Raw genomic sequence first — 117,673 nt, forward strand, 5'->3', positions numbered from 1 at the left:
ACAATGGTGGCCTCCTACGTCATAAAAACTCGCGCAATTTCCAAGCTTAAAATTTCTTGACAGTACTGTTTTAAGGACCGTGTAACCGGACGGCTGGAACTCATGAGGAACGGTTTCTCGTAGATGGAAGCAAACCGTTAGGAGCATTTTGGTTTTGGCTCTGGATCGTGCAATTTTCTCTCGTTGGGGTTTGTTTTCGGAATACTCATCTCTATTCTCCCTAATAACGTGTTCAAGCAAGTTTGGCTTTTCTAATTGTGTCAAAAGGTTTTCTTTACGGGCTTTCATCTGCCGGACATTCAGCTGTTTCGGCACAAACTTTGCCATAAGCATTCTGACGTTTAAACGCTCGGTTAAAATGACCTGGCATGGGTCAATTGAAATCTCGATCTGCCCAGCTATTTTTCTTATGGGGTTTTGCCAGTTGGCAAACACAAATTGTTTCACCCTTTTTAGGCTCCCATGTATAATCGCTGTCATAGGTCTTCCGAGACAAAGATTGCTTTTGATGAACTCCGTCATCCGTCTTCGAAACGTTTAAATAACCAGTTTAATTAAGCTTTACTCAGTGCCCAGTTTCCCCAGGCATCTTGCAATATCCGGTTGATTTTACTATCCACACAAAACCTAATCTATGCTAATTGCCTCATTTGAGAGAAATCCTAGAACGCACTATATACAGCCTTATTCAACTTCATCGGAAGACTCGAGATTCCGTCAAATCGTGATGAAACTGTACTTGTGTGTGGCAGAGGGCCTGCTCTTGTTTCCGCAACAAACGCAGACCGCAAGCGATGATCTAATAGAGCGAAAATTCAAACGACTCATGCACTTTTGAACGAAGGGTTAAGGTGTACGAATGCGATACCTAAGGAAAATAGCTTTTTCTCTCAAGAATAGTAAATGGATCAACGGCATTATTGAAACGGTGTCTCACAATTAGAATCGCGCTGATTGACTCCAAGTTAAGGGTTCGAATAAACTTCTAGAACAAGTGGCTTCAGGTATTTTTTCATTCGGTCTTCGTTGTCATATGAATATAAATCAGAATCCTTAATTTAGTTAAAATAATCATTTTATCTGTGCTTAAACTAAATATGTTTTAAAAAAAAATGAGAGCACATGCTCAATTTTCTTACTAACCATGTACTAAATTTAAGGTGAAATTCATAGTATTCTCTCGGAGCACATTGTTGACGCGTTTAAACGTAATGATGCATAAGTCATTTATCCTGAGCTAATCTTTATTTACTTTTCTATTATTCCCTTAACTAATTGAGAACACACATTAGCCCAATCTTTATGGCGGGGTCATCCTTTTCCCGCAAATGACCGTGTTTTTATTTTTTTTTTTCATCTATGGGGAAACAAGTAGGATTTTTAAGCGCTTGCAAAGATAAGAGGGAACAGCAGTCCTTTGGCCACAAGCAGCCTCGCTAGGGTAGGTTTTTAAGTGGAATACGTATTCAAACCCCAAGTTCTGTTTATCTACATAACTAAAGGAAAATGTGGCTTGTGCACATCCGCCTCGTAGAGTGACAGACGGTGTATTCTATCCAGGTAACATAACTGGCTGGATCAGTGCGTGCTACGTCCGCAAACTCTGTTTTTTTATATATCAGATACCGCCTAGGCTATATATAAAGAATACAGACTGTCGAAAATTTAAATAGGTCCGCTGTTATTCCGTCAACTATTGTTTTCATAGCTCTAGACAAATTCGCTACCTTAAATGAAACTTGCTTTCGGAAGTCGCAGTTCTCAAGAAATAAACAACCGATGCGATTCTCTGATGCTGTCGCTCGTTACAATGGTAGCTCTCTTTCTGATTAATAACGTGTTGACGCTTCAATAACAAGCCTTCTATTTTGTAGGACACTTGTATGCTCAAATACAATACATCATGATCTCTAAAGCAGGCTTTACACATTGAAATACTGGATGTTCGCCGATATACACTTAATATCCTTACCTGAGAAAAAATGAACGCAATGTTTGTTTAATCATGTTATTGTTTCATACGACATTTGATCTGTGACAGTTCGATTGAATGCTGAAGCTGTGCCGGTTCCTAGACCTGCCATGACCACGGAACCGAACAACCATAATAATAATATAGAGACCACCTGCTCGATCGAGCCGGTGACAGATACCGTCAAGGTAATTCTCTCTCCTTCATGAACTTCATTTGGTGTGCCAGTGCGCAAAGATCAATGGATTGCTTCCATTGGTTTCAACGTACATAAAATGGGCCATGTGGAGCATTCACTGAGTGCAAGCAAACTCCCCGCGTGTGCCTTTTCTTCTGATATGAAGGACTTTTGACGTAAGTAGGCCCATGAGAGTCACCACACCTTTAATCCGAACAATTTTTCTTAGCAATCGAAAGAGTTTGCCGTAATACGATACATACACGCGCTTCCTTTGTCTTTAAAGAATTTATATTTAGTACTTTTTCAAAGGCGCGCTTAGGACTAAACATTAAAGAAGCATAGTGAGTAATACTCTTGTTGTTCGCAAGCAACAGTATGTGCTTAAGACGTTATTAGTGGATATTATATTAGTGGATGAGATTATATAAACCTGTCCCCAATGACCCTTAACGCATACATGTACCGGTAAACGATCGTTAATCTCAGAAAGCGAACAGACATAGCTCTAGATAGACAAAAAGGTCTCGAATTTATTCGCCTATTAACTTTCATACATTTTTCTTGACTAAATTTCTAGTATGAGTCGTGATACGCTTAAAAACTATACAAACAAACGAACTCAAACGTAAGTAAGGACAAACAAAATGTTACATTTAAGTTATATTGAATTGAAAACTGTATATATCTAAGGCCATTCGAGATAATTATAGTGTCCAAAGAAGTGCTGGTCAACGAGAGTCGTCAATGTTTTACTGCTCAGATTTAAGCAAATAGACATTGGTACATGAAAGTAACGGTTCACGTTTCTGTTTCCCTCTGCCGGTTAATTACACTCGATAAGGTAAATTTACGTAGATTTGCATTCAATTCGTGTTGCCTATGAATAGACAACGAAATAATCCAACACGAAAACTCCGCTTACGTTTCGAGTTTTCGTTTAAAAAAGAGAGTAACGGAATGGCATAGTTTGTTCGTCATAAGAGGTGTACGAAAACGTGTTTCAATTCCTAGAATCAATAGGTATAGATATGGCATAGCCATTTGAAATTTTATACATCGATAATACGCAAAAATAAGCACGAGGTCTTCTAGACGCCTTCTACCTTAATGGTGTTTATCTAACAGCACTAGAGTAAAACGTTCAGGACAAGAAGAAAACGCCCGAGCCTCTCTTCAAATTGCTTCCGACAAGTGTTTTACCGTCATCTCATTGTTCCATTTCAGTATCGGTGTTTCATTTTCATCGGTACCAATTTCGAGCCGAGCGATTTTTCGCTACTTTGTTTCCCCGAAATTCCAGCAACGCTACCGCTACTATCACTGCAGCTCCTTGGTTGTCGACAATCCTGCGACGGGGTAACTGGTAAATGGATAGGAGGGATCTCGGCCTTCCGACTGGCTACAGCTGGCCCGCGAACGGGACGTTAGCGGCACAAGAGCGAACTAAAGCGGAAAAGCACGAGAAAGCCGTCGCCGAGCAGCGTCATAAACGAGCCTTTGATCCTCAAATATGGAAAACAAAGTAGTTCTCTACTCCTGGTTTTGTCGTCTTCGCCTTCCCACTAGCCTTTGGAGACAGCCCGTGATGGCCCTCAGCAGCTTGTAGAAATGACGGAGTTTTCCCAAATTCTCTGCTTCTCTTGTTTTTCATTCTTCCCCTTCTAACCCAAGTTCTCCATTCTTTCTCTTTACATTCTAAGCCTATCGCCTATCCCACCTACTCAGTTTTTCTGGCAGCGTTTCTTCAGATCTGTCTGGTTGCACTAGGCCGACTGATACTTATTTGCGTTCCGTTTTCCCAGTCGGGGTCTCTCAAATGCTGGATTATACCCCTCACGTTTTAAGTACGAAAATGGTGCCAATCAGATCTGCTATACCGATATTGTGTTCGCATTAACGATGATGGCTTTCAAAATATGAGGTCACGGCCAACGCATATCACTTAATAAAATTTCATTTGTGCTTAATCCATTCGCGTCCAATCCAAACGCACGACAACGAGCATCTCCCATTTGATGAAACAAGCTGCGTACATAGTACCTCAAATCCCGGTAAGATTCTTTATAGACACATCAATTCATCTGAGGAAGTACGCTGCCATAAACTGTGAAGTAGGTTGCACACACACTACAGACCAAGTTATCGCATCCTTGCAACAAGCGTTGATAAGACAATCTAACTGGCCTATAGTAAAATAACTATTAAGCGACCATTCTTTGCGACCGTTTCGCCGATAGCGACCGTTTCATTGTTAAAATGAGGCTTTGCTTTATTTGAGGCCCGTTCGTGATCTTGATACGGATAAGAACCCCAGTTGATAAACGCAGCAATGTTTCCTTTACAGCGTGTTGGACAATTCTTAGCTCTTTGCAACATTTTAACTTTGTTCGCGTTCTTACATTTCAATTAAGTTACTAATACTAGTAAGTACAGTGAAATAAACAAGATCTATTGCAATAGTAAGAATAATAATAAATATAAGATGATGACACCGTGGGTAAGCACCAGACTCTCAACGATCAGATTCCTGTTTCAATCGTTAGGCGAGACCAAAAAGCTCGAAATTATTTTAATATCAGCCATATTATGCGGTTATGTTGACTAGCGTGAATATGATTACCTTTACCAACCTTGCTACCTAAAAAGTCCCCATCAGGCCACTCAGAAGAACCCTTCAACAGGTATTGGTGCTAAGATGTACATTTTCAGGTAAACAACAGTTTTGCTTTACGGGCTGTTATTCTACTACGGATTCGTACGTTACATCGCATATTGTAGAGAGCCAGCTTATGTTACGCAATACTTTTAAATTTTTCATAGATATACGTATCCTAAGACGTGTCCTAAGAGAGATAGTAGAAATGCGTTAGCCTTTGTCTTTAGGTTACAATCAATTTGTTTAGAAATCTCTGGGTGACATTGTATGTGCAGTGCTGGCGAATATATTCCCAATTAGATTTTATAGCAGAAGCGCCGCGTGAAACTTTCATAAATTGCACTTAACCTATATAAGTGTATCATTTCTTCTAGTATCTACGACGGAGTTTATTTTAGGGCTTATAAGCAGCAAGATCTTGCGTCTACCTATTAAATAGGCGACACGCTCCGCGGCGCTAATCCAGTTGTTCTACCTTATACTGGTGTATAATACAGGGCGAAGCAACACTCATGACAGTTATAGTCTTGATTTTAGTAGTTTTTTCTACTACTATCTTTTTTTACCACAGTTTACTCTTCTGCTACCTCAGAAAAAAACGAAACTCCTATCGTACTTTATTAAAAACACCTGATGTTATGCTGACCTAAACTAAACAAAAAAAGGAAGAGTTTAAAGACCCCTAGTCTGCAAATAATGATCAGCAAATTGGTTCAGTACTATGTTATTTGTTATTAAACCGGTCGGATGACCACTCTAGACCAAACACGATTTAGGTACAACTATTAATGTTAACAGAACTATCTTGCAACACACAAAAACTCTTATCGGGTGGAGTCATCGACGAGTAAAATGAGTAAATGTACTTATCGAACGATTCTTGTGTTTTTCGCGAACAAATACTTACTGACTGCAACCATCAGGGCTTTACCCCCTCATTTCGTCGTTGCTCGTGCATTATGTCAGTGTCAACGGCGTGAGACAGATTCACAATGGCGAATCATAGGCGCAACTACTTTATTTCCCATAGGCTTTTCGTAATTCTTCTACATTGTCTAAGTAGTAGCACTCAAAACCGCGATCCGTTTAGAAAAACTCTACAAGGACTGTAAAGTTGCGGCACAGCCTGGTAGATAAAAGTTCAACAATTGATTACCTTTTTGAAATACGACTACTCGATGGCGTTAACAAGACTTTTGAGAGCAATACATGGGTATAGCTGGTTAGACTTCAGGTCTCTGTGCTCTAATTAAACTTCGATATGGGCGACCCGTCTGAAGGTATGAGTAACGAAGGCCGAAGAAACCGATTAATTTATATTCGCATAATTTGAAAATCTTAGACCGGACCGATGTTTCATAATGGCTGTAAAAAACATTGTCCCTTCCCACCGTAACGATAATTAAGCGACATTACTTTAACGAATAGAGCACGTAGACGGTGGGGTGAAATAAGGAATAGACTGAACTTACGATCATTTTAAGTTTGTAGCTATTTGAAGACTGGAAATTGTAAAAAGGCGTTTCTGCTTAAGGCATTCAATGAATTGGCAGCTAGCTACGCAAGGACGACCGTAGGCTGCCATTGTTTTTATTCAATAGTTTGCAATAAAAAAAAATTACGGGTCTGAGATCGAAGATGGTGGTTTGATAAAATGAAACAAAGCGCGATTGAAACAAAAAGCTCATTTGCACAAACGTAAATTGGCTCAGTAATGCTGAACACACGCAAGTCGAAATACAGGTTGCCGTAAAGACCACGTTAATAATGCACACAAGAACAAACATAAAGAAACAGCGGCTGACATTTGACTTTCATGTAAATGACGCTTTACGTAGATTAGTATAACGTTTCATTTACTGCGTGGAGTCCATATTAATATTAGGGGTGAACAATAGGCCTGGGCCATTTGTATCACTTTTACGTTACTTTTGTATATGTAACAGGATAGTACATACCACTACCACAGACGCGGACATCTCTTTCGACTCAAAGACGTTCCGTCATCTGTTACGCACCGAAATTGTGTTTATAGTTGGACGCTGTCTATGTTTGACCGGTTGCCATCGGAAACGCGTTTTTTTCGACTCTTTTTACTTTTTTCAGTGCTACCGCCGCTGTTGATGTTGTCACAGGGGCCAGTCAAATCGGATGGACAACACTGCCAGCTATAAGTCCAGACCCGATCCGACGGCTCCAACTCTTCGATTAGGACCTCCTTAGATCTGTTGAAAGGAGGGACCCTGGTAACGGAGAAAAGTGCGGATATAGCCTTTATGGGAAGCCAAAAAGAAGGGAAACATTGGCACAGACGGAATCGCTCGAGGAAGACAACTAACAGCCCTTTTCCCTTGTTTCCACGTCATCTCCTTTCTCGTCGTACGACAGCGAAGAAACGTGTAACCCGACGACTTAACGGGCACACTATTTACCCCTATAAATTCCGAGTCTACACCAGCCCTTAACGAACAACCCCCGGCGATTCGAATCGAATAACCACAACGACGGCGGGTCTCACAATACCTAAGGCACAGACAACGTCGACGCCGATGGAACAGCCACAGAACGAGTCATTGTCAGCGCGACTAGAGATAGAGAGAGAAAGAGGCTTAGATGAAAAAGACAAGGGATAGGAAAGGCGATTCGTTCCAATCGTCGCAGTAGCAGCTATACACTAGGCCTCGACACATTATCGAATGAGGGAATACGGGTGCAGGATTTGGGGTAGACGAAAACAACATTGCTTCTAGTGCTGGCGTTTGCGATCGAAGCGCCGTGATGCACACCGTACGACTTAAGCGTTGGCAGGCACATCGCTGTCGCGTTTTTTGCTAAGGTCTGCGGTGTCGTTGACATCGATGGAGGGTAAAGCACCGGCTGACCCAGCCTAATCGAGCCAGCTCGGTGACGACTACTCAAAGCCTTTTCAGTATCTGCCGAGTCCGGTCGCAAAGCAGCGAACCTAGCGAGAAGCTAGTCTCACACAGGAGCAGCAAATCTGGCCTGATGCCATCGGAAACGTTTTGTAGTCTCTTGTTCCTTCACACCATCGTCGGTAACTGGTTCTGGCGAAGAGCGTCGACTTCATACTCTTGGGACATGGTTAATGCGTTCTTCAGCCTTTGGCCGGAAATCGATCTGGTTTCGCCTTTTGCCTCTTTAATATAAGAAGTACTACCCAATAGAGCAGACACATACGTTGTATTATATCGGCTGGCGACATAGTTAATAGTATTAGTGATACAGATCCTGTCACCATACTTCCCTCCTTCCTTACTGTGTAAAATTGAGGCTAACGAGTCATCTACTGAAGAAAGCTAAAACGGGAACATAGAGCATTGAAACGAGCTCATTAGGTATTTTTGGGTAGCTATAGCAATATTAGGCTGTCGACAACTCATCACTATGAAAAACACGATACAATTGATGATACATCTCAAAGGAGAAAACGTTTATATATATATATATATATATATATATAAGCATAAGACAGAAAAGTCATGCTAACATACATCTCCCGATTATTAGACAAAGGCCTCTCTTATATGCAAGAAGTTCATTGTTTATTAATAAAAGCACGTAGATTGGTCCTAGACAGGACTCTTTGTCGGCTAGCAAATGTTTAGATTGCTTGTTTGTGTATAAACATAATTGAGTTCGAAGAGGACGAGCATTCTCTTGGTCGTAATTCTCATAGGTAACTCATAGGTATATAATGAAAATGCTTCTTCTGAAAGTTACTTACGTTCATATATGGCTGTGAGCTGGTCAAGACGTTCCGAAGTGTATGGTCTATTATATACATATATATATATAGTGATTCAAAACATGTTAGCATGCAATTTTTTTACTTCTGATTAATTGCTACTGATTTAGGCCCTGTGCCATCCGCAAAAGTCATATTCGCAAGACATTTAGTTGGGATAAAATGACGGTTTAACTAAACCAATAGCTAGCGTGTGAATTACAGTTGATTGAATTACCTTTGAATAACAACTATAGAATGTGTTAAGTTATCCAGTTTTGATCCTCAAGCGCAGCGATTTATTAAGATGAATATTGTTGTATGTTTTCCGAGTGATCTCTATTTGTCACTTGTCAAGGTCCTCGATTTACTAGTCCAGGGCCTATCCCTCACGTAATTAAATAAGTCTACCATTCCATCTGCAGTAAAGTTCTTTTGGTACAACACTCGTCACAAAGCGTGCGATGAACTTCGCTATCCGCTAATGAATACATTAATATAAATAAATAAATATACATTTCGTTTTTATCTAAACCTTCCAATTTTCAAACATATTATTATTATTATTTCTATGAATCAGAGTGGCCGATAGTTTCCTCGAGGATTAAAGTAGCAGCACTAGTGCAAGAACTTTAACGTTTAGATTCGGTCGAACGCTTGCTCTTATTGATTATTTTAAAAAAGACAAGTCATAGGTGGAACAGCCGTACAACAACGCGTACCGTTGACGCGACTTGGAGAGATCTTCACTGTTATTAAAGCCATTCTGCATATCCATTTTTAGAAACCGTACAGCTGCGACCTTTCGTGTGGGTTTTTTATTGAGAGTCGATCAACAGGTTAACAATGACTGTTGGCTAGATACATCAAACGTACGTACGCTTGCTTTGGAAAAGCTCGCTTATCATGACCAGAGTGCTGGAGACGCAACTTGTCAATCAAAGCCTTTTAAAGCTCGATACATGGTTCGTTGTCGCCCTTTTCGGCACCCCGACGTTCCGTGTAGCCTACGCTACCCTGTTACAAGCCGTCATAAGTAAACGTTACTCAAGGTAAACGTGATGACGCGCAGCGTATCGAATGAAGTTTGAAACAAACTTTGAAAATTAACACTCCAGTAACCAAGGGACACCAAAGATGATCATTGCCATTATGTTATCCTGGCACTATAGGAGAACTCGCCAGCCCATCAAGCTCAAATAATCAGATCATATATTTAAATTGACAAGATTTCGTTTTGTGTGCAAAACTACAACGGGTAAATGCTCTGGTTGCTGCTTGTCTGAAATGTTTTGTGTTAAAGAAACGATGCGCAAAACACATGATCAGACAACACTACCCGTTTGGTCGAAATTTGGGACAGGCGCCCTACCGCTCCCTATAAGTCGGCACGAAATCGAATTCGACTTTGACCTGATACATCGGAAAAATCAAACAGGCCGATCTTTTGATTATTCATTTTTTATGTAAATGAAATTTACGATGTAAAAGATCATTATCACCTTAGCTTCTGTTTCTGTTGCTTTAGTTAACTTGCTCTATGGCTCATTGCCTAAACACCACATGAGACACATTAACGGTTGTTCCTGTAATATTCCCGATGGGAGTTATTATTTGCGACTCTCGTATCTTGGCCTTCCAGAGCTGTTGGCAGCTTGTCTTTCCTGCAGTCGAATTCGAAAAATCTTTGATGCTGTCTGAATTTTTCGAGACCGATAGATCTCTTCCTTAATACTGCCACAATGAACAGTCGCCGTCTTGCTATGGATAACGGTGATTTCGAGCCGGTTATCGTCCCGCTGCCTCTCATTTTCAAGATATTTCACATAATATAATAGACAGACATTTCAATGACGCTATCATTGCCGGAACTGTTACCTGGCAGGTATTATAAAAAACGCGACTTTGCAACTCGAACGCGGCCTTGGAAACTTGACACAGTACCTACATAAACTGAGCGTAACCCCCGTCATATGAACAAAGCATAAGAATTCCAAGTAACAGTGGCTTAACCTAAGCGCAGACTATGTTATTAGGGAGGGAGTGAAGGGGAGAACTGGTGAGTTTAGGTAGCGTTATGTTTAGCAAATAAAATAACGGGATAAAAAGAGCAGTTTGATCAGAAGAAGCGGAAACTTAAAACAGCAAATGGCCGTACGTTACATAGAATATAGGCGTACAAACATGAATATAGAGTAACGGCAGATTTACAATTTGTTTGCGACTGATGTTCTATTAGAGCACTAGAAAGCTCCGTTTTTGCTCGACAAATTTACAATGTATCGCTTTGCTTTAATTCTGTCATAATTTTGCTTCAGGTTTGGCTTCCAAAGGCACTTCATGTATGTCCTTGGTCGAGGTCAAAGGGCTGCCAAAACGACCCAGATTGAATAAAATTTGTGCGACGAGGATCTTTTATCTAAGAATAGCACTTTTGACACGGCCTGTTAGTAAAACTAATGACGGCTTCAACCTAACGAACCCATTCGATTTCATTTTTTCTGTTAGCTAGGAACCGCTTTTTTTTCCGCTAGCCTTTTCAGGTTGGCAAACAGGTCAGCATCACAAATTTACTTCTGTTCCACCTTAGATGCCTATATATATGTATATATATATATATATATATATATATAAGTACATTTTGGTTAAATTGTTGTGCTTTTACGCACAACCATTGAACTAATCTATCGATTTACAGAATCAACCTTCACCACTTTTTCCGACAACGATAATGATTACGAAGAGACGTAATGAGGCACCTACTAAATCAGCTGGCTACAGTTTTCCAGTGAGTGCTCCCATCTTCGAGCTCTCAGCATTAACAATTTTTGATAGTTTTTTTTCATAATTACTTAAAAATCAAGAGCGGAGCATATCAAAACAATCATTTCTTTTGTCTGTTTGAAACGCCTGTCTCACTAAAGAATGCGTTCCTCGCTAGCTCACGTTTACATTGTTTGTATATCAAATATGTGATAATGATTCTTCTCGCACCTCCTAAGAACGTGAACAGTGAATGATGTTCTTGAAAAAAAATGAAGCAGACAGTGCCATGGCCTTTTGTATTAGCGTGCCAAGGACAAAGCAGCCATAGTGAAATCATGCCTATAGATCTCATTCGTGGCAGAAACAACAATGCGCAGACACCGCCTAGCTGCCCCCTGGGGACAATGAAGAGTATAAGTCGTATTGCGACTTCAGTTGATTATAAGGACGCGTAACAGTTAGAAGAATACATGCAACTATTGAAGTGTTCGATTTGCCCATTGTTATTTTCGATACAGACAATTACATTTCGACTACTCTTGACATGCGACGATCTATTAGCAAAAAAAAAAAAGCATTCTTTTTTTGAAAACACCTAAGCTAATAGATAGGGCCCATGGTGTAAGGTTTAAAAAATATTTAAAAGCCTTAAAAAAAGCCGAGTCGAGTCAATTTCGCTTTCGGTAGGTAAAACACCCGCTGAATTAGCGACTATTCGCCTATGACAAAAATTAATAAATAAAAGCTACGTTAGGTAGAGGAATCAACTGTATGCTATTGTCTGAAAATGTGTGGACCAAGATTAGTTCTGTTTTAGCTTTTTTATTGTTACTACCGTACAAGCTTAAAGACTGACTACTCACCATTAACATGTGCTCACATTATCAATAATGTTAGTCGAGATTTCTGCCCACTAAAACATATGCTGGTTTAAGACTTCGACCCCTTCGAAACAGTGCCGTGATTGCCTATCGGTCTGCCAACTCGAGTTCGGGTTTGCAAGTAACCAAAAAAACGTTTCATAGTAGCCCGAACACAGCTCAGATTAATTAGTTATCTAAATATAATAGTACCGAAGTGGTTTCTTATGTAGCCAAAGTAATTATAAATAATTTGAGAAAAAACATTAATAGCTGCTACTCTACCAAGTTGTTATTCGTACCGTCCGCTTTTGCCCCAAATGTAGTTTGTCCAGTCGGCAATCTTAACATTGATGCCCTCCAACCCTCGCGCATGGAGTGACGAATTGTAGATGAAACCGTACGCCCTCGATGTGGCAGTAGACAAAATTGACCGAGTAAGGAAAAAGGAAAATTTAATCCCGCCAGCCGCCAAATGTGAAATTCTGCTAATACAGCTATTTTTCAAGCAGTGACATGGGCATTCTGTTTCCAAAATCCTTATGAAAACAAGCGGTTAGATTTGACGGAGAGATATGAAATATTTGGTAGAAATTCAGCTAACGTGACCTTAACCAGCGGGCGGGACATCTATTTTAACGATCATGGTTGTACGAAATATCATTATCTATTTTAGGAAGCTTATAAGTTTCTGAATATTCACGAAACATTGTGCTGGTACACAGAGCTTGAAGTGCATCTGAACTACGTCAGGCGGTTAGAGTTAATAGTACCATTCCAGTATTTGTAGCGAAGTTGTGTCTGATAGCTTCATGAATTTTTTTTACAACCCAAACTTTGAGCTCAAGTCTTGAACTCCTCATCGCAATGTCGCTTGCTGCGTATAAGTGTCCAACGGGCTTTCTTTAGAAAATTACTGGACCGTAAACAACAACTAGTCAATTAAATAGCTCTTCGCAGATCTATTACAAGTACTCAGAGTGTACTAAATAATTTAAGTCATCATGTTAATAAAAACCGTTATGACATTGTGCCTGATACTTATTGATGGCAACATATTGCTCTTAGTTTTTCCTATTGGAACCGTTCTAAACGATATAGTGGCTATTCTTGCGTATTCAATGGCGATGAGAACCATAGAAAAAGAATAGGACATCGGTTCATTTTGAATAGGTACATGATTACTTTCGTTGCTATGAGAACAGAATAAAAGCTCTGCTGATTTTCACAGTCGCTTTTACGTGCTTTTTTTTGCCGCACTCACTGTTCCTCCAAATAAGTTCCTCACTCAAGGGAACTCATAAGAGAGACATCTTGTAAACACCCCCGAAAAAACCAATGGCCCAAGCGACCTAGTATCTTGTGTCTCGGCTCTCAGATCTCGTAGAGTATGGGACCTATGAGCTTCGCAAAAATGCAGAGAGGATAGTAGCTACATCAGAATGGAATAGGTACCGTACAGCCTGACGCCATGAATGTCTTAACGACGACGCCAGAAACGGGAGCAGCAATGGCGTCGGCTAATGGAATCTAATGATCGTCTCCGATCACCTGATTCAGCAACTGGCCACCTTATTCTTTCCTTCCACTAACACACTTCAATCGCTCTTTAAACTACTTGCCCAAACGACAGGCCGGCCGATCATCCGTCCACTGAATTCTTCTACAAAACCTCACCTGCTTTCGATTATTTTCTCCAGCAGCACCGGCATAGTACGTCTGTAATTGATCGCACGATTGCTTGACTGCGAGCGGCAACACGAACAACATTGCTGCCGCCATTAGCGTGTGCGTGTACAGCTGCCTCTTTCTTCATCTGTCGCTTTATCTGTCTGAACCCCAAGTGCGATCTTCCTGAGTCAGCCTAACCAAAAGCCGCGGTGCTTTCATGTTTCCGCGTTTTTTGGCGGTTACTCTCGGCGCCGCTACTGTTGTCGCGGTCTCTGTTTCACTGTCAACACACATAAACATTTCCTCACAAATACGCGTACAGACAATATCAAACATCAGCAGTGCAGCAAAGAGATAGCAGTAATCTCGCCTCTCGGAAGCACCGGCCTGTACAGCGCCACTTAAAGTCGCCGGCGTCGACTCTGAGAGTTGTTTGCGGGGGTAAAGAGTTAGAAGGCGGTAGGGTTTAGATGGGGATACTAAGGGTTTGGGAGTGGAGAAACTGAGTGGCAAAGTCAAGACTGGCTCGGGGAAGTTTTCCCATGGAGATTTATTGCTGGCGCCGTTGTTTTTGTCGCCTCTAGTGGAAAAAAAGCCGACAGTAGTGCAAGACGAGCGAAGAGAAGGACGATATCGGAAAGACCAACTCTGCTCGTCATGACCCCAAAGTGTCGAAACGGGCCGCCGCTGGCGCCTGACGAAGCTCTACGACGGGTGTAGCGAGAGGTTGAAATGTAAGAATGTGTTTGGAGAGGCGGTGCATAGCCTTAGCGTCACAACGGCCTTTGGGAAGAGAAGTGATCTCTCCGATTGTGTTTTACGGCGAAGCGGTTTACAAGCAGAGCCAAACGGGAGTAACTGGCGACAGAGGAATGCTCTTAGTTGATCGTAGCTTAACCGGGATCTATTCTATCTCGTCAACTGTGGGGTCCCGTATTAGAAGCAACGAACTAGCTAAACATTAGGAACTACGTGTGTGAAACGAACTGGCTGCTCTTTACGCGAGTACTTATTATGCTTTACTGACTTCAGGTTAGTCTATGAAGTCGCGCAGAACGTATCGCTCCACAGGTTTGCTTTCCCTTTTAATTCTAAACTAGTGTGTATTTTACGTAAAGAAGCTAGCGTCGCTATTGTTAAGCAATAGACTAGATTTTGAATATAAGGCATTTTATATTATAAATGAAGAGGAAAGAACTGTAGCTAGAAAAATTAGACTTAGTTTGAGATTATTTTTTGCTGAGCCAGCAGTGCCAGTCATATTAAGAACATCTGTGCCATCCATAAAATGACAGAGTGAAAAGACCTGCCCAAAAAGATGCGGAGTCAACCACGTATACAAACTAACGCATAGGCACACATACAGTTATATTAGTTATGCACACATTTTTACAGCATAATTCGTCTCTTCCTCTTAAATAAGCTAACATAGAATTATAAGGCAAATCTGTTTCCTGATTTTCTGCCTCTACGCACTGTTTGCTAATGAAGCGTCTGGCAGCATCTGCACGACTGAGTTATCTGCACGCTTGTCGTTCTCGTGCTTCTCGTTGTCTCATTTCTGCCACATGCCGTCTCATGCTGCTTTTCTGGCTGCGATAGAAAAACGTCATTGTATTCAATGAAAATAGAACGTGCTGTTCCTTTGACGTTTGCTTTCTACCCACCTAACGCCTAGCTCTTACGGTAAAGTCACACTACGCTAAAAGCTCCAGAATACTACTACAGTTTGTCCCTTTGTTCTGCTTTTTTCGGCAGAATCACCCTCTTTGCGTATGAGTGTTTTTTTTTTTATCCTTTTGGTTTCTTTATTTTGTCTTTCTCCCGTTATTCGCATTTATCTGTGACTGTATTTATCCCCACCTAATCACTTCTCTACACTGTGGTGTATGCTTCGAACCGCTCGACTTCTTTACCTACTCTACTGAGATGTAGGCATGGAAGCAGGCTAGATGTCTAAGCCCCATGCCACACTTCCAGCACGGGAGGACTACGTTCTTGGGAAGGCAATGCCACTGCCGAGAGAGACATAGTCATGACTAGCAGCTTCTATATACTATTAGTATTTGTATAAGTATTGTGATGCTAGCGCTGCCGCTCCTGCTTGCCGCTGCGGGCGTTGGTAGTACTAATAGCTGTACACCGTTGACTGCAGCAGCACGAGCTATGAGAAGTAAGCAATCTGCTGTAAAGGACCGCAAACGTTTGAGTGCTACTAGACGCTGCTCAGTTGAAAGGACGGATGGCCGTTTCTGGGTTGGTCCGGAAGACAGCGTTCTTTCTCCTAGACGCCGCACACGCTTTTCTTCTTGCGCTAGTTTTCTCCTATTTTCCAGAGCACGCGATCTCCTTTTCTGCCGCTCTCTTTTCTAGGCGGAGGCTAACTATGGCACCAGGCCCTGAAGCGAAGCGGCACATACTTCTTACTCTGAAACGGCTAAAAACCTTCTTGGCCTCAATGAGTGGCAGCAGAAGCTGGAGAACAAACGAGTCGAACTTAGGGCCCACCATCCGTTGTTTTTTCAAGCCGTTATAGAGTAAAGCGTTTGCGTATACAAAGGGAACGTAAGAAGGAGAGAATTTGCTCGAGGTATAATTTATAACTCAAAACGACCAAGTTCATATTGTAGTCTTGCATACAGACCTTAACGAAGATTGTACTCACCGTATTTTTATAGTCATATGTACATACATCGCATACATTTGATATCCCGAACACGTCTGTACCTATCTTTTCACTATTTGGTATTTACTCGCTTTGTTTCGGCAGCCAAAAAATAGGTAATCTTACCTTCCCGCGTAATACTGCAAATATGCGCCTTTCGCGCTGCGGTTACCAGAGTGCACCGAAAAATAGTAGAATGACTAGTAGGGTGAAATTCTCAAAATCAACCATCTTGCTTTACTATTTACATTTAGATTTTTAACATCGAAAAGTGTTTCTAATATCTTAAACACTGCATGCACATCATATTTCTGTGTACCGTAGAAAACCCAAGAAGTATGCAACATTAATAACAAAATCATACACTATCGTAGCATAACGGTATCGTGCTAAAACCTGCCCATGTGGTTACGGAAGCTGCAGGCTCAGGTCATAACGAAAAGTGAACTGGTCATTCTGCGCATTGGGGCGGAAAGTGAATGAGGGAGCTGGATGTGGGCTTTTTTTCGGGTCAGGTGGTTGGCGCTGGCCGGCGTTAGCAGCAATCACGAGGGCAGCGAGATCTTCTCCGCTGAAGTAAAAGCAACATCACAGCTTTACACGGTTTGTCGCCGAATCACGTCTCACCTCATCCAGCTTCCTTTACGCATCCTCTGTACGGTCCACGGTTCAACAGGCTCATCGCTTAAACAAGTCTTAAACGCATAACGACGCTAGAGGACACTGGGCTGTCTGGCGAAGTAAGGTGCACCCCTATCCGCCCCAAGGCTTGCCAGTTTCCCCAAGACCCTCGAGGAGGTGACCTGCAAGCAAGAAAGCATGCACACCGCTATCACCGCCAATCCCTTCTTTTTCTCTCCTCTTATTCTCCACCTTTACTTCACTCTTATTTCTCTTTTACACCCGCTTCGGCCAAGCTGCTTTAATTCCCCATGCCCACCCCACCCCTTCCACTCGCTCTTCGATTAAGTTGGTCACTGCAACCGCGTCCACCATCGCAGCCGGCTCCTTATTTGATCAGAAAATTGAGCAAATACAGCTTGCACTGCTGCCGTTGCGTTTGGAAAAGTTGTGGACAACAGCAGACTGCGAAGGTACCTTTGGCAAGCGAACTGCTGTTTGGACAACGCCACAGTGGAAAAAAAAACCTGCTGTTACCGTCGCCACTGCTATCGCTTCAACTGATGATAGTTTTGCTACCAGCGGGCTCTTACTAAGCCTTGGGGCTTATAGAGAACGAAGTCTACTTCTCTTAGCAACGTCCGGCTTTTGGACATCCGCGTTGGTGGTGGTGGAAGCTGCCACCACCACGCCTGCCGCTGACGACAGATAAGCGAAAATACGGGGTGCAGCAATCGATGGACAAGAAGAAAGCTGCATTGCGTTCCGTCTATGTGCTTGCGCGTATGTGTACGTATGAAAACGAAACGCAAACGAAGAGAGTACAAACTGAGCCCCCATAATGCGTATTTCGCCACCGTTTCCCTCACTGTACACTCGCTTAACATCCCATTCTAATGGCCACCTCGGTGAAGTGACTGAGTACGCTTTTGCACTGCGGTCGGCTTATGCTAGGGCTTCTTGCTGGCAATAGCGGCTGAAATCCTTAGGGTGCTTTACAAGGTTTTTATAGTGATCAATGTACTTTAACGGAAGAATCCATCCGGAGGTAAACTGACAGACAAAGGGGTAGGCACACGCATTGCCAAATTAAATATTTCATGCTTATTACTTTCAAAGTCGCTACACAAGTCGTATGTATATATACATTCTTTCTTTATGTTTCCTATGTAACTTAAGCTAATCTGAAAAAACTTTTGGGTCCGATGCTACCAGGTACAAAATTATTTCAATACTATCAAAAACTACTATTAGGCCACATATTTCCTAACTGTAAACTTATCTTTCTCAGTATGTGTCTTATTCTATTGTGACATACCTAAGAATAGAAAATGTTATTTTTTAAGTTATTATTTAAGTAAACAAAGTGTCACTGGACTATAGGGTCAATGCAAGGAACCTCGACTTATGCACGTTCTCTATTGATTCATTGTAAGTGTCTGCTTCCTGAATATTGAAAATTTAGATCGCGCATAGGCTTCTTAAAAGTGCCTATTAGTGAACAGATAGAAAACTTACACTTAGAGCTTGATAGTGGTTTGTCTTTTATTAACGTGATAAAACTTTTTATCTGGAGCCAAGCACAGCAAAAATCGAGCCTCGCTACGACAACCCGCATTCAGCCACTAGTAAACGTGAATTAGTACAACTCGCCCAACTGTAACGGTCGTATAACTTGAATAGCGTTTGCAATACCCCAACGTAAAATATTCAGTTTTCCCACATTACTCAAAAGTGATTTGTGGTCTAGGCCCCATATAAGCGCCTGCCATATCTCAAAGGCGCTAGCAAACTCGAACGGAGGTCAAATTGGGAGTATCTAACTTGTTAAAACAAGTCTGTATACCGTACGCCAATAGCTAATCATGATTACTTTAAAAGTTAAGTTTATTCACGAATTAGTTTTTTTTTACGGTATTTAAAACGAAATAGCGATTAAACGAAATAAAATTCAGACGGTCCTATCATGTTGCACCGTCATAATTTTATCAAGGCCTTCAACACCCTGATGCTGTTAACAATATTGTCAATTTATATATAATAATATATAATAAAGATCTAAACTAATTTCATTTAGGCACTAATTCCTATAGTAAAACCTAGAAGAGTTACCGATCATAATTTTTATTGTTATTATATATTATAGTATTGTTTACTGTATTAGTTAATGTCACAGATGCTTTTATCGTATGGTACATATATTATTACACCATTTACACATTTTTTTGCGTACATAACCTTCGTGGCTCTGTAGTTTGTATTGCACCTCACCCGAGTTACCGAAGCGAGTATTCAACACACCGTTCTCAAACTGACTTTCGTCCACCAAATGGTCGTATGGCTGACGACCTTAGTCTGACCACAACATTCAACAAAGCGTTTTATGTACAAGTGACCCAAGCCAGCCAACAGCTTCGGGAAAGGGACCGACACTTCTGGTCCGGCAATTCTGAATTTGGACAATGGACACATTAAAGATCAATTAAAGTCATTAGTTACCCTGCGTTAGGTGACATGCATGCCTAACTAGATAATTATTATCTAGTCAGATACCTAGGCAATCAGCTGAAATGCTGGGCGCTACATAAGTCTGCCGAAGAAAACCAACTTAGATACAACAATACTTACACCCGTGAAAAGGACAAAAGTGGAAAAAATTAGCCCACTTGGCGACAGACACTTAATGTTCATGGCGAGCCTCTTGGGAAAATGACAAGAGATTATCGTTCGAAGAAGATTTGCCTCAGACAGATAGCGGGCCAATTGCGGTTACTGCTGCAAAGCTCCGTCATCTTACTCGATAGTTATTTATTCGATTTCACCCCTGTTCTAAAAGGCTTTAGTAATAGTGTTTTTCGTACTCTGCAACCTGCAGCCTCGGGGATTTTTTCAAGCCCTGCTCGCTGGAGTTACGCATATCACCCATGCAATTGTGCATTGACACCTCTTAGTCATTTTGCCAAGTGTGCGGAAAGACATTGAGCGGATGATTGTATCGTGCATGCAGACAGGTTGCCCTATCACATCCCTTGGGGGCACACCAAAAGCGCTTAGGGCCTCCCTAGAAACAGCATGAACAATCCGATATTTTCGAGGAAGATACGTAATCGTCAATTTCGAACTAGATAGAACAAGAAATCTTAAAATTATGCCTCGACTTTGCAGGACTCAGCGTTTTAAGCTACAAAAGAAAGTAAATTTCCTGTTCTTGTTTGTGCCGCATTTAACGCAACCCCAGACTATAAATCATCTGAACTAACCATAGGGCCGCTTCCAGAGCGTCATGGCGATAGATACTTTCGTCTTCTAGCTTAGTACGGCATAATTTACTTGTGTAATAAATACTATTACTATCGAGCAACAGTAACGATTTAGATATTGATGTATCCTATATTGAAGGGAGCTTTCAGCGTGGTAAATCTAGATGTTGCTTCTCGAATAAACTAAAGCATTTTGGAAGGGGCATGATCAACTTAACGAAGAATGTGCAACTAACGTGACCCGAAGCTGTCGAATAGAAAATTCAATTGAATTTAAGTCGAACGCCTCAACTGCCAGACTATAGCACCGTAGTTTGGGTCGGCTGAGACTCTGTCGATGAAAACATGCGCCTTTGATTTACCAGTAGAGTGAAAACAGTTGTTGCTTTTCAGCCAAATATCTCCAGGATAAACGGCCAGAACTAACCGAGACTAACTTCCATATATTACAGGCTTTTAGTTTTTTCCCAACTCACACAACTTTATTATCGACTTCTTCCCGGAACATGGGAACGAAAGAAAAGATTCACCGACTATCGAAGTCACACGATTGAGAGCCTGTTGGTTTTGATACTTACGAGTGTTAATCAACCGACGGCTGAAGAATATTTGATTACTATGTATATACAGCTAGTTCTGTTACATTAGCTACAACTCGACGACATATCAAAAAAACACCTAAAAAAAAAGTACAAAATTGTACCACCGACCCAACCCGCGATTCGTTAGTTGCCACATGTTGACCTGACCTACCTATACCTTCGCCATTTATTTGACGTCATGACAGCCGGCAGTTGTAGCTTCGCCTGCTATAGGCATCAAGAGCGCCATTGTGTCACAGCAGAAGTACTATCTTTGGTAATCATCATCGAATGCTGGTCACCTCCATTCGATCTTGTCTTGTTGTAACCATTGACATGGTCTGCTAGAACTTCACAGCAGGAACTTAAGACCTCGGACTAATATCAGGTTGTTTTAGCCAGGAGTTTTGGGAATTGAGTATCCGTTTCGTTAACGTCTTAAGGAGAAATCTAAAAGGCAATAGATCTGCTATGATGTGCTCTGTCGCAAATCTTTACGGATTCTGGGTAACCATTTTAGTATGCTGCTATTTTTGACCTCCATGCTAAGTTCAAAACGTTTGAAGCTAGCTAGCATTGACTAGACTAGTGATAATGTAATTACAATAGCCAAATGCGTTCTTTTGAGGCAATGTCTGTAAACGTGTCCGCACTAAATGGTCTAACATACTTGATTGAGAAACACCAGTTTGTCTATTATCGATTTCTCTTTGGCCTCCTATCAAAATGTTGTTGCATCTCTAGTTGACCCCCCTCCTGACGATAAAGTAAATCTGATGTATTTATCAGATTTAATGGCATTGAACAAAATACTTAACGCTAGAGTTTCTGTTGGTAACTATCCTTCAGATCTGGTATTAGTAAACTGGCAGTTCCCTTAGCTCCCGCCTCAACGTAGACGAAACGAAAGACATGTGTCGATGAATCATATGCTATCACCTTTTTTTACATACCTATAACGAGTTCTCTGAAACACGTGCAACCATAAAAACAAACTGACCGACGTGGTATTGAATGAGCCATCTGCCAATTTTGATGAAAAGTCAAGGTTTTTCAGATGTACAATTAACAGAAAACATAGGTTTTATAAATTGGTACGGCTACGACAAGATGAGTAAATTGGGACAGATGATTTGAGAAAGCTGAAATTTTCATTTGTTTGTGTCCGTGTCTGTACTGACTGACGAGTTAATAAGAAAGTAGAAAATCTGATCTGCCATATAGCAAAATGAATTGAAGCCACAAGGGCGACTTTTCCTGTAAAATCTAGACGCACTTTAATGATTTCTTTCATTTACCTATAGAGAGCTTGCCCTGGCCGAGTCCCTTCGATTCATACTACACACATGTCGCAGTCATGGATATGGGACTGTATTTCTATGTTTTGCTATACCATACATAAGAGCTCCATAGTCCTGATAAGCAGCGGTGAGTCTACTGGCTGAACATTCTTTCCTACTGCGGTGAATTGCATTGTGTAGTATCGTGATAAAACGGAGCTGCTAAGTGACGGTTCGCACAGCTTCGTGAAGAATGGCTCTGGGTGATATTCATACTGATAAGTTGTGGAGGTGACGGTAGTAAAATATTAATATCAGTACCTGAACGCACAGTACCTAGATAAGACGACTCTTAATATATACACTTAAGGACTGTCCCGCTTTGTCCTCGCGGTGAAAATAAACCATGACCTACATGCTCTCCTTCAAAATCTAACGAACTTATTATAGATTCAGACGTCGAAAATCAGTTGATCGTACAATTCAATACAAATGTTGTTCCTATACGAAGTTGTTTTATGTCACACTGTGCAATACTTTACGTCGTACAATGTCAATTTTCTATGAAATAAATTGATGCACTTGAGAAAGTGACGGATGAACAGTATAAGTATCTGTAGGATAACTACGAGGTGTAGTGTTATCACTCTGGAATCGACTCTGCCCATGCCGAACGGCGCGATGTAGCTGCCGATCTGAGGATGTTTCGAGAAATGGTAAAACTTAATATGATGGATCGCTCTCTGATCATCCGAAATAATAGCTTATGCGGTGCCAGCAGAATAAGAAGTGTGATCGAAGCTACGAGGATTAAACACGCTAACAATAATCCTGCACAGAGGCTGATTCGTTTACCGAAATAAAATGCAGCCACATATTATAATCTAATGGACCTGTATATACCTAGCAAATTGAAGTACAATACCTTCGGTACTCAACCATGACATCGTGCTTAAGCCGAAATCCTAGTTCTGATGGCCTGCCACTGCCACAGTGTAGTAAACAGTACTTCAACGTTCGCGTATCGCAGGATCGGTAGGCTCGCTGCAGCCTAACAAATAGATCCATTCAGGATTATTCTTTTAGGCCCTTTTTGTCGATCATTCGATGTTTCACCTGTCCCTGACTAGCCGTACTTTCCATATAAATTCATAGCGCGAATAATTATCACATGATCAGTTTAAGGGCTATACAGATAAGGCGCGATGATGCTATTTCGGTCGTTACATTTAGGAGATAGCAATATGAGATCGGAAGGCGTGAAGTGTTACATTTTTCCCAACCTCTCAAATCTAATGCAGCCTTTAATTATGCATGTGTGTAAGACTGAAGTGATACTGTCCAGCGAAACATCACAAAAACCTTTGATATATGGATTATGAACTCTAGCTTGCTACCAAACGACGACAATTTCTTGGGATGACAAAAAAAAAGTTACGCTATAAAATTTTACAATTGTAACTAGCTTAACATTCTGCTATTCGCCATCAGTCGTTGCAGCATCAAAGAGTAGGGTATCACTTACACGAATCGTGTAGAAACTTCTAAAAGCTTTCTAAGCTAAAGCTTAGGAATCAAGCATCATTCATTTGAAGCCTTTCTTTTTTGGCTAACTGCCTCTTATTTTTAATCTACTTAGCTGAGAAATACATTGTAGAAAATTACAACGTATGCTTTTAATGTGCAACTAGTGATTCTCGTGCAATCACATTATTGCGTGGTTTCCTATTTATTTCGGTATTTCTCACTAAAATTATGTTTCGGAATCCCCTTGCTTGGTCTTATGAGACAAACACTTTCTTGCTCAAACGTAACGGATTGAAATAGCTTTACCATGCTACGTGTAGAACGTTCCACGTTCCAACTTCCACTTATTATAAAGCTGATTAGTACAAGTAAGTGATATTTTTTGGGTACCCCGATAGGCCTAACCGTGAAATGTCAACGGTTTGCCTTTCGAACATGTTGCTCGTCGGCGAATTCAGCTTGCATCTCCTGTAGTGTTACGTCCATAATCACGCTGTATATAAAGTGCGGCATATTTGTGGACAATGCTTTTAGGCTTTTAGCCATTACTTAATTCAGCCTTCTATAGCCAGTGTATTAGCTCCACTTGACAACAAACTTCAAGGTGGCTAAATTCAGTGCACCCTAAACATATGGTATCCGGGATTTATAAATCGCGTTGTTATATTTATCGTTTTGCTTTTCCTGCTTTCATCGCACTAGGTGGATGTCATTCTGTTCCTTTTCGTCAAAGTTCAAAATCACCGCTTTAGTTTTTCAGCAGCTCTGATAAAAAGGTGCCAGGCTTTTTACGTTGATAGGTGCATTTTTTCTAACCTTATTTTGCCTAGGTGGCATTTATGTTGTATGGGCACTATTAATGACAAGATCACTTAGGCATCGGTGTAAACATCGGAAGCAATGGCAATACCTTTCCCTTCCCGGTTCCTTTCCTACTTTCGATAAGCTCTTTCGCGGTTCTGTGAAACCCTGCAGATCCCGTTCTGTGTCTACATTTCTACAAACGTTCCTGTTCACTCTCGGGTTCCTTCGGAGCTACACAGAACGGCTTTATATGTTCTATTTAGTGCGACTACAGCTGCTGCAATGTCGGATCGGCAGGCAACGGAAAAAATCACGATCGCCTTTTTCCGAAATGACGACGCGCGTTGGCGGTGGTAGCACGACAGAAGCGTTTGCGCCGGTCATCTCTCCAGCGTCAGAATGTTTTTGGCCGAATGGAAAGTGGCCGCGGTAAGCCGGACGAATGGCAGGGCGCGGCAGCACAGCAAAGCCCGCTTCCTGCCTGCTCTCGATTCGCGTTTTCGTCCCTAGGTGCCCTTGCCGACTTCCTTCGATGATTCCTGGTCGACACGTCTAACGTCGGGAGATCTCGTCATCTGGCCGGTGAACGGCCGGCGAGCTTTTGGCTTCGACGACGACGCCGCTGATTACAACAGGGAGAGAGGGGAAAAGTTCGTTTGCTCCCTTACTGTTTCGATGTTGGTTGACGACAAAAACTGTCGCCTGGTAGACGGGCGACCAGGCGGACAAACCAACAAAGCGACGCAGGCTTCGACTGCTGATTCTCATAGGACTGTGCAACGAAACGAGTCCTAGTGTTGTCGTCCAATGGCCTGTAGCCTGTCATTACTAGACTTGTCGTCTGCTATCTAATATTAATAAATGATTAGCTATCAGCGTTGGAACACAAACAAACGATCAAGCACAACATAAAGACAATATACTGCAATCAAAACAGCCGTCAACGATAGCAGCAGTTAGTTAACTATCATATAATAGTAAACCAATCGGTTATAAGATTGCATATACCACCGCCCGCGAAATCATAATTAATTGGAAAAAAGCTCGAAGCAATCCTGGTAAATCTCATTTTGCTGCTTTCGAACACAAACGGACACGGCGTCTTTTCTGCACTAGAAACTCCAATTTTAGGCCAGGATTTTTAGGATAAATTTCGAAATTAGATGCTTAAGAAAAAAAAACGCATGCCCTACAAAGCTCACAACGCCTTGCCCTCCATAGTACAATAGTAGCAAAAGGTCATATAGATACCATTCGATTTTTTTTGACATAGGCGACAATTGATAGTGGGCAATCTATATCCCGTTACTGGCTTGCCACGAGCAGAATGCCATTTTTATGGTGCTATTATCCGCCTTACGTCAAAAGAAATCGACAGTGCATGGGTTTACTGTTTCGTAAACCATAAAGCTACCATTAAATTTATATACGCACGTTTTTCAATTATTTAGATACAACTGATTTAGATAAGTGAACCGATTCTTGACTATATGGTATATGAAAATCCATAAATAACGTACGGTAACGTTTTTAGTTCACGAAGCGACGCGGTCGAAGTGGTTAAGGCGCGTTTTTTCTTTTGTGTACGTTGCCATGTCACATCATAAAGATGTGGTCAGCGCTGATTCAGATTTTAGCGTCGACAAATGGTTGCCACATATGATATATATATATGATTACCATGCCGTTACATAGGTCTCTCTGAGAGGCTTTAAGTAAATTCAACAAGCTTGACCTGGTAAGACTTCCTGGTGCCGGCAAGTCCTTCATGGTACACTCAGAAGATGATTCCAAGAACTTTTACAAACGATAGAAATAGCTGAAGGTGTTGGAAAAACACTTTCAGATGGTAATACAATTTTGTACTTTCAGCAGTAGAAACAAGCTGATATGACTTAGTAATTTATCTAGTTCATCACAGACGTAGCTTAGTATAAAGCGGTTCAGTATGAAGCGTGATAAACATATATCCGGATAACGCTGTCTCATAACGATGCAACGCTTCGTGACATTTGTTTCGTTTTTGAGATGTACTTATAGTCTTTGCAATATCAAACCCTTTGGTTGGATAGGTTTCTCAGCAGGCAACTTATAGAAGGTCATGGAGTATTAGAAAATTCGAGTGATTTATGAATATGAATAGCCTGGAATCACGGCAGCGGAAACCGCTCGTCGTATAGACTTTGTATTCGGTGGTTGGTTTACTACTCGAGACGCCGTCAGCCCATGATTCAGAAAAATTTCATAAAGAAAATGTTAACTTCGAAATTGAATCTTATAGAGTGCAGCCCCGCCAATTGGGCTATCTAGAAATACACACCTCTTAGCACTTAGGTCTCGTACCACATCTGTTTATTCTTGTCAAATTGATAAGGTAAAAGGTCGGACAAATAGGTGGCGCACAACTTGACTAAGGAGTTAAAAAAGCCGTGGAGATTCGCTTCTCTTTGCACGTAGCGAGATCGATGGGTGCAAACGTCGCATACTTGTTCTTGTAGAGAGCCTTTAACGATCCTTGCCGCGTGCAGTCTAGCATTGTCATGTAGAAGAATTATTCATCAATTTTTTTTTTCGACGGAGATTCGAGCCAAACTTCAGGCAGTTTTTTTGACTACTTCGTATTGACGCAAAATTCTCCTTTATCGCCATAATCGTGTATCGAAGGCTTATAATGAAAAATGGGATTTTACGATGACCATAAACATCGAGGAGTGTACGCGACCAGATCGGCGGACGTCATTTTATGCTTATGGATTGTTTCATAGTCTTAATAAGATCTTATTTCACTGAAGCGCCTTGAGTCCTATTATGGCCGAAGTATATCGTCAACAATTGGAGGAGATGACGACACTGCATGAAGTAGCCAAGACTATTGAGCAGAACGTCCAACTTCATACTACTATAATCATTTTCAAGCTAGAGTTACAGCTGGAGGCTCTTTTTCATTCTCCATATTCTTTAGGCATTTCCTCCACAGATCACCGCTTCTTTCAAAACTCACAGCAACCTCTTAACCGTAAAATTATTCAAATGTCAACATGGTATCGAAATTTCCCGAGACCTTATTGATTCGGCTACTACTTTAACGATAGAATGTCATAAATCCTAATAGAGTATACTTCTATTGGAAATAAACACCAAGTCTGAAATTAGTACATCGAATTGCTAAAGGCAGTCTTTTTTTTTTTTTTTTTTATTTAAGAACGCCCATTTATGTTTTGTGGTCACCCTAATGTATGTAAAAATTCTACAAATAGTTTATATTTCTTACCTGACTAGTTATCCGCTTTAACTTGTTACCCGCATGTTTAACTTGGCCCTCAGGATTCATTTTTGTTAACTCACATAATTTATCGCATAGTTAAGCAATACCCATTACAGCAAGAGCTAGGGCTCGCGCTGTAGTCATCGTTTTGGGTATCAAAGTGTAAATTACTAAATAGAACAATCTTCCAGGTATATTCGCGCTGCAAAGACACTTATCACACTTAAAATTTTTTTTTCTCACGAATTAGCCGCTTCAAACGTATTGGGCTCTTCTCGAATGTCCTCCAAATGTGAGATCTACGGTTTTGTTGTGCTTTTTCTTATTGCCCTAGGCGGCGTGGGGTCCTAGGACTATGTTCTTACCAAAGTTCACTAGTTAAAAATATCCAAGCAAACGGATGCTATTCCAGTTGAAATGACCTACTACATATTTACACAGAGCAAAATGCTGAATATATACGCTAACGGCGGGTTTGTGTCTAGGCAAACGGAGAGCCTCACTCTATTTCTGTAATTATTTGAGGGTCATATACCGATGTAGATCTGAGCTCGGCTTAAGTCGCAATTATGCCTGATACAAACGTGTACACAAGGGCACAAAATTGCGCCTAGTCTATCCAAACGCCGGTCCGAACAATACATGAGACAATCACGGGGAGCATGGATAAATACCTAGCGTGTTTTTACATTACGTGCATGAGGCAAGGTTCGATATTCAATTAAATTACCTTTAATCTAGAAGTGTGGTTACATAGAACTGAGCAATACTGTATACAATAAGTTACAGATCCTTATGATTCTTTCCAGATCAGAAAAAAATTGAAAGAAAAACTAGTGCCCCGTCGTCGTTCTTACTCATAGTCAGCACACAACACAAGCAGTACACTGGGAAGTTATCAGTGGGTTAAGGTCTGTTGCGAAAACCAATAAGCCTTCACCTGGCACTCTCATAAAGCAACGATCGCGAAATGGCGTCCGCACGAAAGGGTAGCACTGAGCCCCCTCAGAGCGGACACAACGTTATCCTTTCACACAACTAAATAACATTTGTTGTTGACTTTTTTTTAATAGTCATCGGTTATGGTTCTCAGCAATAGTCCTTCGTATGGTAGACATCTTTTTATATAAGCATAAATATATATATATATATATATAAAGATACATATAATCTCTTCTAACTAATCGCGACCAAACGTCCATTTCTAGAAGTGTACATGATATGCAAAAGAAGTTAAAACGTAGTCTATCGACCCATTAATAAGGCTTCCAATGTGTGTTTATATGATGACATAAAATACTCCAAAAAAACAGATAGAACAATTCTCTTAATTCGCAGAAAGAGGTTTAGAACAAACAATACTATTGCATAAATTACAAGCATTTTAGTAATTTGCCAAGACGTACCACGAAAATGGAAAAACGTGGAGTGAGGAGAGGGTGCTACTTAGATATCGGCATGAAATGCCACAGATCAAGTAAAGCGAGCAACCTGACTCATCGATAATACCGAGAATCTCAACAACCAGAAGGACAGATTGAACTTCAATACGAAAACACGTAAATACGATCGGCACTTCACATCAATTCCATGGTATCTGTATATCATGGCGATACCGGAACCAGCAATCAAAGCCTCTAGCAGTATCGAAAATCTACAAGACAAAGTACAGTATTTACATGACGTCTTCACGTCCCTCATCTATCGTAGCAAAAATGAATGAGACCGATTAGGTTTCTACAGTCAATGACAATATTAATATGCGGAGCAAATATTAGAAGGCAGTCTCTATTGGAAATCGATCATAGATTATTTAATTGTCTAAAAAGCATTGGCCGTTTGTGGCCAAAACGTATATTGCTACGCTAACTATGATCTACTATTTCCCCTAATACCCATAAGCCCTCTATAGAGTAGTTCCTGCATTTCTCTATTGAAACATCATTAAGGGTGCTCTGCAGGGACCGAAACATACTAGTCTGATGGTGCGATGTCCGCGCTGTATAATCGTTGCACTAAAATTGTCTATTCCAAGTTCCCTCAATTTTTGCTGGGTAGCTGTTTTGCCAGGCAGCAGCAACTCCTAGCAACGCCCGCTCCCTTTCCAGTACCACCGCACAGAGCGTCATGTTCTTTGATACGTACGGGCTTTACCGCAGACTGTAGAGCACCTATTTTCATTTGGGCATTGTATGTCCTACATGTTATCAGCCATGATCAAGCGCTCTATTTCGTTACGTTCCGCAAGTGGAAATACAAGTAAATTCTTTGGTGTGAGCTTTTAATATTAGTTTTCTCAAGTGGCGTAAAATTATCTTCGCTGAAATTTCTCTCATATCATTCCGCTTCCCACTGATACCAACATGACTCGTTACTTGAAATATGTGACCCCAATATACCAATTAGTACGAATACGACTGGTTCCAATATAACTGACAGCAGATGGAAGACTGTTAAAATCATGTTAAATTACAAAACGAACCCATTATACTGATGGCCAAAGGTTAGTCATATCTAAATATCAGGCAAGCTAATATTTCGCTAACGTCTCAAAAACACGAAAATTTGTGCCAAGGTGTTTACGGACCTCCATTTTTACTTATGTCCATGTCAAAAGCATCCGCTGATTATGTTTATTGTTAGTTTTGTCCAAAATGGAATATATTCAGAAAAACCAGACTAAACAAGTGACGGAAAGTAGGACATCGTTACGGAATCGTGTTTCCTTTGCTATCACAAAGGTGCTGCTGGATTTCATGAGGTCCGTTACCAATCTTCGTAGTGATCATATATTTCAACGATTCAGCTGGCGCTGGCTCTACCCGTTTTGCTAGCTCATCGGATCTCGGTGTTGTTTTGGCCGTCGCGGTTGTGTAAATCCCCTTGATATAATCCGATTCGTTGGATGGGAATGCTTGTTTTAATATCTGTAAGAAAATTATTCGTTAATACGCTTTTCGCATGATGATATTAGATATTTATATGTATTAGAATGTAGGGTTAAATAAGAGACATTCGGATGGGCTTACTTGTAATACTTCAGGGATGTCATCGTCAAGACAAAATAAAAATGCGTTCGGTCCAGCGTCGAACGTGTATGCCAGTTTATTAGCACCAACCAATTCGTTGTATCGGTGTACCAGTGAGACTATATCCCACGATATCTGGTTCATGTAACGAATTGGTGGATAAGTGTCTTGACAAACTGCGTGCAATTGATTCGAGTCCATCATCGTGAGGCGGGCAAATGACTCGAAGTCTCGAGTCAAGATTGCCATTTCCATAGCATCACAACGTCTCGGAACAATTGCCTCAGCTCTGTATCTGAGCAGGTCGGATGTCTCGACAGACCTATAATTACACGAAATTTAGCCCATGTTTGTTACTTGCCTATTATTCTAGGTTATGAGTAGTCTCACGTTACATGGTTTTGTCAAAACGCCGTTGAAACAAAGGTAGAAGCTATCAACCTTATAAATCACCACTGAAAGATAGGAAACTTATAAAAAAAAATTAACCTTTGCATTCCACTAGTAGATCCCGTATCTTTTCTGGCGTCATTTGCCACGCAGATGATAACACGAATTTCAGGCCAATGGGAAGCTGGAGCTATCTGAATAGCTACGGAATCACTTCCGTCAGATTTATCTCCTGAAAATGTTGACTGTATTGTGTCTAAGTATGCTCCTGCGTCTGTACGTAAACGATCGGTGCTAAGGCAATATTATTTACCATCGAATAGTATAACCTGAAGTACTATAAAGACCTGCTCATCTACGGTTCTTTGAATACATACCGATATTCAGTATTCTACATTGGAATACATTTATTACCAGCTTTACTTGACAACTTTTAGAACATGTACCTTTCCTCCATCGTACAAATCCTCCAAACATGCTTCTACAGGCAGAGCCAGATCCTTTTCGAGCAACTGATGAGAAGTTACCTTCGAGCTTATAAAGTGCCTGTAATGTTGCTACCAGGCAAGCATAACCTGCAGCCGAGCTGGCTAAACCTGCTGAGGTTGGAAAGTTATTCTTCGAGCAGATTTGCAGCCTCCAAGAGGGGTCAACGGGAGATTTTCCGGAGTTCCTTGCAGCTTCCTGAATAGACTTTAAGCAATTTTGGATGCGGGGACTATTGGTGGGTTCTACCTGCAATACAATCACAATTTACACTTTAGTTTCGCTTAGGCAAGTTAGAAAATCCGTAAATCTATTCTAATATTTGTTTTCTATGTCTCTGTTGTTCAATAGCAGATATTGGTCCATTTATGCATGACATCTATACATTCTATTCGTTTCTTACACTGAGAGTTAATCTATTGTAAGTACATTCTGTTTATCTTAGAGAAAATAGCTCACAAATGTAAAAACTAGTATATCTTCGAACTTAAATTTGACTTCATACTAGTATACTAGAGGCTTTAGCTATACTGTACACACAAAACGAAGCAATTGGCAGCACTGGATTGGAAATATCACGCGAGGTAAACAAACCTTCCCGTTGAGCACAAGTTTGTCCTCTTTGAATAACTGTGACGCAGCAATAGACGTTGTCGTGCACAGATCATCGGTACTAAGGGTCACGCTAATAGAATCATTAACGGGCAGCATTAGCTTTTCGTCCCTTTTCCCCCAGTACTTCACAACGGCAATGTTCACTGGGGCCTGGCACGTCGCTATGTGTAGGTTCGCCATCATTTACAAAAAATGATCTTGTGCCAAGCTTAACTGCAACCACAATTCGCATCGAGCGTGAGATATTAGTAAAAACCAAAGAATTTACCTGATCATTGTAAGTTCTTAAATCATAGTTGAACGAAGTGGTCCTGTAAAACTGTCAGAATCATCCGCCATTACGGAAGAAAAAGTTAAGTCTCTAGCAAAATGCAGTAGGTACTTTGATCGTATCAACGTGAAGAACTGATAATTTAACGCACTCCCAGGTAAACAAAACCGGTTTTCTGCAACACATTCCACTTCGTCATTGCTAATGAATGGCTGAACTGGGATTTTGCAGTCTCGGTCTTGTAAACTCGAACCGAAACGCGTGCCTGAAACGCGTTGACTTTAATACATGTAATACACGGTGAAAACCTCTGCTGTGTAAAGACTGGGATTCCCAAAAATGGTACCCCACCTAAACGCCCATAGGTGGTCTCACACGATATTCAAATTTTCGCTAGCAGTAATTCAAATGGATACTCAGTTGTGGAGAATAGGGTTACGTAATTGCGTTTATCGAAAATTTCACGGAGATAATATGCATACTAAGTTACACATATCCTCTGTAATTGTCCGTCATAAGCCGCCTAACGCAATGCAATGCAAGAAAAAATCTGTTAGTCAGCTACAATCAACAAGAAGGGCCTGACATATCAAGATATTCTCAAGAAGCGCAACATAAAATCCTACCTAAGCCATGCTATAAATGCAGGGTGTTAAGAAAACAACATAAATTGGGGGCACGATAATCCATTCTACATTACGGGACGGGCTGTTCAAGATGTGCGCTCAGTTCGCGTCAATACAAAGCGCTCTTGCTTTATGTGCTTATAGATAGGCCCTTATAGCAGATCGGGCTTCTACACACCGCAAGTTTTTGATATATACTCTAATAATTACATAGCATTATCGGTAATATATGCAGAAAATATAATAGGGAGGTGTTAAATAGCCGTGCTTCAAAACAGCCGTTTTCGACAATACGTTGCGATGAAAATTGGTCTAGCACTCTTATAAAATCTTCCGAACTCGCCTATTTGTTGCAAAATTTGATATGCTAGCAATTGTCAGTTAAAAACGACAGAAAAGCCCCGAAAATTTTGCCCAAGCAGCACTATAGATAGTAACATCTCAGCATTGTAGTTACTACTTTAAAAGCAACATATGCAGAATATGAAACACTGGCCTTTTTCACAGACACATACAAACACACACAGAGGGTAGCGCCTAAAATATAAATAAATAAAATAAAAATGAAATAAGTTCACTTCACCTTATTGACAGGACACACAGTACTATCGTCCCTAGCTCTCTTCGGATATGTTGATCACTGGTCAAAAAGGCGTACCTTACTTGACGATATCCTGTAGAGAATAATACGATAACGCTACTCTTGAGTTTGACTGAAGACGTTTTGTAGCGAGGTGCTTAGCAGGCGGGAAAGCAGGGTTTCCTCTTTCAAAGCGACGAGGACACCCGTTAACAGCTAATATTGTACGCGCGATTCACCGATACGATCAAACGAAATATTTAACAACAGTTCTCACGTCGTTAATATCCTTGTGTGCTTATTTCAAGGTATTTAATCAGTGTGCTTTGGAAGAGTTTCCTCTTATGATGAGGTTGACCCGTGGATGAAACGAGACACGAACACCATCGTTAAATTTATCGCTTCGTCAACAAAGTACGAGCGACCGAACGTTTTTTTTTTAAAAGGAACTAAGTTGACTATTCGATCTGCCTCGCCTGTATCAAAATCATCGCTGCCACGACGATTTTGGCTAGTGTAACCGGCGTTAACTTTGCCGGCGGTAAAATGAAACAGAGAGGGAAACAAACGAGAATGGGGAACATCAGTTGCGATGACGTTTGGATGAGTCGGATCGCCGACTCTGCTGCCGCTGTGTTTGACGCTGCTACTGCCGCTGACGCTATGAGCGAAATTAATGTTTTCCCTGTCGCAGAAAGAGAACTAGCCTTACGGTAAAGTCGAAAGAGGAGAATTCGGTCACAGTGCCACAAAAACTGCTGGATCTGCAGTAGCGCAGATCGTTTTCCGATAGTGGTGCCCATCAATAGAGAGCTATGGTATAAGGTCCCAGATCAAATCACATAACATTAAAGCTGACAGAAGCAGGCAAAGAGAGCAACTAAAACAAAAAATGATAAGGAGGAAAGCGGGACTAGCGGAAGCTGTTTAAGCGAGGAAAATTGCGTTTGATTTTACCGAGCGCATCGACAGACCCATGAGAACGCGTTAATTAACCTGCCTCTCAGCAGACATAACGTTATATAGAGCTATATTTAAATAAAGCCAAAATCTTCATAATTAAACCAAATGAGCAGTTTGTTCTTTGTTTAGATTGAGTGTTTTTTTTTTACTTAGATTAGATAGCTTGCATCAGTTCACTTGGACCTTAGCTAATATCTGGTCATCGACACCACTATAAGCCTCACTTATTTCGGACGTTAAATTCAAAGTCCGGATCCAAATGCTCGAATTGTGCACTGAGCTGCTATCAACACATTTGCTTATTGCTGAGGATCGTCCGTTTATTCGTTGTCACCAAAGGTATATTATGCATGCGACCTATATTGATCGATAGAACTTGATCGGCATGAAAGAAATACACAAGTAATATTGGCACACCCTTGAAAATTCGCTAGAAGACCGTAATACCTAGATCAAACATCCTTGTATACCCTCAGTGATATCAGGCAGCTAAAGAGCCGACGATGTCGAGCTCACTTTGTTCAAAAAACTATTCATAAAAAGACTGATATTACATTGCGTTCCACCAGATGATTTGCATCTTCTGACAATTTGCGTCTTAGGAAAGCAATCGTCTGCGGTAATGGCCACCAGTTACCCACATATTGTAAGTACCATTCCTAAAACATTCTAATAGCATGTTGCAGCACAAACTGAAGACTCGATGCAAGTTCCCTATAAGAATTTACTGTATGAACGTTATGTAATACATACGCACATTACGAATAGAAGGCATTATAAAACATGGTATCAACTAGTAGAATTGCTTCAAATAGTTTAAAATATAATACTCGATCGAGCGGTTCGAGGAGTGCATACAGGAGAACTGTAAAACTCTTCTATTTATACTATATCTGATAACAGCCTCTTAATAATGAAAAACAATCGTATCGTCAGAGATCCTTTTCCCTTATCCCTCTATCCGCAACAGGTAGCTCTGGTAATATCGCTAGCCAAATTGCAGTCAGATAAAGCATCCGTAAACAACAAGAACAAAGAGCACTAGAATCGTTCGCTTAAAGGTGTATACGCGAATCAGATGACTTGGTAGCAGTCGCCTATATAGTGTGATTTCGAATTAGGCTCACTAAACCCTAAATGAGCACTCGGCTTCGGTGTTTCCTATACCTTTCGGTATTTTCTTACGACTGACTTAATGCTCTTCCTGTATCACACAACAGTAGTCAACGGCTGAAAAAGTGCAAGGCTAAATCGTCCTTGGAAGATCCCTTTTCTTCATGAAGTGGTTACAGGCTAATACAATATGTAGGTTCTATCTCGCGGTTAAGGTATTCCTCCGGTAGTGCGAGACTCTAATTCACTAAAATCTTCCCCTATCCTTGGGCTTAATCTGGAACCCATTCACTAATATTACTAATACTTCAAAGCTGCCAAGATTCTGGATAGTCTCTTCTGCTCACGGTTTTCAGCACACATGGTTAATGTACCAAAGAAACTCACGACATCGGGGTTTTGCGACAATGATGTGAAGCTTTCATCGCTAAAGGGCCCGCGTAAACATGCACATCACTATTCACTTCCACTGAATCCACTACCAATTATGATTAAACACTAGTGAATGAGGCTATACAAACCAAAATAACCGTTGGAACACGTGATAGCGAGTTCTGGATGGTGTAACGCCAGAAAAAGCGCTACCGAAACTAATGGTACATTTGACTTTTTAAGATAACTTGACAAATATCGATGTAATACTGAGTTTTCCTTCCCATATTGATGGCAAGGGCTCAAATCAGCTGATTTTAGTTTACAGTAGGTAAGAAATAAAAATAGCTGACAACTTTTCTGTAAAGTATTAAATATTTTCTAGTTAAACACGTTTGACCAGATCGGCTAAAAGCACAAATAAAACACATTGTAATTTTTATTACGACTATCGGTGCGTACCCACGTAATAGAATATGACCTGCAAAACCCGCCACAAGATTCGAATCGGATGCAATATTGAAGAAGGAACAGCCTCCCTCTCTGAGCGCAACAAAACAAATATGGTGACGCACACGTGGGTGCGCACGAAATGGAACAGAGATTCATGTGTATGCTGTTTACCTGAACAAACTATCATTTTGCCACCTTATCGGATGTTATCTTTCTACATTTTTATTTAATCTAAAAAGTAATCTGTATTTATAGCGTAGCTAGTGAATGCGAGTTGTCTGTCAACATGATTTTAAAAAAGGTAGGACGAAAGTCGAGGGTGGTTACTAAGGTGGAACAGACCCGCGCTCCTCAAGAAGCAAGTGACTCTGAAGACGAAAAGTTTGACAAGGGATTTTCGTTCGTGGATAATGCAGCAGATTATAATTTTGATACGTGGAAAAATCTCATGCAGTTGGTGAAAGAAAAGAAAAAAGTTAACCTGACCGCGACCATTAAACGAGTGGTAAGTTTTGAAGTTGTGAGTAAAAAAAGTACCTCAAAAGATTTTGCACATTTGTAAAAGTGTTGAGCTGAGGTTATTAGCTCAATAAATAGAAGACCCAACTATAACGAATATAAAAGAGTACAACAGCCAGCTCGCAACAATTATCTGAGCTTCGACAGTAAGCGTTTGAGCCGATTAATACCTACAAGGAATACCGTACATTTTATGCTCAAAGCCAAACATGTACAAATTACCTAGTCATTGTGAAGTTTAGACACAAATATGATCACCTCCCTAAGGAAATCTAAAATTATTTATTTTTTGAATATTCAAGTAGAAGATACAACATTCTTTAAAAAATGAAAGGTCTTTAAATGTAACACGACCATTGAGCAGCTGCTTTACTGCAGTCATGAACTGTTTCACGAATAGGAATATTTACAAGTATAGCCTTGTCGACTTTGAAATTTTAGGTCGGTGATAAACTTTCCGACGGAACAAGCTTAGCCGCGACTCAAGTGACCAAAGAGGAGCGGGCTCAGTTAGACGAGGAACTGAATGAGATTCGCGATACCCTTAAGGAACGCCAGAAATTTCGGAAGCGTAAGAGGGCGCAAGATGCGTTAGCCCAGCAGGATGATGAGATTCCTGATCAGAACGACGACTTCCATGGCACGGCAGGCGTAACATTTCAGAACATGGACCTTTCCCGGCCGCTACTTAAGGCCCTGTCTGCAATGAACTTCGTTAATCCCTCACCAATTCAGAAACGCGCATTACCTGTTGCTCTCGGCGGCAGAGATATCTACGCGTGTGCAGCCACAGGAACAGGCAAAACGGCCGCGTTCATGCTACCTGTTCTTGAGAGATTATTGTATCGTCCTTTAGTTGACGTGGTCACCAGGATTCTGATAATTGTTCCCACGCGAGAGTTATCTCTGCAAGTATACCAGGTATCCATTCAACTCGCACAGTTTACAAATATAAATATTGCTCTTGCTAGTGGCGGTCTCGACCTGAAAATACAAGAGAGTCACCTTCGCCGAAAGCCCGATATCATCATTGCCACTCCGGGAAGACTTATTGATCACCTGCAAAACACACCATCATTTTCATTACATGCGATCGAGGTGATAATTCTCGACGAGGCAGATAAACTTCTGGAGGATCAGTTCGCTGAGCAACTCAAAGAAATCATCAAGCAATGTTCGCCAACGCGACAGACCATGCTGTTTTCGGCTACTATGAACGATCGTGTTCGCGATCTCGCTGACTTATCATTAACCAATCCTGTTCGTCTGTTTTTGAATAATAACACAGACGTAGCCTTGCACTTGCGTCAGGAATTTATACGAATCCGATCAAAGCGCGAAGGAGACCGCGAACCGCTGTTGTGTGCCCTTGTGACGCGCTACTTTAATGAGCATACAATTGTTTTCGTACAGACGAAGAAGTTAGCCCATCGTATCCGTATTCTACTTGAACTTCTTGGTATACGAGTTGAAGAGTTGCACAGTGGGCTTAATCAAACGCAGCGAATCCAGTCACTCAAGAGATTCAGTCAACAGGAAGTTGATGTACTCGTCACTACTGATCTGTCTGCAAGAGGTCTTGACATCAAGGATGTTCGAACGGTTATCAACTATACCCTTCCACCCACACTTCAACAGTATGTTCATCGCGTCGGTCGGACCGCTCGAGCCGGTAAGGTGGGCCGCTCCGTATCCATGGTTGGTGACCAGGAACGAAAAATTCTTAAGGAAATCGTGAAAAAAGCTCGTACACCAGTCAAGCAACGCGTTATTGAGCCGCAGGTACATATTCATTGTGTCGCGCGTAAGTTTATAGTTTAACAGAGATCACAAGCATTACCTAGAGTAGCTAGTGTAGCCATCGCCGTAAGAACTTGAATGGGAATCAATTTATGTGAGTCGTATAATACTAACCACGATGTGCTTCGAAAAATAATATCAATGCGATGTAATATTTTGTAATTTGTCTAAAGGCTCATTTCTTTTAAGACAAAGGGGTTATATCCTATAAAGAATTAGAGATAGGTTCGGTGGATCAATGACGACGTAGAACAGCAATAGGGTCTGTCTAAAAGAATCTAACATTTACTATCCCGATTTCAGGTAGTTAACAAATTTAAGGAAAAAATCGATTCGGTAGAGCCAGATATTGAAAAAATTCTTCGAGAGGAGAAAGTGGAAAAAGACATGCAGGATGTGGAAAGAAATCTCGACAAGGCACAGGAAAAACTTAACAGAGTAACACAACCAGCATTAAATAAAAAGCAGAACGAGAAGCCTCAACGAAACTGGTTTCAAACACCAAAGGAGAAAAAAGAAGAGAAGAAGAAATTACGTTTAGGTGAACATACCAAGCTAGATGGAAAAAGAAAAGTTAAAATCCCTAGCGCTCGCGCAACAGCCGAAGATCGTGTTGAGTGGGAACTGCAAAAAGCAGCCGCATATCAAGTAAGTTATATTCTAAATGTTTACCCAGTTGCCTACCGTACTTCAATTAACATTGTTGAGCTCATAATTGCAGATAAAAGCATATCCAACCAAGCAGCTCACGGTATTTTCTAAGCCGTTACGTAAAGCAGAACTCACTTTGTACTGGATACAGTCAAATCTATATGTATATGTGAATATAGAAGCATATTCCCCATTGATACGAAAAGTAAGTGCCAAACACTTATTGGGGAAATCCTTTTTGTTCCAAAAACTTTTTTAATAAATAGTGATATAATGCGTTTTTGATTGACATATCAACTTTTAGGTTCGTTGCGCGAAGAGGTCTCGTAAACCATCTCGCATCCGCGCTGTCGTCGACTCTGACACTGATGATGAGCCCCGAGATAAAAAGGCAAAGAAGAAGTCCATTAAAAATAATCGGGAAAGAGATATGACAAAGACGCTGACAGCAACAGACAAAGCTCGAGAGATGAGACGACTTCCGTTTAAGGAGCAAGTTCGTGAAGGCCAGGCTAAGAAAAATGGTCCTGGCAAGGGATTCAAGAGCAAGAAAAAGTTCAAGAGGCGCTAGCTTTCATCAACTCAACGGACTTTTTTCCTGTCATGACATTTTATCATGGGCAAACGGCTAATAAAATTACGTTTTTTTTACTTGCAACTACCACTATTTTGATTCTTTAACACAAAAAAAAGATAACGTTCAGGGACAAAGTATTTTCAAAGGTAAACACCGGATTCTTAGAAGAGGAACCAAATTGGCTTTAGGGGGCACTAAAGACTGGCAACTGCTGCTAATATTCATAACGTATATTCAGTAGCAAATATGATAGAAACGTGCTATCCATTAAGTAATACAACAAAGTCGAATTTGAATGTCAAAAAATTATCAACATTGGGTTAGTTGGACAGTTCTTCTTTTAGTCAAAAAATTACCCACTGGGCTTTTATCACGTGTGGGTTTAATAGACCAAAAAACCAAATTTCCTCTAAATTCTCGTGTAAATTCACTCCAAAAACCCCAGTTGTGGAGACCCAAGATATGTAAGTCGAATAAGCCCGCATGCATAAGTGCCACACCATTTTGTTTTTTAATTTGTAAATAATGTTTTTTATTATTAAAGAGGTTTTAACGGCAGTTCGTGATACCCTCTTGACTGTACTATACATCCTTCTATTAAACAAACTTCTTCTCTACCAACAAGCTCCATTCTTTTAATATCTAAATGTTCTAGTTATCTATGCTTATTAGGTAACATGATTATTATTATATTAAGGTTACAGGTGCTCTAAAAAATATTTGATCGTCTAAAGGCAATATTATGGTTGGATGCGTCCCTATTTAATGGATTTTAAGTTGATCAGGGATATTTTGAAAGTAATTGAGCAAGAACTTGCGTACAAGTCGTGCCATACAGGAAAACTGATATGGCAAAACGATATGATTAACTATAAAGAGAAATATTAAATGTACTTCTATTAACCGAAAAAATTAAAATTCGTTTATACAAGTTATGATCACCATGCAACCAACATATCAGATTATGCCCTGACCACACTTAGCCATTATTACATCGCCCATTGATTCATCGCTGGGAAATAAAGCAAAGAAGTAGACAAAGATCACAACCAGAAGTCGTCATCAGGACCGAGCGCGCCGCTCGTGCTTAGGTAAACATTGCCTGCACACATAGACAAGTGGACCACAATCTTAGGCGCACGTGCTAGAATTGGGGTCTAGAGATACTTTGTTTCGTTGTGAAAGCTAACCGCCTGAAGTACCAGACGTTAGCAACGAAAGTACCAGATGTAAAATACGAGAAACACTTGTACTAGAATACAATTCTTAAATGGTGGTTATTCTCGGTAAAAAGACATACCAGATAAAAGAAAATTGATTTGTGCTAAAGTGTCAGGTCTTTGACGAGCCCATGCTCTAATGTGCTTTCGTTTTCGAGTCTGGATTACAAAGTGCTCACTCAATTATTAGGTTAAAAGGTGCGTAACTAAAATAATGAAACATAAATGTGTGGTATTTGGAAAATTAAATACCACGTGGCTTCATACTCATGGAAAAATACTTAAAATATTGAATCTATAACAATTATGACCGTTTTTATGACACGCCAAGAAGCTGATATTAAGTAGGCTGTTAGTTATTTTTTGACATTCATTGTTAAATGCAAAGGAAGTATCAAATGAGGTAACACAGATGGTAAACAATTACACTCCCATTGGATGCGATAATTTTGTTAAAATTTGTTAAGCATAAGATAGAGAAAACGTTTTGTTTGTTTAGTGTCGATTCGAAGGGAGCGAATATGCTACCTTATATTGAATTAGGTCACGGTCGGTTTAAGTTATCTCAACAGTCTGCAGCGATCTAAAGTCTTTGAAAGTAACGGTATTGACCTCCCTATATCTTGTATATATAATGTACGCTGCGAGAAAAGAATCAGCTATGGAACTGCTGTATAGTTAAAATTCTGCTGAGGTATTATAAACCTTACTCTTCTGATAAACATGCAAATAATTAATTAATTTACATATCCTACATATGACATATCACATGCTTAATATCTTCACTAATCTCAATTATTGTTCTTAGGGGCTATGAGCCATCCCCTTTAAAATTTCTTAACTATTCATATATTCGAATTAGAAGAAACGTCAACCTCTCATATCAATTCTCATAAGGAAGAAGTCGTCGCAATCGATTGCAGGTTACGTGTATTCTACAGATTTTTTTATCTATAACATCATGCTTTTTGCTAGATTCCATAAACATACATAATTAATCCAGATTTTATATATTTAGGGCATAGTTTTAATAGGATCAGAAGTTGACATAGAACTGAGCACTGCTCATTTTAATTATCAATTAATGATTATTTTGTTTAATCAGATCACGTTATCGGAAGTTTAACATGTCATCCGAGGAAATTTATTTTGCGCAGCACCTGGCATCTAATGATCTCCGAGTGCGCACTAAGGCCCTAAACAGGCTGCGGAAATGGATGTTGTTGCGTTCTCAAAAAGAAGAGGCTGAATTTTCATTTGACGGAATGATGAAACTATGGAAGGGTGAGTGGGTTAACAAACCCTTAACAGATATACATAATGTGATTAAGATGATCATACTTAGCGCTTGACCGAGTATGAAGTACCTTTAACAGCATATCCTCCTTTACAGTTAATATGACTTCTATAGACCAATAAAATGCCAATTAAAAGATATAAGTTTCGCTGAGAGGGAAATTCGGTGAAACATAATACGGGTAATCTAAACGCTAATTTTGTCCCTTGAAATAACTTGCACCGCTAGATTAAATAAAACAGAAGGTTAAATAAACTTACCCGTCTAATTTGTTCTTGTAGGTTTGTTTTACTGCATGTGGATGGCAGATAAGCCGCTTGTACAACAGGAACTTGCAGATAACATTGGAAGTCTGATACATGCCTTTGCCAAACCGTCGCAGAGTTACCACTTTATTGGGACGTTCTTCAAAACGATGCGGCGAAATCATGATCATATCGACAAATTCCGTATTGACAAGTTTCTCATGCTCACCAGACGCTTCTTTAGGTAAAAATATTGGCTATTGCTAGGGTTGGCTAATGCTTAGGTCTTCGTTACAACGTGTCGAGTATTTGAGGCTCAAGATGTATTTTCCATGCAATTAGTTTCGGTCTGTGGTTATAGCTATTTGAATATGTTCGAAAACTCAGTAAACATTTAGAAGTCATTGCATTTTTTTTTTGTAAATGATTCTAGCAGTCGTAGGCAGACTGTGATATAATAATTTTTTTTTATGTCTAATGTCTTTTTTGTCATAAAACACTGTAATTAGAAGAGTCGTTGGCTTGAAACAGCAAATTGAGATTTATGTTTTCACAGATAGCGGTTAGAGTGTAAACTGTTATGCATCATCTTCCCACAGTGATTGAAATTTAATGTAAGTACAATCATTATGCTTAAGTTCCTGTTATTCTTCGAAACGTATGTTTGCGTTGCGTTGCGTTGATCTGCATATTTTTCAGAGCCTCTTTGCAATTTTTGAAAGCTCGTGATTGGGAGTGCAAGCACGTCCAGAAATATCTTTCTACACTACGCGAAAGCGTACTTTCTCCGAAACAGGTACGATTGCGCTTTCATCGATGACTAGGTCACTTGTGTCGAATTTATTTTAATTGATATGGGCATACGCATAGTTATAATTGATCCTACCGGGTTAATAGTTGATAAATAAGCAAACTTTAAACATATAGGAAAACAGGCAAGCTCGAACTGAAAATTATTTCGTTTGCAGTAGTTAAGTCAAATAGCTCCATACTTTTCTTCGTGTTCTATACAGGATTCACGCGAGGCGGCTTTAGGATTCAGGCTTCATTTCCTTGATATCTTTCTCGAGGAACTAGCGCGAGCCGGCAATGGACAACTACCCCGAAAACGCGCGCACAATTTTCTTGAGCCTTTTTACGAAGTAATGTCCTCTCATATATCGCTAACGCCTCACTAATTGCTTGAATATATACACACTTATCAAAGCGTACCAAACTAACAACTCCGGTTAACCTAAAATTATTACTTTAGTAAACCTGCTCATCTTTAAGATCATGAAATGTCGAGCTTTGAGCCTACTTATTTCATGATGATTACAGGTATTGACTTACTGTAAAAGTCCAACGCTAGTTGAGGGGGTGCGCGATAAGGTGTTTTTAGAGTTGGTAAAATTACATGCGGGGGCGCTGCAGGAGGAACCTGATGAGGATGAAGGTATGTCTACAATAGTAAATTTAAAGGAAGCTACTGTTTTCGCTTATTCGGTTGTATTTTTGAACGACAGGTAGGCTATTAATAAGTCGGCGAATGTGTGGATATGATCCTTATTGGTAAGAGCGGATAGTTTAGTTTACGCATTATATGATCGTTAATATCCTAGAACGGTTGTAACGATACCGTGTCTTCTAAAACTGCAATACTTGCTTAAATGTTGTAAATAAGACCGTGTTCGATAGATTCTGGCTAGTTGAATTTGCCAACTAGTTTAAGTATATAATTATTTCATTTGAAAATTAGCATTGGGATTTTTTCGATAATGCCTGATTTAGCCTGATTTCATCCCTGGAAGAGCGCTGGAAAGTAATAGAAGAAGCATAATTACCACCAGGAAGATTTTGTCAACGAGGTCAATCCATGCCCTAACAAATAGAGCAAGTAAAAATATGTTTTATCAATTTCAAATTCATATCTAAATAGGCCACCTGCGCTTTGAATATTCAAAAGTAACTTTATTCACCCAAATTGTTTAGTACTCGTGTTAAGATTCGCGCAAACGTCGGCGCGCATCGGGAGTTGCAATATGTTTTTGGGTTAATAGTAATAGCCTTGAGGGAAAGGGTTAGTACTCTGGCGATTGGGAAACTGTAGCAATAAAAGTCTTTTTTCGTGAGATTCTTTATAGTAGTAAGAATAGCTTGTGATTTAGAGGAATTTATAGTTTTAATATGAGTTTGGCATTAGTATAAAATTTATATGGGCAAAGATTACCAAAACACTAATGTGACTTTGTTATATTGTAACTAATGCTAAGTAGACTTTAAAAAGAGAATGGTTTTTTGTGCGCACTAGAAATCAATGGCCGCAACTTCATCGACGATGAAGCTGAAGAATACAATGGATTTGTGGATGAAGAAGACGAGTGTAAGTTTATATTTCTTTTCGTTGCAAGTGGGATATTGGACAGCTTGCGTTGCGCTAGTTCTCTTATAAGGGCATTCTATTTTTTTTTAATAAGAAAAAGCCTATTTATGTATGAATTGTCCAGAATGTATAAAGGAGCGATACAGCTTAAAACCTAGGTAATCTTTGCAAGCAGTACCCTAGTAAAACATATTCCTATATTCCTGCAACAAACCTTTGCATAGACTACATGATGATTAGACATCGTCTATAGAATTAATTATAGCAATGGTCAATCCCTAAATGCAATCTCTTTAACATTCGCTGAATTTATTTTTGTATTAAGGTGTATACACATGTGAATTTGATTCGAAAAGCAACCTCGGTGAAAACAGTATCTTGCATCTGTTGAAGCTTGTCTAATTATCATAAACTCCTTAACGAATCGAAGAATTATGGTATTGCATCATGAACGATGGGCACCCGCCCAGTATAGGTATCCAGGCTTCTGTACAAAGATGTGTAAAAGAGATGTGGAGCACTATGTAAAGCTTTATCTACTGCGCACCTTTACATTTTCCAGATATGTTAAAAAATATGTGGTTCTTGAATGAGTGTTGTATTAAATATATGGAAGCACAAAATACGTTTATCGAAAGTAGTAATGCTTTGTTCTCGAACGTCTCGTCCGCGTAATGTGGATGTTTTAAACATGTGAAGAAAGAAATATCGCGCAAGTTAGCCAGTGCTCTTAAAAGGAAAGAAACACTCATCGAACATCTTAGTCAAATGTTTTTTTTTTATGTTTCTGATGTAGTGGAAAATGAGAACGGTGATATAGCAGAACAGCAGATAAAGGAAATTGAGGCTAAAGGGAAGTCGCGAAATTTTGGTTGCAGTAGTCAAGCAGGTTAGTTGTCGACAAAATCTTTCAAATACCTAAAAGCTTATTATCCTCGAATCAACACATTCTTATTTTCTTTCACGAAGATTTGATTTAGTTATATCCTGAGTTCAAGAGGTTTTACTAAAATGTGTTCGTCACAGAATCAAACGAAGATGAGGTCTCCATTGCAGATGGGGATGACACGGCTGAGAGCGACGAAATAGAACTGAACCTTTTGCCTGTTGACTTTGATATGTCAGCTGTGAAGGCTTCACTTCTCGAGTTTTCACGAGTAGAAGGGATTAGGGCGATCAACCGTAAAGCCATTGAAAGCATCGTCAAAAAAGTGAGTTTCACATCAAATTTATCCGATACAATTTTACGCTGGTAACAGTGCATCTTTTACAATCTTTATATTTAAGCTCTGAGCGGTACAAGTAATATAACAAAAGACAGCCCGCAGAGATTGGTGCTAAGAAAAGAACAATACATATGTGTACACTTTACGGTACATATTTTTAATATACATATGTAATTTATCTATGGTTGCTGTGCTATTGTGACTTCATGAATGAAACTTTTGTGTTGCAACTTCTTGTTTCATCTTTATAGATCATCGATCTAGAAAATGGTGTAAACCCTTTCGCTGTGCAGAGCGAAGATAGTGGATCGGATATTGAACTAACGGAAGAAGAACTGAAAATGGCAGAAAAGCGCCTCTGTCTTCTTCAAAAACAGTGCGCTGAGGAAGCTGAGAACTGCTTGTAAGTACTTACCTTGCGTAAATATAGGCTCACTCAGTTTGATATTAATTTTATCACTTCGTTTATACTATTCTTACTCCTTATAAAAATTGTAAGAGTTTGTGTTACTATCGTTGACACAGGTTCGACATTTTTTCTATTTCACTTCTTATCTAATGGTAAATTACTAACTATCTAATGGTGATGAACCGACGATTCTTATAACTAGCGTTTTTTTTTTTAACTCAATGAGAGATCGGGACAGTATAGAATTAGAATTGGTAGTGTATCGGCGCGTTTTTTCAGTACAGTTAAATACACTATTTGTTTCTTTCTATATTCTGGGGCATTGTTTCTTTCTATATCGTGGGAGTAAGAGCTTTATGAAAACATGGACTATAAGTGAAACTTACAGAATTATGTGAAACCCCTCCCTAATGGCATAAAATATTTACCCGTTGTTTTAACAGGATCCCTGAACGCGACCAGCTCAATGATAAAGATGACGAAGATTTTGAAATGGAAGGTGGAGAAGAAGACCTTCAAGAATTTGAGAAGGCTTTTGTCGATGATAATTCTGTACCGGAGAACCGTAAGCCGGCTAATGGAAAAGGTATTAGACTGTCAATTGAACTAACCGTGTGTACTGAATGTTCCCAAAATTCTAATGAAAAGATAACAATATATATATATAACCTGTTGCTATCGACATATTCATATCATTGTTTAAACACTAGTTTGCGTGTAGTCAATTGAAGATAAAGATGATGATAGTTCAAGTATTTATTTCCGTTATGATTTTCTTATAGCTAGGAAAAAGTCGAAGAAGGTTCGTGTCAGCGCAGGCGATCATTTGTTAGACTCTGATGACGAGCATATTAGCGAAATTGAAAAGGAGATACATGACATGGACTTTCACGAGGCTCAAAAGTCTCGTAAAAGAAAGGTCAGTAATTTGGAGTCTGAAATCAAACCTAACAGTAGTAAATGTCACCGTCGGAAGGCGCGCAAGAAGAACCACACAGCCAATTTTAAGAACAAAGCAAGTAATTTAAAGCAGAAGCCCTTTAGCAAGAAACTTCTAAGGTAGATCCTTCTAGCATTACCGTTCTCAGAATTGTAATTATTATTACTGAATGATAATAATTCAACCGCGAAGTGAACAACAGATTCATCTGGATGTGAGAAAGCTTTTGTTTGTATAGGGCTACTGCCATAATTCAATTATATATATATATATATATATGAAGTTAATTCGTATACAGTACCTTATTGCATTATAAACATTGTGTATGCATCCACACAAATAAAATGATGTCGGATTGTCTATCTTGCATATAACGATGTTCTATTTTACTCTATTATAACTCTGTAAACCTACTCGAGGTTATTTTTTCTATATGAAAATCACGCTCGATCGGTACACTCTGTGGGCTTGTAACCAGGATGCCGTTCTGTATTCACGACGTTACGTACGTAAACGCGTTTGACTCTTATTTGTAGGTTCCACCATGGAGGTACAGATAAAAAGCCCTTAATATAGAACATAGAAATCAGAAGCTTTAAAATGCTTAAAAAAAAAACTTTAAAATGAGGTTCTATTAAAACACAAGTTTATTGCAAGGTAATGATTTTTGTCTGTTTAAAACAATAGGCGTTATTTAAATATTGTTGTTGAGCATCCGTGATAGAAACAGAACACTACGTTTGATTTGCCAAACTAAAGGATATAAATAATTTGACAGAATTTATCAGTTTCAAAACAGTTATGAAACCGTTGAAGCCATTTACTAAAAGACAGACATTTTACATTTTTTGTGCAGTCAATGTGTAGTCTTGCGTAGCTAAAGCTAACAGCAAGCATTGCATGTCAGGAACGCGATACGGTAACCACCTTTAAAAAAACGCATGTTTGTTCACAAAAATAGAACGGTTCAACGTACGATATGATCAAAACAAATTTATCTTTATTAGAAATAGCATCATGGAAGATAATGGAAGAACAGTTAGCAGATACTGTCACAGGTTGTTGCAGAGAATCGTATTTTGTTACGGTCGTTTATTAAGGGTTGGGAAAATATAAGATTTGAGAAGTGAAGAGAATATAGCACTCTAGCTGGCTGGCTCTCAATTGATATTTTACTCATAGCGAGTTTGCCCATAGAAACCTCGCTTCGTGGTGTTGTCATGTATAACAGGTTCTATATGATATGATTTCCCTCATTCGTGGCCTCCTTCTTGATACAAGCATTGTACAGCGATCTATCGAGGTTTGTAGCCTCTTGTTTTTCTACTTTTGAGTTTTATTATTTTGCGGTGATTTCCAATGCCACGCTTAACATTCCTGTTCTATATTATTACCTATTTATTTTCTGCATACCCACAAGGTCTGCGCATAGCTTTTTATTATAACATACGAAACTACGCAATGTACCACTCTCACATGAAAGTTCACATAACCATTTTGCACCCGTTCCGGTTTAGCCTAAATGACTCATTGTTGTTTGTTTCTGGGGGCCCCTAGGGATTTTTGCAGAAGCTGGAACAGTGATGGCATACCACACCTAACCAACTGCAGAGCCGAAACTGATAACTAGTAACTGTTACAGCGTTTACTTCCAAAACCAAGCAGAGCTATTCGACTGCTGGGCTTGAAGGGAAGCTTTGTTCGAAGTGAAGGAAGATGCTGACGCATCTGGATCGTACCTAAAAATAATAAAGATATAAAGGAATATTAAAAAAATCTCCTTATGGTTAGTTTGGACTAACTGCAGAAAATCGTGTATAATGTAAGCAGTTGTGTAATGATTATTCAAATGTGCTCATTGCGGCCGTAAGTTAGAAGAAAAGGAAGTTTTCTGGAAGATAACTAACCTATTTTGATTATTTTTGTGTATAATATGCTAGTTAGAACGCGTTAGTGAATATTCCGACTTAGTGTCCTGGACTTGTTAAATTTAGAAATTTTCTAGTTTATTGACAAACATTGTTTGTCGTCCACTACTCTATACTGACCGTCAGATATGTGGCAGGTGATCGGATTGCATTCTGGTTCTTGAATACAATTGCGACGCCTTTGCCTCCGGCATCAATAAACCGCCTCCTCCGCTGCCCCCGGTCGATTGGCCACCGCCACTCAGCGGGGTTCCTATCATCATTTACGAATGACGACGCAAACTCTCAGTCTTAGCGCATAGATATGTAAAGTTCTACAAAAACATTATATGGGGTCCCCAAACCTCATTCGTGAATGCGTAGTTTTTGTTTAACCATGCAGTATAATAGCTGCTTGACATAGCTTTTGGTTGCACTTTATGGGGGTTGATTAGTATCCGTATGCTCACGCTCTCACTAGTCGAAACTAGTTCAGATCATCTTTTAGCAACTAAGGTTTTCCTCGATTTGAATAGTCATGATGAAAACGCAATATTTAAACGTTTAGCTAGAACTTCTTTAAATACATTTGGTACAACATGCGTGTGATATGCATTTACACGCAGCAAGACATTCAAGAGAAATAAGAGAACCGTTAAAAAAAAAGCTCATACCAAGATTAGGGAACACAGTCGTCGTTGAGTTCGTATTTCCTGTCCCTCCCGATGAACTATATGTGTATTGATGTTGATGTGTCGATTTTGAGCTTGCTCTACTTGAGCTATCTTTTCGATCCTCATCGTGACTTCCATTGAAGTAGAAATGACGCAGCAGCTGCTCGCAGCTTGATCTACGAGATGGATCTTTATCCAGACATTTCTAAGCACCCGAAAATAATCAGTTGTTTGAGTTGCTTTTTGTTTATATGCGCTTATGGAGATCAGAATATTGAAAATTTGTTTTTCCCTGTTTAGCTCTGGAAGGACTGTGTTAATTTTTTTTTATAAATTCTAAACAAGCTTATACTTTAAAAGAGTAAAAGCTGAAGCGTATGCGCACGTAATTTTGAGAGGCTTGTACTATTGTCTAATTACGCTATAGGCTTCTTTCCATATACAAACCTTGAGGAAATCAATGGCATATTTATCGTTGTTCTTCGGAATCATGTCTTCTAAAGGTTCCTGTAATATACCCATAGAAAGTGTGCGTGCTAAGTGGAGTATTTGTCAGCACATTTGGCGTCAGCCGATTGAGATCGTTTTGAGGTGTAATGTATTGCGTAAAATTGCTGCTAAACTGATTTCATGATGCCTATTCTACACTGAAAGTACCATGTGATCAGGTTCTGGTATGGTAACCCCAGCAAAGAAGTCATTGCTTTTGAATATCTGCAAATGTCGCGGGATTAGCTCTCCGACCGTTTTCCTGATCAGGTACAGTTGATCTACATCAGATTTCCCGGGCCATAAAGCCTCTCCTGTAAAAACATTCTTTATTAGTCTGGTGACCCTCACGAAATTATTGATTTCGTAAGAATAAATCTTGATCATCCTTGAGCGTTTCTGTTAGAAGTAATGCTTAACCCTATTTAACCTAAATGTCCTAAAGAAGGAAATCGTCCTTATCTGCTGAGCGAATTTCAGAACAAAAAAAGAATTGTTGAACAATAATTAATGGGATACTGTTACATTTTTCGCCCTGAAATCTGGTCGGTTATGGAAATATATATGAAAGAGATATACTGAGTGTTTTTCAGAAATGTTCTCAGCAACAAGCTTTGGGGAAAAACATTTTATGATGAATCTGAAGATTTGACTAAACGATTTCTATGAATAATTATAAATGAATAGATCTTTGTATCTAATATTGAAATACAATTGACCAAGATGTGTGTTAGCTAGAGCAAGTTTCCATGTAAATCTTGGCGTTATTTTAAATGCTTTGTGTTCGGTTCGTGGCAAATAAGTAATAATTTCCAAATCGAGGATCGAATCACATACCGCGCATGAGCTCAGCGGCAACGCAACCAATAGCCCAAACGTCGACGCTTGGACCGTACTGCGTGTCTCCAACAAGCAATTCCGGGGCCCGGTACCACCGAGTGGCTACGTAATCGGTGTAGTTCTCCCCTGGACTAAGCGTACGTGCAAAGCCGAAGTCGCAAAGCTTAACTACACCTTCTTTCGTCAAGAGAATATTTTCTGGCTTTACATCCCGATGGATTGCCTGTTTGTTTAAGTATTGCATAATATAAGTTAACGATAGGCTCGCAAATACTTTTTAAGTGATCCAGCCCAACCAGGCACATCGAACATTGCAGACACATAAACAGAAGAAAGCCGTTTGTAAGAAGACAGCTGTGTGAAGAGGAAATGTGGTAAACGTCGGCACAAGCGATATTAGCAGTTTTTCATTGTAGATCCAAAGCACGATATGAAACCATAATTTTTCTACAAACACTATACACATTTCTTTCATCGACATATTGCAAAGATACGTTTATTTACATGATTTGTTTTTTTTTAGAACAACTTCGACTTTCAGTCAAAAAACAATTTCTTCAGCCTACCTTTATGTATATGTATGTATATTCACTTGTTTTCGTACACACATATACACAGTTTAACATATCTGATTGTACTTTCTTTTCAGTGTGCAGACGGTTAGAAGAATTGAGTCAACCAAACTTTCGAAACAAAAAATATATCTTAAAATGCATTCTGAGATGTACAAGCACAATATCGCAGGGAGCTTCAGACAGATCCACTTAAAATTAATCAAATAAAAGGATACGTTTGAAACGGATAGGCTTGTTTAGGATGTTCGTAGGCACCATTCCAATAGAGCAAGAGCATGAGCATTAACGAGCATCAACAGCTAATAAAGGGTACTGGAAAGTTATACAATATTCAAGGCAATAGAGTTAAAAGCTTGGCATTAGTGTTCGCCGCCTTTTAAGTTGCTTTCAATGGCATAGCTACTTTCTAACAATAATACATGCTGCCATTAAAGATAGCCCGGACCATTTAGAGGAGAAATGTGGAGAGGATGCACAATTTTCGGAGCGATCAAGCTTATTTACATACCATACGTAAGCAACATAATTGTACTCACTGGGCCGCTGTAAATCCACATCTTACCGGGAGTATCATGAATATTTACGACTTGCAGTGTGATGCGGTGTTTCAAGCGGAAGATTGATTGGACCATTCCTTTTTTGACAGGACAGTGAGTGGTGCTAATCGCTTGAAACAATAATCTATTTTACCTGTTGCTTTGTTTGTTTGGAGAACTTTATTTCTAGAAGGTCGACGAACCTTCGCACTCTCATCGTGGTATAAGAGCTTAATTTAAGAAAATCTTCCCATGAGAATCTTCAAAGCAGATAAGTGGAGATATTTAAAGTATTAAGCAAAACACCGATGACTCTGGGAGATTAAGCCGTAATTGAATTAAAATCGGACACCGTAAGAATGGTTGATAAATATCAATATCAATAGCCCACCATTATCAGCAGCGTATTGATCAAAACGGTAATTGTTTTAAATATCTGTGGTAAGAGAAACAGCTATACATTTTATGTGGGTTATTTTTTTTTATACATAATTTATATATGGGTCATACGTAATAAAATTGAATGCCATAGTCGTTCAAATTACGTATATATTATTTTGGCATACTCTATATATATATGTACTACTGAGCATTGTCATTTCTGTCATTAATTGCAGTGTGCGCAACTTCGCCTCTGTGTAAGCTGTGTAAGCTATTGCCCCAGTTTTACTATAATAAATTGATTGTTCCCATCTTTAATTGTTCAATGTTTGATTTTAAACGAGAACTCAAATGTGCTCTTGTATATTGGGTTATTTTACTGGCACATAGCAAAAAAAGAACGGATCAGTGCATTAGAAATGTAATAATAATAATAATACTAATAGCAATAAGATCTCTTCTTCATATCGATTGAAAGTGTTTTACTTGAATAGTTTGAGGAAAAATTTACAAACAGTTATTCAATGCATATAAACCTTATCCAGTTCGGTAGCATAGATTAGTCTGGCGATTGATGTCTTCAAATAATGCTGCGAACCGAAAGTGAAAGAAACCAAAATTCTTTGTGAGTAGGTACATAAATAATTGATGCGACTTATAGGGGGCATACAAAATAATCTTGGAGTGCGAGGGCTTAGAGCAATCTATCGAAGCGGGGTAGCAGACAGAAATTAATTTTCCACCCCAAGATTCACTCACAGCCATCTTGAGTAGAAATAAAAGTGGAGAAGCACAAATTACAGATAGAAGTTTTTTTTTATCTTCAAGCAATATTTATTATAATATGTAAAACTTATTATTGAATAACTTACATTGTGTGAATGGCAGAAATTGACAGCCTGAATCATTTGCCACGTTATCCGTTTCGTTAGTTGCTCTGGGACGCTAAAACATAAAAAGTTTGTCTTAAAATGAATGTGATTTTTGATTTACGAAGAAGATCAACCATGCGCGACTAAAAGTTAAGTACGTTAATGCTCGTATACTATTAGACGTTATTATTTAAAAAAATATGATTTATATGATAAAACGTTATATAGAATTTCAATATTTTGCGACGATTTTGAAAGCTGGTTGCAGCGTTGACAGGATTAAGCTAAATGTCAATGGTATTCCGTCCATATCTTGTATACGAAAGCGGTAAGCCTGGCAGCAGATTGCCTGGTAACAATTCAGCCGCCGTTGTCTAATAACAATTGCGGTTTATTTATATATACACATATATATCGTGAAATATATATGAATGTAGGAGTAGAAGTTAATCGTCTTTGTTCGTCTTTACCATTGAAAAAATCTCTGTTAATTCAGAGAGTATGCAGACATGCCCTATTAAAACAGCTTAAAAATTAAGTACCAAATAATAGGTTAAATGTGGAGTAAATATATGTAAGTAAATATCTGGGAAAATATTATAGACGCTCAGAAAGCAGTATGTTTCCGTACTGTACAGTAAAGTCCTCACCCTTTGGGGTGTTTTTCAAGGATGTCTAGAACAGTAGCATCGCAGAACTCGAACACGAGATGTAGTTTCCGTTTCCGTCGAAATACTTCTAGTAGATTGACGAGGTTGGGATGCTTTAGAAGCTAGACCACAAAATACTGCTAAAGTTAATATATCTTCTCACCAAAAATGAAAAAATCTCAACACTAATTAATACAAGATTTAGTATGAATTGCAAGAAAAGGCACAAACGAAGAAATTCAGTTTGTGATAAATCTATGTTTACCTTTACGATACTACACTAGTTCCAAATTGCAAGTATGCAAAGAAATAGCATACTGCAAAATGCAGGTGTGATATGAAACTAAGAGATATTAGTAGCCATAGATAATTAAGCTATTTTTGCTTGCTATGGCTGAAACCTTTCAGAAACCTCAAAACCGAACCTTAGCATAAAAAAACCTATCGTCTATCACTAATCGTTGACATAGTCCACGCAAAGTAACAAAAAAAAGAGTCGCTTTTTCGCATTTAAACCTGCATAGTAATATATATATATATATATATATATATATATATATATATATATATATATATCAGTGAACAGAATAGTACATATCATCGCCGAGAAAATAGCGAGATTAAGGTTTATTAGTATTAAGATAACGTCTAACCGTATCTGCACAAGTGCAATGACTATGACAATTCTATCGGCCTTGACTAAGTTTTAGGCCGTCAATGTAGAGGTTGAAGGGCAAGTCCATAAATGGAGACCGTTTGGCTATGCTCGTTAGGCGCTGTCAGGATTACAAACGCAGTCTAGGAGGTTTCGGCCCAGGGGTTTCGCCTTCAAAGTCGCGCTGACGTGTTCTCTGTGTATTCCGAGTTCTTACTATGAATTCTAATTTTGCGTTGCTCACTGGAAGTTCTTTGGTCTTATAATGACGAAATATCCCCTATAAGGTTTTTGCAATAGAGAAATAAGATAATTTTCCACAGTGTATCGATAACTCAACGTTTACCAGAACCTACCCTGTGCAAACCCGCAATTAGTTCCTCATCTCTCATTCTAATCTAAGCTAGACAGGCTACACATTTCTCATAAATACCCATAAACTGCAACACATTATTCTTATTAGTGCCAAGTTTATAGACACGCACATGCAGATGCTGTCTTTTCTCATAACAGCTTCATCTCCCCGTCTTTGAGTTGTTCAACTTTGTCTGTCTCAATTTCTGTGAATTTTAATCTTTAGAATACCTACTATTTCTTTCTTAAACATAGACAAATTAGTAGCTTAAAGTGAACCTTAAATAGGAAACTGTTGTTTTATTAACAGGTAAGTGCTACTTGCTAATAATAAAACTGTATTTGCATATGTGATTGCTGAGGCTGGCTATTTCCGCCCTCGGTTCGGCGAAGCTATGCATCCTAGTTGAATACTGACAATTTAGCTCAATCATATTACTCAGAGAAAGCACCCTTTCTATCTATAGCAGGTATATATAACTTAAAAACAGCAACGAATAAGTCATGAATTCGCGTCAGCGTAAACGGTACTACCATTGCGTTAGTGGATTTCAACGTGACGTTCCGGTAAATGAATTCTGATAGGTTTATGCCATGATCAGGTCCGCTCTCCGTACATCTCCGAACACTGGATAGAGAAAGGACGGTTACCGAATCGGTGTGCCGATGAACCCCTCCACCTTGTTTGCTGTTCGCCTTTCAACGTCTATGGGCATCGAAGCCACATAACTGGTATATTGGCTGTTCCAAGTTTGACCTCTGATCGGACGTTCAACGTGGGTATAATTGCAAGAACGTTATATTTCTCGCGAGTCCTAACCTCGGCAAAGCTCTTTCTAATACGTAGCGGTGCTGAATGTGTTCTTTCGAACTTCGAGCTGATTTTGAACCGTTTTAAATGATCTCCAAAATGGTAGTAGTTACACAATCCCCAGCTTACGAAGGATAAATTGCTGGTTAATCGCGGTGAGACCTGATATATCGTAAAAGGGCTCTTATCGATGGTTAACAGTAATCAATATAAGAAAGGGAAGTTCGATATAAGTATACACACGTTGGAGCAGCAGTTGAAATGGGATTTCCTTTATGTAAAGAGTATAAATCTATGTGCCGATCGTCTATCGTTGCTGCCATTGAATCATGTTGGACCAACATTTTTAACATGTTCAAATATAATATTAATTTTTATCTGTTTGACAATTAGATTTGGACGCACGGATATACAAAATTGGTGGTACGGTCGGATGGCTAGTGTATCTGCTCTAGCACGTGTCCATTTTACTATATTATGTATATATACGTTGCCGTATACTAACAAGCATGCAGCCTTGCCGGTCCTAAACCTCAGCGTTGGCAAGAATTAGTACCAGAAACTAGTAATCTGAAAATAAGGAATTAAGGAGAAATAAAAAAAATATTATTAAAATGCATAGCGGCTTATGTGGTCTGCACGCCATTTCATAAGGATGTTGAAAAAAGCCTAAATAAGTTTAGCAAGAAACACCCTGGTTAGACCCTTAACGGGACAAGTTTTTGGTGCTATATCTCAACAGAGGTGCTTTCAAGGGTTTCTTTACAGAGAAATATAAATAAAATGTCACACTTAAACAATAATAATAATAATGGATGAAAAGAACTGACTTGAGCATAGGGTCGGCTAATATTAAGCTGTTACAAGCGAATTTGGTGAGGTTTAAAATAAAAGAACTCTTGAATAACGAGCCGCTAGCCTAAATTCTCTAGAAATTTGTATGTTAAGGCCGCTTGCGTTTATTCCAGAAAAAATTCATTCAGAAGGAAGAACATCTTTTAGTCTTTCAGTTTAACAGTCTTTTCTTTTTTTCTTTAACAGAGTTTTCGTTTTTCAAAAGCCACAGCCCTGCCAAAATTAACTAGAGATTGAATAAAACAGGGTGAGAAGGCTTTAAGCCTATAGACCTTAAGTAAACAATTCGTGAACAGTAAAACGTTTCAGGAATTGAGACCAAAATGTCCAAATATCGAGAACCGAAGCTCAGAAACGCACCGTTACAATCGAGGAGGCTTTCCACGAGAGCAAATATTAGGCTTTGAAAGCTCGGTTGGCCAAAACCGGCATCTTGCACGTAACGTGTTACAGCATTATAATACAGATACTGAAAAGGCAGGACCTGAGCAAAATGGGTCGTTCGCGAATTGACTCAGGCCAATCGACAATGGGTGTGGTGTATCCCACGAGCAACCTGCGGAACCTGATCACACAAAAAATCAGCCTGAAGCATATGTATGTTGCATGAAGCAATTTCGCCAGAGGAGGGCCAAGCTAAAGAATGGCGCCGATTGAATTCGATGGTAGTGTTGAGTAGGTTCGAACAAGAGGTGGCAGTGGCACCTATAATGGACATCACGGACATCTGCTGCTACAAGCTGCCCGCCGCAGATGAAGCAATAAATGCAGTCCGCTATCCCGAGTTACTCAAAAATTTCATAGGCCGTTGGCACAGCAATCAAAAGCACGCAATCTAGTCACTTTATGACAATGGTAAACTTTATCGTTATGCCTTAACTGTTTCCTGGGTTAAACAAAAGAATATCCAACGTGAGCCTCATCTCGTTTGTTCTCCCGATCTAAGTCCGTGTTATCACGGGGCTTTCTATATACTTCAAAAAGAACAGCTGTGGGGCAAGCATTTTCCATTCTCAATTTACTTCGAGAGACCATTTTTAGGGAAATTATACATGAGAATGCGAATGATGGTGTGTGACTGTTTAGAAGTTAGTAGAGCCCTGGGACACATCTGTAAAGAACAAAAAAGATTACCTCCAACAAATACGAAAACATTACCATTTCTAGCTGATGTAACAGAGTCGCCTCGTACACACATACAAGGCACAGTGGTATATTCAAGATGTAAAAAACAAAAAGACCTATCCTTTCTATAAAAATATTAGCGATATCTATTAAAACTCAAATAAAAGCCAACTCGAAATCCCCAGCAGCGATAGTATTGTGGTTTACTGAAAAATGACAAGCAAATACATGCGAAGCTAATCCAAATCAATTAACAGAGTTGTTATAATTAATGTAGTTACTTCCTAGAAAACAAGTATACCGTCTCGTATTATGTTCTACATCGTGTGCGGGTGCGTGTTTGTCACATTACGCCGAATTTCGAAAATGCACAAAGTGTTACTGTTGCCATTCATTCCTTATTTCGTAATTATGTAAAGTACTGACACGATTCTTAATGATTATGCGTCTAGTAAAGTGATTACTGCCTATATCCTCAAATTGCTTATACTGTAGTATAATAATTGTTTCTCTTGTAAAACGTACCTATAAACCGATGCAAACAATGATAATCCATGATCAAGCAGCCGGTCTTTTTTCTGCATCTATGTAATATATAAATCCTAGACAGGTCAGTGGACTTCATGCCACTGTAGCTGATTATCCCTTGTCGCGCGTACTTGCCTTATCTAACCTTATCCGTTATGGATTTGCAGTTAGTTTAGATTAAACAAACAACAATGTTGCTGCTATGTAATTATTTCGTCCGTTTCTCGATTGGTGTCACATTCAATCTAACATTCCTGCGCAGTTCTGTCATCTGGATTGAGTCGATCTATTACTTCGCCTCAGTGGTCCCCATCGCGTATGCGGTTACCTCGTCTAGTTACTTTGCTCTTGCCTTTCGATCTTCCATTGCAATTGCTAAGTTAGCATCTTGCATGTATCATGCAACGTATAGACATAACTGACTGTTACTTCGAAATTGCCAATATGAACTCAAGTAAGCATTGGTATTTTGTATGCGTGCTTGCAGTCGTGCAAGCGGTGCTGATCTACCCCTGCGAATTTCTCTAGTCCGAACCTATTAAACTGCTATGACTCCATTGAGTTGCAGTGGATAATATCATGCTCTCCTCGAAATGTCCTGATGTCCCTATAGTATCCTGTGCCACTTGTCTCGTTGTTAACTTTGCAATTAAGCCGTTTCTCAACATGCATATCATCGAAGGAGGTTGGTACTTATAAATGCCCAAGGCATTTATAAGTACCAAACCTCCTTCGAAGAACATTTTTAGGGTTTTCATCATAAAGACATAACAGTCTATTATTTTTTTTTGAAAATTCAATTATGTGTTTATTTTGGAAAAGAAAACAAATGTTTATGTAAATCTTTGAAAAAAATGTTCAAAGGCACCGGAACAAGCCGCCCGAAAAAGTTTAAATTATCAAAAAGTGGCAAAGAAGTAGGCAAAAAATACTCAACCGATAGCCAACAGTTCAGCTTGTAAATTACTCCAGAATGAAACACTGTCAGTTCACAAAAAAATTACAGCAAGCACTCCACATGGGTTTTTTAAATAGTCAAACCAATATAGTATACGTTTTCTTTTTTTAAATTATTTTAGTGAAAGTGTTTGAAATGCTGCTTTATCCAAATATAGATGTGAATAAAAAAGTTCTTCGATATCAAGCGAAGGCCTCAATATGACAGTGGCCACTTTAATAATGGGGGTAGTATTTTAGGATAAGCAATACCTCGATTACGGATTCAAATGTAGGTGTCTTCTTCACTTTGTGGACCTTTCATACTCGACAGCGCAATTTGTTACGTTACCTTCATACAGCTAGTAACCAACACTGTTTATGTTTTCTTTACTGAACCACACCTGTCGTGTACTGTGCCTTGCTTATAAGGGTACCCCAAGATCGAACGTACTCAGTTCTACAATTACGTTTTTTGTCCTGTGAAAAAGGTTCAATTAGTTATAAATTATATTATGGAACATCTGTTCTTACATTACTTGCCTTGAGCATGCGAATTTCTCTGAGGGCAATCTTCTTAATAAGTATGTCATCCTCGGTTTCAACATACTTCTTTATCGCCACCGTCTGGCCTGTGTCTCTGTTCCGACATTTAAAAACGACCCCATACGACCCTTCGCCAATCTTAGAAATCTTTTCATATTTCTCCATCGCAACGTCGTCTCGGTCAGCGCACCTTCGTGCGACCGCTGAAAGAAGCGTTGTGTGGTTGAACCTCAACTGGTATTGTTGGCAGAATTTAGACTACAGTGAGAATACTTTTAACACCTATGCATCCGGCCATACAACTGTCGGGCTGTTGCTTCGAGAATACACTGAATGACATGTCTGTGTTTATTATTAACATTCGCGCATTTCTTTCAAACGATAACGGCCTGCGGCCTGTGGGTCTGCTAGCTTTGTATTTATGAGTCTATCACCACAATTAACATATTGAACCTATTCATTAAGTTTTGGCGTAATAAGCAATTTCCAGCTGGGGACATTCTTGCCAAACTTTTAATAAAACTTCATTGGTGGTTTTTTATTCTGTTATCGATGAGCGCAAACGTGGGTAACAACGCACGTGGCACAAAACATCTTCCAAATAAAGGGCGCACTCTGCTTGATATATATGGCAGGGGCAAATGGCTCGTATCAGGTAGACCGGTGTTTGAGCTTGTCGAAGCTTAAAGCAAACACGAAGCTTACTCTCCGAGTTAGGCGTTAGTAGTTCGTAAAATGGTAAAAATGTCTTAGATCATTTAATAACTAAACAATGTGTCGCTGTGAAATGTATACTCGTGAAGCAGTGGAAACCAGATTCACCCAATATAAGATTGCTGAGACATAAATCACGTGACGCATTCTTGGTAGATGACCTACGACCCATGACGAACAAAGAATTGGTCGTGGTTATTGCATGCTGACCAATAGCAAAGAAAGGTAAATTTTTCACAAAAGCATAAAGGAAGCCTGGACGAAAAGTAGGAACATTGTCGGTAGCAACATAACCCTGTAAGTAAAAGCAGGAAACTTTTTGAGGTTATTAGTACCAAAGGGTAGCAACACGTTTACGAGTTTCACCTATGCTTTTGCATCCGCCTGCTCAGATTTACAGATGTTAGTTTTATTAGAATAATATGTCAACACGAATGCGCGCACACCTACTGGTATCTGTAATTAAAAATCAGCTTTAGCCTCTACTCTTCGCAATATCCTTTCTGCTGTGTTGACAATCGCTAAGTGGCTGCTGATTCTGTGGCGTGATGTACTGATTTCGATGAACATACGTACCCACGTATATATCCTATCTTAGGATAAATAAGTTAAAAGTCATCTATATGTTTGAGGTTTCTGCAAGGGATTTTAAATTGAAGACAAATCCAATGGTTAAAATGCTTATTTAGACTTCCGATATCACTCGACTCAGCAGTGCAGTAATGACTGTTTTTATGTTTAGACTATTTCATACGTGGTTAAAGGCTTAAACTGTGCTTCACAAGGTATGAGTGGCGTTTATAGGAACAGTTGCACTAAGCCAACGATTCTATGAAGCTATCAGACGAATCAGTTTTGGATTGTTATTCCAGTCTTCTACAGACTGTTTTTGTACAGGTCCACGTAGCAAGTCATTTCCGTTCAAAAGCTCAGAACCCTTAGTATGACCGTTATATAGAATCCGAGCGTAGGTCGAAACAGCAACACTTTTTGAGAAAGCCCTGTTTTTCACCTTTGACAATGGCCAAAGGCCAAATTTTTTCAGTACAGTACAGTAAAAGCTTAATCACGCGCCGATAAGACGCACGATCAGGCACGTTAATTTACCTCGTTTACTCACCAGAGGACATCACCACCTTTTACGGTCTGTCAGCCTTCGCTGATCAATCAAAATAAATCGATAGCCTTTTGTACGAAGCGTAACAGCACAGGATATCCCTTTTTGGGCTACGCAATGATGACGTTTCATTTTTATCGTTGCTCGTTGTCGGCTGTCATTCTACGTTGTACTCACCAAAGAGACACACGGTACGAAGGCCCTTCCAGATCGGGGCCGATCTTTTTGATCTCTTGTTTTTGTAGCCTATGAGCTGCTCATCGGTTGTCCTAGACACGTTAATTCCAAACAATCGTTAATAAAGTGTGGTCATTGTCGTTAATCAACTGAGGAGGCGGCGGCAATAAACGACGTACAGCTGGCAGCATTCCATCCACTCCGGCACCCCGTCGCCATCCGCTGCCACTTGGCCAGAGTTGGTTGTGCTGCTGCTCACCACAGGGCTGTCTCGCTCTCTGCTATCGGTTAAGGCCGGCGGTCCTCTGATCCTGTGTTGTCCTCGTTGCCTCGGAGACGGGACGCGAATCAATGCCCGAAGGTAAAGCGAAACTCATCCAACACCTAAAGGTGCATTTATCCCTGGTCAATCCCAACCCGACGATTTCCCCCAATATTATCTATAGCGTTGGTATACGAAGTGGAATGGCTGGTCTAGAAGGTATTATTAAACGTAGTAGTATGCCTAGACGCACGTAACCGGTGGCTAATGTTTGTGTAACCGTTTTAAATATATTGTAAACAAATACTGTTGTTCGGTTGTGAAGAGAGACTTCTTTAAGATACTCGGGTAAATTTTATACGAATTCGAGTTTTCCTAAAAACAATTTATCATTTAGTAGTTAATAACTTCAATTAAAAAAATGTTGGCTGTTCAATTAAAAAAATCGTTATAAATAAACGCACCTTGTGCAAGCGCAATTGGTCACAGGAACATTATTTAGGCTTAGCCTCGATGACTACTTTGTATTATTAAATAGTTATCATCATCGAAAAGTGAAGGTTCGAATGTTTGTTTTATAGAGTAGAACACCAAGAATAATCTAAATATTGTCGCCGAAAAATGCTAATGTAAGAAGTGGAAGACCTGATATTTCAGTCTAAAAGCAGTTCTATCGTACATGATTAATTAGTGTCTGCCACGTGAACACGTAATTTACTAATAGCTGATTCTACTAATCATCAAAAAAGTTGATAATCAATATAAAATTAATAATCAAAATAAGAATTGCATTATTTAGTGCTTGAAGCTAAAAATTACTCATTTTCTTATATTTATTTGTCTATATCCATCTATTTAATTGATGTATTAGTTATTATTTGATTTTTTCTTTCTTATGTTTTTGAAAAAATCTTGCTTATCTTCACTACTTAAGTAATCTCAATTTAAAGTATTCTTTCCCTTAGTTACTAAGATACATTTAGATCAGTCCTTTGTTTGTAATCGCGGTCTTGGCTCGGTAGTAATATCGTATCACGATTAGATTTTTCGAGATTTTTGTCTGTATTTATTTTTTATATATATTTAACATTTTCACATGGACCAGACTCTCAGCAACCTAATAATCAGTAGACATTTCTTTTCACTGCAGCACAAACAGCAACTTTACTGGTTGAAAACAACTAACAGACTTGGGAGGAATATTTTTAAGAATTAAAGATTAATATGATGTAAACGTACGTACAATATATTTTAGAAGCTAAAAATTGCGTCGACAATTACTATAATAAATGGACAGAACGTCCCCGGTGCGCTTTAGAGATTACTGGTAATTTTGCAACACAGATCGGGTCAAAAAAGAATGCTCAGACATGTATGCCAAAATCTATTACTGCAATAGGACCTGCTCGATTAGCATATATGTAGAGAAACTCAACTGATTATTTAAGATGTAGGTCTTTCAAAGCGCGGTAGAGCACGCGAAAATGGTTCTATATGAACCACTATTAGATGAGATAGGCTTGTATGGAAAGAATGGAGCATCAAACTTGTGCAGTTTCGGGACAACCATTTGAAAGACTACAAGGACAAAGACGTAGAAGATATAGTTGATTCTTTTGTAAACTTACCATCAACGAGTACAAACCATCCATGCTGATATTATACGAGGATGTTTGCCTTTTTCTTTAAGTGTTGCTCCAGAAATTTACTTCTTGAGCCAATAGGGATGTTAAAAATTAATAACGCGCGAAGAGGATACCCGGAGCTAGTGAAACGAGCTTGACACTGAAGACGAAGCCCTAAATATTTGCCCATTGGTTATTAACGGGTAAACAGGTTCCTTCTACAACATGCATGTTCCTCGCGGCAGACAGCTAGGGATCCATGCGACTAGTATTTAACAAAAGGATTCGTTGAGTGTTGAGCTATTCGTGCATTGACCGATGATGATATTCGAAATTAAGATTGTTCTAATGAAAACGCATCACTCACAAATGATGGCCCGTTTCGTAACTGGGCTACCTATTCTATTGTGTCTGTTAACTATAAGCGGGATGTATGTCCCACCAGGGGAAGAAGGAAGGTGGGCGGCTTCCGGCTTCGCAGCCTCGGCGTATTGAACGTTACTAAGCTCAACGGCATCCTGAACCATGCTCAAAATTCCACCACAGCAATCCACATGCCCAATGAGTCCACGATGTGCCACGTACCATAACAATAGGATTAAACAGTGAAATAGTTTAAACTTCGTAATGAAAACAATACTGATTTCGTGACAGAATAGTACACAAACAAACGTGATAGTCTGTTGACGACTGCTAGAATCTAATGAACGGAAAGAGGCTACAAGTTGCATGTAAGGCTAGTTTAAACACTGCTCGCCATCTGCTTTGAAGCCCAAAACACTCCTGAAAAAAACCACATAGATGAAAACATTGCTCTGACAGAATTACTCAACTACATTACATTTCTACGTTTCCTTCATGAGACAATTTACGAGCCGATAACAACAATTGAATTGTAACCGTAGATGTATTTAGATACTTTGTTGTTTAGTAGGTACAATTGACGGCGATACTTCGGTGCAGATTTTTCGTGTTGTTGGTTTAAAAACAACGTAATCAAAGTACAATAGTATGCGCAAGCGACCGGCGGGACCGGGAGGTCCGGCATCTTCTTCAGGGACGTCAACGGTCAGCCGATCTCAAAGTCTTCAGGGTACGTTTTCGGCGATGTGCAGATTTTCTAAGCGAGACTCTAGTGTAGGCTATACTTCAATTGAAGAGTCATCGATTGGAGTCGTTGTTTTCTGCCGTTGTCCAATATTTTTCGGTTGAGAAAGCATGAACATCGACGTTTTTACAGCACACCGAACCCTTGTTCTGTGTTCAACGCGGGAATAATTTTATAACTGTCGTTCGACATTTGAAGGATTTTGCTATTTGTGTTTAATATCAGATTCGTTATAGGTTTCCATCCAACGTCGTCGAATAGTTTTAGAGATATAAAGCCTCTGTGTGAACATGATTAGCGTCGTCCACGGCAGGAACGCGAGCGCTTAACAGAATAGCAGCGCTCCCAGTTTGCTGGTTTTCCCAATAAACCCTCACACGAATCCTGTGAACAAACATATGATAAGGTATAAGAACACCGATTTAAAAAAAGTGCTGTGTAGCCGTTTTCTTAGCGGTTGCGTGCGTAGACTCAACCCGGCTTGTGTACTTCCACGTCACCGCCATTAATAAATAAGCAAAATTTATAGGAGCGGTTATTCCCAAAAAAGCTCCTCAAATATTTATTCACCACTATCAAATAGTCATCAAGGACTTGATCATGTAAATGATCACGTTTATAAACAACACAAATTATTTGAATATTAATAAAATAGCATGTAGTGTAACAATTAGCTTACGCGCTCTGGCCCCATTTCTTCAACTAAAAAGACGATTACCTTTTCACATTATTGACAATATCAGCCACCAAAAGTGTTTCCCTCGAATCACTTACTTCATATTGAAAACGCATCCCGAAATCTATGAGGAACCGGTCGGAATGCGTCCTGTAGTAACAAGAGCTCAGATTTGATTTATAATCGAAAAAATCATATTAGTCATATCAGTCCGTCTGTACTCTGACCTATACTGGCTTGGTCGCACAATGCCGAACGTATAAAACGGATGCTAAACATGTAATATGTACACCAGTGCGCTACCAGATAATACAGTCTTATTTCCACATATAATACTTGAACAATTAAAAAGAAGAGCCTGCGCCTTTGTTTCCGGCAGACCTGAGAAAGCCTCACTTTCGAAGTTCAATCTATAGTGACGATAGACTTGTTTAGGTTAAAGATACTCGCAAAATAATGCGTAATTAGAATGTAGTTTAACGGTAACGTACTGGTGTGCTGGAAACAGTCTATTGACAAAAATAGAAAACTTTAAAGTGCGGGTCGAATAATGTAAGTTCTTTAGAATAAGCTCGTCTAACGTCAAATCACTGACTTAACTCGTACCCACAAGACATCAGAAAACTGGATATAGGCTCATTTACAGAAATCACTGTCAAATTTAAATGATATAGTAATTTTATATCTAAAAACTACACAACTTTTTCCCATATAACTTATTGGGAAATCGACTTTGATGGCCTTTTTTCTTTAAGTTTCACATTAATCGCTCCTTTTCTTTGCAACAGCGTTTCGCCACAGATCGAGCGGCGTACCTCAGGAGTTTTTTTACATTTCCAATGTAACCTAGGACAAAGTCCAAGTACTGAATCTATAGCTATCACCACGGGGTTATAATTCAAAGGGTAACTATCATTATGCTTTTAGTATGTTATGTATGTTCTAAGAAAAATCAACAAGAAGAAGATTGTTCTTGTTAATGGTTAGGATTCTTATTTGGGTGTACAGAAAAATGTTTGGTGTATGAAGGAAGAACCATCAAGGATCTAACTTTTGTTGTATGAACAACCATAATATTTATTAGATTTTAATCAATGTTATGAGTATAATAACTTAAAGATAAAAAATGTTTGAACTATCTTTAAAAAATCTTGTGTTAAAAGCACCAGGAATTTTGCCATACATGTGAGCCTCAATTAGTGAGTTTGTTAGCGATGTTCTAAGAACTAGTTTGTATTGCGGTTCTTTTTTATAATTCCTAGTATAAATGCATTGACGTAGTCAATTCGAGTCCGCCAATGCAAATTTTCGCAATTATGTTAATAAACCAAGGACCGAGGGTGTAGATTTCGAATTTCAGGACAGAGTGCTTAGAAACAACACAACACCTTCACTATAATGTTAGCCCACCTTCACCTGCCGATATTCTGAAACTTTGGCATTCTTTTTTATATAGAAACGATACTTTATTTACCAAATGTTTATAGAAAACATTTGGTCTAATACAGGACAGTAACTAATTTATGATAGGCATAAAATGTTTGTGCGTATCGAGTTACCCCTTTCTAGTTGAATTTATTAATAAAACCTTACTTTAACTTGGAAAATCGGGTCCGAAGTACAGTGGACATAGTGAACCGTCTTCCTTTTTGGACACGCTTAGTTCTTTTACTTCCAATTAACTTACCACTATCATTTATAACCTTTTGCTACTTGGATAGTAACGTCCTGAAAAGCAATTTCGACATCTTGTTGAGATTTGAATAATTTTCCAATGTTGTTGAGAATTTAAAAATTGGTAACCGATGAGATCCAGCTCTGATGGAAGTGATAGATGACAGAGTATCCACTGTAAGTTACACCTGCGTCACCGCAACCATCGCGTTGTGGGCTCAAGCACTCAGAACGCTTTAGCTCTGGCTACCTATAATGCGGAGGTTTTGTTATCGTTTCTAATTGTTAACAGTACAGATCACTTCTCGTAAAGTGAATGACACCCGCCTTATTAAGTATTACTCAGTCATATTACACAAAATACAACAGTCAATTTGCTTCGGGGTGATGTCCCGCCAGCTCAATTGTATCTACCCACTGATGGTACAGCCTGCGATTATCCTGAAGGATCACATTTCCGTGACATGTCATATTCGGTGCAAAAATGTAGTTGTTACGTAAGGGTAAACTAAAAGAAGTCTGTTTTATTATTTTATCTTCACTCAAGTTATGCGGCACCCATTTGTAAAGTTTTTTTTTACCTTACTGATTTGACTGAGGCAAATAACATAATTTTTTTTATATACGTCAAACATTTTGAGATGGATCGGTTTTTGCCACAGCTCCCAGCTCTTCGTCATTTGACTTCGCGGTAGAAGGGTTTTTAAATCCAGCATTTCTTACTCAAAACGTTTCCAATGAACGTTTTACGGTACTTCTAGTAGTAGAAGCCTTTACCAAATAGAGGATTTATATGGCAGGCTATCTCCACCGCTATAGTTCAAGGGCGAAACTGGGTATCCGCAAACCATTCGAATTTCCTGATTTTCCGTATCTCACTACAGCTAACCTGCTAAAACCTCATAATCATGTGCGAATTTACGGCCTTAAATTTAAGTGCATCCCGAATATAAAAAAGTGTTACAAAGTGTCGCACCGCTATGAAATACGAGATTAATGTTTGGCATATATCATACTGAACGTTCTAAGATAGGATAAAGTGGTAGCTGAACCATTATCTTCACAAATAATCTCGATTATACCTTTATATCAATACTTTTATATCTACTTAAAGGTAAATTTTTTACTTAAGGATAAATTTCATTGAGTCATAATGAGCATTTCCATTATACCTAGTGAGTTGCTTTATAGCCTGAATTCGCGCGTTCTGTTAGCGATATAATCAGTGTGTTGGGTAGCATAGTATTGATAATTGACATAACTGATACTTCAGTAAAACATGCTTTTATTGATATGAGGATTATATCTGCGTCATCTGTCTAAGTCCGCAGTAGCTAATGACAAATTCGGCTCTCGATCGTTGGATCTTGGATTAAGCCTTCTTTGGGCTGAGGTGCTTTCGTGTTATGTGATAATTTTGCTACGATGAATTGATCATTTAAGTCAGAAGAAATTTCCTACAAGGCTCTCTATGACTTTGGTGGATTTGACAGAGTATATTTAACAAGTAAATAACACTTTAAGTATAACAAACCCCTTCTGTGGCTAAGTCCATCAAAGCTACTTTATGGCTGAATCTGCAGATGATTTTGCTAGGTAAGTGGTATCAGTGTATGTCGGAATTATAATACATGTAGGAGGCCCCTTTCTTCATAAATTTTAGGACTGTGGACAAGACGAACGATTTCCTCTGCTAAGCAGCTGTACGTGGCAGTTGCATATTTGGCGAACTTGCTGTACATTAGGAGGCACAAACTAAGCTATGTAAATATAAGTAAAAGCTATGTTAATATGAAAATCAAACTTAGGATTAGTGTTACTTGGTAACTTGATCTCTATAAAAGCGCAATTTTTCTACATGCGTATGTTTATCTCTAGATGGAAGATCTTCATCGGATGGATGTGAAATGAGATGGGGCGTTGGTGGTACGGATGGTGCCGGTTCGATGCATAGCGAAGACGATGGCATAAGAGATTATGCTACGCTCTCTCCGGAGCAAATTGTTTTACTGATGGGTGAGACGATTTCCGAAGCGAATGGAGTGCTCCAGCTGCGATCGACGGCTGCTCGACTCCTCCTAAACCATTTCCACTGGGAAAAGGTCACGCTATTTGAAAAGTTTTTTGATGCGGACGGCGACCTCAAAAAACTGTTTTTAGAAGTCGAAATTCCTCAGGCAAACGTCAGTGGCAATACTGTTACCGTCGCCCCAGTGTTGACGGGTGGTGCACCACATTATGAATGTCAAATTTGTATGTGTGAAGCGCCAGCGGAGTCTATGGCTGGCCTCGAATGCGGCCATAAGTTTTGCGCCAGCTGTTGGAATATGTATTTGAGTACGAAGGTAATGGATGAAGGTAAGTAAAATTTGAAAGCTTAAGGATGATGACTTTGTGTCTTGGCAAAAAAATATTCTCTACCGATAGCGTGCAGTATGTTTAATTTCTGTAATTTATGAATGTTTGCTGGAATTTTGCAATCAAGGTTGCCAGATGATCACTTGTCCAGCTGTGTCCTGCGGTGTTTTAGTGGACGATCAAACGGTGATAAAACTTCTCATCGACCCGAAGGTGGGTACTACATTGTTACTCAGATTACTAGAGATGTCATATATAAGCCGGCTGAAAGTAGACATTGCAACCAGCAGCATCTACTTTTTACGAATTAAAAGAGTAGAATCCAAATGTGCCTATATTTTGGCGATTCTCTGCAAAATTAGAAAGTTGCCGAACTCGACTGTGAAGAAAAGATTAGACCAAGTTTCCATGGTCGCAAAGTGGTAGCGGGTTTGGCTACACTAGGAACATGCAACTTCAAATCGGGGCGGGGGCGGGGGGGGAGGGGGGTACGCGCTTTGCTTCGTGCTGAGGCCAGCCGTATGAAGCAATGTTTAATATCAATATTGGATATCGGAAGATTTAAGTAGATCATACCTAGATCGGTCATCTATAGTAGTATTCATTATAATTTTAGGTGAGAATACACTATCAGAAACAGATAACGGAAAGTTTCGTTCAATGTAATCGATTGCTGAGATGGTGCCCCAGCCCTGGATGCGTCAACGCTGTCAAAGTTCGTATATTTACATGCCCACTAATTGTAAAAGTGATGAATCTATTTGTTATACAGTGACGTACAAACCATAAGAAAAATATTTCCAGAATGTTTTTTCGTTAACTTTTAAAAATATCTATAATAATATAAACCTAGTAAGAAGCGATTAAAGGTCTAAATGACTTTATTCCAAGCCAAAGTTAACCCCACTACATTTAAGCCCCTAAATAGGTGCGTGTCTGAGGAAACGATAAGTCGTTTGTTCTTTACATTGCGTACATTTGTGTACAGGTAAATAGTTCAGATGTCCGACCGGTTCGTTGCAATTGCGGGCACCTTTTTTGTTTTGGCTGTGGCAAAGAATATCACGACCCCGTCAACTGTGACATGCTCCGTTGCTGGCATAAGAAGGTGGTACAGTTTGAATGTTTAACGTTACTTGGCTAAAGGCGCGGCTGAAATAGTTGAACCAAGTAGGTTAACTTAGCGTTGGATCATTGGAAAATTAATTACAGTATAATTAATTTTCCTGCTACCGACGTATGCTATATGACAAAATGAATGCACTTTTATGCTATTTTATTCACCATGAGTATTCATGCATCGTCAAGACTTATGGTAAGCTATTAAAGGACGATCATTTTTAGGATGAGAGCCCTCTTCCGTTTACCGTTCGCAGTGTAATGACGATTCGGAGACATCCAATTGGTTGGCAGCTAACACAAAAGAATGCCCCAAGTGTTTTGTGCCAATTCAGAAGGACGGTGGATGCAATCACGTGTTATGTCGAAATCAGAATTGCCGCATGGATTTTTGCTGGGTTTGTCTTGGCCCGTGGGAACCGCATGGGTCAGCGTGGTACAACTGCAATCGGTAATTAAGTTTTGATGTGTTTCATTATGAAGTCCTGCTGCTACTATTTTTGTGACAATGCTATACAATTATTTAATTACGCAAGGGGAAGTGAAACGGGGGCAGAGGGGATTAACGGTAGCGAATTAAGCTGTTTCATGTTACCCGAAGTGTTCTAAAAATCATTGGTGCGCATATCTCTGTGCAGCTTCAACGAGGAGGAAAGCAGGAAAGCAAGAGACGCACAGGAGAAGTCAAGAGCTACGCTTTCCCGTTATCTATTCTATTTTAACCGATACTACAACCACATGCAGTCGCTCAAATTCGAGAGTAAGGTAACTGTTATTTCACTTGCTATAATTATGCTAATAAGAGAACGGTAATGACTTAATGGAGTAATGGGCTAATGAGTACTATCATGAGGCATAAAGGAAATCGTCAAGTGAGTATTTATATCAGAAGTTTCGCCGATTCGCTTGTGTCCGATTGGAAAGGGAACATCGCCCTATGGCCGATCGCGAATCGTTCTGCTGCGCAAATTCATGGATTCGTAGTAAGGCGGTACCCGATAAAGCCTTGCCAACATGTGGGAAGGATCTACAATAGTTCGTTGTCCGGGCTAATCCTTCTGTGGCAGAGCTGTGTCAACCTATTCAAGCTGTCACTAAAAGTAGTGGTCCTCTCTGCTTCATGTGTACGTGCCTTACAAAACTATCTTGACAAAAACAACCCCAGTTCGCGAACGTCTTTAGCCCTGTGCCCGGTCTTCTGGTCGCACTGCCTTTGCAAATCTTTTGCTTCCAATTTCGTTCATCCGCGCACTAGCCATAATTGTATTTGTACTTGCACATATCGGCAGTATACATACATTTAATCCATGTTTGTAGCGCACATGTACACATATGTAGCTAAAAATAATCAAAACACAATTTGCCAATTTAGTTTTATATGAAAATAGATGATTAGAATTTTACGAGCAAGCACAAGTAGCACACATGCTTTGATGCACTATGACTTCATTTGATAATTTATTAAAATTTATCAAACAATGTTTGATCATTTGTACCTGTAAGTAAACATCTGAGGTTTTGCGTCGGCAGTTGCCTGAAAAGGTGCGCAGTTGGGGCATGGATGCAAGCCTTGGCCCGCGGAGCGCGTTCTCGCCGTTGGAATTGGATTTCCTGCCAAAAGCTGTTAATGCACTCCTTCGCTGCAGACAGACATTGATGTACACTTACGTGTTCGCGTTCTACTTGCGACCAAATAATCAGAGCCGAATATTCGAGGATAATCAACGAGATCTGGAGAGTGCCACGGAACAGCTTAGCGAATACCTCGAGCGGGACGCATCATTAAGCATCGGTCGCAGCAGCATCTCAATAAACAACCTGTGTAGATGCTCCAACAATATTGCAATTAACATGACTGAATCTGCCGATAAAGAAAAGGATACCCTTAAGGAACTCAAGATCAAAGTCGTTGACAAGCACAGGTATGTTAATATCAAGATCTCCTCACTGGCAGCGCCTTCGTAGTGGCCCCTATCGTAGTAGGTTGTAGGTGCATGACACAACACTGGGGATGGTCTCAGATTTTTCTCAATAATAAAGCAATGAAAAATTTCTTTTGCGTTTCCATAATTATTCTTTGGTGTAAGTCTTGAATATCCGAACTTCATTACTGCGAAATCTCATTCAACTTGATAAATAATAAATCACGCATTAAAAATAACGCAACGGGCAACGTCTTTGTTTGTTAAGCTTAGAAATACGTGGAGGTTAGAAATCGAATTCGGGCGTAGATTTATATAGTTTCATGCTGGAAGCCAGCTAAACGCTAAGCTAGTAAAACATGACATTTTGTATTACAGCATATGAAAACTATTTCCATATTCTAGGCTTTCTGTTAGGGTCAATTTGTAAAAAGGCATACACATCTACTTTCAAGGTTTGGATATCAAAATGACGTCCTTGTGTCTTTCTATTGGGAGTTAATATAGCTAAGTAAAAAAAATCGTATTATTTCTAGGTTTGACTACAGCTTTCCCGAACGCAGATAGTTACGACTACACGATAGCATTATGTAAAAACATGAGTCCATTGCCTTCAGATATGTATGTCTTTACTTTCGTATATAACTTGACTTTATAATGACACAAATGAACGTTCATTTACAATGGCACCTTAAGTGGTAAATTTCAAGGACCATAGGTACTATAGAGCCTGTTTTGCTACTCATGGCAAAGCACATTATACCATATACTGTGAATTGAACCACAATTAAGATGAATGTGCGATCGAAGGTTTTTTGGCAGACAATGGTTAATATAGACAATATTCCTGAAGCAAAAGTCGCAATTTTCGGATGTCATCACTGATGTTTTCGTCGTTGAATGATTTCATGTGGTATTCATGATAGGTGCCACATAAACACGTGATGAAAAATTACAGTAAAAAAATCAAAATAAATATAAAAGTAGGTGGATTACTCCAACTGCACTACTGCATCAAAAATGTCTAAGAACAGGCACAGTCATCAGATATATTTCTTTGTTATGAATTTTTCTATCAAAAAGAACTATATAAAAAGAACTAAAAAACGTAAATGTAGAATTAGTTAGACTAGGAACTCTCTTTTCAGATATATATATGGCTGTTATAAGTAAATCGGGCGAGCTTTGGAATTGACTAACTTAAACGTAATTGGGCTAGAGTGGTGATTTTTTTGATATGTGAATAATATAAATGTATAAAATAGAACCTTTATGTACTATCTTTATTTTGTACATTTTTGTCCCAGCTTCTGAACAACCATATACCTATCATTCACGTTCCCATATGTAATTTGTCAGTCTATGGCTTCTTGAAGAAAATCGATAAAGGAGCATGCTCGCCTATCAATTGCCCCATTTTGAGGCATCAAAACCCTGTAATCGCACGCACCTTAACAAAAAAAATTTTTTGCTCAATCGAGGAATTAATTAAGGCACGGCGATGAGATCTGGCGTTGTCATGAAATAACCAGACTGCATGATTCAGAACCAAATGCATGATTGTACCAACGGCATATGAACTTCTTTTCGAGGTCCTCAACTCGAGGTAGCTGGCTGCATTCATTGTTTTATTTTTGGCGGGTATTTCATAGTGGCAGATGCCCTTAATGTTGATTGTAAGTATTATCACGTTACATCTAAGCCTATTCTATACTGCCGCTTGACTCTAGGGCGTGTGCATGCTCCAGGTAATTCTTTTGTTTATTAAAGCTCTGCAAATTGCGCGTGAAATACATCACACGCTTTTCCAATTGGCGTGGAGTTTTTTTTGCGGGACACTCATTTTTCCTCAGTTTCTTGATTTTGAGTATTTAGGTCATAGTCCTGTAATACGTTGCTTATAAAATATAAATTTTGGCAGACATCGCCCTTAAACTCTAAACTGTGCTTTAGTGAAAAGCCTCCTCAATTGTGGCAATGCTTTTTTGCCCTTCTAGTTCCGACATTTGGTCACCTCCTCGTTGGTCTTCAATATTCACGTACTGTCTCAGCTTAAGGCCTCCTTGCCTAATGTTTTTATCAATCTCCGATGTTTCCGCAGCGGTGTGTGTGTGTTTCCAAAGATCAAAAACTTAATCGCCCAGCATTGATTTTCTCTGTGAGTAAACTCGACCGATGTTTGACTTTTGAGTTTCTAGAAGACTGACGCTAGCCAGATTTCGTCTGCTCCTAGCGGCGGGTAGTTCAAAAGGTGTGCGATGTATTTGCATGTGACAGTGTAATTAATGTATAACTATGAAGCATATAAATCGCCTACTGAAGTGCGAATACTAACTAGTTTTCATTGAAAAATATTACGACTTTTCACAGGTACTGTGAACGGAGACGTCGAGCACTGCTAGCCCATGTACGGGAAGGCGAAGAGAAAGACTGGTGGGAATTCACTGATGACCTAAAGAAAACTTAAAAACTACTGTCCAGTTTCACTGTCTTAGAAAAAAAAAAAGTAGCAAATTTATAATTGGCAGGGGCCAATATTTAAAAAATATCAATGTAATCAATGTACTAAGCAAAATCGTTCGTCGCTAAAAATTTCTCATGACGAAAGCGTCATTCTTTTTATTATAGCACGGCTGAGCGTTGTCTAGGGCAAGGCAGATAAGTAGACAAACAATCAGTAACTGGTATTTGCGTGAGAATGTGACTCCATGATCGTGCTAGGCTTGAGCTAGCAAATTGCGTCTAGCATTGCTAATCATGCTCGATAAAATAAACAAATGATAATATGGCGTTTTACCACAAATAATCTGTTCTCCTTATCAATCTAACTAAAACTCAGCGTTCGAAATATCTCAAGCCCCGGCTGTGCCTAAAACTACGAAACATTCCGTAATTCTATCAATTTCTTTTGTTACCGAAGTTTTCAAATTATTTTATGAGATCAACCATGACTACTATACTCGGCGTTAAACGCGAATCGAGTGTTTCAAGGGTATCGTGCCAGGAAACTTTGTTTAATCAAGTGACTTTTTTTTATTCTTAAGGAAGAATGTTAGAACAGCTGTGGTACGTAAATAATAGATCGGTTAATAGTCAGTGGCGCGAAAATGGACCTGATTTTCTAATCACGGAGATCAACTCATATGGAATCTATTACTGTTACCAGTTTTAGTTAATTTTCAATAAATGAATCATTTCATCAATGTTAATATAGTCAGAGCTATAGGTCACTATTGTAAGTCCGATCGATATATTCTGCATTATATGAGTTAGCCAAAGAAGAATGGAAGTTCTCTGATATACATTTGTCCAAGCCTCCAAAACGGTTTTTACTAAACTTAAATATATAAATAAAAAAATAAATAGAAAATTAAATCTAAAAATATGCGAACGGTTAGCACAGTTGTTTTTGCTACGTTTTATAAAATTCCTTTTGAGAAGCTTAAATGTACTCATTGTAATGAACGGTTCTGGCTGTTATTTCTCTAAATGGTCCCTTCGTACTTTGGCAAAGGCTTAAAACAATTTTTCTGGAACATCACATCGCTTGGTCATAAAATATCCCCTAGCGCTAGTATCGAAGCACTGAAGAGTGTTTAGACTCACTGCGTTATAGAATTAGGCTTTAATAAAATGTACGAGCACTTTCTTGAAATCGAGATAAGCTTATTAAGAAGATAACATACAGGGACTATTTAAATTTTTGGTCCTTACTACTACAATAAAGGTAAAACATAAATAATGTTACTGAGTTAGGTTCCTCTTTGACAGAAAAAAGTGCACGAGCGTTTACATCTTAAAGCTCACGTGTCGTGACTGGACCGTGTCGTCATATTCTAACGACAGAAATAATTCCCACGGAAGTTCTGGCTGGAGACACAATTCGTGAGTTTGTCGGCGTGCTAACGCACGATACCTTACCTTTTATGTCAACCATTTAATCTTCATTTCAGCCTCAAGTCTCCTTACCATCCAACCTTACATTCTGCAACTTCGAGTAATCAAAATGAAAAAACAGATCTTGATTTTTAGATGATAGATCAAGGGTAGAAAATTGCTAAAGTAACAAGACGAAATTGCAGATGTTCAATTGAAGAAGTGCTTTGATGATTGAAAAACAAACCGTAATATGTATATTAGATTGGGGACGCTACTTTAATGAGTGAACAGAATCTTGAGGATTGTAAAGATATTCTTCGCTTATGGAAATGGACCTGAGTGTTTGACAAATTACTGGATTATTTATTTGCTATGATAGCATTAAGTTATATTCGATCTACTATTTTCTAGTAAGTGGGGACCTACTAAAGGCTTCTATGACAAACGACGGTACGATATATATATATATATATATATATATATAGGTTACTCACAGGGAAATCAGGCTGCCGTGCAATCACATCTACTATTATGTAATGTTTGCCAGAATTGAGAAGACGTCGTTTTTATACAAAATTCGATTTTGGCTGCAAGATAAGTATCGGCGCTACATGGTCCCATTAAAAAAAACTCTATTGTTTCGTTAACGGTCAACTCCGAGTTTTAAAATATCCTGTATGCACACCTCTCTGTCGCTGAAGACTCTCATCGAAAAATGAAAATGGCTAATAATTATAGATCGGAAAATACCAAATAACCGGAAAGAGTACTATTCTCCAAGTACAATAATAAAAAAAAAAACATTATTTTGAGGATAGCGATTATTCGTATTATATACTGATTATCACACCGCTATGATATCGTTTCAATCGAACACGAAATTAACAGTGATTTTAGCAATAAAAACCGATCCATGTCATTAACAGCAACGCGACAGATCACATTTACCTATAAATATTTAGTGTTTCGCTCTAGAAACAAATTTGTATCAAACGTTAGCGTTGGGGTTACAATAATAATATCAACAAGGTTCCGTTTCATATGAACTCTAACATTCGTTTATTCATATTGAAGAGGTGGCTAAGGCCTCGGAAAGTTCGCTTTTCTTGACCCCTAAAGGAAAGTTTCTTTCGGCGTAGGACTTCTCACTTTTGAACTTGAGCCAGTTATTATATTATTAATATGTCATCGGTTAGAAACGTATGTTGTGCAGACAGTGGATGAGGGTCAAACAAAAATTATTGGACGGAATATTTGTTTTGTAACGCGCATTTTTTTAAATTCATATTTTCGCGCTATCGACGTCTCCTTAACCAAATAGGCGTCTTTTCTTTGTACTTTACCAACTTGAAAATCATATTGGTAAATTTTGTATCGGTAAGATGAAAAAATAAGACTTATGTCTTTACATCTGAAAGATAAACGTAAGTGCGTACATACATCTCTACTCTGATCGGTCTGAACAAAGCTTCAAACAAAAGTGAGATCAATTCAAAAGTTTCAGATTAAAAACGATCTGTCCTTACCTCGCTAAGGGTAAGAGAGTCTTATTAATTCTCTTATCTTTGGCGATCGCAAACGTAAGTATTTAATTGGCTGTCCCTTGACACCACTTGTTTAATTTCTTGTGATACAAGAGAAGGCCAACTGAACGCTTAGTTTGCTTACCAAATCAGTAAATTGTTGCATAATGTTGTGCGAGTATTTGTTTGCCGTATATATATACATATTTTTCATTATAATAAGGAGTACTGTTCGTTGATGATCTGAAAAGGACACCCCATAGAGTACCTTGCAATCATAATACATCTATATAATCCCAGTACTCAGAAGAATACCTCTGAACAACTTCGACAGAACATATATATATATATATAATGGAATTATAAGTCCATTTATTCTTGTCGTGATACTATCACACCATAGCAACGATCATGAATTCACAACTATATCACATAGACGAAATGCTCGAAGTAACCGTCGTGATTTCTGTCTGTAGTCGGACTAACCGTTTGCAATGTATGACGATGCGTTCGTTAATGCTATGATATCTCATGATCGTACTATTTTGTTAATATGAAAAATTCTTTGTATAGCCTAGCGCTTCTTCGTTCTGTGGCGATCAACCATGCGTAGTAAGTACGTCGGTCGTAGCAGGCAGCAACTAGGGTCACCACCGTATCCGGGATTTGTAGCTGCTGCAGGCTTTCTAGAATCGGAAATCTTCGCATTATCGCTAAATACGGAATTTTCAGCTGGACTTCCATAACTCATCATCTTTTACATTAGGAGATAACACTAACAGTAGACGTCGTGTGCGTAGTTAGAGCGAATCAGAAACACAATAGAAGTAGTTCATGGCGCAAAAACATAAATCCGATTATCTATCTGTATATGCGTTTGTCGTTTTTTGTCTATACGTGTTTGTGAATAAGCGTCTGACACATGAAGGTCGCCACCTATTTAGCAAATATCTGAAATGCGTATTAGCACAAATGATAAATGCAGCAAAATGTCACGTAATGCCTGATAACGGTGGCGCTGGATTCGCGCAACATACCGTCAGACAGAATGGAACAAAATCAGCTTCTTGATAGACCTTTAGAAATCCGGCAAGTAATCTTACGTTTGTCCGTAATCCGTGTTTGAAACTAGACGTGTCATTAAGGCGTTGAGACAAATAATTATATAAAAGTGGTTCTGAATTTTTCTGGAAATCTAGGCAGTCTGACATAAACTCAGGTACATATGTATACTAGTTCAAATTGATTTGCAAGCTTGACACACAGAATGACAAGCAACTATATTTTTGCTTGTCAGCGAGCTTCTCTGAATAGTTTTACTCATGCCTACAGCTCAAAACATCCTAACAACAACAAACTTTAATATTGAGTATAATCGGAAATTTTCACCTCAGTGATTATTGAAGGACATCAAGATCAATGGGTGTGATCTTGATTATGGATCGTATGAAACTGATGATGGAAACTAATGAACTTGTCGATGTCGATGGCTGATTAGAACCCATCGCGTCCCTTCTAGGGTTTATCAGCAGGACAGTTCCACTGATAAGTCTATCGCTGGACAACGAGGACTTGTCGTCGTGCCGGGATGTACTCGCATGTGAAGCTGCGATAGGCCGAGGCCTACGCTGCCGCGGTATGACCGCGGCTCTCGATTCGAGGTGAGAATGAGCTCGAGTGGATTTCATGAAGACGACCGACACTTCTGGTATCCAGGCGAGATGGAGAAAGACACGATAGGCAACACCTGATTATAGAAGGAAGCCCGAAATAGATGTGGACGTAGTAAAAAGCAACCCTCATTCCTATTTGATATTGGTGGTAGCGTGAGCCGTTGTAGATATGTTGGCTTTCCTCTAAAAACAAGTCGTCCATATCCTTTTTAAACGAAATAAATGATCGCGCACATATTTGTTAAGTACATATTAAATGGTACAATTGTGTACGTACCACGACTTGCAAGCGGCGACAGATGTGAGGCGGTAGCCGACTTTGACAGATTTTCTGCATCAAGTGTTGCTGGTATTGTTGCAGACAGAACTTTGGTACCGTCGGCTTCCTTTACTTCGTTTGACGTCATTTTCGCTGCATTCGCGATATCAGCCGTCAAAGGCGGTGTTGTTTCAGTTGTTGTTCGAGTGATCTTGCTTGATGCACCTGACCGTCAGTCGTCCGGTATAGGCATCAACCTACAGTCTTTTTTATCCATTCCACTAGTTCCATTAATGTTGCTATTGACACTGGCACTGTTCGATCGAAGGGTGCTATTGGTATTCTTATTATTCGTTGTGTTACTATTATTGTTGTTATTTGGGTTGGGATTGGTGCCATTTCCTTGGGTTAGTTGCTGCTGCTGAGCGACACTCGCTAGGCCGCCTATGTTCAGAGGCTTCTTGTTAGCTGCTAACTGTACCGCCTGAATATCCATAGGTGTAACAGAATGTCTCGATGCTCGGGAGAGAATTCGATCACGGTAGTTTTCTGAGGCATTTGTTGGGGGTCGACGGTCTGCGGTCAGGGTAGCTACTCGACTCATCATGTAGGTAAGTAACTGTCGCTCCTGTACAAAAACGTTCAAGATATATGATTAGTCTGGGATATTATTACGCTTATGAAGTTTTACCACAGTTAACTTCTCGACTGCGCAACTATATATATATATATATATATATATATATATATATATATATATATGCATGTATGTATATACCTACACTAAACAAACTTTTGATTTTACATGTAACCTTACATGTACTATAATAAATATTCACTGGCCACGGACACTATAATATTATCCGCCTATAATTATTTCATTAGCCTGTTCTAAAATGTACGCCACAAGTTTAATCTAGCGCTAGATTTGTCTGGACTACATTGTGTTGACTTTAGGTACAAGCTTTTTGATGTTGCCTAATTAACTTTGTTTCCAAAACGCAACAGACGTTGCCGTTCCAACTATTGTCAATTAATTTATTGATTCTGTCCTTGAGGCATATTGATGCGAAAAAAATTATTTTTATAAGAAACATTATTATTATTAAATTATGAACTTAAAATTGACGCTGTTCCTGGAACCTTGTAAGTATAGGATTTTGCTATCTTACCCTATCCTATCCTATTGAATGAAAAGATAATAAATAGTTCACGATGATTTTAATAATTGATGATTTTGAATCTTCGGCCGTTACGTATATTGATGAAGACATAGATATTAGACACGTCTGAATCGGCATATTGATTCTGTTTTTCATTGATTGTTCCAAATTGCAAAATTTCATTGATTCTATTCTTCTTTGACTATATATATTTGGATGTCTTTTTTGACGTTCTGGCAGTTTTCTCTAAAAATTAATGATGAAAAATTTACTCGAAACGCATTTTGTCCCCATTGTTACAGACGCAAACCAATACGAGCAATGGGATTTTCGCAAATATCACTCAAAAAATATCAATTTCATTCTTATTCTGCTGGTCGATATCCATCGACTGGCATCAAGAACACTCGCCGTTCTAGGAACGCATACCATGTTAAATTTCCACCATTTCTGAGCCAAAAACTAAAAATTAGCTATATGAGCGTGTATTATATCTGAATTCAACTCACTGAGACTTTGTTATTGATGGCAAAAAATGTCTCCCTACATAGACTTGCACGTAAAAAAGGTTTTCATTTCAGCGTTAGCTAAACGAAAAAGCTACTACCTCGTTTTTGGCCTTTTTTATGACAGAATATTAACTTTAGCTGTTGGAAGATGTATTGCATTTTTACTCTGGTTGTCGATTGGTATCAAGAATCGGCGTCAGGATAGTATTACGTTGCACAGAAAGTGGTTTCCGAACATCGGTGTTTCGCTCAGACATTTCCAGCTACTCGTGATATCAACCACTACAGTTTTCTAGTTGATATTTATCGCTGTGAAAAGGTCCCAAAGCACATCTCACTCTCATCTTACCGTCAAGAAAGCGAAGCGAACATCTTCGTCGGCAATTGATCATTGTATCAATCAATCAATCAATCAATCAATCAAACAGCCGTTTTAAGTACGTAAAATGAATTGTTTCCTAGTTCGTCGAAAGCATCAAAAAAAAAACCTTTGCATAGTATGGCAGATTAAGCTTTCATCCTTTGTGTATCGCTATTAAGCGTTCCATCAGAGGGCTGGGTCCCTAAGATTAGCAAACGAACTACCCCCTACATAAACCTTCACATAGATATTTGGCTGCCAGAAGAAAATTCCATCAAAAAGATTAAACATAAAAGCAACTTCTACAAAAAGGGCACAACTTGCAAAAAAAAAGGTTAATCCATTGAAACAAACTGCCCTCGGAAAAAGCATTCACCTAACCGGCTCCATCGTACGCAGTTCTGTCCCGCCTAGGACTCTTGGCATTGTTGCGCCAACAATGCCAAAGAGGTTGATTTGCGCCGGATGGGCGAATTAAACATAAACACGCAAGCACAGTCTCAACGCTATATACACACACACACACATACATATACAGTAGAATGACAACACGTATTTTAGACATTTTTCAATCACGTACAAAAATGATGAATAAAACCGTCTTCCGACTTCTCTGTAGCATTGTAAATTTACTAACCCGAGTTTTTGCGTTCCTCACTGCCTCCGGTATATCAGGTATGAGCAGCGTCAATAAATACTTGACAACAAACACTAAGTGCTGAAACAACAAAAACAATTAGCGCAGTACGATTCGAGTCCACGCGTTTCAAAAAAATCAGAAGAACTATTTGTAAAGGGTTTGTATTCCCGGGGGACTTCGAGTTACCGTAATTGACCACTCTAGTGCGTTGTAACAGCTGTGATAGTTTATTTCTCTAAACACTTATGAAGCCATGAGATTCGGTCAACTAATACGATTATGTGTATGCTAGATAAAGCTGCCTCAGTTCAGGCTGAAAGAACTGTTGTTATATATTAACGGTGTAGCAAAACGATAAAAACTTAATATTAACGATAATATTCTTAAAAAAAGGTCCCTTGACGCAAACAATACCGACCTCAAAGCCGACGATAAACATAAATTTCGTTAACTTTGATCTAAGGTATTCCGATCCAAATTGTGACGTGAAGGCAATCAAGAACGCGTTGGTGACAACTCCAAAATAGTTGATAAAATTGAACAAATGCAGCCAGATTCCTGAAAGTGTACCAAACGTATTTTTAGAAATTGGCGAATTATTTGTTTAGGCCACTTACCTCCTTGGACGATTTATTTACTCAACTTCTACCTCTGTGCATGTAATATCTCCGCTGCTAAAAATGGTTACGAAAATTGGACAGCAACACTTTTCGGCACTGCAATTCGCGCCGATAGAAATCCAGGCTTTAAAGTAAGAAAAACGAGATTTTTATCACACTGAAATTAACGTTAGACCCAAAGACTGGCTCTTATTCGTCTAGAGGGGGTCGAGAAATATCGAGAAGAATGCACACAGGACTTAAGGAAGATATTCATATCGGTGAAAGGGATTTACATGCTTTCTACACCTGACCATATCAAAACAATCCTCTCCTTTGAGATGAAATCGGTAAGGAAACGAAAAGGCCTTACGTTATACGCTCTACTATGAAGCCCAAAGCTCACAATTTTGTCTATAAGAGAACTGTAGTAGGAGATTTGCTGAGCATAATAAGCCTAGCCGACCGAGCATTCGTCACGGATGATAAAGAAAAAATCGAAATTCTGAAGAATTTTCTATGAATTTCTACGAATTCTGAAGAATTTTCTATGAATTTCTACGAATTCTGAAGAAAAAACTATCGCACAATACAAGGAGTAGTTCACCTGCCACCTCAAAAAGACGTTTTCAGAATGCTGTACATGATGCCGATACCTGTCGACTAAGCATCTGGCAATGCCTGAAGAAGCTACAGACGAAAATGAGCGAAACGCTAGATGGACCTCCATCTGTTGTGATGAGGAAGCTTAGACTGTCCTCGTTATACCTCGCTTTGATAAGTTATTCGAAAAATGTTTGATGATGGATCTGTACAACAAGTATTTAGGACAGCTACCGTATGGCCTATCCATACAAATAACTTTGACGGCCACATTCTTTTAATAAGCAGCTGCTATCGTTAACCTTTATAAGGTGCGAAGTCCTGGAAAGTATCATACCTTCGGCAACATCCACAGGGTCTGATATCAAACGCACAATTCATCTATAAACGAGAATACGCTGCAGCATTTCAGTTATTGGATACTCAATTCAGTCGGGCATCTAAGAGCTACAAGTGCCACTGTTTCAAGGATATATATTTCAACCTTAAAGCTTCTGCTTTCAAACGCGTCGTATGACTCGAGCTGTTAACTTCGAAGTAACCGCGTAACTCAGCATTAGAGCCCTTGAAGGGCCTGTAAATAATCAATATTACCATAGTGCTAGTGGCATATTTTTAGGGCAAATACACTAAGCCCTTTAATGTGTATTTCGTATATAAACTTTCCAGCATACATACGGGCGCCGCCACTACTGATGTAAAATGTACGGACCTGTAAATAGGTCTTTCTTCATGCAGCAAGATTTTTATCAATGGAACGAAAGCCTTGACTAAGTAATAATGGCATTTATCTATAGAAAATGATCCCGTTTTACACTTCGGACATGCGAATGCCAAACAAAAATATAACAGAAATTTCATAAATGTTAGGTCTCAGACCGCAATCAAAGGTCTAAGTATCTTCTTTGACAAGAGATTCTAGTTCATAGAACTTGTATGCCGAGGGATCATGATCTACGCAGCGCCATTTTGAAATCCAGACCTAGTCGATAATAGAAAGCTTTTTGCGAAAAAAGTGGGATTATAAGTGCCTATGTAGTAGAAATCTTATACCTTAGTTAGATTTTTAAGATAACTGATTAAACGATGTTTAAAGAACTAAGTGAGAAGTCGCTTAATCTTATTGAGACCAGAGTCAGAGTTAGGAGTTACTGCAAAAAGTGCATAGCATACACGAACAATGTTTTTCGTGTGTGTACACTCAGAGAGCTGAGTGTCACGTGTAAGTGTCGCTCTGTAAAACCGTATCAAACCGAGTGCGTGAATGTATATGTATAATATGGACTTTTACTGACATGCGTTTTAGGTGTATGCGCAGAACAATGTATTACAAGCCAACTGAATATATACATTATATATTTTCCGTTTAGATAACAATTTCTCATACCGATGTCGTCATCTCGAAATGGTACGGGCCTGCGATTAATCCATAGCAGGCGATTGGAGTCAATCCGTAAATCGAATATGTTGTAACCGAGAGCAAGCAAAGGGGCTAATGGAAACGAGCACGCGAATAGCTAGAAAGAAGGAATTAAAAGACGCGCTGAAATCAACTATATCTATTTGTATAACAACTATCTGTTTGTAAATATATCACCTGTGCACAACCTTAAATTCCGCTTCTTCCTCCACAAAACGGTTCTAAGCAAGAATGTTCAAATAGAAGGAAAGGTGAAGTAAGAGCCGCAATTTTGCATCTATCGAACATTTCGATTTACAATGTACAAAGCGGATATCTTAAAATATTTATTGTGTTTTAGTGCTAACTCTGCACTTTGAAAGAAACAGTTTTGGCGTACCACAAGGTAACCGTATTGTATGATTTTCTCGGCAAATTCATCACGACGAAATTCAGCGTCCTCCTGCTTATATAGCTCTTTGACGAGGTAATGCTGATCTGTTTCACTCCCCTCTACGTCGGTCACTTTTTTCATAAGCCCGTGCTCTCGGAAAATCTGCTTTAGGAACCTATGAAGAAAAATTAGGACAACGATGAGTTAGGAGCTTAATAACTAGTAGACGCCCACAAAGGTTAAGACAAAACAAAAGTGCTTTCCGTTCGTTTATCTTTGATTTGCTTTTTGCATAAATCTGGTAATCGACGATATCTATCCACTTCTTGCCGTAGGCATCATGACTATGCTTTTCCTTGTATTACTTACGGCCAAACCATATCGTAGAAAAACTTAGGCAATGGCTTGACTATCATGAGTACGAGGAGTTGTAGAGATAACAGTGACATACAAGTATCCTTATCTGTTCCACACGAATCCTTAAAATCATCACCTAGATTAAACAGTGAACCATTCTGAAAATAAGCAACAAAACTTGTTTGTTCTGTATGTATATATATATAAACATCTTGCGTTTGCATGTATAGTTTGGAATACCACTATACCTTTACTATCATAGGTGTTTGTTAGTTTAAAACGATCTAGGCAGAAAAGCATAAGCAGCGTTGCAGTTTTGCTTCGACAAAAAATGCAACACTGTTTATGAACAGTAGTGAGATGCACTGCAGGCAGAAAGTGCATAGCCCAAGCAACCCGTCACCAAGTAGGACCCATTTTATATGAGTGATATTTATATCCGCTAGCATTTAAAGGGTCTCTACAATCCGTTTCAGAGTTATGTTAGGACGACATCTCAAAGCAACGTTTAGCGCATGCGTCGTATGTGGCGGACGGTCTGCACTAACCCCCTTGATGTCCTGTTGCTCGTCACGGAAGAAGGCAGTGTAAAATAGAGATGCATATGCGTTTGTGAACTGGAACGCGAACAACTTGATGATGAGCGCGTCGTTGTATTGACTTTGCGTTCGGTGGTTTTCTGTGTGAGAGAAGGCGGAAATAGAGCGGTTCTATTGACCACAGTCTCTTACAGGCTATCGAACAAAGATGAGAAGTATCGAACGATACCCTAGCGAACAGAGTCACGGAATTGATTGAAAGTATTGGCAATAGAAATAATCCTATAGTTAAGAGCGTTTAGTGTACCCCAGTCGGTGAGCTTCTCAGCCACGTACGCGTAGCATTTTCCGAGAATAATAATCGACACCGTGTTCAAGCTAGGTCCAACAACTGATGAATGGAGAGCCTCGCAGTTAGCGCTAAAAGCTTGTGGATTCTCTGTTTTGTTGGCGCCTCCACAGTATACATTTGCCATGTACACTTGGTACAATGTGACAAAAAGCACTGATGTTATGACTACACATGTCTGAAAGTAACACAAATTAATTTCTTTGTTAATGTTAATAATTATTAACTAACATCTATTTGTATCTGTTTAGTATAGTGCTGATAGGTATTTGCTTTTGAAATTCTATGAGAACTGGCTCTCTCTGTTTTTAAACAACTGCTGAACGTATGATTGATTTGATCTGATCTCACAGGACGGACCCATAACTTATAGGCAGTTTTTCTCGACTTACCATGAGGGTGAAAAAGGCGAATGATACAACATACTTGAGGGCTCTCTGCTTGAGTGGATAATTCCACCGCACTTCACCCGTTAGAAGATCAGTCTCTGAGATTGTCCCATAAAACTGGGGTCGGTCTGGCTCCTCTGATGAAAAATGGTCAACATTCCAACGGAGCGCAAGCAGAGATTGGCGACGTTTCCATATTTCTAAAAAAATTGTACCTAAAACCATATGAATAGGATAATGTAGAGTTTGATTTGCGAAATAATGCTTGATGGCATTCTGAATATTATATATATATATATTCTGATTAAGAAAATGAACTAGCGTGAGACGGGTAAGCTCAATCAACTTAAAACCCGTTTAGATCCCGCTGCTTCCAGATTAGTCATATCCTTATATGAATAGAAATGCAGGCTAACATTAGTGAAGCACAACTATTTCAATTTGGCCTTAGAATCGCTGCACTCAGGCCAAATTACAATATAAACTAAAATAGAAACATGGCTTTAGCACCTTTCCTTGCTGCGCACACACCCTGACTAGCCGTACGACCTTTTTGACAAAACTATTTTTTCCTAACATGTTAAAAGCTTCAGTCACTGAAGTAGGCTAGTTACAGCTTAGTCAAAGTCCCATACTTTGAATCGAAATCAGCTGAGAATATAAAAATGAATAAAACGTTTTCTGTTCGAAATCTTACAAAGCACCTCCGAACCGTTTAAGCACTAGTTGGGCAATCTATTAGCCCGAAGTGGAATAAATTTATACTATTCCTCAGTTCTATCGCATTTGAAACGTAAATGTATATGCTGTGCCAAGCGACCCGGCGAACTTCACTTGAATGTCCACACAGTCGTTACCTATGGGTAGAAAATGCCTCGGATTATTTCGGAACGTGAAGCACACAGAGCAAAAGGTACATAATATGTTTTGCGTCCATCTGATTTGAAGGTTCTGGCTGAAGCTGCACTTGCATACTGCACATAATTTGAGCGTAGTGTGTACTGAGCGTCTTCATAGTCGTTGGAAAGGGTGTATCGTAAGTCGCACAAGCCATTGACTACTACCTGTTCCCGTACCTAAACTACTTAAAATTAGCTACGGTCGATTCACAACACCGGGCTTTTTCCTACTACCAAAAATCACAAAATCTGAAGGAAGCATATACTCACTCCATAAACAAATACTGAATGCCCAAAACGGAGTAAGCTCAGTATCTCCCGCAACTTTTATCGTGTCCACAAAATAGACAAATACCGAAGAACTGCAACATTTCACGCAAGTTAGCAACTCTGTCAACCTTTGTTTTCATAACAAAAATCTTTGCAAGCATGAAAAATCACGCTTTTTTCCCTTGATAATAGTTAAGCATACACAGATCCTATTGTTATATCAATTCGTTTCGGATAGCTAAACGTAGCAATATTTTAAAAGAAGAAACGTTTTGTTAGATATCATTGAATTAACAGGTGATATTCAGATACGATAGGAGCATACTGCAAGGACAATGACGAATACGTTACGTAGTGCCCTGTACACTTGCAGAAACGACGCTCAGATCAACGATTCATACCTCATTGTAGCGTTATAGGCTCGCGCCAGCTTAGTATCGTTAATTCGACTTGGATCGAAGTTACTGTCCTGTTGAACTCTGACATAATAAAAAGCAAAATGAAATAAGTCAAACTTTTACCGAGAGTCACCCACATAAGGCGGAATTCAGCTCTATAGTCTGTGCCAGTTTGCTGGGCAGGGCCCGGTGCTGTTTTGTCTAGCAAAGCTTTCGTCTATAAGCAGTAATTGAGGCAAGGTTGCGCACTCACTTTTGTACGACCCCGTAAAAGAATACACAGAATCCAATTACGGCCGGAATGACGAGCGACGCTATCAGGGTTCCGACCCAAGCGAAATAGAATGAAATCTTTTCTCCTAAGTAGTCCCTATAATCGTTTAATTCGACATCGACAAATGTCGGAATAATTAACAAGTTAATAAAATAGACAAAATCTCCTGGATCAAATAAATACATTCATAAGCTGTCAGAGGTAATATGGTGAAATTTGCCGTGTTTCATTGTAGCGGACGCCTACAAGACCTGGGTGTAAAAAATTTCAATCAGACTACTCACACTCCTTTAGCAAATAGAAGATACGATTTAATTCCAAGAGGGCTTTTTAGTTATTAGCTAGTCTATAGGCTTTAAGTGGGCTGCTTTTGGACTGAGGTTGCTGTACGTGGCTTAGACTCTAATAACTAAAATCTTCTTTCGATGGCTCAACAACAACAGCTACAGGTAATAAATGTCCACAATTAATTATTGTCATTGAAAAAAAAAAAAAAAAAACTAAATTACTCATGGAACGGTCATTCTCAGAGTGTTTTTGGCTGCACGTTTACCATGGAAATACGCACCGAATAGCGTCTAGTGGCTGTCCTCTGAGCAGCTGTCTCCATTCTCGATCGAGTATTACGCGGGTGTCTGGCGTCACCTTGGTAACCTGCTGCCTCGACGTTGAAGAACTGTCGGATTCATACGGTTATGATCAGGCGGCATTTGAAAACACGAGACAAATGCATTGGCTTAGGTTACGTTCCATTCAGGCTGACAGATGGCAATTATAAGCGTATGCATATATATATATATATATATATTCTAAGTGCGCTAAACACTTGCTATAATATGCTGTCTTCGTGGGGAATCTAGGTTCCAACTGCAAAACTCTTCTTTGTTACTCGGCTATCGGATGTAAATAATGCAAAGCTTCAATTGCAGTGACGACTCGTAAAAATGTTACCAAAAGCTTAATTTTATTTCAATTGTGTAATATAAAGAATTACATTCGTTATATGACTCCTCCGTAAAAAAAGGAGTGACTGTCCCTGTGAATAGCTTTCGTTCTAGACACCTTTCCTCCACCAAGCGCAAACCATGTGGTCGAGCCAAAAGAGGCAATGCAGGGTGTCTCAAAAAATGTATATATATATATAGTTAAAATGTCTATAACTTAACTTTTCATCTGCATATGGCATAAAATGTATACGGTTTCCCCTGTCGCAGATGTATAAATTGCCCTTCGGTTCAACTCAGTGCCGATAACGATGGCCAATCACTTTAACGAACATTTCACATGTTGTAACGTATCTTGTTCAGCTGCAACTTTTTAGTGCTTCAATGTTACTGGCCTTCTGGTGTTTCGGAAGAAAAAAAAAACCGTGTTGGCGTCAGATCTGGGGAATGCTGGCAGGCACCTTCTTATCCAATACGTCTATTTGGAAAAATCACCATTATGCTGTGTTCTTTTGTCACGATGATACTATGCAGGCGCGTCGTCCCAAAGTAAAATTCGAAATGTATATATATATATAAGCAGAACGATCATGAAATATACGCATTTATTTCTCTCGTGCAGTATATATCACTCTAGTTAGGGTATTATTATAACCTAGAGATACTTTGCCAGATGTTTTCAGATCATTTCTCACAGTAGTCAATCTGATTTATCCTGTTTCTCCGTCGTCTAACAGTTCTTAATAAGACTTTCTTGCGCGTTTACGGCGATGCTGCCTTTGAAGCTATGCTACAATTCTAGCAGAGCTGAAGAACCGGCCACAACGTATAAGCATACTGGAAAGCTTCTCAAAACTTAGACAGAATCGAGTGGGAAATTTAATCTGTGTAACGACATAGCGATAAGATTGGCTATGGCTAAACTAACGGTTCTATGATAGCTGTAAGTTCACGACGATGTAATAAAGTTATTCGTGTTGTAAAATTATATTTATACAGGCCCAAATTTTCTTCATCTTACAGTTCTCCCGACATGCAAACGACTCCAAGTTACCCTAGAGAATTTTCTAATTATCACGCCAGTATATCATTGTCACGCAACCTTTGTATTTACATCCCTATTAAAGCCGGGCTTCGTTTAAAAAGCCCATATAATATGTCTAAAATTGGCAAACGTATAATGTAGACAAGGAAATAGAGGTTGGCTAGCATCTGACACAGTGTAATTTGTTTTCCTATCTGATCTAATTTTTTCCGTTCTTTGAACATTGCGAACCCGATTAAATTTAAGATTATTCATTTTTTACCAGACATAACTAACACTTTCAACTGTCTATTTTATTCTAAAAATTTTTTTTGTTGTCTAGTTTCCCAACTGTGGTTATACTGCCTATTACATATTCCTAAATGCACCCCGGATGGTTTAAGTTTCTGACAATTATTCTGGCAACCTTTGAAAATATCCAGTGAAAAAATTCTTTGTATTCGCGAAACAAGACTTTTTAGAAAAAAAAAAAAAGAAAATTAAGAATACATTTCGCACTTCAATGAGGCTAAACCTAACCAAGAAATCGCTGCACTAATGAAATATTTATACTAATTCATAGCTCATAGGCTTCTTTACCTATCGCAGAGCCTTTGAGGTAATACCCAACATACCCCTGGCTCGGATAGAAAAATAGTGAGGTGTATATAGTCCTGTACTATATGCGTACCGCGGATGTGGATGGAGGTTTAGCAGACAGTAAAACAGATTGACATCCACACTCTTACACAGCGGAGAAAATTTAGAATCAAAACTAGAAATAATTTCTCTCCTATTAGTGATATGCAAATCTATTTTTAAACGCCACTCAAAAAGTTGCACGGAAATTCCTCAGAAGTAACCTTAAATTTTCAAGCAGATGAATAAAACTAAGTCGGACTTTTACTTGGCCTTCGCGTAAAAAGGGTGTCTTTCTATAATTTTATCTGTATAAGCGTCATACAAGCGTCAAATTATATAGTTTTGTATACTCTAGTTGTAGTCAATCTTCATGATAGTAAAAAAATTACATTTTAAAGCTTAGCAGAAATTTGGATGGGACACTAAAATCTGGACACTAAATGAGACTGGAGTATTGGTCACACAGATCGTGTCGGCAAATATCTTGTTTAGAATCGCTAGACCTTCTTTGAATTTTGGATCTGCGTCACTGATCTGTCTACAAGAAGCTACTTTTACGCACATCAATGCTATGGTAACAGTGTCGGCCAGTTCACTATAGGACCACTTAGGTTTGAATCCGGCAGTACATACATCCTGTTTCTGCAGTAAAAATTGGAGCAATAAAAAAGAAAATGATAATAGCACCTTCTCTTGCTTGATCCCCAGCTTACTTGTATCAAGTCCCTAATCCTGACATATCCCTAAAGCAATGTCCTTGATATAATATATTTATCATCTACGCTAACAATCATCATCGATGTGCAACATATAATGCTTAATTAAGCTTGCTTACAAGACTCACAAAGATATGGCAGGTTCTGGAGGGTAGAGGAAGGCTTTTATTGTCTGAACTGTGTTGTTAGAAAAGGAGTATATTCGTCAGGCTCGTGTCATGCTCATTTTCTAGTTTCGTAAGCTGAAGCACTCATGAAATTTATACCTGTGTATCGGATGGGCCATCACTTTAAGATGCTTTGAGACACTTTAAGAAGAAAGAATGTTCTTACCAAACATACATTCCCGTTAAACGAAATTTAGTACTATTAGTTCGGCCTATTACTCATACTATTACCGAAGTTTTAATAAATGTACGCGAATAATATTACACGTCGACTATGATCTGGTCGACCCACATTTGTCCTTGTGTAGCCTAGGGATACATGTTCAGTTGAATCACTTAACTAGGCCTACATATGTAAAGAGAGTACAAAAAAGAGTAAAATGCATAGGTATTACAACTTTGCTGCGCCTAAATTTATTTACTGTATGTAAAGAATGTACAGAAGCGTTGTCAGTGTTTTATCTTGTCTACGATTAGAAAAAGTTATCTCTGAACTTGTTCTCGTAGCGCACATCTAGCCCGTACGACCTAGACATATGATGTGGGTCTTCAGTATAATTCATTTTACCCATTCGAACCCAGCAGCCGCATATTCTTAGCGACGTGGAAAAACGATCTAGAACGCATTTATCATCAGCTAGCTGTTGTTAGAAACCATGAGATAATGCCGTAGCAATTTAACCCAAATGGAAAAGTGAGTTTGTATTAAAGTGGGTTGGATATTTTTATAATTAAGCAATACGTCATACCCACTCAACATAGCGCGACGATTTCCTAACCCTGAAAGAAGCGTTAACGTGGCAATCCATTGCTGCACTTACCCAGTATTGTGCAGTTCCTTCTTCTTCACAGAGGCTGATAACCGGAACGGAACGACGGGGGAAGGTTCAAATACTGAAGCGTCGTGCAAAATGAACGCATCGATGTACACACGTTGTAGCAAAAGGTACGGCAGCCCTAATATAAACGTTTTGTAAGAAATAATCCAGAGTAGCAAATCACGTTAGGTTACAATGCGTTAACTCTGACATTGCTAGCAATAGTTAAGGAAAACTAAATATCTGTATTAGATTTTTCATGTTTAAGGGTATCCACATAAACATGACGTATAAATAAATTACAAATATGACTATAAAGTATATATATATATATATATATATATATTAGCATGAAGTATGCACTTCGTCACAGGGCTTATTTGTTTTAATATAAACCACTGCTAAGCGGCTATCGTCGGCTCTATTTGTCGACTCGATCAGTGATGCCGTGAACTACATCGCCGCAATCGAACACACATTATACCGTTGCGGCATTGTCTGATCTGAAATACTGGACAGGCAACGACTGCCAAAATCCGTCATATATACTATTAACTTCCCTTATTCGTGCAACAATGCGTCGTATACACGTAATAGGGGATGAAAAAAAAAAAAGATTTTCAAAGCTTCCTGAATAAATCGTTATGCTTAAAACAAGGATACATCATTTTTAGAAAATAGTTAAGTTCCATATACAAAGATTCTAAATTAGTAATACGAAATCAAGTCAGGAATCTTTTAATAGCGATTCCTTTTATGAAGGAAGCCGATACTACCTTATAAAGCGTCGTGCGGCATTAAGTTCTTGTCTACATGATCTAGTTCTTAGAAAATGTCAACACGATTTATTTAAACCTTACCCTTTTTTGTGTGAAATGATTTGCTTTGGCTCCTTTCTTCTAGCAGAGAAATGTCGATGTTACTAAGGATATAGTGGGTCTGCAAGAATGGTATCAGATTCGGAACAAAGTTAAAAAAAATTACACGACTATAGAAAGTAGAGAACGAAGCTTTGTATCCAATTTTACGAAAAGTTTGGAAAAAACGCTATTTTGTCTTTGCCAAGTATCACTTAAATTCTAATATTACGAGGCTTTCAGAAATACTTCTAATAGAGCAGAATATGCTAAATTGCGCTTGTCTCTCTCCTCGGAGAAAATGACCCTTGTCAATCTCTTGCTAATCCTAAGTATACAGTGAAATGAATAAGCGATGTGGATAAAAATTAAGGGTGTGACATATGTTTAAGGTTTATTTAAAAATTTATCAATGTTGCGCTTTATTTAATCGCGCCTATCGTGTAAATTATCTCAGTTCTATAGGTGCTAGAGACATATTTAAAGATTTATCCCGCATGTAGCCACCGTAAAAGCAAGCCGCCTACAATAAATTAACTACTGATCCGAAACTCTTCGCCAAGTCGGAAAATACCAATCATTTCTAGCCCGAACACCACTAGCAGACGAAACTTCGTATATATCTACATAAAGCCTTTAACTATTGGTGGCTATCAGCTGATTGCGTGTCATCAGAGGATAATGGGCTTAGAAACAAAATTAACATTGATTGGGTTTCTTTCTAGGTGGTTAAAACGTTAGCAAGATCTCTTAACCAGCCTTTTACAGACTCTTCACCAGTGCGCTCGTCGCCATTCATTATCATTATAGACGAAACACGGGTCCGGTTGTGCCGCCCAGCAGAGAAAGCTCAAGCGAAAAAGTGGCGTCAGAAAAAAATAAGGTGGCAGCACCGAACATATTTAGGCGTAGAGTGACGCGCATACTCACTATGGATATCAACAGTACGAGATCATTATTACGGAAATGAAACGGTCGATGCTGCCTCATATGCCTTCTTCTGGAGAACCTCGTGAATATGTGGCACGGCAAGCGACAGTACTTACTAGAAGACCTCAGCCACGATTCAATCACGGCTTGGATCAAGAAAAACGGAATCCTTATATCCCCCACATTCAAGTGTATACCTTAAAGAAAGCGACAAGTATCGCAACGTATTCCGTCAAACAATTCACGAGTAATGTGATTGGCTGTTGGAGAGCTCTTAGACACTGACTTCAATGTGAGATTATTGAAGGGGAGTGCATCTCACATATTCCAAATTTCAACTGTCCTACCGTAGACAGTTTGGGAGCCTTTCCTACATATTGGATCGCTTTGGACAAATAATTTAGCCATCAGTCTTTGTCTATGAAAGAGGTTTTTTTAATAAAATATTTTCGTATCTGTTGCCTTCATGTAGTATAGCTATTCCAACGGTATTCCACAAATATTTCTGGTTCGTTCAAAAACTTTTAGACCTAAGGGATCGGTCGTACCACTAACGAATTAGTTCTTGGATTACGACAGTTTCTTCCATTCGTAATGTAGAGCTAAAATAACGCCTCGTTGTGAAATGAGACCGTCAAATCGGCTCTTTCTATTTATATAAAGGCATTTAAGACCTTGTATCATCATCCGTGAAGGTAAGCCCATAATAATTCAGCTACAACTCATTTCACTTGCATGTCTGTAAATGTAAATCTCCGCAGAGCCGACTCTACATACTATTGGTAATTATGTTCATGTGTTAAACCAGGAGACGGGTTAGACTAGCTAGCTCGAAACGCTAAGATGTTGCCTGGAATAATGGGTACTCGACACTTTACTCGACCACTGGCGACGCTCTGCGCTTGAATTCATCACTACCGAGAATATGACAGCTAAATGGATTCCTCAGAACATGACTACACCCAGAAAATCCTGCTTGAATTTTTCGCTCGTCGAGCCAAAGCAAAATTATTGCCAGGCCAATTACTGACTGTCGCTGATTACTCGAATCGATCTGCTGCTTATCTAGCACAAACATTAGTAACGACGTCATACGTAGGACCGCCCACAACGACTTGTAGCTTTATGCAAACCTCCAGACAACAAAGTCTAAATATACTAAAAGAAATTGTATTGTCCATGCTTACCTACTCCCCTATCCAGAGATCATTAGCAAAAAGCAATATCCGATCAATTTTTGGAGATAGCTGAACCCAAGATCCCCTGAGAACGATTATAGCTCAATGGAGCCACCCTGTAACGGTATTGATCTCGTCTACACAAAAGGTACTATGTTTTATGCGCGCAGTATACACATGCTAGTATAGTACAGAAATAGCCGGAATGGACGCTATAACGTCATCGGAGTAAAATCTTCGATACATCGTGAAATAAATACATCACTCTGATATATATATGTATATATATCAGTGGTCTAATATCTATATATTAGATCACGTCAGATATGCCCAGAAAAGGTTAAAGAGAGGGTGAATTAAATATCCTGCCTAATTCGTGAAGTTCGTCGTAGTTTTTTGTGCGATCGTTCGTGTCTGAAGGTAGTTCTAAAACGAGTTTTTAATTGCTCGAGTCGATTGATTGATTGATTTCGCCATCTTTGATGTAAGTCGCCCTACGATCACTTCATGCTAGCATCACAAAATGTCCGTTTATAATTTTCAACTACGTATATTTCTCGCTGAAACGGATTCGAATGGAATTAAATGGAGTGTTTCTCCATGAGAGTTTCTAAAATCTAAAGTTTCTAAAGAGATCTAAAATGAATGCGGCCAATGGAGAGGAAATAGATGGCAGAGAATGGTTATAAGTATTTAAGAGTCATAAAAGCTCAAAACTAATAACGAACAAATGTTATTTACTACCTGTACATAAAGTTATCATGTACTGCTAACAGTCAATCACTTAACAAGCACATGATGTTCTCGATAACAGCTGGCATGTCTGCACAAACACCTGACCGTCGATTCTGTTGAATAGCTTAACAAAGATCCTTGTCAATGTCCGGTTCCAATGTTAATGACTGAGAGTTATTCCATTTTCTAACCTATTTTACCCAAACCTAAGTGCAAGCGACTATATCACCAATTCTGGTTAGTATAATATGCACAAACGAAAATAGAGAAATGTCATTCCTTCCAAGCTCAGACACCTCTCACTCAGTACTGCCACTTTCTTACCTTTTTTTTTCAAGTTGTTTAGAAATAAGAAAAACAGCGGAAATTTATCTTACTCACAAAAGGAGCAGTCGGCTTGCTAGGTCGAAACGGCACCTGGTCTGTTAGAAGGGTTAAATGTTTCTTTTTGTTGGCCGTTGGGTTTCAGACCGTTGCGCCTATTTAATTATAAACCGCCCTTAATTCCGTAACGAATTGGAATTATGTGAGTTTTTGCTATAGGAAAGGCTCTACATATACACGCTTCAGTGAACAGAAGACAGCTTCAAATATCCGATCGTATAAATAGTCAAATACCAAAATGCTGTACATGAAGCCTAACGTAATGTTAGATATCTCCTCCCACTTATGTTCACATGTCGAAACCATTTAATGGTACTCTATGTTTGCGGAGAGTACGTTGGGTAGAGAGCAACTTCAACAATCGAATCCTTTTAGCGCATATGGTACAAGGAAGGCTCACTGAAGTCGAGCGTTGTCTTTGCTTCTATAACACCAAAATAAGGCGCCTCTAATTTACATTCAAATTTCACTATTTTGGTACCAGGTTTTTTAGACATTGAAAATTTCCCAACAGAAGCTACTAACTATTCCGAACTTTTTACTCTCTCTTCTATTCCAACAGGATCTTCTAAAACAATAGCGTCTCTTTAACGTGCTAGCAAAATGATCAGCTTATTCTGATGTATTGATTTGCCTACATGGAGTAATAAAGTCCGAGAAATGTCCCTTCCCCTCCCTGCTTCGTCCATGCCATAAACGTGTGCAAACAGTGATGCACTCAGCGTTTTAATAAAATATCTATTTAAGTAAAAAGTGTTTAGACTAGCACACAAGTAATCCTCTGATGGCGCTGTTGAAGAAGGTCTCTCGATCACGAGGTCCAATGAACCAGTCTTTGCATTTTATCTGGAACGGTGCACTGATGTTTCTCGCTGAAAAACATACGAAAGAAAAAAAAATGTGTCGGCAGGATTATTTAGATAACCGTGTACACTGAGGCACTTAGGCTGAACATACGGCGATTGAACTCGAAAACGTAATAGCTAATTTTTCACTTGCAAGCAAGGGCTGTGCGGAAGTTTACGTAGCTAATGCAGGAAACGTGTGGCACCATCAGATTTTCATTGTTAAAATGTATGATTTCAGGTGCAAGCTTTTCATCCTATTAACTAAAGATACTGGGTAGCTAATACAAGCGACTTGTTTACACTTGTATTTAAAACGCCATTTAAGAAAATAATTAATAGTTTACTTCTTTGTCCGAGATCGAGGAGCTTGGCCATCTTATCCTGGAGCCACTGCTGAGGGTCGACCGTTTGATCTGGGTCCTCCAGATCAGGTTCGTCATCCAACGAAATCTGAAGTAATGCAAACAACATCATATTCAAAGTCTGTAACATATCGTACTCTATAAACAATGCTACAATTCCTGGTCGACTATGAAGGGTTGACCAGGCACTGTAGCGTTTACTTCATCTAGGCAACCCTTATACCTCGCGTAGATTTGTATGCACCAGCTCTTGTGTATGACTAATTTAACATATACTCACAAAATTATTATAGTAGTACTGCATTTTCCTGCACCGAAAATGGTCGATCAATACTATTTAACAAGCCAATATGTTTTTCTTTTTACTCATTTAACATGAGTCTTCTACAAACTTAAAATAGATCCTGATGTTTTCGCTTGATCTTTGTGAAAGGCTTCTTGGTCGAAAGGTTTCAAACGTCTCAATAAGTAAAATAAATTTATCTAAGTTTTTTGACAACACTACTCAGTTAACTTTACACGATCTGCTCCTTTAGTTATAGATTAATATCTCGCTTGCATATTTACTTACCTAATACTTAAATAATCTTACGATTATGCTAAACTTTCTGTCTTAGATGATGCAATATCTTCTCAAAATGAAACCCAAGAAATGGCTAAAAACTCGTCGAGCACACATATCCCCGCAGTGTTTTATTTTCAAAATCACAAAAATCCTGTGCGTTTATAAAAGAGAGTATTTTCTTAATTATGTGATTATAAAGCGACATAGCATGTTTCAGATAAAGACACGTAGTGAAGTCGCAAACAGTGCTTTCGATACCGCGTACTATTAAAAGTTAAACATTTTTGAGGGTGTATTGTTCTTACTTAGGTTTACATTGTTTACTCTATATCAGCTGTAAAGAAATACGGAGAATCCTCGTCAGTTATGTTCATTGACAGGAAATGTGCACATAGTAAAACAAAGATCGTATCTAATAGACTGATCCGAAGATATTTTTACTTTTTTTTTAGGCTAAACAAAGCCCTGTCGAGTATTTGGAACTATATATTGGTTTCGATTATTTGTAGTACTAAATATCTATAAGCAGTTGTATATTAGGGTGCACGCGAACCAGGAGTGCTCTCTCTTTCATTTTATCTTGATACAATCCTTGAAATGACGAAGGAGCACTACCGATAGAGGGAAAGTATTGATAAATAGCCTATTTACGTCATGAACTACTCAGGATAACACAATATTAACAATATCTGTAATAACAACTTGATTCTATTTAGAATTCAAAGAAGGATAACTGACTCTGCGGATTGCTGCGTGGCTAAGGATAAATGCTATTCGTCTCAGACAAATATAATGCGCTATTTTCGTGAACATACAATCTTAGGGATATATCTCAATGTAGCAACCGGCATACATCAATAAGAGTATCCTCTCTACTCCACTCATTTCGACCTAGCGCACAATTGAAGCACAGACCACCGAAGTCTCGCGGCAGCAGAAATCGACTCGTATTATTACTATTATGCTCAAAGAATAACCACGGTTTATATAGCATTTCGTTCGAATTCTAGTGGTAAATTATTTTTTAGCAATAAATTCGTATATTCCCCGTTACTTGTTGAGAACTGCTCTCATATCTCAACCCATTTATTCTATCTATCTTACCAAAATGTCCTAGGTCTAACGTTGAAAATACCGTCTAATCAGTTTTTGACAGCTCTTCATTCTCAGACCTACTGCTACGAATTTCATTGACCAGTGATCGGAAAATGGTATCCCACCTGCGCGAGGTCTGGAGTACGTGGTGGGCACAGAAGACTTTCGAGCACAACCTTATCGTTCAAGCTTTGTTATATGTGGTCCGGCCTTTTCGCGAAAGAGGATCATTTCGACTGACTATTAGACCTCTTCTGCTGCCTCGCTTATTCAGTGTAGCTGGGACTATCCCTTGTTTGTTTTTTCTGTTACCTTGTTTTGCCAACCCAGTATTATCGAAAACAAATCTAGCCCGGGGCTTTAGCATGTCATTCAAAATGACCTGTTCCTGTCTCGTGCCTTTTTGCACTCCTAACGCAATTCATGGAGCACTCAGACTCGAAATTTTCATCAAGATCCCATCAATTCAAAATACCTGGCGATAGTTGAATTTTACCTCGGCCAAACAACAAATTGTTTCCCATTCAAAGTTTCGACCGATTTCGTTCGGCTAAGAAAACTAAGATGTATTTTTACTAGATTTTAGATAGCATTTTTAGACTAAACAAATGATCTTCGAGCACTCCTCTCATTTCACCCGCGGCATCGTCGCCGCATACGACACAGTTGACCGAATTGATTCGTAGTCTTTTAGCCCCGGCAGAAAATATAATAAATTATGAAAATGCAGTTTTTTTGGGTATGAACTTTAGATAAAATCATCGAAGAAGCGGAATATTTTAATTCACTTTATAAATCCTTTCGTATTAACGAAGTTAATTATCGTCATCCATACCCATTACGTTTTTAAGGGTAACTAATGAAGATAGAGCAACTAGTAGATAAAGTACCAGGCTCTTTTGATAACAGTCCTATAATTAACGTACTACAGTAATGAAACTAAACATGGTAAACAAGGTAACTTACCTTTTAGGGTCTCGGGCGTATTTCTGTATCAACAATGTATAACATAAGTTCTCTATTCGCGTCAATAGAGTAAGCTATAAGAAGTTGTAGATATGCATGCGTTAAATCGGGCGTAAGACAAGGGTATTACAATAATACCGTATAATTAGAGTGAATAACAGTGCCAGATGGACCTGCAGTCAGAACCGCGTCAGTTCGATTCCACTCTACAATATCTGAACCGTCCATTTGTGGCTTAAAATCCTCTTAAACTACTTAATGCTCTTCATGGGACGAAGTTTTAGATTTTTTTTCCAATTAGAAATAGACGTATTTTTTTTTTAACACCGAGAGGTACAATTTTTTGTACATTAATTTGTTTGGTTTAAATCTACATTAATTAGTTACTTCCAAAAATAATTTAAATGTCGTAGTTTCTGACTGGGCGTATAGCCGGCCATCTGCTTGTACCAAGACACTTCTTTGTAAAGTCGAGAGCAGAGTAGAAACCCTTCCCGCCTTATCGATCCGCCATTGATGTGTGTTACATGCCCTTTCGCAGTGCTTCGCACGATGTCATAACCGAATAAAGCCAATAGTATGTGCTACAGACATACGATTCGCACAAAAGCAGTACGACGTCTAGATATATACAGATTCGCATGGCCTATATCTTGAGGACCGTATGTCCTGAAATTTTGTTCTGAACGGTGCCTTTACCTTGAAGCTAACTGAGAGCCACGAACGATTGTTTCTTTAAAGAATGTTTATTTAGAGGCTTTGTTAAATAGCCTGAAATATCGAGACCTCTCGTGATCACGGCACCGTTTATTAAATAAGCTAGTACCCATCAACATTAGAGGGACAAGGTTATACACTTACTGTGCGCTGCCTAAATCGGGGTTTCCTTATTTTGGATAATCATTAAAAGGGGGATCAAGAGCACATACACTGAGTTCTGCTCGTCTGGGTCAGTCTTTTTGAAGCGTCCCAAGCGAACCAATTAGTCTGAAGACGACAACAGTGTCGCCAGCTCCATCTGCATGACCGCAACCCCTGTCACTGCTGTGACACAAATAGAAATGCCAAGAAGACGATAAAGCCAAAACTGAAAATCTGTGGCAGTGAACGAAATAAACGAGTTTGTGAGTCTGTCTTGCCGTTATTGTGGTATCTAGAGATGCTTAATCAATAAGTGCCACGTCGCCATCTGCTTTCACCGTTATCACCAGCGAATTCTATAAAGAATGTCATAAATCTTACTGTTCATGGTAATCCCAAGCAAGATCGATTGCTCTTGGCGTAGTACTAATGGTCACTGGATAATCAAAGACATACATTTTTGTTGCTTTATTTACTGGAAGTTGAAACGAAATCCCAGCGATCGCGCCTTTTTGAAAAGAAAAACTGAAAAAATAGCTAGTCGACGAAAAATAAGGTTTTACGGTAAACATCGCATCCTACTTTTAAGGAGCGTTTAGGGGGAATATGTGCACTATATTTTCTTAATCAGCTTTAAGTTACCCAGGTAATAGACGGTTGTTAAATCCAGCGGAGGACTTGTATTATGTCACGCTGAGTTTGGTCTTCTAAGGGAATATTAAATATTATAAAACTGAATGAAAGCCTTTGAATAGCTGCTTCATTTATAGTCCTAAACGTCGTTTGTCATGCACGTGCGTATGACCTGTTGTATAACGGACGACGTAAAAAGGTCTGCTTCGACCTAATTTACAATACAATAAAGAATAGTGTTGCTTGTAGTGTGTACATGTTGATATATTGCGATAGCTGCTAAGCCTTAATTGTTAAACCCACTCAACACCAAGACAGGAAACTTTTTTCTGGAGAAGGTAAATTAGGACCAAAAAACGGTCTGGAATCACAGAATGGTGGTGTTTTTGCACTATGACCGTACTGTGACCTATGAGTAACGAAAGCCAGTTATATATACAGTTATTGATCACGAATTGTTTCTTTTATTGAATACAATCACCTCTTCTAAGAAACAGTTACGTAACGGATTCGCTCTGAATAGCCTGACGCCACGACGAAATAGTCGCAGCGGACCTATAAATTATGAGTTAATAATCTGTACAATGCACTAATACGTATGCTTATCTAGTTAGCTATAGTTGCCTCGTTCATGTTTCATGCATCTTAAGGGTATTGAGTAAACTAGGAACGAACTTCCAACCTTAACCTTTTCCAATGACAAGTATGCAGGTAACATTCTGGTAACGGTACAAACTGCACTAACATTCTTCAAGAGTCAGTTTTTTTTCACGATATTTATAATCGACAACTGTACGTTATAAGCATATGAAGAGTAGAAAATGTAATTTGGTATCTTAAAAATTTTACCTCTACACACATCATTAGATTATTGTTTATTAATTACCCAGAAATTGATTTTCTTCATAGCCTATACTATTTATGTTTTAGAAACAAGCACATAGGTCTCATTTGCTAATCTAGTAGCCTGAACTAATATCAAGAACATCATGTACACCTCGCATGCAGTTCTGTACCGAAGTCATAAAAGTCATTTCCACAAATGATGCAAAATGTTATCTCTAATACCGACCATTGGATAACGCCATAATCAATATTTCTTTTTTTTATACATTTCAAGCATTTATCTTTTGTTTACTATAAATGTTTCTAATACAAACGTTACGCTTCAAACTGTCGCTACTTCACAAACCTATTAAACTCCATTTCATAACTTACCCCATCTAGTGGCAAATCCAAGCGAACGTTTTCGGCTTCCTGGCATAATCTATCAAAAGGCGTATGCACTTTAATAAACACATAATCGCCGACGACTTCTTCCTCAAACCCCAGACCTTCCTGCTTCATTGCCAACTCAAATAACCGGCGATGCCTGAAATCGATCCACTATATAATTACAGATTTTGGCGAGACATAGTTATCGAACAACTATCTTATTATGCACGACGTATTTTTTACGATAGTTAAAGGAATCTTTATCTACCACTTACTACCTACTGTGCGCTTTGCGCGAAATTCCCACTTAATATAAACTCAATGTTCTCGCTTATTGAGCTTTACGATCATTCTGTGTTGCTATTGTTACTTCGCTGTTCACGAATACAAAGGAGAGATGAAAATTTTACGCTTCTTCTATAACGTAAAAGCCAACAGCCATAAGGTTAAGTATTTGAACAGAGGTCGACTTAGGAGTATCATACCATCCCGAAATCTCTTAATTATTCCACGCAGAGAGATATAGACACACACACACTCACAGAAATACCCACACAGACACATACACACACACACACACACACACACACACACACACACACACACACACACACACACACACACACACACACACACACACACACACACACACACACACACACACACACACACACACACACACACACACACACACACACACACACACACACACACACATACACGCGAACACACACACCTCAATACAACGTACCTTCGTTGTTTGGTAAGAGGCGCCTCAAATACCGATCGTCGATGTTGCTCCAGAGAAAGCTCGCAATCTTCTGACTGCTCGCCCGGCTCCGTCGACACGTATCCTCCATTGATAAACTAAAACATAAAAAAAATCCCTAATGAGCACGCAACTTTTTAAAATCAGTACTCCGCTAAATAATATGCATTGTATGAAAATCGTTTGTCTAAAAGCAAATTTAAAAGCAAGAACTTCATATGATATTAATACGTTAAGTTGTACAATCGACGCAGCTATAATTATCGATAATTTAGCAAGCGTTAGCAGTTACTCATTGACAAACATTGAGCTCACAAGAAAGTCGCGGGTGCTGCAACTAATCGTCTAACACTTATCACTTCCGACGAACAGTGCAGGCCTTCCTACAAAAACATAGTCATTTTAAAAGCCACCACCACTGCAACGCGCATTGCTCTCGACAACAGTCTGGCAAAAATATTCTATTTATGATATTTGGCAGAAAAAAAACACGTTACAAACTGTTTTCTTCAAAGCTATTTTATTCTAATATACTCCACCTTCTACGAAGTTCACTCGTATCGTTTCAGATGAAATTAAACTAGGACATTCACTTTGTCTTGCTACAAAGTTGTTTTTAGATGGTTCAAGTTAACCTATATCAGCATCCAGATCGCATGCATCTAAACGCTCACTAATCAAACGGATTGCTACGGATTAAGACGCCCTTACTGTCTCATCTTTGTGTCTGTGGTATTTTAATTAACGAGCGAAGGAATCTAATATTGAAATATCTTTCTTCAATACTATGTATTTTCATAGTTCTCTCATAAGTTTACGTATTTTGCATCAGTCCTCTTCAAGTACTTTTCTTGTGACTTCGACCTATTTTCCAGCACTCGACATAACGATGGTCGTCGATGCTGCTCTTTTAGACCAATTTGTTACAACAATCATACCTCGCAACGCTTGAGCTTAATAATATGGGTCAACCTCTAGACCAATATTTTAATGTCAAGCCGCGTTTTAATTGTACCGAGTTCAAACAATTAACTACGAAATTTCAAACAGCTATAAGGTTAGCCTGTTTTGATAATATACAGGATCCGCCGGCTCAATCGAAGAAAGCATATAAACTAACATGTATTCTATGAATCATAGCGCGTCCTTGCTTTTGTACCGCGAAGCTAAGCTAAAGTAAGTACGCATTCATTCGATATCTCTCCATAACTTTTAGTAGGGGGGCAATTGTCATACGAGTCATCTATCCGTATGATCAGTTCTAATTATCTTCAAATCAAATGCGACTTCATTTCTTTATCTCTGCTGGTAGTAGGCAAAACTTCGTGTAACAGGTGAATAGCACAATAGCCCGACGTAAGAGTGCATACGGGAAATTATTCTCACTCAGTTTATAAAACGGATTCGCTAGATATTCAAAAAATGCCACCAGGGAGCAGCAAGCGGCATGATATTTATCACAATTGCCCTTGTGTCCGGAACACCTATATGTATCGTAAAATTCACAAAAACCCTCTCTTCTACAGAGTCTATAATGAAATACATCCGTCTGTTTAGCCGGTTCGTCCCTTTCGATTCGTTCTCCTCACAACAGCCAAATCAATATCCGCGATTTTTTTTTTCTCTTAATTTCTAAATCTTGTCTTGAAAGCTTCCGTTGCTGCCAGCTCAAGGGAACGACGCAGGCTCTCAGATACAGCGGCAAATCGACTAGGTTCCAGTGCTCTTTCGAGAAAAAAAGTTTTGACGCGATTCAATTGTTCCTTACTGTAGGATCTCCCTCAATGACGTGTATCCTCTACGCTGCAATCGAAGCTACTTTAAGATCGAACAAGCTAAGAGCAATTACCGAAGGATCAGCTACGAGGTGGCTTGATCACTCATTCAATGGTGGTTGCAGAAAGGAAAAGTGCATGGAAACCAGTTTGTCTAGGCAAGAGACAGCCTAATGAAGTGCAAGTGCCAGTGGCCGCTGCTCTGGCTCCCCGTCCCAACTCCAACGCCTCCGTCATTAGTCCCAAGCTACACTTGTAATTTATTTGGTTTTTATATTATTAAGTTGTCTTTAGATGAGAGAGATTCTTTGAACAAAAATGGAGAATAAGAGTGAGTTAGGTTGTCCCCCTAAGCCAGGGCAATTGCCTGAGTGAATCGCAAAGGGCCGGCAATGATACCGTTAGTGGCTATTATGTTCCCCTCTTAGATTGAAGAGTTGAAGCTGAGCACATTTATAGGGACGGTTAACTTGGTTAGCGTAAGCAAATTTTGCCCCTAAACGCCGAACTAGAGGCTGCCATCAAATCGACGAATGCTGCATATAGCGGATTACGTGACCCCATCAGGATCCAGCACGCCGCTTCTGTGGAACGTTCTCATCGAAACCCATGTTGTTCCGTTGAGATGGCGTCTACGTTTTCGAAGTGGTAGTACGAAAACATTATTATTTAGACCTTTGCCTAGACGACAACGAATTTCGAATGCCTGTTGCAAACCCTATCTGGGCAGCTCATCGTGTAGGCTCCTAAGACTCCTACCGTAAGACTCGTAGGTTTCCGCATTATAAAGTCTTGTAGACGGATATCGTCTTTTACTACTGAGCCCATTGCTTCCACGCTGCAGTGAAAGAGAGCATTGGATTAGTGTTGTCACATCCCTCGATGTAAACATCTTCGAAGTGCAATTTATGAGAGCTGAAGAGCTAACAGGCAACCCGCCGAGCTGCCGCAGTGCGTTAGCAACTTTTATGGTTGACGTTCTGCATCGGCGATCAACCGAGTCTTTAATCACTTAGGGTATTTCTGTCTTTGTGACACATACGTTTTTTGACGGATCGCTACGAAAACGGACGCCAAAAAGGTAGAACTCGGTCCAAGTTCCGACACCTTGGCCATAACCCTGAGTATTCGGGTAAGACTTCCGTAAGAATTCCATAAGTATAGTTGAGCCGCGGCTTGTGTTTCCAGGGGAGGACGGAGCAGCTCAATCGTAGACTGGAAAGTTTCAACCAGATGCTGCATATATGTTTCGGCAATTACTACGTCAGATAGAGGAAAAGCTCTGAAGTGCGTTTCAGGAGCTTATTATCATCTAGGCGGCTTGACTTTTTCAGTATGTATACAGTTGGCTAGCTATAAAGAATGATTGCTTTATGTATCAACATGTTTGGTATTTACTCTGTAGCCTGACATCTCTTTTCGCAGACAGGGCACCCACGATGGGACAGTTTGCTTGCTTACTTGCTTGGATATGACAAATTAAACTAAAATGCTTCAGGTGAAGTCTTTCTCGATAAAATTTAGGAAAAGCTTTTCTACATTTCATTCGTTCTCTACATGGAAATAGCCGAACGGACAAGCCCGTCCGCGGTCTGTTTTGTCTTGACCGTATTTCTACTATCCCCAGCAAACGAGTGGAGATTAACTATATATATATATATATATATATATATACATAGCGGTTCGGTGAAGTTAAGTTCGATCGCGAAACGTCACCCTCCAACTTGGAAAACAGTTTCGCTACCGGACTGATTGAGTGCTGACGTTAGATATCCTTGTCTGTATTTAATCGTAACCGGGATATGTGCAGTAGTTGTCTACTTTTCTCTGAGACAAAAACAGATGAGATTCCGGACGTTACAGTCGCTAGCGATCACCGTCTCAGTCGAGCGGCGATGGACAACAGAAGGCGACTACTTGGAGCCTATAGGTAGTGGTCAATTTGTGCACAGCGTACTCAGTACCTTCATCTGCACAGTCCGCTACTTATGCAACTCTTGCCAATTCTCATTAACACTCTATCATTTGTCTTGATCCGGAGCAGACTTCCAGTATAGCTAACTTAACAATTGACACCGCTTTAAAGGTTGCCATTGGAAAATGTGCTATTAGAGTTTCATAGCCAAATCAGGTGACTTGGATTATCGCATTTGGGCTCGTCTGGCGGCGCGCGGATATGATATGTCTATCTATGATACATTAAATATATACTCAACATTGACTCAGCTCTATAATTGCAGGTATTATAGACTTGAAATAACTACTTATTAACACCATAGTGTTATAAAGGCATTTTGTTTTTGACGGGTAATCGATTCATAGGTAATAAATATTGCTTAGATTTAGAGCCGTCATTTGCATAGCAACAGTAACTAGCTAGCGCAAACATTGCCTCACGATTGTTTAGAATTTTCCTAAAACTTCTAAACATTTACAAGCTGTATGCCCTTCAAACTCTTAATTGGCGTAGTTTGTGTGTTGCGAATGCAACGCCTAAGACAGGTTAGCCTTCATAAAAGAAACCGTCTGATTAACTGAGTCGGACATCATCTGAGGCCCATGCAAATTCTCTCTTTGAATGCTGTACGCCCTGTACTGTTGTCAATCGTTGCTTCAGACGGCTAGCCTCTACCATTGCGTACGTCCGCTTTAAAATCTAGATCAACTCAAGCCAAGACATTATTCTCTAGGCGTCGTAAATTTTGCCAACCCAATGTTATCATACTAGTGCAGAAAGAAACATACCAGTGACAACATTAAGCAGAAAAGAATCAAGTTCCGTTTATTCTTCTCGCTAAAACATCTAGTGAACTGGGAAAATAGCCGTAAGGGCATTTGAGGTGGGCAAGAGCACATGCGTTACCTGAGAGCTCTTTCGCTTGATTTCAGTGTTCCATATACTCAATTCAACGAAATGAAAACGAAGCAGTCTTGCTAGTTCAAAGGACACCACTCGAATCGTTCAAACTATGATGACAAAGGTAATACAGCCGGTCTTCTATCGTTCGTTGCGAAACACGCGCGAAGAACAATCTAGCGACATTTTCATGAAGGTATACTGTCCTCTCTAGAAGCCTACAGGATTTATGATTGATAACGCTGTGTCCTGCCCCGAACGTTGCTAGAGACCTCCTCTCCGATCACACATCCAAGTTCTGGTGGCATTTAAGTTCGACCCATTCGACTTCACTCGAAGTTGGCTAAAGCTACACAGTTGTTATCGTAGAATGGATACAGATAACGCTCGACCAGAATTGAGCGCGATTGCTGTAACACGCAGACATATTCGTGAACTTTCTAAAAATGAGCAGTTTCAAAACAAATAAAAATCACTTACAGGCCTTATGAGACGCTTTTTAAAGATCCTCGTGCAATATACCCAATGCTGGACAAAAAAAATTAGTGCTGAGTCTCAAGTACGAGGTGGGCCACATATGTATTTAGCTGTGCGAGTTGGTTTGGTGCAATCATTGCTGAAGAGACATACACGGACCATGCGTATCGAGCCCCGTTCATTGCACAATGATCAGTTCAACGTTCGACTAGGTTTAGTGTTTGCCAATTCTCGAAAGTTCGATTATCTGGTCAGTAGGAGAGCACCAATGCAAGCGTTAATTTAGCAACTCTGAAATAAAGCACGCCCACTCAATCATTACACATCTGATCGGAACAAGCCTCCTAAAAGCATTATGAGACAACGTAGAGAATATCAGCCTGCAGGTGATCCGCTACATCGAGTTTGTAAAGGGCGCACCTGTCGAGCGTGCCCACCGCTCGCAGATCGATCGCTCCTTGTATATGCTGCGAATTACAAGATGTGATCATCCACTGCGATGATCAAAGCGTAGAATGTCGAAATACGAACTCATACTATTGCAAGGCCAGCTATAAACCGCACGCTAATGTATTCGATGGTATAATATAACGCCAACCTATCAACGATAGCGAAACTGGCGTAGCGGCTGCGGGCATATCATAGAAGCACTGGTCGGATTGGGTCAATCGTTAAATAATGATGGTCATCGTTGGTTGCAGTTGCTATACACTAAAAATACGAACATAAGCATGCGTTTTCTATGTCAGCAAGTGTGGGAGAGCTTAAATCCGGCCACAAAAAGACCTATCGGGCTCAATAGCTTATCTTTATGGCGATGTAACACCAACAGATCCTGATACAAAGTGTCGGGTTCATGATCCACGAGTGAACGATTCATTACTATAGCATATTTTACGCATGTATTGTGTTCAAGCATGATCGTATGAGTAGTACACCAAAAGAACACTGTGCTTCAAAGGAAAAACGGTTCCTCACACAATGACATTAGTTATTGGAGCTCGACTTTCTTTATGCCAGAAGTATAGGTGCCATTAAATGAAGTCATTTCAAAACGAAGACATGTCGAAAAATTGCATCAAGTTCCTATCACAATCCACAACTATTCGAAATGGGGAAAAACAACTATATAAACGCATAAAGAATACATTTGGCGGTGATCTGTAATCAAACCATCCGTTTTAATGGCCAAGCAATTACCCGGACATTTCGCTTGGACCAAAGAACTGAATTCCTTCCTGAATATTGTACATAGCATAATAGAAACAGGGTAAGACTTAGAGATCAATCAGTGCGATTTTTAGCGGCAGCGTAATACTGCGTAGTACCGTCATCGTTTAACTCACCTGAATCTCATAGTCTTTTTCGTACACAAGAACATAATCGATATCTCGAAACGGTACCAGCATCTCATCAGCTTCCGGTGGCCGTCTGTTGGAGTGCCTCCGCATTCTCAAGGCCCTCGATTCCCAGGTATTGAAAGCTTTCGAGTATGCTTTGACAAGTGGCCCGCCTTTGAACAACTTCTCCATCACCGAGGTAAGGTCGCTATTCGATGACGTGCTAAAAAGGGGCCGGGACAGTTTCCTTCGGAAAGCATGTCAAGACCCTCATGAAAAGTAAAGATTCACTATCTTTTTCCAAACTTTCTTACCGCCACACATTTAAGCACACCGAAGTTAGAAATCGCAAGTGAAGTCAATCAACGCGCATACAGGTCAGCAGGTCCACGGAGTTCTAACGTTGATGGAGGCCGCGTATGGCCGCCGCAGGCCGCAAAGCTTGCAGGCCGTTACACCGCAAACTGCAGTCTCGTGGTATCCTTAGAGTGTCCTGGGGCACTGCGGACTCTTGTCTGCAGTGGAGATGGTCGCAAAGGCGGTGCCAGCTGTCATAAAGGGGGTAGCTGGACGGCTGTCCAGCTTCAGTCTGTCACTCTTTCGCTTCGACTCTATAGGGCTCTTTCGAGACTTTTGTTAGTTCAGTTTGGCTAGCGACTAGCACGCATCGACAACTCGTCGACTGAATCGCTCGTAGGTTAATGGTCCAGAATGACCAACCCTCGCCCCTCATGGTCGACTCTAGCTTATGGCAGAGGTTTGGTTTGCTTACACGTTGAAATTCAACGGGTCGCATATGTGTCCCCCCTCATGGCTCGACTGGTCGATAGTAGAGCTCTGTCAAGGGCGGAAGGTGCTACCGAGAGACCCTCAAAGGGGGTCATCTATACAAGTGTCTGTAGTGTGCAGCAGACGAAAGGCGGCAACACATTAACCAACCTTATGAAAGTAGGCTTAAGTTAGGTATCTGCTATCCAAGGATCTAATACGAGTTTTCGATAATGTAACGTGGTTCGTTCGCGGAACAGGTCATGTCTAATACATGATAATCTCGTGCTGTATAAGTGTTGTTGAAGTAATGGGTGAATACCGCGACGTGTAAGATTAGGCGGATGAAGCTTCATACCACACGGCTAAGGATTAGCTCAGTGGATTATCATCTTATTTAAAAATTCATACACTAACACCGCTTGCTGAAGAACAGCCTTATATGTATGACTAGCTAATTATGAAAAAAAAATAATGTGAATATCTAATCGAACAACGCTAATTCTCTTTAATGAACAGACGGGATGTAAAATATAAAAGTTTTAGTTAATTAAATCTTCGGCAGACATTAAGTGAAGTTCAGTTCATTTTTAAGTCAACTATTTTAAGTAAATTAAAGTTTTTAAACGCTGCTTAAAATTGTCCTAAGATGATCTCAATCAGTTTCTATGCAGGAGCCATTGGTGACATCGTATATGATCAAATATAACCACACAAGTAGACACAGAACCGATTTTTAAATCACGGCAGCTTCAAATTGAGAATTCTTCTGCCCTGTTTAAAATGTTTACTCGGCAGTTGTTTCCCTTTATCACCATGGTGATCACTTAGCCTCTGTTTTAATGACTTGCATTCCCTAGTGCTATCTACACCTAAAATACTGCCTAAATTCGTTGTTCCTTTATTGTAACATCAACATGATATTTTATGTCAACAAAAATATTTGCTTTCTTATTCTACTATACTTGTTGTGAAATGTTTGCCCTTGACGAGGTTGAAATCAACAGCCCTTACCCGAAAAAAAATGTTTTATCATATACAAAACATTGTGACAATAGACCTACGCATCTTGTATATATATATACAGATGACGGAAAGTTGGAAGAAGTCTTTAACTATTTAGTTTTTATTTATAAGCTATTGGATCTGAAACTCTAGAGCTTAGGAAGCCAAACAGCATTTTTTACGGAGTCATTCTGCAACCATCACTTGAATTTTACCCCATATATATAGACATCAGGAAAAGTAAGGTCAGTAAGCAACGAAACGGCCTTATTCCCCGCAGTTTTTTGCGTTCGTATTTTTTTTAAATACGGACGTGGTAAGCTCGTGTAGAGCAACAAGTGACCTATCAGTAGTTTTGCGTTGATCATTTAGTATGAGTATAGTAACTATTGAAGTTATGCACATACAAGTCCATATTGTATGCAATATGGGCGTCTATAGGAGTTATAGGGACAATATTAAGGTGACTTTCCTACAAATGTGTTTTAGTACAATGATGTTTTATGTATAGAAAAGTTCGCAAAGAACCTGCGTCGAGAATGTATGTGACAGTAGTATTTGAAACAGGCTCAATCTGTATTAAGAAATATTCAGTTGGAAATGTCATTTATATTGGCCAATGGTGAGGCTATGCTACGACAAAATACACACATGTGTTCGTATTCTCACGTTTCTGCTCTTAGCTCTGTATATTATACACAATAAACATACGATACTCTCTCAGTTCAAGATAAATTTGTTTTTCTACTTGTCGGATTTAACACCTATGTATAAGTCGAATGAATAGTTTGAGATGTTATGGGCGATGTTGGTAATGATAGTACTGAAGAACCGCCGTGAATCATAAGTGAGCGGCGATGACATTCTTGAGACAAACTCTACAGACATAAATTGGCTAGGCGCCTACGTGTACTGTGAAGCTCGTGTCGTATTTTTGTTTGCAATGCCGTGAAGTATTTTTTCGGAGGAGTGTAAAAGTACTTGTCCCACGGATCCTGTTTAAAAACTCTTAAGAAGAATTCAGACTGCTTTCTGTTGCCACTGTTATGATATAGTAGAAATAATCGAAAGTATTCACTAAGCATATCAGTATAGGTGAACAGAATACCTTAGAAATCGTATGTGTATACAATTAGGCAAAGTATTTATACTTTGAACTATACCCGTGCATTGTCAGGATGGACAAACGAAGAATCGAATTTTAAACTCCTAGATAATAACAATGCTCCTTAAAACTTAACATAATACCAAGATAACTTATTGACAGATTTGAACGACTGTGGTGGACTGCTGTGACTGATCGCTGAACTGTCACTGAATTATCAGTGGGAAATTTACGTACGATTAACTATTGTTTGTTAGAGCTGAGACCAATTCGACAGTTAACAATATCAATTAAAAATAAGTGCCCCTAGATTTTTACGATGTAGTCGGCAATTCGCAGTTAAAGGTCTGATAACTTTTGGTACACAACTAGTTTCAAGTAAAAAAAAAAAACAGGCATCCGCTAGCGAAGATTTAGTAGCATTTACAGTAAAGTGCGTTGCTTCATAAATTGATTTTAACCGATGTCATTAGTCTTTTCTGGTATTTTCATGTAGAACCGCCGACAGCAATTTCACAAAGAAATCGAAAGAACTGAATGGCCCCAACTCGGCTCAGTAAACTCAACTAAAGCATTAATTTAGCTTTCATAGATCATAGATTGTGTCAGATGTCATAAGTGTTAAAAGAAGTTTTGACAACTATACCGGCATAACGCATCATTGAAACAAACAATATTGTCGACGTATGCGCCATCCATGATCATAGTTCAGAATTTATGCACGACTCTGGTATAATTATTTACAACAATTATAATAAACGTTGTGGTTACACAAACTTCACATGATTAAGTTGGCTTTGAGAAACGGTGCGAGCATCGCTACGCTTCCTCCTCTTTTGTCGACAAAATGCAACTCGTGGCTGTGTCGGTACTTGGGCAATTCCGAAATTAGGCTTGACATTGTACAGCAGAAGTTCATGTGGTGGACGAATCGTATATTTATTTATCTAACTTGCCAGTTATAATTATATATAATGCGTCCATTATAATGTATCGATCCTGTAGCTATCATCAAAGCTCTTTCTATGAAGAGTATTTTTCCATCAGCGGCACGAAATCATTAGTGGCTCTTACAAACTTACCTTTGGTTCACATGACGTCCTTTGAAGTTTCTCAAAAAAAGGACAGCTAATTGATATTCCGTCAAAAATGAAATGGATTCCGGTGTTTTTCTCTCTCGTGTCATTGGTTATTTTCAATGATAGCATCAAGCAAATTTTGGTCCATGCAGCCCCACCAATTTCTCCCAGTTGTTCCGTGCAGTAAAATTAGTTTATCTATATATATATATAGTAGCGTATGTTTTTGTTCTTCTATCGTTTCATTTCTGATGCGGAACGCCCTACTGCATAGTGTTTTTTTTAATTGTTTTGTATTTATGTAAAACTAGGTACCGAAATTGATTTAATCCAGATAACAAACAGAAGCAATTTTAAATCGTTTGGTTTGCATTTAGCACAAATTAAATTTAATAAAAATTTGATTACAAAGGATTGTAATCCTACAGGTCCCACATTATTATGGGGCCAACCGTGATCGGACACACCTTGGTAAGTTGTACCTGAACCATGCTAGAATTTGAAGACTCAGTACCTAAGTTAAAGTTCCGACGAGGCTATGGGATTATCTTACACTTTCGCTGGCATAAAGAATCCAGAATATTGGTTTAGGGTATTACAATTACTAGTGAAAACGAAAGTCTAGGTTTAATACTTTGGCCTTATCCTCTAAAACTTTTTGGGATTATTAAAATGAACGTGAAAATAGCTTATTACATATGAATGACGAATGCGGAACTGCTGTGGCATCGAAAAAATTCACACTCCATTTGGGTTCAGACGCGAAGAGTTGATTAAATTCCGTGAAGTCCTTTGGAAAAGCAAATTAATGCTCTGAAATATGTGAACTGTCATAAGTTTTACAAAACATGTTTTTTGTTTGCTGTAGCACCAAATTATGATAATCTAGCAAATTGCAGAACGACGAGTTGAAAATTTTTTCAGAAAATAAATTTGAACAGTAAGTGAATTCAGGAAGCCTTAACACGAACATTTACTCGCGTTCCAAGAAGCAACTAGACACAGCCAGGTAAGGACTTTTTGCAGGAAAAAAAAACGAGTGGATCTAAGAAGAGACGTTTAAGAGAATCGCAGAATTAAAATAATTCGCCCGAGCTAAAATTTTTTAAGCAAAGGAAAAGGGTCGCAGGATCGCTTTTTAAGCACAAGGAACTAGTTATCCTCGATAAGTGCTATCATAAATGCAAAATGTCGTGGTTTGGGTGTGCTAAAAGTAGGCATCTTAAGCTGAAATCTCGTTTTAGACTAAACTTTAACATGCCCCTGGTAACATAATACTTAATGATCAGAGAATGTATCGTTATCTCTAGATGGAACACCTGTATTTTGCTCACTTGCACAGAAAGAAGACAAGCAGCTATCCAAACTTTTCTACATAATACCCTAACTTTGGGCTCTATCCTTAGGCAAGATATTGCTTTAATGAGTGCTACTTGTGCGTCACAGAATCTACGCAAAAATGAATTGGAGGTTATCTACTACTCCGCTGGCTAGCATCGCCATCGTAGCAGTTGCTTAATAAATATAAGCGCATTCGTTTAGTCGAAGTTCGTGGAATATGTTTGCGCCAATCTACTTCATAACATATGGTACGTGA

The 117,673-nt window shown here is 39.2% G+C and overlaps 6 protein-coding genes and 1 long non-coding RNA gene across 30 annotated transcripts; 4 read left to right on the forward strand and 3 right to left on the reverse strand.

Moving 5' to 3' along the window:
- Positions 1-1,335: 1,335 nt before the first annotated feature.
- Positions 1,336-4,028, forward strand: LOC111249635 (uncharacterized). Its single transcript, XR_002673016.2, has 3 exons — positions 1,336-1,560; positions 2,042-2,326; positions 3,378-4,028. It is a non-coding gene; the product is annotated as an uncharacterized LOC111249635 (long non-coding RNA).
- Positions 4,029-30,418: 26,390 nt separating this feature from the next.
- On the reverse strand, positions 30,419-36,606 carry Mvd (mevalonate diphosphate decarboxylase). 7 transcript variants are annotated; one of them, XM_022804422.2, is made up of 6 exons: positions 36,449-36,606; positions 32,354-32,587; positions 31,720-32,008; positions 31,373-31,505; positions 30,884-31,205; positions 30,419-30,781 (listed from the first exon to the last, which is right to left on the reverse strand). In XM_022804422.2, the coding sequence occupies exons 2-6, from the start codon at positions 32,555-32,557 to the stop codon at positions 30,563-30,565; spliced, it is 1,167 nt and encodes a 388-aa protein (XP_022660157.1). In that variant the 5' UTR covers positions 32,558-32,587; positions 36,449-36,606; the 3' UTR covers positions 30,419-30,562. The 7 variants fall into 7 exon arrangements, with proteins under 7 accessions (XP_022660157.1, XP_086843091.1, XP_086843093.1 ...); XM_086986965.1 differs by having other exon boundaries at positions 36,315-36,455; XM_086986967.1 differs by lacking the exon at positions 36,449-36,606 and adding an exon at positions 35,982-36,286.
- Positions 36,607-36,853: 247 nt separating this feature from the next.
- On the forward strand, positions 36,854-40,380 carry Rs1 (Dead-box helicase Rs1). Its single transcript, XM_022804641.2, has 4 exons — positions 36,854-37,257; positions 37,713-39,053; positions 39,375-39,719; positions 40,027-40,380. Exons 1-4 carry the CDS (start codon positions 37,039-37,041, stop codon positions 40,291-40,293), a joined length of 2,172 nt encoding a protein of 723 aa, XP_022660376.1. The 5' UTR covers positions 36,854-37,038; the 3' UTR covers positions 40,294-40,380.
- A 1,009-nt stretch (positions 40,381-41,389) lies between these two features.
- Nnp-1 (Ribosomal RNA processing protein 1 homolog Nnp-1) lies at positions 41,390-48,372 on the forward strand. 5 transcript variants are annotated; one of them, XM_086986902.1, is made up of 12 exons: positions 41,390-41,717; positions 42,625-42,803; positions 43,098-43,305; positions 43,761-43,857; positions 44,075-44,203; positions 44,382-44,496; positions 45,352-45,423; positions 46,220-46,312; positions 46,450-46,634; positions 46,901-47,052; positions 47,502-47,644; positions 47,841-48,372. In XM_086986902.1, exons 2-12 carry the CDS (start codon positions 42,647-42,649, stop codon positions 48,119-48,121), a joined length of 1,632 nt encoding a protein of 543 aa, XP_086843028.1. In that variant the 5' UTR covers positions 41,390-41,717; positions 42,625-42,646; the 3' UTR covers positions 48,122-48,372. The 5 variants fall into 5 exon arrangements, with proteins under 5 accessions (XP_086843028.1, XP_086843029.1, XP_086843031.1 ...); XM_022802269.2 differs by having other exon boundaries at positions 41,391-41,717; positions 46,480-46,634; XM_086986903.1 differs by lacking the exon at positions 45,352-45,423.
- A 250-nt stretch (positions 48,373-48,622) lies between these two features.
- On the reverse strand, positions 48,623-64,770 carry LOC111249018 (cyclin-dependent kinase-like 4). 4 transcript variants are annotated; one of them, XM_086986906.1, is made up of 12 exons: positions 64,631-64,770; positions 62,741-63,124; positions 60,730-60,935; positions 54,923-55,044; positions 54,273-54,345; positions 53,937-53,990; positions 51,906-52,131; positions 51,237-51,382; positions 51,027-51,086; positions 50,580-50,784; positions 50,047-50,179; positions 48,623-49,737 (listed from the first exon to the last, which is right to left on the reverse strand). In XM_086986906.1, the coding sequence occupies exons 3-11, from the start codon at positions 60,895-60,897 to the stop codon at positions 50,049-50,051; spliced, it is 1,185 nt and encodes a 394-aa protein (XP_086843032.1). In that variant the 5' UTR covers positions 60,898-60,935; positions 62,741-63,124; positions 64,631-64,770; the 3' UTR covers positions 48,623-49,737; positions 50,047-50,048. The 4 variants fall into 4 exon arrangements, with proteins under 4 accessions (XP_086843032.1, XP_022658006.1, XP_022658007.1 ...); XM_022802271.2 differs by lacking the exon at positions 53,937-53,990 and having other exon boundaries at positions 60,721-60,935; positions 64,631-64,769; XM_022802272.2 differs by lacking the exon at positions 53,937-53,990 and having other exon boundaries at positions 64,631-64,766.
- A 790-nt stretch (positions 64,771-65,560) lies between these two features.
- On the forward strand, positions 65,561-76,290 carry LOC111249016 (E3 ubiquitin-protein ligase arih1-like). Of its 4 annotated transcripts, none has more exons than XM_022802266.2 (9): positions 65,562-65,720; positions 69,964-70,443; positions 70,571-70,656; positions 71,060-71,158; positions 71,432-71,551; positions 71,820-72,013; positions 72,201-72,327; positions 73,093-73,484; positions 75,855-76,290. In XM_022802266.2, exons 1-9 carry the CDS (start codon positions 65,639-65,641, stop codon positions 75,949-75,951), a joined length of 1,677 nt encoding a protein of 558 aa, XP_022658001.1. In that variant the 5' UTR covers positions 65,562-65,638; the 3' UTR covers positions 75,952-76,290. The 4 variants fall into 4 exon arrangements, with proteins under 4 accessions (XP_022658002.1, XP_022658003.1, XP_022658001.1 ...); XM_086986754.1 differs by lacking the exon at positions 65,562-65,720 and adding an exon at positions 69,654-69,681; XM_022802267.2 differs by lacking the exon at positions 75,855-76,290 and having other exon boundaries at positions 65,561-65,720; positions 71,788-72,013; positions 73,066-73,361.
- Positions 76,291-78,393: 2,103 nt separating this feature from the next.
- Positions 78,394-112,844, reverse strand: LOC111249716 (anoctamin-3-like). 8 transcript variants are annotated; one of them, XM_022803954.2, is made up of 22 exons: positions 112,126-112,821; positions 105,653-105,768; positions 104,905-105,058; positions 99,549-99,654; positions 99,128-99,228; positions 95,133-95,211; positions 94,276-94,411; positions 90,530-90,637; positions 89,941-90,057; positions 89,691-89,768; positions 89,290-89,381; positions 88,124-88,335; positions 87,690-87,909; positions 87,392-87,522; positions 86,856-87,001; positions 86,493-86,661; positions 86,081-86,210; positions 83,910-84,049; positions 83,489-83,569; positions 80,837-81,446; positions 80,276-80,633; positions 78,394-79,572 (listed from the first exon to the last, which is right to left on the reverse strand). In XM_022803954.2, exons 1-20 carry the CDS (start codon positions 112,309-112,311, stop codon positions 81,051-81,053), a joined length of 2,898 nt encoding a protein of 965 aa, XP_022659689.1. In that variant the 5' UTR covers positions 112,312-112,821; the 3' UTR covers positions 78,394-79,572; positions 80,276-80,633; positions 80,837-81,050. The 8 variants fall into 8 exon arrangements, with proteins under 8 accessions (XP_022659689.1, XP_022659688.1, XP_086842876.1 ...); XM_022803953.2 differs by having other exon boundaries at positions 78,394-80,633; XM_086986750.1 differs by lacking the exon at positions 112,126-112,821 and adding an exon at positions 110,783-111,138 and having other exon boundaries at positions 78,394-80,633.
- Between the last annotated feature and the right edge of the window lie 4,829 nt (positions 112,845-117,673).

The sequence above is a fragment of the Varroa destructor genome, unplaced genomic scaffold, assembly GCF_002443255.2.
Source record: "Varroa destructor unplaced genomic scaffold, Vdes_3.0 BEIS01000004.1, whole genome shotgun sequence".
Taxonomy (NCBI): domain Eukaryota; kingdom Metazoa; phylum Arthropoda; class Arachnida; order Mesostigmata; family Varroidae; genus Varroa; species Varroa destructor.

Bases quoted from the DNA above. Each gene is read 5' to 3' on its own strand.
- LOC111249016 (XM_022802266.2), top strand. From the start codon at position 65,639: ATGCGCAAGCGACCGGCGGGACCGGGAGGTCCGGCATCTTCTTCAGGG. The intron at 70,444-70,570 runs GTAAGTAAAATT...TTTGCAATCAAG, and splicing joins TACGAAGGTAATGGATGAAG to GTTGCCAGATGATCACTTGT. The intron at 72,014-72,200 runs GTAATTAAGTTT...ATCTCTGTGCAG, and splicing joins GCGTGGTACAACTGCAATCG to CTTCAACGAGGAGGAAAGCA.
- LOC111249716 (XM_022803954.2), bottom strand. From the start codon at position 112,311: ATGGAGAAGTTGTTCAAAGGCGGGCCACTTGTCAAAGCATACTCGAAA. The intron at 95,212-99,127 runs GTGTGCTAGTCT...CCATTCTTGCAG, and splicing joins GCGCCATCAGAGGATTACTT to ACCCACTATATCCTTAGTAA. The intron at 89,382-89,690 runs GTATGAATCGTT...GAAATGTTGCAG, and splicing joins GCCTATAACGCTACAATGAG to TTCTTCGGTATTTGTCTATT.
- Nnp-1 (XM_086986902.1), top strand. From the start codon at position 42,647: ATGTCATCCGAGGAAATTTATTTTGCGCAGCACCTGGCATCTAATGAT. The intron at 43,306-43,760 runs GTAAAAATATTG...CATATTTTTCAG, and splicing joins CTCACCAGACGCTTCTTTAG to AGCCTCTTTGCAATTTTTGA. The intron at 43,858-44,074 runs GTACGATTGCGC...TGTTCTATACAG, and splicing joins GCGTACTTTCTCCGAAACAG to GATTCACGCGAGGCGGCTTT.
- LOC111249018 (XM_086986906.1), bottom strand. From the start codon at position 60,897: ATGGAGAAATATGAAAAGATTTCTAAGATTGGCGAAGGGTCGTATGGG. The intron at 54,346-54,922 runs GTGAGGACTTTA...TTTATGTTTTAG, and splicing joins CTTGAAAAACACCCCAAAGG to CGTCCCAGAGCAACTAACGA. The intron at 50,180-50,579 runs GTATGAGCTTTT...AAATGATGATAG, and splicing joins GACTGTGTTCCCTAATCTTG to GAACCCCGCTGAGTGGCGGT.
- Mvd (XM_022804422.2), bottom strand. From the start codon at position 32,557: ATGATGGCGAACCTACACATAGCGACGTGCCAGGCCCCAGTGAACATT. The intron at 32,009-32,353 runs GTTTGTTTACCT...ATTGTATTGCAG, and splicing joins AACTTGTGCTCAACGGGAAG to GTAGAACCCACCAATAGTCC. The intron at 31,506-31,719 runs GTACATGTTCTA...CAACATTTTCAG, and splicing joins ATTTGTACGATGGAGGAAAG to GAGATAAATCTGACGGAAGT.
- Rs1 (XM_022804641.2), top strand. From the start codon at position 37,039: ATGATTTTAAAAAAGGTAGGACGAAAGTCGAGGGTGGTTACTAAGGTG. The intron at 37,258-37,712 runs GTAAGTTTTGAA...TTGAAATTTTAG, and splicing joins CCGCGACCATTAAACGAGTG to GTCGGTGATAAACTTTCCGA. The intron at 39,720-40,026 runs GTAAGTTATATT...ATCAACTTTTAG, and splicing joins AAAAAGCAGCCGCATATCAA to GTTCGTTGCGCGAAGAGGTC.